The 106,184-nt window shown below is 56.0% G+C and overlaps 5 protein-coding genes across 6 annotated transcripts; 3 read left to right on the top strand and 2 right to left on the bottom strand.

Moving 5' to 3' along the window:
- Positions 1–14,526: 14,526 nt before the first annotated feature.
- Positions 14,527–18,335, top strand: GLIS2 (GLIS family zinc finger 2). Its single transcript, XM_040973970.1, has 6 exons — positions 14,527–14,698; positions 15,281–15,453; positions 15,682–15,852; positions 15,932–16,065; positions 16,145–16,263; positions 17,542–18,335. Exons 1-6 carry the CDS (start codon positions 14,527–14,529, stop codon positions 18,333–18,335), a joined length of 1,563 nt encoding a protein of 520 aa, XP_040829904.1.
- A 2,177-nt stretch (positions 18,336–20,512) lies between these two features.
- On the bottom strand, positions 20,513–25,399 carry PAM16 (presequence translocase associated motor 16). The gene is made up of 5 exons (XM_040973439.1): positions 25,310–25,399; positions 22,301–22,385; positions 21,472–21,608; positions 21,155–21,220; positions 20,513–20,673 (listed from the first exon to the last, which is right to left on the bottom strand). The coding sequence occupies exons 1-5, from the start codon at positions 25,310–25,312 to the stop codon at positions 20,587–20,589; spliced, it is 378 nt and encodes a 125-aa protein (XP_040829373.1). The 5' UTR covers positions 25,313–25,399; the 3' UTR covers positions 20,513–20,586.
- A 3,715-nt stretch (positions 25,400–29,114) lies between these two features.
- LOC121151881 (coronin-7-like) lies at positions 29,115–75,552 on the bottom strand. The gene is made up of 30 exons (XM_040973733.1): positions 75,415–75,552; positions 73,341–73,437; positions 72,546–72,620; positions 69,811–69,881; positions 69,080–69,263; positions 66,614–66,690; positions 60,203–60,253; positions 55,575–55,661; positions 49,317–49,466; positions 49,060–49,196; positions 41,526–41,696; positions 37,747–38,041; positions 37,282–37,339; positions 37,059–37,204; positions 36,881–36,973; positions 36,586–36,717; positions 35,967–36,093; positions 35,408–35,583; positions 34,886–34,994; positions 34,707–34,793; positions 34,482–34,624; positions 34,304–34,408; positions 34,131–34,216; positions 33,391–33,532; positions 33,216–33,305; positions 31,270–31,386; positions 30,908–31,043; positions 30,494–30,585; positions 29,803–29,889; positions 29,115–29,696 (listed from the first exon to the last, which is right to left on the bottom strand). Exons 1-30 carry the CDS (start codon positions 75,472–75,474, stop codon positions 29,691–29,693), a joined length of 3,387 nt encoding a protein of 1,128 aa, XP_040829667.1. The 5' UTR covers positions 75,475–75,552; the 3' UTR covers positions 29,115–29,690.
- Positions 48,798–50,831, top strand: VASN (vasorin). Its single transcript, XM_040973437.1, has one exon. It carries the CDS (start codon positions 48,798–48,800, stop codon positions 50,829–50,831), a length of 2,034 nt encoding a protein of 677 aa, XP_040829371.1.
- A 6,365-nt stretch (positions 75,553–81,917) lies between the features above and the next one.
- DNAJA3 (DnaJ heat shock protein family (Hsp40) member A3) lies at positions 81,918–103,822 on the top strand. 2 transcript variants are annotated; one of them, XM_040973435.1, is made up of 12 exons: positions 81,918–82,148; positions 85,628–85,761; positions 87,604–87,687; positions 89,440–89,640; positions 90,177–90,329; positions 93,215–93,362; positions 94,116–94,180; positions 97,297–97,425; positions 98,154–98,269; positions 98,570–98,667; positions 102,128–102,241; positions 102,758–103,822. In XM_040973435.1, exons 1-11 carry the CDS (start codon positions 81,938–81,940, stop codon positions 102,226–102,228), a joined length of 1,440 nt encoding a protein of 479 aa, XP_040829369.1. In that variant the 5' UTR covers positions 81,918–81,937; the 3' UTR covers positions 102,229–102,241; positions 102,758–103,822. The 2 variants fall into 2 exon arrangements, with proteins under 2 accessions (XP_040829369.1, XP_040829370.1); XM_040973436.1 differs by lacking the exon at positions 102,128–102,241.
- Positions 103,823–106,184: the final 2,362 nt, after the last annotated feature.

The raw sequence follows: 106,184 nt of genomic DNA, 5'->3' as shown, positions 1-106,184 counted from the left end.
CATCAGTGGGGACTTAGATAATGTTCCACAAACGCTTATTGGTAAAGGACTTGGAAAACCTTTACTGTTAGGCCAGCAAGCAGGTAGGGGCCTGCAGGAGGAGTGAGAAAGCAGGCAACATCCCAGGATCTCATATCCTGGGGAACTTGTGGTCCAGTAGCAAAGATACACACAGGAGCTCAGGACGGCTGTGGCCAGGGAGGGAGGACAACCTGCATCCAGACTTCAGTGGCCTGGCAGCTAAAGTCCTCACCTTGAATGCGCTGGGATCACATATGGGAACCGGTTCTAATCCTGGTAGCCCTGCTTCCCATCCAGCTCCCTGCTTGTGGCCTGGGAACGCAGTCAAGGACAGCCCAAAGCCTTGGGACCCTGCATTCACGTGGGAGATCTGAAAGAAGCTCCTGGCTCCTGGCTCCTGATTGGCTCAGCTCCAGCCATTGCAGCCGCTTGGGGAATGAACCATCAGAGGTAAGATCATCCTTTCTGTCTCTCCTCCTCTCTGTATATCTGCCTTTCCAATAAAAATGAATAGTCTTTAAAATAAATAACTAAATATTAAAAAAAGAAGAAGGGGCATTTGGCTCTGCAGAAGCAGCAGTGATGGTTAGATTCACCGCTCGCCAAATGTTAGATTCGCCGATCACCAGGGGAAGAATAACTTAGCTAAATATATGAAAAGAATTTAGATGGCCTTTATTTCAGAGAACCACGGTCATGGACTTCCCTTCCCCATGCCGCAGAAAGGACAGACGCGGAGCTTCAGAGGAAGAAGAGCGTGGAAGAGATGGGTAAGAGGTTCTTTTAAACTCCTTGACACGGAAGCTGCCTTGGCCCTTATTGGTGGGAGGGATATGGGTCTTTGCCTCTCATTGGTGCAGCGGTGGTCCCACTGCCTGAGGGGCACGCCAGAATTCCACCGTCGGTTGGGGGTTTAGTTGGAGGCAAACTCCACCCTTCTCCGGTTACCGTGGTAGCCATCAGTGATAACGGCTCAGGTCTGTCAGCTTGTGGGAGAGCCAGGTGGAAGTCCTGGCTTCTCAGTTTGCCCTGATTATTACAATGCATTTTGGGGAGTGAACCAGTGGGTCTGTCTCTGTGTGGCTCTCTTTTAAATAAAATTAAAAGAAGAAATCTTGGTTTGATTTGGCTATAGTGGCAGATCCTGCTTCCTGGAAGAGGCAGTCACTGAGAAAGCAGCTGGTGCCTGACCTCTTGGATGTCCGCTCCCCTGGCTTGCAGGTCTAGGGCTTAGGGAACAGGCTTTGTAGTCAGACCTCAGCAGGGCTGAGACTGCAGTGCAGCCTATGCCCCCCACACCGGCTCATCTGTCCAGTCAGTTCATTTTTCCTTGCCTCAGTTTCCTCCTCTGTGAAATAGGAAGACTCCTGGGATACACCCTGCAGGTTGTTGAGACGCTAACAAAAATACCAGCTGCAGGGAACTGGCCTGGCCAGGCATCTCTCTGGCTTGCATTTAGAAGCCAGACGGCCCAATGTTGGTGTTGATCGGCGGGTGTGAGAACACAAGTAACAGGGGTGCTGGAATTGGCAAGCTGTGAGTCAGGCTAGACAGTAACTAGGATGTATCTAGAGGGTTCCCCCACCAAGATCCTACAGTCTGCGCAAGTAGCCGGGGGCTCCATTCCTTGAGAGGGAAGTGGGCACCAGGTGGGCACTGCAGCGGGGAGCTTCGCACAGGTGGCCTTGACTCGGCCCTCTATACACACCCCAGCTGGGGGCACGGGGCTTGGAGCCCGGAGTACACTGGATAACCGTTTCTGCGAAGGGACCCCGGCCGGCCTCTCGCGGGGCCCGGCTTGGCTGCGCTCGGGACACTCCCGGCGCCGGGAGGGGGCGCCGTGCGGCCCTGGGCCTCGGCCTCTGGCGGAGCCGCGCCGGCCTGCGGACCGTCGGCCCTTAACAGCCCCCCTCCTGTGAGCCGTAGGTCCCGAAGCCGGCCTTCCCCCAGGGCCCATCTGCCGGCTAATGTTTAACCCGGCCACACTCCACATTATCCACACTGGGGGAAACCCGGCTGAGGTGGGGTGGGGGTGGGGAGGCGGTCACCTCCAAACCGCCGTCTCTGGCCTCCCCTCGGGGTGAACTGGCCTTCCCCGGCACCGTCACGAACACCTACTACGTGTCCATTAGGCCGAAACAGGAGTCTCTTTTCCTGTCCACGTCATGGTTGGCGCGCTCCTAGTCCTTGGCACACACGTACACTCGCCACGTCGTGGGCACCTACTGCGTATCCCTCTGAGCTTCGAGTCACGAGCACCCACTAGGTACCCAACGCTGCGTCTGGCACGGGGATCACGCGTGATCGAGTCATACGTACTCCAAACTCAGGGACTACCAGTGGAGACGGAGTCACAACCCGAGTTAGAAGCCTCTTCTAGAGGGGATGCTGGTTGTCAAACACCCCTCAAGGAAGTTCCCGGGGTCGCGGGCGGGGTGGAGCAGAGAGCCGCAAGGCGGTAGCTGGGCGGGGGCTCATGATCGGCGCAAACAAAACACGGTCGGGAACTGGGTCTGCGGTTCCAGGCGAGGCGGTGGCAAAATGCCCGGTGAACATCCATGCACCCGCTGCGCCGAACCCAGTCAAACATCGCGCCAGGCGCCAAGGGCTAGGCGGGGTCGAAGCCCCGCAGCGCTTGGGTCCGGGGTGCAGGTGGTCCCTCCCAATAGCTGTGACCGAGATGGGCAGCCTGCGGAGGACCAGACTGCCGCAACCGGGCTTCACCTTTATTCCATCGCTAGGGATACGGAGGCCACGGGCAGCGCAAGGAGCAGCTGCGGGGTCGGACCTGCTAAAGACGCCGAGCAGGGTCTCGAACCCTGGTCTGCGACGCGACAATCAGTAGAGGCCGCTGCCCGCCGGGCACTGCCCGCGCGATCCTGGAACCGGGCTGGGCAGAGAACAGGCAGCAAGGCTTTCCCGCCACCCTCCCAGGGAGGCCAGGCCGCGGGGGGCCTGGACAAGGTGACCCCGCAGGGCTGGCGGAGATCCCCGCCCCCTCAGCCGCCGCCACCTCCTCTCCTGTCCCCCACTGTGGGGCTTTTCCCTGGGGCCCCCGGGCGCCTGTGCGCGCCCCCCTCGCGGTCTTCCCCGAGGGCGGGATACTCGGGCTCTCCCCCCCCCCCGCCCCACCAGGCCACCTCCAGGCCGTGTCCTAGCGCTGCCCTCGAGAGGGGGCGGGAGAGGCCGGGGGCGAGGATGGGGCCGAGGAGGACGCGCGTCTTCGCCCGCGGCCCCGCGGTCCCCTTCTTCCCCGGCCCCTCCCGGCCTCCCGGTGCCCGCGCCACGCTCCCCGCAGCCGCGCCGCCTTCCTGCGCGCCCCTCCCCCGGCCCAGCGCCCGGCCGCCCCCTCCCCCGACGCGCACGCCCCGCCTGGCAGCTGGCGCCCCGGGCCTGGGGCCGCAGCGGCAAGAGGGGTTTGCTGGAAGGGCGGGAGCAGGCGGGCGAGGGAGGGAGGCTGCCCCCCGCGCCCCTCCTCCTTGCCTCCTCCGCTGCCGCGGCCCCTCCTCCCGCCGCCTGCCTCCTCCCTCCTCCCTCCCTAAGACATCCCCGCACTGCCCGGCCGCCGCGGCCACCTTCCCTGCCCGAGCTGCAGATGTGGCGGAGCGGCCGGGCGCCGGGCGGCCGTGCCAGGGGAGTCCGCGCCCCGTGAGCCTCGCGCCCCGGCCCCCGCCCGCTCCGGCCCCTCCCCCCGCTCATCCCCCTGCCGACCCCCGACCGCCGGAGCCCGCAACCGGGAGCCCCGTCGCCCCCGTCGCCGAGGTAGGAAGACCCCGGCGTCGCGCCCTGGGGACGGGGACCGGGCGGGGGGGGCGCCTGTCGCGCGACGGTGAGGGGGGGCTCGCGGAACCCGGGGGTCGCCTCCCCCATCGCGGTCCGCGCCTCGCCCCGGGCCATTGTGAGCCCTCGCGGAGGCCCCTGCGCGCTCGCTCGCTCGCTCGCTGGCTCGCGCGCTCCCTCCCTCACCGGCTCCCCGGCCGCCTTCGGTCTCCCGGTCTTTTCTCCTCCCTCCTGCCCGATCTCAGTTCGGTGACCGGGCCGAGCCGAGCCACGGCCGGGCCGGGGCAGGCGCAAACTTAAGCGGGGAGTTGGGCAGCCGCCGAGGGGGCGCGCCGCAAGGGGAAGCGGGGGCACTCGCAGCCAGGGCACCAAGTTGTAAAGGGGCAGCGGGGCAGCCGCGCCTTGCCTCTGCTGCGCCCTGGCTCCTTCCAGCAAAAGGTTTGAAAGGTGTCTCCTCCTGCTGCCCTCCTCCGGGAAAGTCTCCCTTCTGTGGTGCCTGCCCGCTCTGGCCCTTCCTTGGGAGGGGGCATCCCAGACTGGGACTGGCGGTTGGAATCCTCTCCAGCACTTGTTCCTCCCCTGCCGGGGAGGGTGGACCTGCCTAGATGCGTAGGGCCGGGGTATCCAAATGCCTTGAGGGAGAGTCTGGAGCCAGCGAGGAGGGGGTGAGGCAGGTGCATGCCCCGGGGGAGGGGAGGGAGAGGCCTTGTGCCTGCTTCCCACTGGCCCCCTGGAATGGAGCTGGAATCCAGTCTGGCACCTGGAGGCCTTGGCACACTGCCCTGCCCAGCAGGGTACTCAGGCCACAGCAGGGCAGTATGCCGCCTTTCTGCCTGTCCAGGAGGGCCCGCCCAGCCTGGTCAGAGGGTGGCCGGGAAGCTAGGGTTGCAGGGAGCTGCTGGGCCCTGCCCTGGGGCCTGGGAAGCTGGAAGGGATCCTGGGAGGAGCCCTGGGCCCCTAGCCATGCAGCCCTGGAGCTTGGCTCTGGAGGGAAAGCTGGACACTGAGAGGGCAGCCAGGCCAGCTGGGGACCTCGCCAGGGAGGGCCTGGGCTCCTGTGGGTCTGGGCCTGGGATGGGGTTCCAGCGGCGGCACCCTGGGCAGTAAGTAGGTGGCCATGCTGTGGGTCCTGGCCTCAGTCTGGGAGGCAGCCCTGAAGGCCTTGTGCAGCCTCCAGGCTCAGGAGAGGGGAAACGCCCCTGCAGTCTGCCCACCCGCCCACCCGCCCACTCTTTCCCTGCTGGCTCTGTTGTGGTGCCACAGTGCCACAGCTGTCCCAGCCCAGCCCACTCCCCCCCATGACCTTGGAGCCCTCCTCCTCTGCTCCTCCTCCTCTCCTGTGGGCCCAGGGAGGGCCTCCCAGCTGGCTCTGGCCCTACATGGGGGAGGGGCTGCACCTGGGGTCCCACACCCCCAGAACACCCAGCCAGAGTTCCAGCCCAGCCCCTTTCACACCCACTCACAGTTCAACTTGGCCCTGTCTGCAGCGTAGCCAAGCTAGAGGCTGTGCCATGGGGTTGGGACATTGTTGGTCTGGGGGTGGGGCTGGATAGGGACCCCTTGGAAGCTGCCCTGTTTTCCTTAGCCTCCTCCCCTCCCCCTCCTTTCCGGAGCTGCCATTAGCTGTGACCCTCTGAACCCCCTGTGCCTGCTGGCCCTTCCCTGTCTGTGACCTTTCACCTTTGGTGTTAAATCCCTCCAGCTGAGGCTGTTCGACCCCTGAGTGACCCTGGCTCAAGCCCCCTGGAGGGATGCCTCTCTGCTGCTGTCTCTCTACCCAGGGACACCTGCCAGTCCTCCCCCATGGGTGGGAAGGGGGTGCCTTGGGAAGCCAGACAGTGAGTCAACCCCCTTCCAGGCACCACTGCTTTCAGGGTGAGCCAGGCAAGAGCCTGCAGGGCACATGATCTGAGTTCTGCTATCTCTTTCCAGGGGTCCTCAGGCCGGGGCCCCTCTCCTTTCTGGGCCTCAGTTTCCCTGTTTGTAAACCCAGAGGGCAACAGCAGCGAGCATCCTGCGGTCCAGATTTAACAGGAAGTGGGCTATGGGGGCTCAAGCCGGGTGAGGGTTGGGGAGGGGAGTCCAACAAAAGCCAACTCTCAATTATCCGTGGGTGGAGCCACTATGAATAACTGGATGCCACAGACATCCCAAACCTCATGTTAAACAATCGTGTGAACCACGTTCCCCCAAAGCTTTTGTTTCTACAAAGCCCAGCTGCGGAGGGGTGGCCACAGCCATTTCTGCTGCTTTCCTGGGATGGAATCAGGAGCCAGAGTGCGATCCTTGGGGCCTGGAGGGAGGCCCACCCCCCACCCCTGGCTTGGCCTTGGCCCTGGGCTAGGGGGGCATTCTCTCCCCACCTAGCCTGCCTGGGTCAGCCAGTGGTGTGGAGGCAGAATGTTTTCCTGACGACATTTTCCCATGAGCATTTCCATCGACCCCACTGGATGTGCCTGCAACCGGAATTTCCCTCCTGGGTGAGGGGGGCCTGGGCAGGCCCTGGGCTGCGGTTGGGGCAATCCCAGGATGTGGGGCGGGCATGGTGAGGGTGGCAACAGCTGGGGCTAAAGCACCAGATGTTGGGGCCTGGTCCTACAGCAGGCCTCTTTGGGACATTGCTTCTCCCCAGATGCTGCCATGGTTCCTGTCAGGGGAAGCTGAAGAGACCCCTTTTCCCCAAAACTGGGAAATTGGGTTTGCAGAGGAGAGGCCTTGAGCTGGGGGCAGTGGTCTGGACTATGGAGCAAAGCTACCCCAGAGTCCACCCCCACTGGGGTCATGGTGGTTATTTCAGACTTCTCAGCACGGGTCTGAGACTGGCAGGAGGCTCTGGGTGGTCCTCTCCTCGGCCGGAGCAGCACCCTTGGAAAAGGGGCTGGCAGTAGGGTGGGTCTGGAGAGGTGATCTCTAGGACCAGCTGGAAAGATGCAGTTCCTGCTGTGTGCATGGCTCCTCCCGCCGAGGACCGTGTGAAGGGGTCCCCAGGGATGATGAGCCAAAACCCCAAAATGGGCCTGGAGGCCCCCCCCAGCACACCAGGGCAGAGTGACTCCAGCCTGGGGGTGGGGCTGCAGCTAGTTGCCGCCCTACCCGGCTGCACCCTGGTGGAGCCTGATTGAGGCGTGGCCAGGCAGCGACCCAGCATTTCCAACAAGCACCTTTGTGCTTTGCAGATGGCCGGGTCAGGAAAGGACGCGCTACTGGTGTTGGCTGGTGGACTCAGGCCTCAGCCCCTGTGGCCGGGGTAGGGCAGTAGGCATGGAGGGTGAACAGGACACTTCCTAAAGACCCCTTGACACCAAGTCACGCAGTTGCTGTTACTGGCCTGATGACTTTAGGGTCCACAGCTTTGCTTGACAGGTGCGGGACAGGGTGGGGTCTGACCATGGCTGGTGAGCCTGGTGGTCAGCCATGGGATTCACAGGGTGCCTTCTTAGAGGGGGGCCCAGCTAGCCGTCAGGGCATTGCTGTGCCCTCTGCTGCGAGCCACCTATCTCCCTGTAGCTTCAGGGGAGATGGCAGGTGAAACCTGGGTCGTCTTTGAGGAACCCTACCACCTGCTCCCTCCAGCACTGGGGCCCATGGAAGGAGCGCTCAGAGCTTCCTGTCACACCTGTCCCTGGGTAGTTGCAAGGCCTGCTAGGTGACCCTTCTCTGCCATCTTGGCTGGGCCCCTCCCTTCAAGAGTCCTTTAGCTGGTGGTACAGAGGCCAGCTGGGACGGAGGCTTCTGCTTGGCTGGGGGATGCCTGCTGGTGTGGAGATGGAGTAAGTCCAGTTCAGGGCGGTGGCTGCAGTGGAGGGATTCCCTTGACCACCAGATGCCCTCAGTGGGGGGTCAGCAGGGGAAGTGGGGGGGGGTGGCTGGGCAGTCCTTTGTCTCTGTGGGGCCAGGTCGTGCCCACTGCAGGGAGGGATCCTGCCTCAGGGTGGGACGTGTGTGTGCATATACATTGCAGCCTTGGCAGATGGCTGTTGGGGAGGGACTCAGACCCAGCCCTGGCCCCCTCCCCTAGGCACAGCCAAGGGCGGGAACCTCTGGAGGAGGTCCCCGAAGACCTGAGCCATCTGAGTCCACCCAAGGCTGGGATCCCCCAGGAAAGCAGCCCCACCCACACAGAGGTTCTCAGGGGCTGGTGCAGGAAGCTGACTCTGTATCTTAGGGTCACTTGGGGTCTTGAAGCAACAGAAGGGAACTGAAGTCTGGGGCTGTCTAGCCCTGGTCCCTAACATGCCAGGTTAATCCAAGAACCCTGTGCTGTCCCACCTCCAGGCAGATGTGTGTGGAGGAAGCGCTTCTCTGACCGTCCCCCACCCGCTGCCGGGCTGGCCAGGAAGTCCTGGCCTGCCTGAGACCCTCTTTTCCTAGGCCCTCCTTCCACCCAGAGATCCTTCCCCCACCCCACACTTCTAGATAGACTAACCCCCAGCTATGCTGTCCCCTGCTGCCTTGCTGTGCTAAAGTCCTCCCCACCTCAGCTCCTGGCCTCTGCCTTTTAGGCCATGGTTCTTGGCCACTGAGTGGCCACCTACTTGGGCCCCTGGGGCTTGCAGTGGGCCAGTCTGGGCAGGGCACTGCCCCCATGGGTGTTCCCCTTTGGGAGGGTATGTGTTATGGGGGGTGGGTTTGGAAGCTGTCCCCCCTACAGCTTCTGGGCTTGCTCTGCTACCCAGAGTGTATGGGCCAGCGGGGGGGGGGGCGGCGGGGAGAGAAAGGGAGAGCTGGGGAGGGCAACCTGGAAGAGAACAGAAAGGTGGGAAGGTAGGCAGTGCCCTGAGCTGGTTGGCATTGGATGAAACCAGGAAAGCTGGGTCTTTTGGTTATCTCAGCTGAGTGGGTGGTCCTGACTTCCACCCCGCAGCCTCCATGTCTCCCTACCCCCTCACCCCCTGCAGCTACCCTCCCACCCCACCGCTGTCCAAGAGGAAGTGACATTTGAGTCAGGGGGTCAGGCCCTGCTTCTTCCCTTGATTTCGGCAAGTCACCTGGGATGGGGGGAATGGGCATAAGGAGTGCACATTCTACTGCATGTTAGCTCTGCTCTCCCGAGGGATAAACTGAAGCCCACACCAAGCTGGGTCCCAAGGACTTCCCACTACCACCCCAGGTCACTCTGGTGGGAACAGCTAGTTCCCAGCCAGGGGGCAGTGAGTTTTTGGTGAGGTTTGTATGCTTAGAGATGCCCTGGTGTAGGGGAGATAACTGGGGTACTGCCCCAAGGGAGGGACATGGTGGCCTTAACAATGTGTTAGGGCTTGGACCCAGGGTGGCTGCAGTGAGAGGATAGAGGCAGGTCCTTGCCTAGGGGTTGCCAGAGGGGGTTAATTGGAGAAGACTTGCTGGGGTGGAGAGATACGGGATCTGGGAGGTTTTGAAGCAGTAGCTGGCACCTGAGCAATCTCAAAAAAGAGAGGTGCTAAGGGGACAGCCGGGGATGGGAGTTGGCACTGGGCCTCTGCCTCCACTGACTGGCTGCTCTCAGGCCTGCGTGACCTCGGCAGGGCCACTGCCTGGAAAGTAGGGAGTCTGGCACCTCATCAGTGTACAGGAGGTTCAGGGAGAGGAGACCCCATGTGCTCCCTTCCCCCTGGCCACATGGCTCCTGTAGCCCTCCGCAGCAGTAGCAACCCACTCATTTCATCTCTTCCCTGCCTGCAGTTCCCTCCCCAGACTCAGGCTGCCCTCTGTGAGCCCCCAGAGTCCCATGGAGGGCCTGGTATTAGAACATAGGAGTGCATGATCTGATCAGATAGATCAATGGGGCTGTGAGTCCAGAGCCTGCTTTACCCCCACCCTGCTCCAGCCCTAGGCAGGTGCTTCCTTCCCCCAGGGCAGGGCAGGGGTGGCCCCAAGCATGGACCCCTGTGGGTCCACCTCTGCAGGTAGGCTGCTTGGGAGGCTCAGTGCTGCTTTCTCTTTGGAAGCAGGCTTTACGTCCAGTATGAACCCCTGACATGCCTCCCCACCCTGCATGGGCTGTGTCTGGACACTGCTGTGACACACCTGTGCATGCACGTGAAAGTTTGGAGGGGATAAGACTGGCTCCCAGGAGCTCTGCCGAGCGCCCAACCCTGCTTGTGTCTCGGCCTTGCTGGGTGTGTGTCCCTGTCTGGCTCCCCAAGTGCTGGCTCCTCCCAGGGCTTTGGGCGGCTGGCCCGCCTGTCCCTCCCCTCCCGCCACGGATGGCCCAGGCGGGCGGGCACGCGGGGGCTGCTCGGCGGGCTTGCTTCTGGCTGCGGCCCAGGTGCGGGCAGTACTCACAGCCTCACGCGCCACCCCCTCCCCCCCAGCTGGGCAGACGGGAAAATACCAGACATAGTTGTGCAAAGGTGGCTGCTGGCAGGAGGCAGCTGATGGGGGCCCTGAACTACCAGGACCAGGGGAGGCCTCTGTGCAGCTGGACTGCCCTTGGGGCAGGGGTGGGAGTATGCAAGTGTGTGCTGGGACCCCTGAGCAAAGCAGCCTGCTTCTGCTGCATCATCTGGAAACTGGGACTGCTGAGGGCTTGGGCAGTGGTGGTGGGGACCCAGCATGCAGCTTCCCAGCTTCGGTTCTGCCCACACGCCCTGGGTGACCTGGGTAGGCCCAGCTCGCTGTGTGGGGCACCCCTATTGCTGGGCCTGAAGTGAGCATGCTAGTGCTGCTGCCTCCCACATGGTGGGCCTGCATTACCCATAAGGAAACAAGGCTTGGAAACAGCAGTGAGGCCAGGTGCTGGAGCTTCTGCCATGAACTGCCCTCAGATGCATCCAGACAATGGGAGATGGAGAGCTTTCCCCAAGACCGCTGAAGCAGAGCACAGAATCCAGCCTGGGGTGCCGGGTGAGCATCCACTCGGGATGAGCAGGGGAGCCTGCTGAGCCTGAGGGTCCAGGGAAAAAAGCATACCCCAGGCTCTTCAGGAAACTGTCTGCCCTGGCCCCTCTCCTGGGACCCAGGCCTCAGGATAAGCCCCTCCCCAGCCCAGGAGGCAGCCTCTGGCACTGGCTCCTTCCAGAGCCTCTCTGGCTGCAGTGGGCTCTGGAAGTTTGGGAGGTGAAACTGCAGTGTCTGTAGGAACTTGGGCAGACCCTCCCTTAGCCTTTTGCATGGCTGTAGACTGGCCAACATCTACATTTTATTAAGCACCTACTGGGCGCCCAGATTTAGATGCACACAGATAAAAGGAAAGCGCTGACTGTCCCTCCAGGAGTCCACAGAGTTGGGGTGAGGTTGTTTAGGCTCACAGGCTGGGAGGCAACTTGCCTGGGCAGGAAGAAGCAGAGTGGGACTGTGGCCCCAGGAGGTCTGGCCTATACTTGGAGCTGTGCTGCCTGGTAGGGAGGACACACCTGGGACAAGCCTGTCTGGGCCCCCCAGCAAGCCCTGCCGCTGCCCTCCAGCCAGCCCCTGCTCCTGGGCGGCCCGGGAGGGTGGAGCTCTTGGCCAGAGCAGGGGAGCTGCGTGGTTCCCAGGAATGCCGAGTTGTGGGGCCGTTTGCCTTGGCAGCGTCTCTGCCCTCAGTGCTCCAAGCCTCCTGGTGGGCCCCCATCCCACTGGTCCCTCTGGCGCCCACCCACCAACGACCCTCCGCTCTTCCCAAGCTCTGCCCCTTTTCCTGGTACACCCAGGGCCAAACCCAAGCCCCTCACCACCCCAGCCACTGGAGGGGCTTTTGAATCTCGCTCAGCCAGATGAGCAGTAACCCTGGACAGGTCCCCAGGTCCCGTGAAGCTTGGTCTTTATGTCTGTGAGATGGGGCGAAGCAGCATCTGCTTCAACGGGTGTCGGTGTCGTATGCTGTGGGGACACGTGCACCTGCGTCTGGCCATGGGCAGTGTGGTACCCGTACTCACTCGTGGCCTCAGGCCTCTCCCTTGCAGTCTTGTAAGAGCACAAAACCCAAGTGATGCGCCAGTCTCTGGGCTTGGGGACCTTGCTCTCCTGGACTTCTGGGCAGCACACCTTGGGCCCTGAAGGCACAGCTGGCCAAAAATTAGTTTTAGATCCGCTATAACGCGGGGTCACTGGCCTGGGGCAACGCTACTCTAAGGTGTGTGGAGGACTGGGGGATTCACCCTGTGCACTCTCACTCACAAGCACTCTGTAGGCCTGGTGACCTCCAGCCTCAGTTTCCCAAGCAGAGTAATTCAGTAGTGTGGTGTGGGGGCGTTGGGGGAACCATGCAAAAGATTCAGTGAGCCCATGGGCAGCTCTGGCTTTCTGCAGGGAGTGTGTTTAACCTCACTGTCCAGGTGTGCACCAGCTTTGTCATAGCCCTGCAGATGCCAGGGAGGGATGCGGGCTGGCTTCACCTGTGTCATTCTACTGAGGGGTGCAGCCACAGCTGAGCATTGCTTGCAGGCAGCACACAAAGGTGGCCATTGTCTGGCCTGCTGTTGGGGGGGGGGTGATGCCCAGGCCACCCTCTGGTGACACCCCCCCCTGGGGTGGGGGAGGGTCCACCGCCCCAGCCTGGCCACCCCTGGTGGTCCAGTGCCTGCTACTTCCTCCCCCCACGCTCTGCTCTAATTAGTTCCTTTTGCAGCCGTGGTGGCCCTGCTGCACCTCAGCCTCCAAACAGGAAAACTAAGGAATGGGGAAAACTGAGGCGCCGGGTGCTGCGCAGGGTGCAGTGCATGAGTGCCTGCCCTCAGGGGCAACCCTCTCTGAGCCAAGCAGGTGGCCACCTCACCCTGGTTACGGGCACTGAACCAGGTGGGGGCGTGGTCAACCCTGGGAGGTGCTGGCAGTGCCAGTCCCACCCTGTGCCAGTGCTGCTCTTCCCCCAAGCCAGGAACAAAGAGTGGAGCGGAGCTGTGGACTGGCTGTTGCCAGCTGCAGGGTGGGGGGTGGGGGCAGCTCGAGGCTGGCCAAGGTCAGAGCAGGAGGGGGTCCCAGGCCCCTGGTGGGGGCCCTGCCTGGGGAGGGAGAGTTCCCAGTGAGGCCAGCCTGGGTGGAGGTGCTGGGAGGCGTGGACTCTGGGGCGGTTCCTTCTTCCTTTCCCAAGAGGGGGAGGCGTTGCCTGGGCTGGATTTGGACTGTGCAGGACAGGGCCCAGGGGCAGGAAGTAAGGGTGGGGTGGGGTGAGTGGAGTCCCTAGAGGCTGGAGCCCCCTCCTGCGCCTTGCTCCCAGGATAGCTCCTCCCATAGGCTGTGTCCCCTCAGTTCCTCAGAACAAGGTGACCGAGTGCCCTGGCTCTTGGGTCAGCCCCTTGGGCCTGGGAGAACACCTAGGGGTCAGTGCCAGGGAGAGTTCCCAAGCCATCCTGCCTCTGGGGTCCCCTTGTCAGAAGGTGGAGAGGGGTGGACAGAGGCTGTGGGGAGGCCTGTGGCCTAGGGCCAGCTGAGGGACCAGGCCACCAGCCCTTCCTGGCTCCTGAATTCTTAATCAGCATAAATATTTACTTCCTTCCTCCCCTTCCAGGCTCCCGCCACAGAGGAGCTTCAGGGAGGTTGGACTGGGCCTGTGTCTAAAAATAAACAGGTGGAAGGACAGGCAGACAGACAGCAGCCAAAACTGGGGGTATGGGGGTCAGGCAAAGGGCAGCTCTCTGACCCATCCATCACTGCCACTCACCCACCTACCAGCCATGGCCTGGGGCTGCTGAGGAGGCAGCTGGGCTTGGGTAAGGGGTACATATGACCAGACCTGACTACTACAACTGGGACACAGACACACGGGAGGTGGTGGGCACCCCCTGCCGTGGCTGGCGATGCCTGTGTCCACCCTGGCCAGGGAGCTTGAGGGGGTGGGGGAAGAGTCCCTAGAGGCGGCAGGGGGCAGTCTCAAGTGAGGGACAGGACCCTACAGGTAGGCCACACTGGCCTCTAGGCAGAAGTGCCATGTACATGCAGCATCCACGTGGTTCTGTGCACGCTTCTGGGTTGACGGTCAGAAGCCGGCTGTGGTGCCTGGCCGAGGCCCAAGGTTCAGGAGTCACCTCAGGAACAGGTGCAGCAGGGCCGCTGTAGGAGTGAGGGCTGATGAGATCAGAAAGTGAGCCTCATTAGTGGGTCCTTGATTTACAAGAGAACGACACCAGTGAACCTTGAGCAAATGATGAGGATGATAGTAGGGCATTTACAATAAGAGCCTGTCTTCACCAGTAAGAAGTCATATCCAAGTCTGTCACTGCCTGCCAAACAGGGCTGGTCAGCTCTTCCCTCCCTGCCCCAGCCGGCCTGGTGGGACCACAGTCCCCAGCTGCCCCCTGGTGGCAGCCTGGGGCCCTCGGAGCTTGTGGATACCTCCTGTCCCTCTGGCTGGGGTGAGCTCTGAACTCCAGCTGCCTGGTTCTGTGCAGAGAACACAGAGGCCTGCAAGAACCCTACTTGCTTGCAAGGGGCATTCAGCCTGGTCCTGACTGAGGGCTGACTTCAAGGTTGCTGCTGGGAGAGCTTGTCCCCAGGCCTTGAACTCAGTAGCTCTGGCAGTCTGTCTAAACCTTACCCTCGAGGCCAGATGAAGATCATCAGCTTTGCTGCCCCCAGAAAGGAACCTCTGGGTAGATGGCTGGCACTCTCCCCATGTTCACTGCTGGCCAGACCACTTGCAGGGCCTCCCTCATGCTGCCCCATGCCACCGACCCCCTGCTCCCAGCCTGCTCCCAGCCTGCAGAGGGGCCTGGCTCTCAGGGTTACGGCACAGCTGTTGTCCTTCCCCAGGTTCCTGCCTAAAGCCCAGCAGGGAGCCCCTGCTGCCTGCACGACGCAAGCACCACCACCCCCATCGCCATTGCCATGCATTCCCTGGACGAGCCGCTTGACCTGAAGCTGAGCATCACCAAGCTCCGGGCGGCGAAAGAGAAGCGGGAGAGGACACTGGGTGTGGCCCGGCACCGTGCTCTGCACCGGGAGCTCGGTCTGGTGGATGACAGCCCTACACCTGGCTCCCCGGGCTCCCCACCCTCAGGTACTGGGCCAAGCAGGGCAGTAGTGCAGAAGAGTGGCCAGGAGGTGTATGTGTGCCAGGATGAGGTACCTAGGTTTCTGCAGAACTGCCCGTGGCCATGCCCATCTCTGCCCAGTTTTATTTTTGGAGGGACAGAGTGAGCTGGGCAGGAGAGGGTCTGGGGCTTTGAAAAGGTGCAGCTGCTCAACCCAGGTAGGAGAGACTGGGAAATCTGGGTCCTGAGCCACAGGCACTTCCAGGCGATGCCTGGTACCTGGGCATGGAGTCCACCTACCTCTGGCTGGCCCACTGAACAAGAGGGAACGCTGGGAGAGCAGACAGGTTCCTACTAAGCCGGTGTGCTGGAGAGCCTGGGCTCTGTCCTGTTACTGTAGGCCAGGCCTTTCCCACCTACAGAATGGCTGCTTTCCACTTCTTGTGTGTGTGATGGTTAGCTGCCTCACATAGAGGGGGAATGTCATTACGTTTTGTCAGCTGCTCCGTGGGCACCCTGGGTACCTGGAAGGATTCAGAGGTGGGAGGATACAGCTCCCTGGGATGCCTGGCTCCAGCACTCCCTGAACTGTGCCTTCTCCCTGCCAGGCTTTCTATTGAACCCCAAGTTCCCTGACAAGGTGGAGGGGCGCTTTTCTGCGGCCCCTCTGGTGGACCTCAGCCTGTCACCACCATCTGGGCTGGACTCCCCGACAGGCAGCACCTCGCTGTCCCCCGAGCGGCAGAGCAGTGGAGACCTGTCTGCAGCGCCTGCAGCCCCGGTAAGCAGGGCTGCTGCTTCCTGGGGCAGCTCCTGGTGTTGGAAATAGTGTAACAGTTTTGGAAGCTTCCCTCTGCAGGTGCTGAGGACCCCTCCCATCCTGGCACCTTCTATGTTTCCCATCCAGTGGGACTTTATTGTACCTCAGTTATGTGTGCAGAGAACTAACTAAGGATAAGGCCTCCTGTGCAGGTGAGGGTGGGACTGTGACCAGCTCTTGTCCTCCTAGGACTTCCAGCGCTGCCTGGATGGTGTCCCCAGCTCCTTCCACTTCTTCCTGCCCCTGGGCTCTGGGGGTGCCTTGCACCTGCCCGCATCCTCCTTCCTCACCTCCCCTAAGGACAAGTGCCTCTCACCAGAGCTGCCCCTGCCTAAGCAGCTGGTGTGTCGCTGGGCCAAGGTGAGATGGGGCTGGGAAGGGTAGTGAGGGCTGGGGTGGGCACCTCTGCCCTGGCTGAGACCATTCCCTGGTCCCATAGTGCAACCAGCTCTTTGAGTTCCTGCAAGACCTGGTGGACCACGTCAACGACCACCATGTCAAACCTGAGAAGGATGCTGGGTACTGCTGCCACTGGGAGGGCTGTGCCCGCCATGGCCGTGGCTTCAACGCCAGGTGAGGGGAGGTTGCGAGGGTGGCCAGGGAGCAGTGGGAGGCAGGGGTGGCTGAGCTTGTGTCCTGTCTCCTTGAGCAGGTACAAGATGCTCATTCACATCCGCACACACACCAACGAGAAGCCGCACCGCTGCCCCACCTGCAACAAAAGCTTCTCCCGCCTGGAGAACCTGAAGATCCATAACCGGTCCCATACCGGTAAGAGGCGGGTGGGACACCTAAGCAAGGCTGGGCCTTCCAGAGGAGAGATGTGGACCTTTTATGAACACCACTTGCTAGGGGAAGGCCTTCCCTCGGGCCCAGACCACACGAGTTGATGGCATAACCTCCTGCACCTGGTCCTCAGGGTTACCTGCCTTCAGCCACTTCTGGTAGCTTTGAAGCCCAGTTTTTCTTTTAAAGATTTATTTTTATTATTATTTTTTTTTATTGGAAAGGCGGATATACAGAGAGGAGGAGAGACAGAGAGGAAGATCCTCCATCCGATGATGCACTCCCCAAGTGAGCCGCAACGGCTGATGCCGATCCGAAGCCAGGAGCCTCTTCCGGGTCTCCCACATGGGTGCAGGCTCCCAAAGCCTTGGGCTGTCCTCGACTGCTTTCCCGGGCCACAGGCAGGGAGCTGGAAGGGAAGCGGGGCTGCCGGAACAAAACCGGCGCCCATGTGGGATCCCGGGCGTGCAAGGCAAGGACCTTAGCCACTGCGCCACCGCGCCGGGCCCGAAGCCCAGTTTTTCAACACTCCCCACACCAAGCAGGGTCAGGTCTGGTCAAGGGATCTGTGGACTTGATTTTAAATTGCCTAACTACCGTGTTAAAAAAAAGCCACAGAAAGATGATGTGAGTTCCAATGATGTTTATCACTGAGATGTGGGACACATATCTTACCACTTCCAAGGCTCAATGACCGCTGGCCCAGTGGCGGGCTGGGAAGCTGGCAGGGGACAGTGCTCGCCATGGGCCACACCCCTGCCAGGCGCTTTATGGAATTAAACGAGGACATATCACTAAGTTTACAGAACATGGAATTAAGAGATGCTTATTTTGGTGCGAAACAGTTTTGACATCCATGAATAGTTTTGTTGAGATCTAGGTTTTTCATGAACTTTTTGAGGAAACCTCATATGCAGGGGTTTCAAAGTGTTTTGTTTTGGTTCTTTTTTGTACTAAAACAAACCTTTTCAGTTCCAATGCTGTGAACCTTGTGCCCGGCCTTTGAGTGCTCTACACATTGGGGTTCACAAAACGCCCAAGACCATAGCAGAATTGGGGCTGACCAGCTCCATTTTTAGCCACCACAACACCCTCTGCGCCCCTCACCATGAGTGCAGGGCGGGGCTGCCTCCCCTACCTGCCATCACTATGCATTGGCAAGTCTGGGCTCTTGGGGCACTGTGAGCATGTGCAGGAGTGGGTATGGGGGATACCTGGGAGGAAGAGCCCCTCACGCCATCTGCCTGCCTGCCCCACGTGCAGGTGAGAAGCCCTACGTGTGCCCCTACGAGGGCTGCAACAAGCGCTACTCCAACTCCAGCGACCGCTTCAAGCACACACGCACACACTACGTGGACAAGCCCTACTACTGCAAGATGCCTGGCTGCCACAAGCGCTACACAGACCCCAGCTCACTGCGCAAGCACATCAAGGCCCATGGCCACTTTGTGTCGCATGAGCAGCAAGAGCTCCTACAGCTGCGCCCACCCCCAAAACCGCCGCTGCCTGCCCCTGACGGCGGCCCCTATGTTAGTGGGGCCCAGATTATCATCCCCAACCCTGCGGCCCTCTTTGGAGGCCCTAGCTTGCCCGGCCTGCCCCTGCCCTTACCCCCTGGCCCCCTTGACCTCAGTGCCCTGGCCTGTGGGAACGGTGGGGGTGGTGGGACTGGGGGGGGCATGGGCCCTGGGCTGCCGAATCCTGTCCTGCCCCTCAACCTGGCCAAGAACCCATTGTTGCCCTCGCCCTTTACAGCTGGTGGACTGGGCCTACCTATGGTCTCCCTCCTCGCCAGCTCCGCTGGCGGCAAGGCTGAGGGGGAGAGAGGACGTGGGTCAGCGTCCACCCGGGCCCTGGAGGGCCGAAAGACACCCCTTGAAAGGACGGAGAGCAGTCGCTCCCGGCCAGGCCCTGACGGTCTCCCTCTGCTGCCAGGCACCGTGCTGGACCTGTCTACGGGCGTCAACTCGGCAGCCAGCAGCCCGGAGGCGCTAAACCCTGGCTGGGTGGTCATCCCTCCAGGCTCTGTGCTACTGAAGCCGGCCGTAGTGAACTGAGCCGCCCCAGGCAGCTGTGGCATCCCTGACGAACAGAAACCCTCTGTGAAATAGCAATAATGTCCTTGGCCGGGCAGCAAGGATGGTGCTAGAAAGTCGCTGCTGGCTTCCTGGCCACCAAGTGAGGACTTGACCTGCCGTCCAACAAGAGCTGTGCTCTTGGGTGCTGAGGCCTCACTCACCCCTAGTCCTCCTGCCCCACAGCTTTGGTGAGGCTCCCTCCCCTACCAGCCTCCCGCCCTGGTGCCTCCCCTCATCCAGTGGGTTGCCCTTGTCCCTGCCTTGCTCACCTGACAGCCATAGGGCTGCTGAGACTGCTGCCATGGAGGTATCTCCCCTCCCTGCTGGTGCCATGGTACCAGGCCCCTTCCCACCAGAGGCCACCCTCCTGCCTGGACTCACACAGCCCACGCCCTGGAGGCTCTCTGATGCTTTCCCCATGGAGGGAGGCTGACAGATGCGGTCACTGTTCCCCTCGCCTGCCCCTTGACAAGGTGCCTCTTGGCCTGCTCTGCCCACTGGCCTAGTCCCCTCATGCAGCCCACCCAAGGGTTGGCCCTCTCTGGGCTGCACAGCACTCCGAAGTGACAGGACAGCACAGCTGATCACTCCCTGGCCCTGCCCCTAGAGCCTATCCCTCTACCTCTCTCAGGCACTGGGCACCAGGCACTGTAGTGGTGTGAGAAGCAAGCAGGAGGAGCCCTGGGCTGGAAAGGGGGCAGGGGCAAATGACTGGCAGCAGCTTTGGGACCAAGAACTCAGACTGGGAACTGCTGCCCAGCCCAGACTCAGAGAGGCCTGCAGAGCCTTCTGCCCAGCCCCAGGAGGGAGCTTCTGGTCTGAGGCACAGCACCCAGGGACAGGGGACTTTGTGAACTGAGGCTGGGCTGCTGGGTACAACCCTAGGCCATGAACGAGAAACCTGGACAGCTCCCCCAGGATCTAGGCTGGGATGAAAGTGAGCTGAGGACACTAGAGACAGGTGTGGACCACAGCCTTCTGCCTGGTTCCAACAAGCTGGGTCCTGTCTCTCCCCACAAGGCAGTGGGGAATTCTGGCTTTTGGACCTCCCCGTCACTAGGCCACAGGATGGCCAACCCTCTTGTATCTCCGCTGGTAGAACAAAGGGGCTGCTCATGGTAGTGGGGTCCTCTGCCCTGCAGGCCTCTAAGCAGCTCTGCTGAACCCAACCCCCCTGGACTGCCCTTCTGTCCCAGAGGGGTCACCCTGACCCGGCCCACCAGCTGTTGGGCTCAGACCCCAGCCCAGACAAGCTCAGCTGTGCTGGCTCTGCCCCTCAAGGGGGCTGTGAGCAAGTTGGGAAGGAGCTGGTCTCCTTTCTTTGGGCTCCACACAGGACCCAAGGCTCCCCCACCCCTTTTGGGGCCCTGGGCTGGGGGGGCAGGGCCAGAAACAGAGGAGGGGCACTGGACAGTGGCTTTAGCTCAGCATGTGATTCAGCATAGACCAGGCTTGGAAGGGCCAGTGTACTGTTTGTTGTTGTCGTCAGTTTGTTGTTGCACATTCCAGGATATCAGTATTTTAACAGGTTCTAAGTGCCTTTCTATTGTAGCTTATGTTTCTCCTCCTCTTGGCTCCACTGCTGTTAGCATAGAGTTTAAAAAAAAAAAAAAGAGATAAGCTAATGACTATAACAAATATTCTTCCATGTGAGAGGAAGTTTATAAAGAAACAATAAAAGTGAGTTGCAACGACGCTTTCAGTGTCCCCACTGCCCTGCCATAGGTGCCAGGTGCTGGGAGAGAAGGTTGGGAGGGCTGAGGAGGGCTGAGGAGCACAAGAACCAAGAGCTGAGGTGAGAGGTTAGCAATGAACAGTGCTAGAGTCCAGTGTTTGTCCTGACGCTGCCTGCTGTGGCTCATGCCTGGCACCTTGTAGCCCACAAGCATGATGCCAGACTCATACCCAACTCAGATTTGTGACAGCTCTGGGTTCAAGGGCAGACAGGAGGAAGGGGGCTATGGAATAGGGGCCTGGCGGAACACTACTGGGGGAGCTGCTGTGGAGGCAGGAGGCTGGCTACTGTTCCACAGGCTCGTTTCCCCAGACACCTCTGGGTTGTTGGCAGCCACAGCTTGCCCCATCCCCAGTCTGCGTGGCCCCCGAATGGCAGGAGAAGCAAGCTGCCTCTGAAAGCCAGATGCACACACACAGGAGACAAACAGCAGACATTTATTACCGAACTATAAATTAGAGGTAGGAGGGGGTGGGGATGGGCAGAGCTGAGCCATCACGTTTTGGGTGCCTGCCCTCTCTCTCTGTCCTCCTGGGCCTTGATTCTGAGCTCCTCATCCAGGCGCTCCTTCGCACGGACCACCTGAGTGGGAGGATGCAGACGATTGTTGTTTGATGAATCTCTGCCCTGGGCTCCTACCTCCATAAATGGGCTTATTCCTGACCCAGGTCCAGTCTGACTCCCTGAGGAGCTGCCTGTGGGATATAACTGCCTCCCTAGGCAGCACCCCGGCTGGCAGCAGTGGACTAAGCTGGCCCCTCTGCAGAGGGGCAGCACCTCAGCCTGGACATCTACAAGTACTCAGTCAGAGGACAAAGACTGGCTTTTAAGCAGCCTACACATCTGCCCCTTCCAAGTCCACTGCTGGGAGGGCCATGTGGGGGACATATGTGGCCCCACAGAGCTGAGGTAGGCAGAGGGTAGCAGTAGAGAGAGTCCCCTTCTGAGGTTGGGGCACACCAAGGTTTTAACTGCTGGCTCCTGTGATGGAAAACAAGGGACCCCAGGTAGGAAGAGAAGGTTCAAATCCCCGCCCCATCTCTCCAGAGACAAGCACACTGACCTTGGACTGCAGGTAGAAGGAGCCGCCCACAGACTTATCATTCACCTTGAACAGGTGCTCATAGTTCTGCAGAGAGGAAAGGGGGTTCACAGCCCATGCCAGGGACACAAGGGAAGCTGAGACAGTGCTGAGGACAAGCTCAAGGGCAGGATGCCTCCATGCACCTGCTATGCCACATCACACAGGAGCTGGAGGCGTGCAGGGGCAGCCTCACCACACACCTAACAGCAAGCCACAGTGACTGTGCAGGGCTGGCCGGGACCCCTACACCACTCCCACCACCATCACCACCCTCCAGGAGTTGGCATGGGTCTCACCTTCTGGATCTCCTCAGGGCTCAGCTTGGACACGTTGAGAATCTGCTGGGCCTCCTGCAGGCTGAGGCCCGAGAGGCTGGAAGCGGCTGCAGACTGGTGGCCCGCACGGCCCCGGGCGTCAGCTGCAGCCCGGCTGGCTGTGTGGACATGTGGGCGATAGCTCAGCTTTTGGCTGCAGCCTAGGGCTTCCCCAGGAACTTCCAAGTGGGTGGCTCGTCCCTGCCAGGTGGCATGGGACAACAGCCAGAGCACTGGTGGCAGGAGGATCTCCTCCAGAGTGGGCTTTTTGGGGGCATGAGGTAGAAGCTCATCGGCTCCTGGTCTCCAGTCTCAACCACAGGATAGTCTGCCCTCTTCTCTCCCACCTCCCATCCCAGGGGCAAAGCAAAGTGGGGCTACCATAGGGATGAGCTACAAAGAAACTGCCTAAGGGAGGGGTACAGCTTCACAGCAGGATTCCCTGGTGACCTTCCCAACAGCCCCTTCAGGAGTCGCATGCTTTTCCCTCAAGGGTCAGACGGCACCTGTCCTAGGCTTCACACCCAGAGACTGTGCTGGAATTACTCAGCCGCCTGGAAAGCAGAGTGCATGCGGTGTGGCTGTGACCCAGCACAACTTTGTTCCCCAACAGGTGCCGGGCAGCCGTCTGCTGTTTCTAGATGCTCACACTAGTCAAGTCTCAATTAAGACAAAATTCTCCCTACCGTGGCAGGAAAACCCAGTCAGGTGTTGTTCCAGGCTGCTCAAGCTGCAGAACCCCAGCTGGCTGTGGGGGCCTTACCTTCCACACGGAAATCCAACCCTGGCACAAGCACCCTGAAATGCTTACCTGCAAACTCCTGCCGCAAGGCCCGGGCAAAGGCCTTGCCCACCACCTGCACACCCATTACAATGATCTGGGCCAGGTACTTAGCCTGTGGACAGAACAGGCACTTGTCAGCAGGGGCAAGACCCTGCAGAAAGCTTCTGCATGGGGAGGCTTCACATTCTCATCAGACCCCTTCCTTCTCCCCACCTCCTAGCCAAGGAAAAGTGACAGCAGGGTGGAGGGGAGCAGCACGCAGAGCCTGCCACAAGCTCACTCTTCCCCAGAGTTGACAATGGCTCTTCCACACGTCTGAGACCGTCCAGCTCTACCTCAGTTAAACCAGTGGGGCTCATTTCCACCTGAATTCTCCCAGAGACCACTGAAATCCTATGACAGTCATTCAGGTGCGGCCCATGCTGGTGTGTTAACGTACTGCCTGCAACACCTCCAGCCCCTATGAGCGCCGGTTCCTATCTGCTTTGCTTCTGATCCAGCTCCCTGCTAACGTGTCTGGAAAAGCAGCAGGGGACGGCCCAGGTGCCTGGGATCCTCCTACCCAAGTGGGAGATCCAGATGGAATTTTAGGCTTCTGGTTTCATATGAGTCCTGCCCTGGCTGCTGCAGCCATTCAGGAAGTGCATGCCATTCACCAGTGCATGGAAGGTCTCTTTTATTTTTTTTAAAGATTTATTTATTTTCATTGGAAAATCAGATATACAGAGAGGAGGAGAGACAGTGAGAAAGATCTTCCATCCAAAGCCAGGATCCAGGAACTTCCACCAGGTCTCCCACACAGGTGCAGAGTCCCAAGGCTTTGGGCCGTCCTCAACTGCTTTCCCAGGCCACAAGCAGGGAGCTGGATGGGAAGTGGAGCCACTGGGATTAGAACCAGCGCCCATATGGGATCCTGGCACATCCAAGGTGAAGACTTTAGCCGCCAGGCCACAGTACCGCCAGGCCCAGAAGATCTTTCTCTAATGCTCTTCCTTTCAAAGAAATGAATAATAATAATAAACACACACACACACACACACAGGATCCACTTGGGACAAAAGCAGTTTCCAGTTTCAAGGAGCTGAAAGCGCACCAGGAGGATATTCAAACACCTCTAAGGACCTAGAGGATGATCACGGCTCATTCACTGCGTGTCCACCCTGTGCTCCACTCAGCACTGGCCACAGTGCACCAGGAGGATATTCAAACACCCCTAAGGACCAGTCTACAGGATGATCACGGCTCATTCACTGCGTGTCCACCCCATGCTCCACTCAGCACAGGCCACAGACCCAAACACAGTGTCCCCACCTGGCAGGGCAAGGTCACCCGGTGGGGGGGCAGGCGGGAGGATAACAGGAGGCTCTGAGCGCTGATAAGCCAGGGTGGACTCCAGATCTCAGAACGTGCCCCCCAGCATTGCTGTGGCTCTGGGACAGCCTGGTTATTGTTATCTGGTCTTTCCACCAGGGCCTGAGACACAGATTATGGGTGGAGAATGGTGTAGCTTAGGGAATTTTGCGGGGCAGCCTCCCTTCCCCTTGGCTGCACACCCCAGCACAGCCAGAACTGCTGTGCTACCTGTGAGGGAGAGCGAGGGACGCCTTTACAAATGAAAAAAAAAGTGAGCGAGGGCTCACTTTACAAATGCATGCTACAACTGGAGCTGGCCCAGGCCAGGACCAGAATCATAAGCTAGGGACTCCATCCAGGCCTCCCACATGGGTGACAGGGACCTGGTGCCTGAGCCATGACCTGCTTCCCTCCCAGCAGCATTATTGGGAAGCGTGGATTAGAAGCAGGGCAGCTGGGACTCAAGCCAGCACTCCCACAGGGAAGGCAGGCGTCCCAGACTGTGCCACAACATTGACACATATCACTGTTGTCTTGTTACAAACTTAAGGCGAAGGTCGGACAAGGAGAGGGCATCACAGCTTCACCAACCCAACAGTTCATGGGATGGAGGCCCCTGAATCCTCAGGGAACTAAGCAGCAAGGCCCGGGCCAATCTCACTCGGAGGTCAGCATGGCAGCCCTGGGCAAGTGACACAGCCTCTGAACCTCAGGTTCCTCTCCTGCAAGTGACCACCTTCCTTGCGGAAGGCTCAAGGCCCGTGGAGGTAGGTGGGCGCGCAGACCAAAGGGCAGCGAGCGGCAGCTCCTGAGACTCAGAAGGCAATCAGGCCTGTCTTGTTCAGTTCCCAAACCTTCCCTGAGGACCTAGCTCAGAGAGCCGCCCTGACCTCGGGCAGGCTGAACCACAAACTACTGGCCCCAAAACGTCCCACAGGCCAGTGAGTGACATTGAGGCCTGAAGGTCGCAGGCTGACAGCAGTCCTTGGGACATCCACCTCCCGGGCAATGCACACAGGCCACAGCCGCACAACCCCATCCCTGCGTCCACCACGGGCTGCTGTTCATTATCTCCTCTGGCAAGACAGGACCAGGCCCAGAGACAGCCACAAAGAGCACCGGGGGCGGGGGGCAGCACTCAGGAACACTCCCTGCGTGGCCCAGCTTCCAGGGCCTGCGTGCAATGCTCTCCTGAAGACACGGCCCCAGGCACTCAAATGGGGGGCACACACCGCTGCTGACACCGCCGGGACCCTGACTCTGGCTCTTGTCAGAGGACAACCAGGTTCTGTCCAGCAGCTACCTTCGCATTTGAATGAAGGTGGCTTAAGAATCCGTGCATAACCAAGCCACCCGCAGCGTCAGCACTGCGTGTAAACCCCATGCCTCCAGACCCCGTGCTGAGGAGCGCTCTGGCAGCCACCTCGGGCTGAGTCCACCCCCCAGCCGTAGGCGTGGTCTCCATCGGTTCCCCTCTCCCGCAGCGCTCATTCACACCTCCACCTTCCTTCCACAGCCTCCCTGCTGCCCTAGCGGGCAAGCCCCAGGACTGCGCACACGGCCACCACAGCAGCCACCAGCCAGGCGGCTGTCCCGGTCCCGCCGGGCCCCCAGGAGCCGCGGCGCCCGCACGGCCCGGGGCTCGCCGCCTCCGTTCCCCACCCGCTCCGCGGGGAGCCTCACCATGGCAGCCCGGGCTCTCGGGGTTCCAGCTTCCTGGCTCCGCGTCCCGGCTCGGAGGGCAAAGGCCGAAGACGCGTGCGTGAGGCTGCTCTGAACATGCGCAGTGCTCTCCCGGGACGGGACGCCGGCGATGACGCGCCGGGAAGGGCGGGGTCGAGCACAAGCCCCGCCCCTGGAGGAGGGGCCGGAAACCTCCGCGCATTCTGTCCCCTCAGGTTTGTCACAGCGCGGAAGGTGCACCCCTCTCAACTGTGAGCCATTCTCCCCTTACTTTTACCAGAGTATTTGGAATTAAGACATTAATCATCTGAAATAAGCCAACATAAGGAGAAGGCCAAATAATCAGTACGTTTAAGAAAAGGGCCCGGCGCTGTGGCCTAGCAGCTAAAGTCCTCACCTTGAACGCGCCAGGATCTGATACGGGCGCTGGTTCTGATCCCGGCTGCTCTACTTCCCCACTTCCCATCCAGCTCCCTGCTTGTGGCCTGGGAAAGCAGTCGAGGACGGCCCAAAGCCTTGGGACCCTGCACCCGTGTGGGACACCGGAAGAAGTTCCTGGATCCTGGCTTCAGATAGGCACAGCACCAGCCGTTGTTGCGGCCACTTGGGGAGTGAATCATTGCACGGAAGATCTTCTCTGTCTCTCCTCCTCTCTGTATATATCTGACTTTGCAATAAAAATAAATAAATCTTTGAAAAGAGGATTCTTGTTTCTTTAATTTTTAAAATTTTGATGGTCATTACATAGTTTATTAGGGCTCAAAGGGTCAAAGGCTGCAGGAAAATGGGTAAGATCGTTGTTTCCACTTTCTCTTTTTTCCTTCCTGGATCTAGGGAAAGGGGAGAGACAAAGGGAGGAGTCACACTCACCCTCCCTACCATCCCAGGGTCTGAGATCACCGCTCAAGTGACTTTGATAGTTCAACTGTTCTGAATTGCCGCCAGTCTCACCACTCCAAGCACGATGAAGTCTCTCCAGAATCCACTGGCTGACACAGTCCACCTTAATCTCCACTTGCTCAGATTTTCACTGCCAACAGTTGGCTGGGGCAGTTGATCAGTTTTTCTATTCTGTTGTGGTGCCAGGTGTCCTTTGCAGGCTCCAGTGTATTACCATATTCTGCATGTACACCTGAATATGCTGTCCACTGCTCCGTCTGAGCCTCTGAGACAGCTCAGCTTTGACACTTGCACTCCATGGTCAGACCATGGAACCTGCACTTCTCTTCATAGTTGGGGTTTTGAGTCCGGAAGGTCGATTGCGGAGATCCCCCAAAAAACTTCATCTGTAGTGATCCCAGACGAGATTCCTGGGTGTGCTTGCCAGTACAGGGTCCGGCACAGTCCGGCACCCTAGTCAGCCTATGCATGTTCCGGTGGTTGCAATTGCTGGGTCAGTTCTGCCTCCAGCCCCTTCTACATAAACCAATGGGTGTTGGAGCCCATCCCAATCCTGCCCACCACACACTTTACCACATAAACCAGTGGGAGCTGCAGCCTAGTTGGGCTGACTCACAATAACCCTCACCGGGCCTGCCTCCTGCCCTGGTTCCCACGCTTGCCAGAATGTACAGCAGACTGGTCCAGTCTGTCCCACATCCCATTGAGCTCACATACATGTCAATGGGCATTGAAGCCTAGTTCAACCCAACCAGCCCTACTATCCAGCCCACACACCTGCCAATGGGTGCCACTCTGTCTAGGCATGCCTGCCCCAGTCCTGGTTCTCATGCTAACCAGAGTGGCACTCCAGGAGGGAAGTGTCCACTGTTTCCCTATTGGGCCCCTCCCACTCCCAAATCATGCACTCTCCAGGTGGTTCTGAAGTTTGGCTTGACAGAATTAGCCCTCCATTCTAGCATCTGCTAGCTAATGCTGTGGTAGAGCCCAACCAGCCCACATCCACTCTGACTTACACTTGTACCAGTAGGAACAGTCAACCCAACCTGTTTTTTCCCTGGTCCAGCTCACATGAGGCCAACAGGTGTTGTAGCTCTGCCTGGCCTGGTCTGCCCCCTAACTAACACTCTCCAGTGGGAGTGGTGATCCAGCAGGGGAGCCCTCCACATCCCCCTACCAGATCTGCCCCCTCCCCCTGGGTCTTGTGTGTGCTGGTTGAGTGGCCTGCCTCACCTCAGCTTTTGTTAGTGGGTGCTATAGCCTGGGCCGCACTGGCTCACCCTCAATTCCAGCTTAGGTTGGTGGGGGTTACAGCGTAGTCCAGAACAGCCAGCCCCATGTCCAAGCCCTCATCTGTACTGGTGTGTGCTGCAACCGAACCCGGCCCAACCTGCAGTCCATTCTGGTGTTCAGGTTTGCCAGTGTGTGATGTGAACTGCCTCTGCTTGGTTCGCCCCCAACCTGTGCCGTATATAATGGCACCCACCAACCTATGCCATTGGGTACCATTCCCTAGCCTAGTCTGGGCCGCTTGTGCATGGTTCTTGTGCTCACCTGAATGGACTGTGTCCTGACAGAGAAAACAGGAAATTTGCAAGCAAGCAGGCTTCAGTCCAGTTCCCTTGCGCACCCCCAGGGACATTTCCAGACAGCTCCCAGCTTTCCCTGTTACCTCCTCAGTGAGGCTCCCTTAATCCCACAGAATTGTGCCTTGCCCACCAAGTCTTTAAAAAGAAAAAAGGACAATTTAGATGAGCTATAACTCGTAGGCTACAACAATGCAACATTTTTTATTTTTACAAGAATGTTTATTTACTTAAAGAGCAGAGTGACTGAGGGAGGAAGGAGAGAGGGGGAGATCTCCATCCACTGGTTCACTCCCCGAGTGCCTCCAGTGCCTGGACCACCTCTGTGGGTGGCAGGAACCTAGGCCTCCCAGTGCATTAGCAGGGTTGCCAGATAGAAGCTCTGCAGCCAGATCTGAGCCAGGTGTTCCCAGACACTGACAGGGGATGCGGCTGCCCTGAGAGGCCGGACCCTGTACTGGCAAGCACACCCATCGGGCCACAGAGCCTGCCACAGATCAGCACTTTTAGTGCACCAGCCAGTGCTCTTGGTGTTTTCAGGGTGGCCAGCACCATGGGAGTTCCAGGACACACCAGTCACTGCCCCTCCTCTCCCACTGCCATAGCCCCTCTCTGCCCGGCCCGTTCTGACAGCATCCCAGTCCACCCTGGTGTCTCCCCCTCCCTGTGCACCCCCCCCACACACATATATCTGATCTTGCCCTTCTTCCCCAAGGCTCCTAGTCCCTCCACTGCATTCGCATTCTCTAAGCCTTTTACATCCCAGTCTGGGGCCTCTAATTTGTTCCCTGTGAACAAGACTCACCTCTCTTCCACTCTCGGAGGTCAAGTATTTGGAGAGGTGTCTGGCGGGAGCGTGAGCAGGACTCTCCCACATGTCTCCTCAATAAATGAAATCCAGGCTGCCTCTGATGGCTCTCTGGACTGCTGCCCCTCCCCCACCCAGGGCCCTTGCCGTGCTGACCTCCCTTTTGTCTGATATGGGAATCTCCTGGCTGCCTCCCCAGTGACCCTGCACTTGTCACTGGCTGTCACAGCGTCTGGCCTCAGTATGGCTCCTGTTACTCTCTACTAGCTCACTCCTCCCGTGAGGCTATGAGCTGATGCCCTCTGAGAGACTCATCCCTCCTGTTCATGACTGCGTGCCACCATCCAGGGTCCCGGGCGCCGCTGGCACCTGTGTGTCCAATGAATCAAGTCCCAGTAGCCCAGGGCAAAGCCCTGAGGCACCAGGAGAGCCGGGGCCACATCACCTGTTCCTGCTATTATGTCCTTGCCCCTCTCCAGCCAGCCCCAAGACCAGCACAGCACAAGGGGTGGCCAGCGTACAAAGGTTTAATTGTTGAAAATATCCAGGGCAGCTATGGGCCGGTCCCTGTGGGGTACCTACCCTCCAAGTTGGACCAGCAGCTCTGAGATGCTCCCTTCTGGCTTTGAGCCTGGGCAACTGGTCCCAGGCCCCTGAGGCAGGTGCTGTTCCAAATCACTTGGTGGGGGAGCCAGCCCCCCAGGTCCATGATGAACTGGGACAACAGGCAAGATGGGATGGCAGGTGGTAGCTGAAGGTACCAGCTTGGGTCTGCCCAAGCAGACGAGGAGGGCAGGGCAGACGAGGAGCCCTGGGCCTGCCCAGGCCCATTCTGTTCACCCCCTGCCCACCCCCCATACCCTTTGCTCCACATGCTAGCAGGCATCTGAGAACAGGCAGCCAGGCACAGAGAAAGCAGAGGTGAAGGCAGTCCACTGGATTGCAGGGCCCAGAGGCCATGGGCCAGGACGTGCCGGGCAGGGGAGGCATCTTCCAGATGGAGAGGAAGCTGTGAGAGGTGCCAGGGCACCAGGTGGTTCTAGGACATGGTAGTGGCAGGTGAGGCCAGCAGTGACTGGTGGGCAGGCTAGTCCTGGGGGCACAAATCGGAAGTGGGAGGGAGGTAAGTGTGCTCCAGAAGGGAGGTGACTGAGGGCTGCCTGTGGGTGTAGGAGGAGCAAGGCCCACAGGCCACTCACCCACTCATCCTCATCCACTCCTTCGAAGGAGTCCTGTGGCAGCGGGTCCTCCCGGTTGCCTAGCTTGGCCACCATGGCACACAGCAGCTGAGGGTATGGAAAAGGGCCAGACAGAAGGGTTGGGAGGGGACTAGGACTCTCTGAACCCAGAAGCAACCAAGCCCCGTGGCTCAGACCCAAACACTCTTAGAGAAGCCATTCTCTTGATGAGCCTGGGCAAAGCTGATGGGTTTTCACTGAAATAGGTACTGGAGTCAGAGGAGGAATGAGAGAGAGGAGGAGTGGAGACAGGAGACCTCAGACAGAGGTGGGTTCTGCCATAGAGAGGTGCCAGAGAGGAGTCAGGACAGAGGTTGGGTCAGGAAGTCTGGACAGAGGCTGTGGTAGTGGCACCAGACACAGGTGTGGCCAGTTCCATACCATTCCTCAGATTTTCAGTTGCACACCGGAATGTCAAAGGCACTGGGAGCCCAACCTTTGGATTTGGTTGTGTTAGGCCTGGCTAGAGGGCCCCCTACCACTGCCAGCTTCTTGTAGGTGCTGGGGGTGGGGGTTACACCAAGTCAGCAGTGGGATGGAGCAGGTGTGATGTGTAGCTCCACTCCCAGCCTGGGTCAGAGTTGAAGAAACGGACGGTGGGGCACAGCCGGGGCCCTTCACCCAGTCATAGGCAGCCCTCGCCCTTGCCTACCTCTTCCTTTTTTTGCTGGTCTGACTTCTCTTCCAAGTACTGCGCTGAGGATGGGGCCCGCCGAGCAGACGCCTCACGGGGGGCTTGGCTCACTTGGGCACAGTAAGGACAGACATCAGAAAGTCCCCTGGATGGACCATCTGGTGCCAGCCCCTAGAGGATTCCATGGCAGAATTCCCAGAGGTGGCACTAACAGTGACCACAGCCTCTGAGTATCAGAGTATGCGTGTGGAAGATCCAGGGGGTGGGGGTAGGGACTTGCCTCTGGGACTCAGGAGATGGGGTAGAGATGGGCCACCCCCATCCTTAGGAATGCCAGAGGTCTCTGTGTGCCAGCAGGCATGAACAGCTGGATTTGAGCCTTCAGCCCCTGCCTTGTCCCCTACCCATCCCCCAGTCAGTCCTTCACTCTACCTGGGGTCATGCCGGGGGGCTGCAGGCTGAGCAGGCGGGGCTTCGCATTAGCACCTGCCAGCCAGGCCTCGGCACTGAGCACAGGCTCCCAGGTCACTGCTGTGGCTGGGAACACGTCATCCTGGAAGAACTCTTTCTGCGGAGGCAGGGAGGGCTGCCTGAGACACTGATCAGAGCCCTGAGGCACATGTGCTCCTCGCCAACCCCCAGCCCCAAGTCTGTGCTTGGTTCCCAAGAGTTTCTGTGGGACAAGGGGCAGGAATCCCCAAAGGGCAGTGACAGGGTGAGACCTAAATCTCCCAACAGATGTTAGGAAGCAGCTGGACAGGGTTGGGCTTTGGAGCCCTGGACCTCCATCTCACCCGGACTCGGGGCAGCCGGAAAGCCACTGGCTCTAGGGAGGTTTGACGCAGTCGCAGGCATCGAGCAAATTCCACTTCCCGCACATCACACTCTGTCTTGGGCAAGAGGACGAAGCCCTGGGGGGTGGGGGAGAGGAAAGAGGAAGTTGGGACAAGAGGCCAAAGCTTCAGGAGACCACAGGGCCACGGTCATCCCGGGTTGGGGGGGGGGGCGGTGTTGGTAATGTGCGATGGTTGCTCTTGGCAGAGAAAAGCCCTGTGGGTAATATGTGTTGAGAATTCCCACCATGGCAGTTCAAGCAGGCATTACTGGGGGACAGAGAGCAGCACAGCTTCCAGGATGCACGCAGTGTCCACATCCTTGGGACTGAGTCCATAGACGAACACCAGTCAACAGCACAAGCAACAGATACACTGGGCAAAACTGTTAGGAAGTGTGGGGTCAGTGCTTGGCCTAGCAGTGACGTTATCTGCATGTGCATGGGTTTGATACCCACCTCTGGCTCCTGACTCCAACTTCCTGCTGACAGAGACCCCGAGAGGGTAAAGGGAGGTTTCAGGTCATTGGGTTCTGTCACCCACGTAGTAGGCCTAGAGGGACTTCTCAGCCCCAACTGTGGATTCAGCCCAGCCCCTAGCACCGGTAGGCACCATAGGAGAAAACCAGAGAACGGCAGCTCTCTTTGCTTCTCTAATTCAAGCAAAAATGGAGCAAGTAGGTGGCTAAGCTGCTGGTTTGGCTGCTCAGGTCCCACATCTGGGTGCCTGGGTCCCAGTCCCAGCTTCATTTCTGATCCTTACTTCCTGCTGATGGATACCACCCTTGGAAGCAGCAGGTTGAATCCTTGCCACCCATTTGGGAGATTCAGATGGAGTTCCTCATTCCTAGCTTTGGTCTGGTCCAGCCTTGGCCATCACAGGCTTGTGGGGGCACAAACCAGCAGAAGAGTGCTGTGTCTTTCAAACTAATTTAAAAAGGGAGAATAATTGGGAAGTGACAGTGAAAAACTGAGCGTAGACATCTGGTGTTATTCCTGGGTCAGTTCCAGGACCCACTGAGCAGACTAAACCTGCAGATGCTCCAGTCCCTTACCTAAAATACCAGGTGCTGGCCCAGAACCCTCTGAGCATCCTCCAAGCACTTCCAGTCCTTTCTAAATCACTCACAGCCCTTAACGCAATGCAAATGCTGTGTAAACAGCTGTCACTCTGTGATGCTTAGAAGTCATAGTTAGAAAGCATATAAATGTTTAGTGCAGAGGCAATTAAAAATAGTCGACCTGGGGATGCAGCACCTGTCTGTGTGTGTGTGGAGCTGCATTTATTACCTTAGTTTTTATAGGTTCATGTAATGTAATCTCATGGAGCTTATCATTTAATAATGGCTGAGCATAATGGCTTGTTTTCAACATCCCCAGACAGGAGTGGATTTCTCTGGTACTTTCTGTTCCCTAGAAGGGACCACCACTTGGGACCCCTGTGGTCCCAACAGTGTCCTGGCTCCAGTCCCAGCTACTCTGCTTCTGATCCTGTTTTCTGCTAATGCATCCTGGGGAGTAGGAGATGATGGCTACAGGACCGGGAGCGCGGCCACCGACGTGATGGGAGACCTGGATAGATTTCCAGATTCCTGGCTTTGGCCTATCTCAGTCTTGGAGGCAGACAGATGGATGTATATCTATCTGTTACTTTGATTTTCCAGTAGATGCAAACAAATAAGTAAACTATATATATATATGTATATATATATATATATATATATATTTTTTTTTTTTTTTAAATCCTAGACATTTTCACAACTGGCTCCTGCAGCATCACCCCCACAGCTCCTGGCTTGCTGAACCCACAGGCTCCTGCACTTCCCCCAGGCAGCCACATGGGGGCGAGGAAGCTCTGTGGTACTGGTTGGGGATGGGAAGCTAGTCCAGGAGGAAGGGTGGCCTCACCTTGTGGGGGTCAGGCGATGTGAAGCTATTACATTCCAGGAAGAAAGGGGCCTCAGGGAGCAGCTCATACAGGAACACGCGGGTATCACCCTGAATGAAAGAAGCCGACAGTGAAGTGGCCAGAGGTAAGGTCCCTCTCATCCATCTCACCACTGCCCACACCTGTCCAGCCTACCTTGCCTGTGAGAAGCACCAGGCCAGTGTCCGGGTCATAACTGGGCAACAGCGTTGAAGGAGCCACGTCTAGGCCAAGCACTGCCATGGGCCCGCCCATCAGAGCTCCAGCTGCATACAGGAGCAGCTGGCGTTCACTGCGACTGTAGGGAAGTCGGGCAGAGGCAGGGCCTTAGGGCTGGAGAGGCCAGGCCAGTCCAAGACTTGCCCTAGAACCATTTCCCGGGCACGGGAGAGGCCGAATGTACAGCTGGCAGCAGCCTGATTCTAATCACTGCTGCCCAGCCCTGCCCTGCACAGTCTTGGCCTCCATACCCGTCCGGGGGCCCACATACCTGGACTTTTCCCCCTCAGCTCCACTTGGGTGGGTTACTTCATGCCACCCACACATGAATGTACCCCTTGTGACCTGCTTTTGGTGACACCTCCATTGGGAAGTCCTTCCTGGTCCCTGCTGCAAGCACAGGGTGCTCATATTTCAGGCTAAGGTCTGTTTGCTGTGCTTCAGTGACACCTATCCGACACAGTGGGACAGTGGGACCTGCTCTCAACCCTTTGGGCCCTCTCCAGCCCCACCCCCTCATCTAGCTACCCAACTGCTTCTCTGTCCATTGGCCTACCCACCCACCCATCCAGTGAGAGGCAGACACAGGTCCTGTCAGTCTGCCACTATCTGACTGTGGGGATGGGGTGCAGAGGCAGCTGCTGAAGCCTGGAGATAGTGGTTTGGGGGGTCTTTACCTGTCAAAGCCAGACACCAGCAGACAGCGACCATCACACACCCAGACAATCCGAGCTCCTCGGGCCCCCTCAGGCCCTGGCCCTTCCTGTGGAGACACAGAGCATGAAGCCCAGCTAGAGCCCTTGGGGCTGGCAACCCCCACATGCCTTGCTGCCCATATACACTTGTTCACCTGTAGGGGCTCAGGCCCACGCAGGGGTTCATAGACACGCACACGCCCATCCTTGCACACGGTGGCCAGCTGCTGTCCATCAGGACTCCAGGCCAGGCTGAAGATCTGCCAATATGGAAGGGGTTGAATGGTGGCCTTTGGCCTCATGACTGGGCATCTGCCTTCACAGCTGTCCTACCTGGTCCTGGTGGCCCTGCAGCCTCATCCGCTCAGCTCTTGCTCGAAGGTCCCAGATGCGAACCGTGAGGTCATAGGAAGAGGAAGCCAGCACGTCAGCTGCCCGAGGGTGGAAACGCAGGGAGTAGATCTTCTCTGTGTGGCCTGAGGGAAAGCCAGGGTGGGAGGAGTGGAACAGATGCTCCAGGAGGCCACTGCCCCTCCACAGCCCCGGTGGCTTTCTGACCTGTGAGCACGGCGTCAGGCGTGGTGAGCACCTCTTCCAGGCCCTCCGGGGGTACCCGCCACAGTCGGATCCTGGCATCCTCACCAGCTACAAGAAGTGGCTGTTCGTCTTTGCTGGCCTAAGATTCCTGGGCTCTCACCTGGGGCCCGCTCTCAAGCCCAGGCACCCAGCTTCCTTACCCACAGCCAGGCGGTGGGGATCAAAGGGGTCCCAGACTAGATCCATTACGGCTGCCCCGTTCTGCAGCGTGGGCAGTGCTGTGTCAGGCAGGCGACCAGGCTTCCGCAGCTGTGGGAGGTACCCCCATCCCACAGCCATCAGCACCAGGCAGGGGCTGCCACCCTGTGCTACGAACCCACGTGACACTCAGGGAACCCCAGAAAGTGAAGGGGTGGCAGTGTGGAGGAAACTCAGGTAGGCAGGCTAGAAGGCCAGCTCTGTCCGCCCATTACACACTGTATGACCCAGCCAGGTCCCGCAGTTCACTGTGTCTCATCACCCCATCTGCGTCGGGAAGGAAGGACAGGAACAGGAGTGGCATCTACTGCATGGGGTGACTGGACTGACCACAGGGTCTGCCAAGTAGGCACCTGTCCTGGATCCCTATCGGTGAGCTACTAGGGGTAGCTAATGTCCTCAGTGTCCTTGCTGCCTGCTTGCAGGGACCTGAGGAGCAGTCCTGCTGGACTAGGGCAGCTTACCTCCAGCACGGCCACCTGCCCTCCGCTGCTAAGCAGAGGTACGGCCACACGCAGCTGGTTGGCACAGAAGCCATCACTCTCGCCAGGTGTGGTGAGGTTGAGCCCCTTGAGGTTGGTGATGTGGCTGTCTCGGTGCAGAATGGTGCCCTGAGCGTGGCGAAATTTGGAGCTGGGGCCTGGAGAGCAGCGGGGACACCGAGCCATGTGTGAGGATGCTGGGCCTACAGCCCTGCCCCTAAGTCCAGGATGTCAGCTGCCTCCAGCGAGAGAAGATGTATGAGATCCGGCCACCACAGTGTGCCAGGACTCGTGCCAAGGGTCAAGGCCCTTATCCGAAGCTGGGCTCTCTTAGGGGAACCTGGAGTTCTAGGAAGTGCTGCTTGGAACCCTACAGCCCAGGCCTCCCGTCGAGAGAGTAGCCCCACCCCAGCCCCCAGGACCAAGGACTCCGTTGGGAACCCAAGTCTCTGGCTGAACAAGGGGTGTCCCTCTGGGCCAGGACTATGGAGTACAAAGGACAGCTGCCTTCAGGGCTCCTGTGGCAAGGAGTGACTCTTACCCAACAGGCTCTGTAACGACCTCTGGCTGGGGCTGGTCCCAATGCCGCTGGTGCTGGAGAGCGAGGGCCCCAGGCTTGAGGGCGTGGAGGGTGAGGTAAGGGAGCTGGGTGGGGAGGAGAAGCCCTCCTAGGAAGAAGCACCCTGGTTAGCACACAGGCCCTGGGGTGAATAGCCAAAGAGGGGAGTCCAGACCCAACCCCTGGGTCACTGGGCACTTGAGGCTGGTCAGGCGCCTCTGCCTCTGCTGTAAGCATGAAGGGGATGGAGGTGGGTGGAGAGAGGGATGGTGACTTGAGACAACACTGAGGAGGGAGGAAGACAGAGCTCTGAACTATAGGGACAGCAGGTGGCAGCCACCACCCTCTGCTCTGGGGGTGAGATCTATGAACATTTCAAGAGAATCCAAAAAATGGTTTTGATGTGCAAAGTCTGGCTTTTCAAGTGTTTGCTCACTTGAGGAAATACTGCCAAGCTCTGAATGTGAGCTGCATTTTTCAGCTTCCGTTGTGCCTGGTGGCCATGAGGGATTAAGATATATCCCCATCTGGTGGCCCAAGTCACTCTGAGCACCAGCCATGGCCTCAGCTATGGGAGGAGGAGGGGCAGCTTGCTACTTACACTTGGGCTGGTATCATCCACGGGCATCTCTGCAGGCTGGGCCATGCCAGGGGGAGGCTCCACAGGGGGCACCAGGCAAGAGGTGAAGTTGGGATGGGGTCGGTGGGCTGGGTTGAGACTAACTTTCTGCACCTGTGGGGAGGTTGCTGGTTGAACCAGTGGGGTTTCTGGGCCCCCAGGTCAGAAGGGACTGACCTGGTTAGGGAGAGGGGGCACAGAGAGGCCCAGTGACTTGGGTGTAGATAAGCTAGGGGCTTTCAGGCCACTGGAACAGGGAGCCAGGCCTTGGCCCTACCTGCTGGTTGCTCCCAGCCCACCAGGCACGGGAGTCAGAGGCGGGCATGCAGCCAGCAGTGTCCGGGAACAGGTCTTCATGGAACTCCACAGCCTGGAGGCAGATGGGCAGGCTGCTGGTGAGGTCCAGGCCCCTGTTCCAATGCCCAGCCCCAGCTTCCCGGGCAGGATGCCTTCACCTTGCGGGGCACATGGTAACTGATGGGGATGATGGCAGTGTCGCTCAGCTGTAGGACACGCAGCACCTCGCAGTTCATGACAGTCAGTGCCCGTCGGGGAACAAGAACTGCCCCTTGCAGAATGCCCTCCAAGACACACTGAGTCACTGTCGGATACCATACAAGACAGTTGGTGGCAGCCAGGGTGTGAGGTGGGGTAGAGGGTGGGATAACCAGGCCTCACCTGGGCTCAGGGCTGGCTGTTGCAGGGTCACCTCGTAGCAGTACAGCTGACTCTCGCCCTGAAACAAGACCAGGTGTGGCTCTGTTTGCTGCCCACAATGTTGCCCCTGCTGCACCCCAGTACTCTGGGGACAGAGGCAAGGTGGCCACCGGTGCAGGGTTCACATCTGCTGAGCACCAAGCTGGACCCTGGGGGCCTTCCGCTCACTTGCTGCTCATCACAGGTTCAGTGAGTGCCAGGGGCTCTATATTGGCATGCAGCCAGCTGCCTGACTTCCTGAGGTTGCCGTTCCAGGGGCACCACTCAGCTAGGCCACCTGGGCAAAGGCCTGGAGGCATTGGCTGAAGGAGGCTGTGCCTCTAGGTGAGCGCAGGCAACAGCCTGGGCCCTGTGGGGACAGCAGGGCGGGCACAGCCTCTGGGCTGGAGCCCCAGGTGGCAGACGTTGGGAGAGACTCTTTCTTACCTTTCCTGCCAGTATAAGCAGCCCCGAGTCTGGGTCCAACAGAGGTATCAGAGACCTGGAGGGAGAGGAATGGCAGGTGAGGCCTGGGGACCTCAGGATCCTGGATTGGAGCTTCAGCAGTAGCCACAGTAATAGTGAGACACTTGGCACCCTTCCTCCTCTCCCCGTGCTGCCCATATGTGAGCCCAAAACCACATGGCAGGACATGTACAGGGCTTGGGTACAGGAGAGCTCAAGCCAAGTTCTTTCCCCATGCTCCACTGAGACCTCAGCCCGGTTTCCAGGCCAGTGCCACCTGGGATGCCCACGGGGTCTGGGTTAGCACTTCAGGGTTTGCATTCCCAGCCAGGACTATCTGTGCATGGGCCCCAAAGATTGCCAGCTGGCCACTCAGGCTCTGCATTAATGGATGGGGCTCCTGGTGTCCCCTGGCTCCTCTGCACTGACTGCCAGGTACCAGCAACGATAAGCCTCCTCCCACTGCTGGCTGGGCTCCTCCTGTCCCCTCTGTGATCAAGGCAGGAGGGATGCTGGCCCTGTGAGTGCTGTCGTCTGGGCCCAGAGCTCCGACAGTGGCTCTCTTCTGCTCTCGCCTTCTTGTTCCTGGGGCACCCTGAGGCTGGGCTCCCACCCTGGTGCAACACTCAGCCTCAGTCCACTGTGCGCCCAGTGGTTAGAGATTATCCAGCTGCAGCAGCTGTTCCTCACCCAGGTGACAAGTGACACAACTGCCCCTGCCACCCACCCACCCATCCCTTCCTGGAGAGCTGCCCTCCCCCTCCAGGAGCCACAGAAAGGACTAGGAAGCTGGGTGGGGTACCGGGTGTCTCCACCACTTCCTGGAGTATCCTGGGCTGGTCACCTGTGAGTAACACAGGCCCCTAATTATCTCAGCCTCAGCAGGGTGAGCTGGGCTTGGCCTGACCACCGCCTACTGTGGTGGTAGAGGGGGTGGGTAAGGGACACAGACATGGTGTGACTTTGAGTGTCTGACATGCTGACACCAGCGCCAGTGGGGACAGAAGAAGCAGGTCCTATTAACATTCACTCACTCATTCCTTTCACCAGCTAGCCTCTGCCTGGCCCTCGGCTCAGGCTGTAGGAATTGCCAAAAGTGAGGACAAGAGAACTCAGCTGTCCTCAAGCAGTTTACAACTTGATGTGAGTCAGAAATTACCCCACAGATATTACACACGTGCGCGAGAAAGGGTGCCTGAAGATGCGGTGGGGGCTAAGGAGGCATGACCTTGGTTTGGCCACAGCCTTGGGGAAATCCAGCCTGCCACAGGGAGGGAGGACCAGTGATGAGCAGCGTGTGCCCAAGGCAGGTGAGCCCAAGGCCTGCAACAGGAGTGGCGAGGATGCTGGGCCTGGTGCCCTGGGTAGGGAGTTCAGCTCAGGAGGGTGAGTCAGGTAAAGCTGATGGTGAGTTGAAGCATGGCAGATGGGACGGGATGGGTGCTGAGCAGAGACCACAAGTACGGCTGTGTGAAGCTATCTACGGCATGGGAATAGGTCGTCACGCATGGCTCAGGGCCAAGGTTCAGAGTGGCTCCGTGAGCTGGCTGGGCACTTCTGTGGTCCCCCTGTTGTTTCAGTGGCCAGATGGGAGAAAACCAGGCCTATAGGTCCCTTGCAATATGGGTAAGCTCACCCTGTCTCATAAGCCCTAGCCAGCCACTGACTCAGGAGTTGGGGGCAGGGGCAGGGAGTTGCAGAGGGCAGGGCCACCTCCTCTGACAAGTCAGGCCAGTCTTCCTTGCTCTTGGCAGAGCAATCTGGGAAGCTCTGCCAGGTGGGGGCACCCTGCCTTCCAAGGCATGGCCCAGGCCAGAAATGGGGTCATGGCACCCAGTGGCTGGCACGGGCCTCACCTCAGACCTCAAAGACAGCCAGGCTGGGATCTAGGTCCAGAACGCAGCATGAGTCTCACTCTGGCAGGGAGCCAGAGGTGGTGAGAGCTGCTGTTGCCTTGGCACACACAGGTCTAGAGCCTCAGAAAGATGGAGAGCGGCTTCGGGGGGAGGAGTGGGGTGTCAGCCTCCTGATAATGCCTGCTGCCCTGCCCTCCCACTTGCCACACTCCACGCTCCTGTACTTAGTGAACAGCATGTTTGCTGGGAAACCAACTACAAGACTCCCTCCTCAGCCTTCTCCACCCCAGCCCTCTGGTCCAGAGCCATGCAGGCACCTTGGAGCTGTCCCAATCACCCCCGCTACCACACTCCCTTCTCCATGGTCCTCACAGAAGTTCCTGGTAACTAGCTTATAGGGGTAGGGAAGAAATCCTTGAAAGCATGCAAGGAAAGTCTGGACAGCCTGGGAAGGGGTCTCCTGAATGTCCCCTTTGAGGTCTTTGTGTGGATGAACCCAGGGCACAGGACTGGGCTGGTGGTGGACATTCCGGTCAGGTGTGAGAACTGGCCGCAGAGGGGAAGAGTCAGGCTAAGGGTGCTTGGACGGCCTCAGAGGACACTCAGGGAAGAGCCGTGGAGTCTGACCAGCAGCCGCACGGCGCTGGTGGCCAATGCACACAGTTTGGGAGCAGGTGAGAACCCTTAGTAAGCAAGATCCTCGTGCCCGGTGAATGCAGGTGGTTCCGGAAGATCAGTAAGCCAGATCCTGGCCCAGCCTTACCCGAGACATTCAGTTCACCCAGCACAAGCTAGGAAGCCCTTTTTGGATGCAGAACTACCTGAGTTTTCAATGTTGAGCTGAGAAGGGACCTCGAGGAGGTGGCCATCCCAACCCCTCTTACATGACAGCTGGTTAGGGGCCACCATGAAGACCATGCAGTGCCCCTGGTCAATATGGCATAGCATCCTGGGACGAGACTTTGGGCACCTCCAAGTCGGGAGCCAGTCCAACTAAAGCCCTGGTTATAGGCCGGGCTGGAGCGGCTGCAGGGATCCAAGGCTCTGCGGAAGTTGGGAGCTGAGCTGGGTCCCCAAAGACTCTGAGGCATCACTGTGACCACAGCCGCAAGCAGGCGGGGGTGTGCTGTGTGCTGGGGGGAGGGGCAGCAGAGCATTTTCCTGGAATCTCGAGGCAGGGGATTTTTCTGGGTGAGTCCAGCCCCTGGCACATCACACACCCCTCCTGCCCAATGACGGGCGACTATCAACTGCATTCCACAGCACATCACCCCCACACACACACAAAATCTGAATTTGACACTGCCAGTAACTGCAGGAAGTCACTTCCTTTCTTAAAGCAGTCCCTTCATTCTTCACCCAAAAGAGGTGGGAGTGCAGGGGGGGTGCTCTCAGCCCTGTAGTCATCCTGGCTACAGGGACCACAAGCTCAAGTCTGGCAGCTCCTGTGAGAGCTGAGTGTGGCTTGCCCTGGAACTTCTGAATTTAGGATTAGCTGCCAACAGCAGCACATGCAGAGATTCAGTCTAAAAATCCGGATTTCTGGAGCTGGTCTTGGGGGCTGGGCCCTCCTGCCAGCACCAGGGGTCTGACTGAGGCCTCTGTCACCTGACTCTACCTCCCTTACATTCGTGATCTCCTTTGGGATTCACTTGCTTTTCACAACGCAGAAACCTCCCCGGTTGTCACTTGGTTCCGCAGCAGCAGACAGACTGGAGCCCGGGACGCCAGACTCCAGACCAAATCGCTCCTTCTGCGCGCTCGGGGAGGTGGCGGGGTGAGGACCAGGCCAGTCCGGCCCGATGACCCCCGGCAGCGGGGAGGGGCGGAGACTTCCAGAGCTCCGCCCGTATCGCCGACCAATGAGAGGCGACCCGCCCTCCTAGCTCTTAAGGCGTGACCCGCCTCCAGCGGGCCGACTCCGGAGCCCGAGCCCGGGGCGAGGAGACGCGAACGCTGCTACCTCGGGAGTCCGGACACCTCCGGACCGGCTGGTCGGGAAGAACTGAGGCCACGGCCACTCCGCCGGGCTCCCCCCGCTGCCACTGCCTGGTGAGTGTCTGCGGGGCCGGGTGGCTGCGGGAGGGGATGCCGGGCAGCGCTGCTCATGAACGGACCCCCCCTGCGTGCACACGCACCTAGGGAGGGACCCCGGCCCCAGCTCCAGCCCTGCACGGCCACCTGCACGGATTCGGGCGCAGGCGACGCCCCACCCCATCCCGTGCGCCTGCCGCGGCGGTCCCGGGGCGCCCCACAGCCGGGCCAGGGTGCGCGTGTCCGCGGCTAACCGGCTGGCGAGGCTGTGAGCAGACAAAATAAACACCCCCTCCCTTGCTTCCTCCTCCTACGGCTGGGCCCTCGGGCAGGCACAGTTTTATGAATCAAACCTCTTTGAGGGGATGGTGAAGCCACAAACTTGGGTCACTTTTCCGTTCTGGGGTCAGACAGTCGGGTGGTCCTGTCAAGAACAGCTGACCCTTTGGCACTCAGAACAGAGAAGGGGTCCGCAGACATGCAGCCCCAGGGAGGGGGGGAAAGCTGGCGGAGATCTGATGCGATCTCCCAGGTGGGGTGCAGTGTGGCTGGCATAGTGTGCCCCATCTGAACCTAGTGGCCCAGAGCCAGCCTAGTCCTTTGTGTCTCTGGGCTGGCAGCGCTGGAGCTTGGGACTGCCGGGTCTCCTGTGGTCATTGGCAAAGCCTGCTCATTGGTGCCAGCCATTCTGCCTCACCCCCGTTGGTTAACAATTACCACACTAGGGTCGCTGACCGCCTTTCCTGCTGGCGCCCAGAGATGGAGTTGCTGGGTACTAGAAGACCCTGGAGGTCTAGCTGTCCCCCTGCTAGCCAGCCAGCTGCACCCAAGGACAGGGTAGGCTCTGGAGGAGGGCATGATGACCCCAAAGCCCCATCCTCAGGCCAAGAGCCTCCGTGAATGAGGACAGGACGGAAGCTCAAAGGTCCCTTCTGATGAGGTTAGGCCTTGGCTGTCCTGGCACAGAGGTGGCCAGGCTGGTACCCACCCCCTCTACCACCCGCCCTTCCAGCAGGGTCCATCAGGAGCCAGCCCAGCTGCTGGCACAGCCCTGCAGAGCTAGGGCAGGCGGGTGAGGGGGATGGGCTCAGAGTCCCCAGAGTTTACTGTCTTCTCCCAGGGGAGTCAGCCCCGGAGCTTCTGTAAACAGAGTGTCAGAGGCAGGAAGAGGGCCCTGGAAATGAGCAGCCCAGCTGGATTCCCTCCAGACCATTATCTAGCCTCTCCCAGCCCAGAGGGGAAGACCAGCACCCACGTGCCAGCCTGGCTGCCTGGGCTCTGCCTGTCCCCACTCCCCCGGCCTGATGTGGCTGCAGATTAGAATGGCCACTTGAAACCTGTGGTACTAAGGGTAACCAGGGGTGGGGGGGTGACTGTCCCTTGGCGCCACCCTTCACACTCTGGACATGGGAGCAGGATGACCTATACGATCCTCCCTAGCAAGCCCCTTGGGGCAGCAGAGGGATGACCATAGGCCCTGCTCTTGTGACATTTGCACCCACAGGCCAGGATTAGGGGCCTTTAAGAGGACCCTGCTGTTGGTGCTGGTCAGCCCCTAGCAACAGGGAAGCAGGGCTGCAGCTGGGCCCAGGCGGCAGCTGCCCCTCAGCCAGCCAAACAGCTTCCATCACGAGCGGAGAAGGCACCTCGAGCCAGTGCCAGGCTCCAGGCTCATGTCAAGGGCAGCAAGGCTACCTGCCTGGGTTAGCAACCCTTCTGGAGTGACCCTCGACTCTCCTCAGAGCCCTTCCTTGGGCTGGGGAGCCCAAGGCTCTGCACTGCCAAGAAAACCAGCTCCCCTCATTGCTGTGGAATTTGCGTGAGTTCTTGGAGAAGGGGAGGGAGAGAGAGAGAGAGTGTGTGTGTGTGTGTGCAGGCGTGTGCCTGTGCAAGAGTGTGGCCAGTGGGTGTGTGTCTGGCGTGGGCGTGTGTCTGGGCACGTGACTGCAGCCCAGCCGCATTTGGGGTGGGCGGGGGTGCCTGGGGAGCCCCGCACGGGGGAGGGGCAGCAGCACAGCCGCCTTCGCCTGCCTTTTATCGGTTTCCACATTCCATCCAGAGTCAGCCGGGTTGATTTCCCTCCTTCACCGTCCAGGCCCTCAGGCCTCCCCCACTTTTCGCTTTTCCTCATTCCAGCTGGCTGGGTGTGAGGAGGCTGGAGGAGGCTTCCTGCAAGCCACCTCTGTTTTTTGGGGGGTTGAGGTTGGGGCAGGCAAAGGACCCATTCTCCCTCAAGGTTGAGGACGGCCCCCCACTGCACTCCTGGGGAATGCAATAAGGGCTCTGACATTCCTGGAGGCTGCCTGAGAGATTTAATTAAGGCGGGAGGAGGGAGCTGGCTTACATGGAGAAGGGGCTGGGGCAGCCTCTGGGGCCTCTGCTGGCCCTGAGCCCTGAGCCCGAGCCTGGCCTGGCAGCAGTGAGAGCTGTGGGGGCAGGGCAGTGGCTCACCTGTGTGTCCCTCAGCCCACACAGACCTAGGAAGGGGCCACTTCCGACAGAGAGTAACTGGGGTGCAGGGCCTGGTGAGCATAAAAGGACAAGAGCCCTTTGGCTCTTTGCCTTGGCTTGGAGCTCATAGCTCCATTGGTGACTAAGGTGTTTTGCTGGCAATGTCAGGGTTAATTGTAGGGTTAGGGCCTTACTAGCTAGGTGCTTGGCATGGGTGGAGATAGGGTGGTGAGGAGGCGGGGTGTCTGGGTCCAGCCCAGTGGCATCACACCTGTTGTGTGCCAACAGTGGCATCTGAACTGGCCCATTTAGTTGGGCCACAGCCATCACATAGCTCCCAGGACCACAGGTGTTTTCTGCTAGCAGACGGGCCCCTCTCCTGACTGACAGGCCCCTCTCCTGACTGACCAGACTTCCCACTGCCCCGAGGGCTCCCTTGAACCTCACTAGCCTTAGTCATTCATCTCCAGGGCTGGACTGACAGGTCTGCTGGCTGCCAGGTCACCTCACACCTGGGGCAAGACAGCCAGCTTTCTGGGGAGGCAGAGAAGTGCCCAGCTGCTGGCTGGTGCACACCTGCCCCCTCCCTGGAGGGGGATACCTACTGACCTCTGGCTGGTACCCTCCATAATCCCAGGGTTCTGACCTCTGGCTGGGTGGAGGAGTTTTTCCAAGTCACTGGCTTGGATGTTCTCATCAGTGGGGCCCAGGGAATTGGGGTTTTTTTAGCCTTCTGAGTGACTGATGTATGGCAGGGGCTGAGAAGCCCCCAGGGTAACGGGTGGTCAAAAGACTGGGGAGGGCCGGGCACTGGGTGTGGTAAGAAGCAAGTGGGTATCTAGTGCCCCCCTTGCTGCCACATTGTTTCTGTGGTGGACAGGGCAATATGAAAGGCTGTCCCCAGGGGGGTGGGGAGCTGGCTTAATCCCCAGCTAGGGCTAGGACCCTGCCAGGAGAAAGGCTCATGCCAGCAGCCTCCAAGGCACCTCTTCACTATGCTGGGCTGAGAGCTGCTGTGTCCCAGGGAAGGGAGATGAGGTGGACCCAGGCAAGAGCCCCAAGCTCCTCAGACACGTCAGCAAAACTGGAGCCAGCCATCCTGGCCGCCGGCACAGTCCCGCCTGCCTTGGGGGGTTGGCAAACTCCTGGGGCTGGGCTGCTGCCAGTACTGGCCGGCAGTGCAAGGCCCAGGCAGGCCAGTGCTGGAAGCTGGAGACTCAGAGCCACAGGGTCAGATCTGCAGGGCCTGTCCCTACAGCCCACTTTGCCGCATCTAGCACAGGAAAGGAAGCGTGGGCCTATGTCTGCCCAAGCCTGTCCCCTCCACCCATCCAGGCATGTGTCCTTACCCAGGAGCACTGAGATGCACCAGCCTGAGGGCTGGACATGCCACCTAAGGCCCAGGTTCTGCAACACATGATTCACCTGTCCTTGCCAATCTCCAGGCATGGATGTGAGTAGGGTGCCCACAGTGTGCTGTATGCTGGAAGGAGGATTGGGGCATCTTGCTGCCCCCTCCCCTGCCTCTGAGTGCTGGGATGACGGAGCTCCTTAGTCTTCCCATAGAGCTCCTCCTGGAGGTCATGTGCTGCAGGGAGCTGGCCAAAACACAGCTCACCCCCACACACCCCCTTCCAGGACTGAGCACACTCAACCTCCATTTCCCAACCACCCAAGCAAGGGTGGAGGGCAGCCTGAGTGTGCAGGTCCCGGGGCTTCCTGTCTATGGCATCTGTGTCCATCAGAGAGGGCAGGTTTTATGGGTAGGACCCTCAGGAGTCCACGGTCACTGGCCACTCAGCATGTGCTTCAAGTACAAGCTCAACTGCCCTGAGGTACAGCCACCATGGCCATCCCTACAGAGCTGGCCAAGACCCCCGGGGGTGGTCAGACCTTGTTGCTAGACAAGCAAGAAGGGCAGTGGGCAGTGGAGCCCAGGAGTCTGGGCAGAAAGGAGGCGGGTCTCCAGAAACTCCCCCACAGCCTCTGCATAGGAAAAGGTCTCCCCTGGGCTCTGCTCAGCAGATCAAATATCAAAGCACAGGCCTGCTTCAGGCAGAGCCCCTGTAATCACAGGTCAGCACAGGTCAGCACAAGGCAGGGGGGCCCTACAAAGACCTGTGCCCAGATCTCCCCGTTTAAAATCAGCATTAAAACCTCAACTCTGAAATGGGGGGTTCAGGGAGGAGAAACGGGGGAGGGGCAGGGCTACTTATGCTGATTCTGCAAGGTCACTTGGGTATGCTTCTGGGTCTCTCTCAGGATTACTCTTACCAGCCTGTGGCTTGCAAACCTCAGCACCAACTCCTGCCTCACTCGCCCTGTAGGGAGCCAGGCTCAGGCACAGGAGCTCACTACTGTATGTTCCTGAGAGCAGCAGGAAGATGACACAGAGTTCCCTCTGACTGTGGATGTCGCCTTAGCCTAACACCCAAGTCATTTTGGTCCTAACAGTTATCTCATAGCTTACTACCTGCTGGCCAGATGGCCACCCCCAGGCCAGACCAACCCACAGGACCAGCCTGCATGCTTGGCCATTCATGCTAAGGGCTCTGCATGCATCCTCTGCTGGATCTGAAATATCCTGGAGACACAAAAGATATAGGTGCTGAGAGCCACGCTGCCATCCATAGCCTCACAACTTGGACATCTTGGTGTCCAGGACTGCTGGCCTGGGGTGCAAGCTCTTAACCAGCCGCCCATGAGGCCCAAGTGGAGCTGCTACTGCCACAGTCGTGGCCAGTGAGGCCGCGTGCAGGGTCCCCTCCCACCTGACCCTGTCATGGCCCTGTGGGGAGGGCTGATTCAGGGGGAGGTGGTCTCAACTCCATATGGATGTGGGATGGGTGGGGGTCACTCACAGCTCACATCTGGAGACCAGGCCCCACCCACTGTCCTCTGAGTCAGGGAGGGTGGAGTAGTCCCTCAGGGAGGAGGTGGGAGTGTGTGGCACACAGGGCCTTAGGTCATCAGACAAGGGACAGGCACAGGCAGACCCAAGAAGGCCCTGGACCATTTACTCAGTAGGCAGCTGTGCTGGACAGGGCAAAGAGGTGACCCACAGCCAGGAGCCTACAGAGCCCCCCATGGGGAGGGGGCCCAGCTAGGGTGTCTCAGAGGGGTCTTTGCCACTGTTAATTAGTGAGGACTGCAGACTCCTAGGAGAGGCCACTACTTCCCTCCAGGGAGCTGAGCAGGTGGCTGTGGTCTGCCCAGCTCACCCCAGGTGACAAGGCTTCCTCCCTTTACCTAGAGCTGGCAGTCAGTCCTGTGACCTCCTCCTCCTCTTCCCATTCCAGGAGCCCAGGACCTGGGGGTGGTGACAGTGGGGGAGGGGTGGTGTGGCACAGATAGCTCCTCCCTGCAGCTGAGGGCAGTGGGGCAGAACTGGGCTGGGTTGGGGTCCTGTTACCTGGACAGCCACTGTGGGGGAAGGGAAGGCTGGCTGGCCAGACCTCTAGCACAAAAGGCCCTTGTATAAGAGCAGGCAGGAAAGGGAGGGGTGCCGGCCCCTGAGCAGGACTACCTCCCAGGGACAGACTGGCACCAGTATAGGATCAGGGACCTCAGAGGGGGGTGGTCTAAAGACTGCTCCCCACAGGAGACTAAGTGATGCTGAGCAAACAGCTGGGGCCTAAGGATGGCTGGAAACTGGGGGAACAGGATGCCCTGCATCCTGGGCTTTGTGATGGCCAATGTCTCTTGTCCCTGTCCCTTCCTCTATTATCTGGGAGTAGGAAAAACAGTGTCTCCTGAAATGGAAGTGGGGGACCAAGATGGCTGCATCCTGGGCCAGCACAGGCACAGCCATCACCAGCACACACCGGGGGCTCTCCCTTGTCACTGCAGAGGGGATGATTACAGTTCCCCTTTCTCAGTAACCAGACCAAAGCACACCCCAAGAGGTGGGAGGGGAATGGAGGTACCCCCATGACCCTCTACAATACCCCATTTCTGAGCCTCATGAGCCCTCATATCTAGTCTCCACTGCTCCTCAGAAAACGGGGGACCTGAGGATTAGGGCTGCCTGCCTGCTTGTCTCAATGGGGATCATGGCCACTGGCTCTGCCTGCCTCCTTCCCTACCCCCCGCCCCCCAGCCTTCCCGCCGGCCACATCCTGGCAGCCCACAGCCCCTGTCCCAGGCAGGTCTGACTCTAGAAGTGGAAAAACACCGATCCCATAGTTTCCATGTGAAGTCTTCCTGCTGCGGTCTCCCCTCACCAGGGGGAGGGAGGGACGTGGAGCGTGGCGGCAGGGGCCGCGGCCTGGGGCAGCCAGCTTCTCTGCTTACGCACCCCGGGCCGCCTGCCCGCCCCCTCTCTCCCAGACGATGCAGGGAGGGGCTGCTGTTCCAAGACCTGGGATTCTCTCTCCTTCCCCATCCACCACAGAGACCTGCCCATGTACCCGCAGGAGGGCCTGAAGGACCGGAGGGGGAAGTGGTACATGTGGTCACTGGAGGCCTAGGTGCAGCTGGGCCCCATGCTGACCTCTACGTGCATCAAACCAGTGAGTGCTTGTGATGGACAATGATAACACATGACTGGTGACTGGGATGGGAACTGGGCTGGGGGCACTGAAGACCTGACTCATAACTGCTGGGCTCTACTGCACTGGGGACAGGAAGCTGCCCTTGAGTCCCCTGACTCATTGTCTCCTGTCTCTGCCTCTTCTGCTCCCAGGGAGGAAGATGCGCTCAAGGAGCCCCCTGACAGGGCTGCCCCTGCCACTGCTCCTGCTGCTGACCCTGGGACCTAGGGTGCAGGGCTGCCCTTCAGGTTGCCAGTGCAACCAGCCACGGACTGTCTTCTGCACTGCCCGCCAGGGAGCCACGGTGCCCCCAGATGCGCCACCTGACACAACTGACCTGTACATCTTTCAGAACGGCATCACCACACTTGATGCAAGCAGCTTTGCCGGCCTGCCAGGCCTGCAACTCCTGGACCTGTCACAGAACCAGATCGCCAGCCTGCCAGGTGGCGTCTTCCAGCCACTTGTCAATCTCAGCAACCTGGACCTGACATCCAACAGGCTCCGAGAGATTACCAACGAAACCTTCCGTGGTCTGCGGCACCTCGAGCGCCTCTACCTAGGGAAGAATCGCATCCGCCACATCCAAGCAGGGGCCTTTGATGCACTTGACAGTCTCCTGGAGCTCAAGCTGCAGGACAATGAGCTGCGGGTACTACCCCCACTGAGCCTGCCCCGCCTGCTGCTGCTGGATCTCAGCCACAACAGCCTCCCAGCCCTGGGGCCCGGATCGCTGGATGCTGCCAACGTGGAAGCCCTGCGACTGGCTGGCCTGGGGCTGCAGCAGCTGGATGAGGGGCTCTTTGGCCGCCTGCGCAACCTCCACGACCTGGATGTGTCTGACAACCAGCTGGAGCGTGTGCCTTCTGTGATCCGAGACCTCAGGGGTCTCACGCGCCTTCGGCTGGCTGGAAACACCCGCATCGCCCAGCTGCGCCCTGAGGACCTGGCTGGCCTGGCTTCCCTGCAGGAGCTGGACCTGAGCAACCTAAGTCTGCAAGTCCTGCCCAGTGACCTCTCGGGCCTTTTACCCCGCCTGCGGCTCCTGGCAGCTGCCCGCAATCCCTTCAACTGCGTGTGCCCCATGAGCTGGTTTGGCCCCTGGGTACGCGACAGCCGTGTCACGCTGGCTAGCCCCGAGGAGACCCGTTGCCACTTCCCACCCAAGAACGCTGGCCAGCTGCTCTTAGAGCTTGACTATGCCGACTTTGGCTGCCCAGCCACCACCACCACCACGGCCACAGCACCCACCACAAAGCCTGTGGTGTGGGAGCCCACACTCTCGCCTTCCAGCCCAGCTCCCACCTGGCTCAGTTCCACAGAGCCAGCTACTGAGGCCCACAGCCTGCCATCTACTACCCTGCCAACTGCAGTACCAGAACCCTGGCCCCAGGACTGCCCAACATCTACCTGCCTCAATGGAGGCACCTGCCGCTTAGGGCCGCAGTACCACCTGGAGTGCCTGTGTCCAGAGGGCTTTACAGGCCTGTACTGTGAGAGCTGGGCAGGGCAAGGTGCGTGGCCTAGTCCCACATCAACCATTCCAAGGCAGCCCCAGCCCCTTCCCCTGGGCATTGAGCCAGTGAGCCCCACCTCCCTGCGGGTGGGACTACAGCGCTACCTGCAGGGCAGCCCTGTACAGCTCAGGAGCCTCCGTCTTACCTACCGCAACCTGTCTGGCCCAGACAAGCGGCTGGTGACACTGCGGCTGCCTGCCTCACTCTCTGAGTACACAGTTACCCAGCTGCGGCCAAATGCCACCTATTCCATCTGTGTCACACCGTTGGGGGCTGGGCGGGTGCCTGAGGGTGAGGAGGCCTGCGGGGAGGCCCGCACGCCCCAGGCTGTCCGTTCTAACCACTCCCCAGTTACGCAGGCCCGGGAAGGCAATCTGCCACTCCTCATTGCACCTGCCCTGGCTGCAGTGCTCCTGGCTGTGCTGGCCACTATAGGGGTGACCTATTGTGTGCGGCGGGGCCGGTCAGCAGCAGTGGCAGCACAGGGCAAAGGGCAGGTAGGGCCAGGGGCTGGGCCCCTGGAGCTTGAGGGGGTGAAGACCCCTTTGGAACCAGGACCCAAGGCAACGGAGGGCAGTGGGGAGGCCCTGTCCAATGGACCTGAGTGTGAAGTACCACTCATGGGGTACGTGGGGCCCAGTCCCCAGGGGCCCTTGCCTGCTAAGCCCTACATCTAAGTCTGGGAATGAGGCAGTAGTCAGGGTGGGCTCTAGGCCTGTGCTTCCTGCTGCCATGAGAAGCAAATTCTCAGTCCCTACTGTGGGACAGGTGCAGGTGCAGCTGGTGACCGCAGTCAGTCCCTGCCTTTCCGGACCTCACCCATGAGATGCTGGGTCCTGGGAGAGGAGCACCAGGGTCCCTTGAGCCCTTGTAGTACCTGAGGGGGTGGGGCCTGCACCTCCCCTGCACTGCACAACCCAGGGACATGGCATACTCAGCTGTGTGCTGGTAACACAGGCTGGGCCCTGCTATGAAGACTCCCCTACCCTATGAAGACTCTGGGGGCAGTGAAGGAAGCCCTCCAGAAAGGGAGCAGAGGGAGAGCAGGGTAAGGACCGGGGTTGGGGCCTGCGGATTGGCCCCATGGAAATGAAGGCACAGAAGTAACTGGAAAGGAAGATGCTTTTAGGAACACTTTGTTTTGCTTTTGTTGTTTTGTTTTCTAAAACATATTTATAGGAGATCCTTTCCCATTTATTCTGGGAATTTTTTTTTTAAACTCAGAGACAAGGACTTTGGTTTTTGTAAGACAAACAATGATATGAAGGCCTTTTGTAAGAAAAATAAAAAGATAAAATGAAACCAGTGTTTTTCTAGCTTATCCCTAAGGTGTCCAGGCTGGGTGCAGGGAGGGTATCAGGCCTGGCAGGAGTGCCGATGGCTTAAAGGCTTGACCAGAGTGGCATGAGGGGCCTTCCACTGCCCCCTCACTAGGAAATCCTGCTCCCACCTCATAGGCCCAGCAGTAGAGAAAGGGCCTTGGTGGGTGGGAAGCACGGATCAGTAAAAGCAAGACCCATGATTGGGAGGGAGAGGAGCCAAGTCAGATCCATCAGGGGCAGGCTCAGGACTAGGGCCAAGAGCTGTCTGGCTTACAGACTGTGCCAGGCCTGGTGACCTCACAATGCTCCTTCACCCCCTTGACTAGGGATGTACCCAGGCTTTCTGGAAACCTCAGAAGCACGAATGTCTTCAAGAAGGCCACAAGCAGAGTGGGAGACAAAGCCAGGGATGCCAAGTGCAGCTGGGGCCTGGACTAGGGATGGGCGCTCAGGGTGGGGATGGACACCCAGCACCTTTGCCTTCAGGGAGTTGAAGAGGGCCCCAGCATATACTCCAGGGACTCAGGCAAGGCCCCATGCCCACGTCCTCTGCATCACAGCCCCAGGCTCCAACCTCACCCCTAGTGGGAAGGAAGCAGTCCCAAGCCTGGAGGCCAGGCCCCACAGCTCGGGTGTTGATGTCAGCGCCGAGTCAGGCGCGGCCATGCGAGGCTCTGGATTCAATTAGCGGCTGCGGAGGGCTCTGGCACATGGAGAGAGGAGGCGGTGGTAGGTCATGCGGGCAGTGGGTGGTAGCAGTGGGCCTGGGTGGGGCCCCTTCCTCCTAAGACGCAGAGGCTGCAGCCCAGGTGAATTTCCTGTAGGCCTGGGTCCCATTAGGGGAACGGCATAGCCAGACCTGCCCTCCCCCGCCACAGCTCCATCAAAGGGGTCTTTGTGGGGTTGTGGGCTACTGCCGAGCGGAGCAAGGCGGCTGCTGAGTAAATGTTTTTGCTGCAAAGCAAACCTGGCCTGGTGTGATGGCAGGAAGCAGGGTGGGCAAAGGGCCTTCCAAGGGCTGAGGGTGATGGAGAGCCAGGTCTTAAGACACCCCTCTGATTCATACCGTCTCCAGCTAGGAAGGCCCAGGAGCTGACAGAGGGATGTGGCAGCCCTGGATGGCCAGGGGCTGCCTTCTGGCAGGGCGTGTAGGAGTCACAGCCTTCCTGTTCCTGCATCTGAGACAAATGTGTCTGTGTGTCTGTTGTTCCCTTCACCATCAGCTCAGTCCACCCGGCACACAGAAAATTGCCACTATGCCACTGGGTAGTGCCTTGACCTTCAGTGGAGACTGAATCCTCATCATCCCAAAGAGAAGTGGAAACCATGGCACACGCTCCCGGGAGAGGTGTAAGCCTAGAACACCCGAGTGTTCTACCCAACCCAAGACAGGCAGGCTGTAGCCCAGTGACAGCAAACATGGCAGAGTGGACACAGCAGCTATGCCTTCAGGTGACATCCTGCCCACTCTCTGGGTATGGTCTCACTTCCACAGCAACTTGCCACTCTCACAACAGCCTGGAGGCTGTCACACATTCTTGGCACCCACCAGTTTTGTGGAGGGTGGAAAGTCCTGCCCGGTTCCTTTGCCAAGGGTGCTAGCCTAGCCAGGCAGGGCCCTGGGCTGGATAAGGGGGTAGAACACTGGTCTGGCTGCCCATCTGGGAATGATTTGTAAAATTCCAGTCCTCACTGGTCCTTCCAGGCTATTCTTAACTACTATAATTACAGGGTCAGCTTTGGCCAGTGGCACCATGGGGTCTGGGCATCGTTCACTCTTCCAGGAGCCACACTGGGACCAAGCAGGGGTGATCCGTGTAGGGTGGAGCCTGGAAGGCAGGAAGCGGTGAGTGGAAGAGCACTTGATGGCTGGTGCTAGTCCCTTCACACCAACGCCTCTGTTGGGCCTCAGGTTGGGAGGGGGGTGCGGAGAGTATCTAGCTGAGGCAGGAAGATGCCAGGGCAGTGCGAGAGCTGCAGCTTGGGACGTGGAACCTGGCAGCTGGAGCTGTGATTGCTCTGAGTAAGAGTGGGTCTAATCTGCTCTCAGTGAGTCCCCAGGAAGCTAAGAGCAGCCCTGGCCTGGCCTGGTATGAAAGCCTCACTCACAGGCCCAGCACAGTGGCCTAATGGCTAAATCCTCACTTTGCAAGTGCCACTATCCTTACGGGAGCCAGTTTGTGTCCCAGCTGCTCCACTTCCTATCCAGCTCTCTGCTAATAGTCCGAAAAAAAGCAGCAGAGGACAGCTGAAAATCTTGGGACCCTACACTTGTGTGGGAAAAGCACTTGGCTTTGAATCAGCTCAGCTCCAGCCATTGTGGCAATCTGGGAAGTGAATCAGCAGATGGAAGATCTTTTTGCCTCTCTCTCTCTGTAAATCTTACCCATGTTTCCAATAAAAACAAATTTTTGAAAAAAAAAATACAAAAAGAAAACTTTGTTCCCTAGCTTCCCAGCTGCACCCCAGACAGGAAAGGAAGAAAGGGAAGGAGGGTTCCTCCCCCAGAGTTTCCCTCCTCTGGGGGCCCAATGAGGGGCTTATTGAGTCACTGGTCCTCAGTGGGGACCCTTTCAAACTGTCCCAGGAAGACCCTGAAGTGTGCATCCCACTCGCAGGCATGCTCACTGTCCCTGATGCTGCTGGAACTCAGCCAGGTCTCTGCCCCCATGACTCGGTTTCCCAACTGTGAAAGGAAAGCAGGGGCCAGAAGAGCCAGCCAAGGCCCAGGGCACATTCTGGGCTCTTGGGACCCCTAGGGGCCTCCCTGAGTCACAGCTGAGGCTTTAGAACCAGGATCAGCTCTCTGCCCTCACCCGAGGCCTCACCTGGTTGAGTCACCCAACCTCAACCCACAGCTTCAGTGCTCCCAGCTGCAGCGTGGGTGGCTGTGGAACCACGAGGACTGGCCACCCAAAGGTGCTTGTTGTAGGCCTCCTGAGTCACAGCAGGCCAAAGCCGGCTGTGCTCAGAGCTGACCCGGCCTCACCAGGGACTGCCTGGGCACTGCTACCCACTCCTCTACTTAACTTTTGGAGGCAGGGATGGAAGGTCCAGGTGCATGGATACCAGTCGCATTTGGAGACAGACCAGGGACAGCTGTGCCAAGTGAGTTGAGTCCATCTGAAACCTGCCAGTGTACCAGTGTCACCCCACATCCAGCCACAGCTACCTGCCCATCATCACACTCATTTCCTTGGGCCCCGAACCCCACGGCAACACTAAGTGCATTCTTGAGGACACAGCTGTAGACAGCATCCTCCCTCCCAATGCATGAATTCCTGCAGGGGATACCGGCATGTGGTAGAGGCCCAAAGCTGGAAGCCTGGATCGAATGGTCATGTGGGGGCACGTAGCTGATCCCCACGCACTAGGAGGACGAAGAACACAGAGGGTGTTGGGGGCTGTGAGAGTGGATGATGGTAGGGGGAACAGTTTGGAATAGGGGTGAAATGGACTTAGGGGGTGGGGGGTGGTATTAAGGACGTAAATAATGATAGGGGGAAGGATAAAGACATTGGATTGGAAGGCGGGAAGTAAGGGGGTGAGGGAAAGGGGGTGGGTGGAATGGATAGGGGAGTATTTGAGGTGGGATATTTGATGGATATGATAGAGATACGGAAGAGGGGGGATGGTAATAATGAGGTTTGAGTTGGGGAAGGATTAATACAAAGAAGGAAATGGGGGCTACAGTGTTAAATATGAATGTGGGTATTGGAACTTTTGGGAGATTGATGGGGAATATTATATTGTTTGGGGGGGGGATGGATAGGAAGCGGTTGTTAGAGTTGGTGGTATTGGTAGGGGGGGGGGGGAAAATAATGGGTAGCGGTGAAAGTTGGGAAATAGTGGGTGAACTGGGGATGAGGTGAGTGGGATTTGTGTAGAGGACAGGTTCTGTGAGGTTGGGCACATGGGGAGTGTTGTCAACAGAAGGGGGGGAATTAATGGAAGTTGTGGTGTGGCAGGGTTCGGGGGGGACTGGGGACCGGGACATACCTGGGGCCGGACAAAGGGGCGACTCGGGAGGGCTTTGATGGTTGGAGGCGGGTATGGCGCATAATCATGATACCCTGCTCACCAGGCAGCAGCCCCTACCTGGTTGAATCCAGTAGACACCAGGTGCTCCTGGGTAGCTGTCCATGCCAGTCGGCCGTCCCTGCTGCTATCATGGGCCTGTGTGCTCTATGGGAGACAAGAGATGGCCTTGATCCATTAGACCCTTTACCAGCGGTCTGAGTTGGGGAAATTCTACTGCCCATAGACAGTTGCTCAGGCTGAGGGAGACCTTACACATACCCAAGGTGAATTCCACCCCTGCCTCAGCTCCACCAAAGGCTGCCCGGTCAGGCTCCCTAATATGGGGCTAACAGTGGCTGCTCTTCCATACCTCTGCAAGTGCCTGCGTAAGGGGCTCCGCTGGGGATCCCCCTTAATCTCTGATCCTGGTTCTCACACCCAGAGCTACGTGTTTGTGGGAACCTCAGGCCCCATTGAAGTCTCATTTTTGTCCTCCCACATGTGAATGGGGCTTCCTAGAGCTGGTCTGGAAGGAGAGGGGCTGCAGCAAAGCACCGTGCAAATCACAGGATTATGAGGATTATTGGGCCTCCTGATGCCGCCAGGGCAGGAGCCTGGGGCCGGGCTCTGGGGAAGGTGGCAGAGGGGACAGAGCAGTGCCTGTCCTCCCGCAGCCCCCAGGGAGAATGGTGCTGGTCACATGGCAGGCAGGCAGCAGCCCTGTCCCTCTGGGCCCTGGCAGGGGGGACCCGAGGGGGACTGGAGGAAATGCAAACAGCTCCCTCCCAGTCACTCTGGCCCCTGGAGCCTGAGACAAGGACCCTATTACCAAAAATAGCTCACCCCAACCGTGGCCAGCCTCCTCCAAGCTTCCCACGATCTCCTTGGGAATGAATGAGCAAGGGAGGGAGGCAGCCAGCAAGGACCTGGCCCGGGGCCCCCTCCCCAGCCCGTGGAGGCAGACCCCAGCGTGGGAGACGCTGGAAAGCTCCACACCGCGTCCTTCAAGGGGGTTTTCTCACTGCTCCCTTCCCACCCAGCTGAGGCCGGCACAGGAAGTGGGGGCTGGAGCCTGAGAACTTAAGTCCTACACCCCTTCCATGTAAAAGGGACTGTAGGGTCAGGATAAGGGTCATATCACTGACCAGCCCCACCCCCCAACACTCCAGAGGCACTTAGGAGAGTCAATTGGGCTCTGGCCTTTTCCACTGGCATGCAAATACCCCTGTGGAAGCAGCAAACTGATGATTTCCAACTAAGTCATTCATAGCCCACTCATCCATTCATTCACTCAACAAACATACAGAGCCTTCCACAAGTCAGGGACTGTGCAGCCAGTCCTGAAAGGCTCTAGTAGCTTGGGAAGTAGGACTGGTCACTCTGCTAGCCTTCACAGCCCAAATGTCAGAGCCACCTACCAGCCTGGGCACTGGGGACACAGAGGATAGAGGCCCTGCGCCCCAGGCATATTCGTATCAGGAGGCAGGTATGGACCCAGGAGAAACCTCTGCTACCACACACCATGCAGGGGGCCACAAAGGACTCTCAAGGCAGGGAAGGTAGGGAGCTGTACACGCCAAGTAGGCGCACACTCCAGCCCTGCCCATGTTGCCCCAGTTTCCTGGTCTGGAAGGACCTCCTGCAAGGTTTTGGCATTAACTCAGAACTGTGTCTGGCACATTGCACTTGGTGTGAAGGAATTACAACAGGAGTAGAGGGTGTGAGGTACTGGGGCAGTTGTGATGGTCCAGAGAGGTGGGAGACAAGACTCACTGTGGCCTGGGCCCCTGATTTCCTGTCACACACAGAGGAACCAGAGGCCTGCAGAGGAGGCTGTTCCTCTAGTCACACAGCCTCCTGCACCTGTGAGCAGGCCAGGATCACCGCTTAGCGCCTCACAGGCACCTGAAGCCCAGCAGGGAGGAGACCTGCATGAAGTAAAGTTACAGCTAGAAGGACCAGGATGTGCCAGGAACCTCAGCTGCCCCCTGAACATCCTTGGGTTTCCAGCAAACACTCCAGAGGGAGGCAGTGTTCAGCTCAGCCTTCCTGAAGACAGGCTGTACCCTGGGGCACACTCAGCTCAGGATATCTCCTGCTCCCTCCTCAACCCCAGGCCACTGGAACCACCTCCAGTTTCAAAAAGCACAGCTCTTGGCTGGCCTCAGCGAGCCTTCCCTTCAGGTCCTCCTGCCCCGACTCTATGGGGTAACAGAGGCTGGGGAGCTATGCTGTGCTGGAGCCCAACCCCATCACAAGAGGCCTGGTGGAAGGCACTGGTGGCCAGGCCATGCAAAGATGGGATAGGCTGCAGGTGGGCTCCAAGATGACCCAAAGTCCCCTCCATTCTTGCCCCCTGGGAAGAGATGCTGTGGCCAAGGGGCACAGGGGGAGATGAATAACCAGCATTCCAGCTGCATTTGCAGCCAAATCTCTCCATCACCATGGCAATGCTTCCGGTACAGGGCAGAGGCAGGGCAGATTGAGTGCCCTAGGCTCTTTCATGGAGCTAGGGGACCTGCCCTACAGGTGAGACCCCTATTCCTTGCCTGCTGAGGACTCCCCTCCTCAGCCAGCTCAGTGAGGAGGGGAAGGCTCTAGGTGTTGGCCAGGCCCTGACACACAGGGTGGTCAGGAGGCACAGGGATGCATCAGAGGGCTCATCTTAGGCCCCCACTGCCCTGACGAAGGACCCAAGGCCTCACAACCACTCACAACCTGGCCTCAGACTTCTGCTTCCTTCAACAGCTCCAAGAGCTGGCCTGTCCCACCCCGGCCTCTAGCATAACCAAGGGCAGCAGAGAGGTCCGGGGGTTCTGAGGTCAGACCAAGCATCTGCTGCTTTGCTGTGTGACCCTGGAGTGGCAACAGGACCTTTCTGAGCCCTATTGACCTGGTCTGGACAACAAAAAGACCCAAGGGGCCACTTTCCTTGGATGGTGGTCAGGGTGGAAAGAAGTTGCCCTGGGACACAAACAAAAATAAGGCTGGGGCATGAACAGGAGGGAGCCATCCAAGGAGCCCAGTTCTGAACCCAGGTTGCCAGGGACAGGGTTCAATAAAGATAGTGGGGGAAGACCCGAGGACCAGCCTCCAGGTGAGGGCAGAGGGTTGCCACAGAGTCCCCATCCTCCCTCACCCCTGCCCCTGGCCATGCCAGAAGGAGAAATTACTAGAACGGCTCCTGCAAGGCCTCTCCCGGGACTGGCCCCTCAGCTCACACCAACCCAAGCCGCCAGCAGCGGTTTTCCTAATAGAAGCCAGGTGTGGGCCAGATGCCCTGGGAGGAAGTGGGGGGCAGGGCCACACCAAGGGCAGCATTCCAGGCCTGCTGCCCCCGCAATGCGCCAGGCATGGTCCCAGCAGCTGGGGGGAGCCACCCACGTGCTTCCCAAGTCTCCTGGGCAAAGCCCCTGCAGGGGTTCCCTCCAGAAGCAGATACTCTTTGCTGTTCTCTTTAAGGAACTCGCAGCCCTTGGCCGAAAGCCACGCCAGCTCCACCCCCAGCCCTGCGGGGGCAGAGGGGGGGGAAAGGCGGGGGGGGGGGGGGGGGGGGGTTCTGACTTGGGTGTTCACCCCCTGCAATGCCCAGCTAGGGCAGTAACTCAGGCCCCTGCCCCTTCCCTGCCCCATCCCCCCACCCCCTGCCAGTGGGGGGAGGGCTCAGTTTCCAAGTTGATTCTAGAATATTCTTCTTGGCAACGGCTTGTAGATCATTCAAAGCAAGCTACTCAGGGAGAGAGAGGCCTCGGGTCCACACCCACACCTCCATGCAACTCAACAGCCACTGTCCTCTTTGTGGGACAGAGCAGTCAGCTGGCTTTACCCAAACGCCAGGTCAGAGTTCAGCCAAAATCACTCTGCAGGCTGTTTCACCTGTCACATGGGACCTCTTTCCAGTTTGGAGGAGTGGAACCGATGATACCACTGACCAAAAAGTCACAACTCATTACATGAGTGGGTTTGTGAGGCTGTACATGGGACCCCTGGCTGATGCTGGGCAGGGGGCATAACTGGGGGAGAAGAGCTCTTCCCTACAGCTGGCGGCTGGACCTTAAACTCCATCTCCCTGAAGATGTGCCTTTAGAAAAGCAAATCTGGGCATCCCCCCACTAAACTCTGTAACTAGCCACTCCCCCACCTCACCACCCCCCATCCCCCGTCGGCACCACTCAGGCTTGTGCTACAAGACCAGGTGCTGAGCAAAGCATCAGATCAGCTCAGTAACAACCTGTGTGCCTGTGGCGGGCCACGGGGCTGGCTCCTCTGCTGCCGCCTACTAGGTGTGTGACAGAATGAGCCCCACCCCCACCGGACATCTGCTGCCTCAAACACACAGCATCCCTGCCGTGTGCACTCCAGTCCCATCTATGCATTGTGTGGCAACACAGCTCAGAAGGAGCTCTCTTTCGGCCTCCTCGGGTCAGGAAGGGAGCAAGCGAGAGGGGGTGGGGTTGCAAAGGAGGGAGGGAAGCCAGAACTGCTGATCACCTTGCTGAAGCCTGAGCGCCCAGCCAGGCTGCACCCCGCCCTGTGACCACAGCCAGCCCCTCCCAGGCTCCGGGACACACTGCTTCACAAGAGCTCCAGCAGGCCTTCCTTATGAACCTGAGCCAGCCCCCCCAGCTGCTAGAACCGCTGGGTCCTCAGTTAGAGACAAGCTTCGAGTCACCCCTACAGCAACCCAATCTCACCCCACAACTCACCTGAGAGGCCTGGGGCTTGGTTCTGGGGTCAAAGATACGCAGCTGCTTGTCCTGGAAATGAAGAAGACAGAGCAGGTGATTAAAGTCAGGGGGCCAGAGTCAGCCTGACTCCACCTGCAGCCCAGAATAAGGCTGGCTGCTCACCAGCAGACATCCCCAGAGCCCAGATCCTCCTCCTCATGCCAGGGGTAGGAGGCCCTTCCTGCCCACTCATCTGGAAAAATAGTTTGGGTTCACTTTCCCAAGCCCCGACGCACCCCCCAGGCCTGTGAAACAGGGGACCTCCCCTGGTCTGCCCAAGTCCCTCATGAGGTGCTACAGTCACCACGACCCCTTCACAGACAGGCAAACTGAGGCCCACAACCATCTCCAGGCTGCTCACTGCACGGGGTATGCCCAGTCCTGTGCTGGGCCCGGCCTGAAGGGGTTCATGTGGTAACATGACTTTTGTACCTATCAGTTAACCAGGAAGGTATGTAAATGAGGCCATGGATATGCAGTTACTGACACACTCAAGCCGAGGCCGAGACAAAAGCACACAGAGCAGCAGCACAGAACCGTACTGGAGTGAGATGCCACAAAATAATCCCTGTGTGTGCACGTGTGCAAGCACGCAACTGTGTATACCAACGTACACGCTCAAGAACTAGGCCAGAGCCCATGCCCAACCTGCATTCAGGGACCATTTATTTACGAACTTGGCCACGAAAAATTCAGTGCAAAATAAAGCTTCAGGGCTAGTGTTGTGGTGCAGTGGGTTATGCTGCTACCTGCGACACATATCTCACATCACAGCCCCAGTTCGAACCCCACCCACTCTGCTTCCTATCCAGCTCCCCGTAATGAACGTGAAAAAGCAGAAGATACTGGCCCAAGTGCTTGGGTCACCACCACCCATGCAGGAGACCTGTACAGAGTTCTAGCGTCCTGGGGTCAGCCCAGAAAGTCCCTAGCCACTGTGACCATTTGGGGAGTAAATGAGTAAATGGATCTCTGCTCTCCTGCTCTCATTTCTTTTGTTTTAAGTTTACTTTTATTGGAAAGGCAGATTTACAGAAAAGGACAGACAGATCTTTCATCTGTGGTTTCACGTTCTAAACAGCTAAGCCAATGTAAAACTAGGAGCTTCTTCTGTTCTCCCACATGGGCGCAGGATCCGAAGGACCTGGGCCACCCTCCCACCACTTTCCAGGCCTTAAGCAGGGAGCTGGATTGGGAAGTGGAGCAGCCGAGACACAAACTGACACCCATATGGGATGTTGGTGCTTGAAGCTAAGAGGATTAGCCTATTAAGCCACAGTGCCACCCCACCACTCTTTCTATTACTTTGTCAAACAAATAAATCTTGAGAGAGAGAGAAAGAAAAAGAAGGGGCACCATGGTGGCACTAGGCTAATCCTCCCTGCGGCACCAATATCCCATGAGTGCCGGGTCCAGCTTCCAGCTGCTCCACTTCCAATCCAGCTCCCAGCTTAAGGCCTGGAAAGCAGTGGAGGACGGCCCAAGTCCTTGGGTCCCTGTACCCACACGGGAGACCTAGAAGGAGCTCCTGGCTCCTGGTTTTGGATCAGTTTAGCTCTGGCTGGTGAAGGGGCATTTGGGGAATGAGTGAACCAGCAGATGAACGGTTTCTCTTCTTTGTTGCTCCTTCTCTCTTGATAACTCCAAGCTTCAAGTAAAAATAAACAACAACAACAAAAAAAACCTAAAAAAGAATCAACACGACAGAGAGATCTTACTTATGCCTACAAAGATGGTCACTACAGGGTCCGGCGCTGTAGCCTCACAGCTAAAGTCCTCACCTTGAATACACTGGGATCCCATATGGGCACTGGCTCTAACCCCAGCGACTCCGCATCCCATCCTGGGAAAGCAGTCGAGCATGGCCCAAAGCTTTGGGACTCTACACCCATGTAGGAGACCTGGAAGAAGCTCCTGGCTCCTGGCTTCGGATCGGCTCAGCTCCAGCCATTGTGGCCACTTGGGAAGCGAACCATTGGACAGATCTTCCTCTCTGTCTCTTCTCCTCTCTGTATATCTCTGACTTTGCAATAAAAATAAATAAATCTTTAATAAATAAAATTAAAAAAAAAAAAAACAGAATAAGGGCACAAAACCAAACAGATGCGGCCTCTGCCCAGGAGGAAGCAGTGAGTAACCAGGCCCCAGTGAGGGGTTCAGGGTGAAGCTCACGTCCACACAGAGTCTGCAAGGCTATACAGAACTGGCCCTGGGAAGGCAGACACACTGCGGAAGGCGGGCCAGCAGGGGAGGAGCGGCGGCCCAGAGCTTGCTGGTGTGCACCGCCACACGAGGAAGCAGATGGTGGGAAGCGGCTAGGAGCAGGCAGGAACAGGCCCAGCACAGACCTCGAAAGCCAGACCTCCCTGGCATATGTCAGTGGGTCCTAGAGCTCTGTGCCACTCCTGGCAGTAACTCATGAAGCTCCTGCCACATGCCAGGCAGGCACCGGGCACAACCTGGCATGTGGCACAGCACAGAGCACTGTTCCATCCACAGTCTGGAGTACAGAGGCCCTTCAGAGGCAGATGGAGATCGTCAGAGACAAAAGGGACAGGTAAGGACAGAGATGATAACTAGGGACAAGGGACAAGGACCAAGGGCAGAGATGGACAAGCACCACCAGGCTGTGAGGCTGTTCCCACTGCACGCCCAGGAGACAGGTGTCTGTCTCCATCAGTGACTGCTGCTGACTCCCTGCTACCTCGCCAAGTCTGAAGAAGACGACAGCTCAATCCTGGGGCTGAGAGCGCAGTACAGTGAACGCCCAGGAAGACAAGCTTAATGCCGGGCCCAGGCCAGGGCTCAGAGGGGCACTGAGACTGTTCTGGTTGAGCAGGGAGTGAGGCTGGGCCTCCTGCAAATTGACGCCTGGGAGCGCAGGGGTGAGTCCTGCCATCCGCAAGGTCCGCACGCCCCCTAGCGGGTGGCCGCTCTCAGATCTGAGGGAAAAGAAGCTGGAAGCAAACTGGGAAGCAGCTTGGGTGGTCCCTGGAGGAAGCTCTGTTCCCAACCAACGGCAGCAGGCCAGGAGGAATGGGCACCAGGGGCAGGGAGCTTTGCCCATGGTCTGCTGGGAAACAGTGTCCAACACCCAACCAGCAGGCAGTCCCAGGTTCTAGCCATCCTAGCGCACAAAGGCAGAGCCCCGGCTGGTCACTACTGACAAAGTGGGGCTGCCAGGGCACACCAACCCTCTCAGCTCATGGCAAGCCCTCGCTCTACACACACCTACAGGCATCTGCACCAGAACCAGGACCAGAACCGGGGCCAAAGGGCACATCTCTCCTCTTAGTATCCATCGCAAGGTTCACCTGGGCAATCCTATGCTCCAATACCCATTGGCTTGAATGAAACATGGGGCTAGAGACAGAACTGACCCAGCAATTGCATCTACCAGTGTGTGCGTAGGCTGATTTGGGTGATAGACTGTGCCGGACCCTGTACTGGCAAACACACACAAGAATCAGCTCTGGGACGGCCTCTGATAAGATTTCTATGGCAATTTCCTACCAACTGAGCCGCTGGACTCAGAACCCTAACCATGGAGAGAATCGTAGGTTCCATGGGCTGACCCTGGGAGTGGATGTGTCAGAGCTGGGCCTCCTCAGAGGCTCAGATGGAGCAGAGGACAGCATGTCCAATGTACATGGAGGATACGGCAGTACATCGGAGCCTCCGGAGGACACCTGGTACCATGGCAGAGCACGGAGAACAGAACAAATTGATCAACTACCCCAGCTAAGCATTGGCAGTGAAGATCTGGGCAGCCGGAGACACTAAGGTGGACTACAGCAGCCAGTGGATTAGGGAGAGATTCATCGCGATTGCAGTGGAGGGATCGCCAGCAATTCAGGACTGCTGACCTATCAAAACCTCTTGAGAAATTCATGGTGTTGTAAATTTCTATTTTTCTTCCTGTTGTTGATTTTGTGTTGTGGTTTTTCATTTAAGAGGGATGTGTGGTGACTGTGTAATGGAGACTATCGTGTCCAAATGCGAGGATGCAGTGGAGTACGCATCTCTACTTCCAGATCAAAGATGGACTACTATTAGCTTTACAATAGATACTGGACTCTCTGCCACTGTCCATGCCTGCAATGAACATGTGATTGTTTATGAAGAGCTATGCTATAGTAATGTTATAGGGGAATTTGGTGGGGGAGAAAGGGATTTGGGGAGGGGACAGGGTTGAAATCCCAGGACCTATGGAACTGTATCATAGTAGAATGATGATAATAATTTTAAAAGAAGTAAAAATAAAATTAAAAAATAAATATACATATATCTTTTTCTTTTTTTGCAAAGTCAGATATACAGAGAGAAGGAGAGACAGAGATGAAAATCTTCCTTCTGGTTCACTCCCTAAGTGACCACAACTGCCAGAGCTGAGCCAATCTGAAACCAGGAGCCAGGAGCTTCTTCCAGGTCTCCCATGCGGGTGCAGGGTCCCAAGGCATTGGGCCATCCTCGACTGCTTTCCCAGGCCACAAGCAGGAAACAGGATGGGAAGTGGGAATGCTGCGATTAGAACTGGCATCCACATGGGATCTGGACATGGTCAAGGCAAGGACTTTAGCTGTGAGGCCATGGCAGGGCCCTGCATTCTACACTTCTAACCCTCCAGGGCCCCCTGGGGTTTCAGAGAAAAGCTTCTTTATTAGCAGAAGGATGAACTAAACTACTGTTATAATGTAGGGCAAAACAGTGGGAGGAGAGGGTGGAATGAGAAATCCCTAAACCTAAGGAAATGTATCATTAAAAAATAAAGACTTTATTTAAAATAGAGAGGGTCTGCCACATTAGCCTAGCAGCTAAAGTCCTCGCCTGGCATGCACTATCTCTCCTCCTCTTTGTATATCTGACTTTCCATTTTAAAAAACATATAAAAATAAATAAACAGGGCCCGGCACGATAGTGTAGTGGCTAAAGTCCTCGCCTTGCACGGCCCAGGATCCCATATGGGCACCAGTTCTAATTCCAGCAGCCCCGCTTCCCATCCAGCTCCTTGCTTGTGGCCTGGGAAAGCAGTGGAGGACGGCCCAAAGCTTTGGGACCCTGCACCCACGTGGGAGAACCAGAAGAGCTCCTGGCTCCTGGCTTCAGATTGGCTCAGCTCCAGCCATTGCAGCCGTTTGGGGAGTAAACCATTGGATGGAAGATCTTCCTTTCTGTCTCTCTTCCTCTCTGTATATCCGCCTTTCCAATAAAAATAAAATAAATCTTTAAAAATAAATAAATAAATAAATAAAATATATAGAGAAAGAAATGCTTCTGTCCCAAACAAAAAAGCTGGCCCCCCTCCCACCTGCACACATCTGGGACACAGCTCATACCTAGACCACACTGAGAGCACTCACACATCCCATCTCAGCACGGGCCTCTTCCCCTGCAAGCCAGGACCAACCTCACAACCTCCTGGTCCTCCTACCAACAGCTTGGCTCTCAGGGGTCTCTGATGCCCATGCCTCTGCCTCCACTCCCGCCTCAAGCCGAGGCTGTCTCTTCCTCCCCTGAAGGTGCTCTCACTTGCAAACCACAGCTCCTAAGGGAGCTTCCCCAGGGGAAACGTGCACCCCGCAGGACACCACCTGGCTTTGGCTTGGACATGCCTGGCTCTTTGCCTTCAGGCTGTGCGATCTCTTCCTGGACCAGGCCCACCTGACCCAAAATGATCTCAGAACTCTATCCATCTGGGCCCTTGTCTGACCAGCTTCAAATTCCATATCCCTGTGCAGGGGCAGGGGCACGGGGGTAAATATTCTTCCCTCCATGTCTTCTATTTTTTTAAGATTTGTTTACTTGAAAGGCAGAATGACAGAATGAGAGGGAAAAACAGACCTTTCCTTGCTGGTTCATTGCCTGAATGGTTGCACGGCTGGCCCAAGACTAGGGCCTAGAACTCCATCCAAGCTTCCCACATGAGTGCAAGGGGCCCAATCACCTTGGGCCATCAACCACTGCTTCCCAAGTACATTAGCAGGGTGCTAGACGGGAAGTGCAGCAGCCAGGATTCAAACTGGCCATCCACTATGGGATGCTGGTGCTGCAAGCAGCAGCTTAACCCATCATGCTAAAATATTGAACTTGCCCCACCTGATCCCCACCTCCATGCCTGCACAAGGCCTGGCTCATGCCCTGCATACACACTGCTGAGCCTCCCAGGAAGGCAGGCAGGGGAGGCTGGCCCAGCACGGGGATGTGGTCAAACTACACACACCAGGAGCCCAGGGTTGCCTCAGACGGGGATTCACAGGGAGCGGGAGCAGAAGAGGCAGAGCAGATGAGGTGGGGAGGACACAAACGTGCAGAGATCTTCATCACCGTGAATCCCAAGCCTGGAAGGTGAGCCAGGAGCCTACAGCCAGGGGCTATATGTCATCCACTTACCTTGCATGCTGTGCCCAGGAGGGCACCATCCCTGCTCCAAACTGCGCTCTGCACCAGGTCCCCGTGGGCCATCAGCTCTGCAGGGAAGCAGGCAAAGTCAGGTCCCTTCAATGCTGACACCAGCGAGGCTGCTGGGAGCTGACTTGGGGGAACCCCAGGGGCAAAGGCAGAGTTGACAAGGCAGGCTTTCTGGTGGAAGTGAGCAGGTTAGGGATGGCAGCTCCCCTCAGACAGGATGCACCTGCACCCAGGGACTTCTTCCAGGCCACAGTTCAACTCAGGCTCTGCACTTGGCTCTCACCTCCACCGCTTCTGGCCAACACCTCCCCACCAGATCATTCCTGTCATCTCCACTCTACTTCCCTGGTGTGGGTGTTTTCACATACATCCACACATTCCTGAAACCTGTCATGGGTTGAACTCTATTCCTCCTACCTCCCCCTGTCCTGCCCAAGAGATGTCACTGTCCTAACCTGTGACCTTAAGTAGCCTCTGAACAGACCTTGGCTGATGGTCCAGTTAAGCTGAGGTTATCTGGGTGTGCCCTAAACCTTATAGTTGTGTCCTTCTGAGACAAAGAAACAACGCAGGCAGACACTGAAGACTCCAAGCACAGCCAGCCACGAACCACAAAACGCCTGGGGCCACAGGAGGCAGAAGTCTCGAGCAGGTCCCAGGGCATGGCCTCAACAGGAATCAGTCCCACCCCACCTAGCACTCCGAGACAACACTCTGTCGCTGGCCAGTGTACGGCTCCTGATAACAGCAGGAATCCAACACCTTCCCGTTCAGCAGATGCCAGCTCACTTGGGTCAGCAATAATCCTCCTCAGGAGTGGCTCCCAAGGCTGCGCTGAGAGCCGCACGGCGCTCCCTGTTCACTCTGGAGCCACTCCTGAGGGTCCCAAGGCAGGGCTGTGAGCTGCACAACGCTCCCTGGTCACTCAGGCTCCTACACAGGAGGGACACCAGCTCGTGCTTCCCATCCGCCTCTGACTTAACCATTTGGGAAGCAGCCCCTTCCCACCCCCTCCCATCCAGCCCTTAGGTGATAGCAACTCAGAGACCCTGAGCAAAGGCCACCTGCCCAAGCAGCTCCTGACTTCCTGCGCCTTAGGCAATGGGTGAGATAATCAATACTGTAAGATGCTTTAGCCCCCATGTTTTGGAGCAATTTGTTTCAAATCAAGAGATCAGTTCCACACAGAGTTTTGCTCCCTGAGGATTCATTCAACCTCAGTCACTCCTGCACCGAGGCCCTGGCTGAGGGACTGGACCCTGAGCCTCTCCTGCTCAAAGCTGGCAGAACTGCTGCCGGATGGACGGGCAGGTGGCTGGTAGAGTCCACAGCCTCAGGAACCAGGCCTGTGGAAAGAGCTTGAGAAGCTACAGCAGAGGCTGTGCCAGCTCCTTCAGGCAGACGGAAGGGCTGGTTAGCTCCAGGACCCCCAGGGGCTCTTCCCAGCCTGCACCCTGGGTCTCATACCTCCTGTCCTCAAGGCACACCACCGACTCCACAGAGGGCTCCTCCAGGGTGGGCTCCGCAGAGTAACTGATGCTGTCCATCTCAGGAACACTTGGTGACCTGACAGCAGCCCTCAGGCAAGGCACGGACCCTGGCTCCCAGTCCCAGGGCAGGAACCTCACCCAGCCTGGACACAACACCACCCTCCAGAGCAAGGGTGAACCTCAACTCGGAATCTCAGGATGGAGGTCCCCAGTGAATGGGTTCATAGTATCACCACAGAGACACAATTGTGCAGACACTTAGATGTCCTCTCTGGGAAGGCAGGAGGGGGAAAAAGGCCCTACATGAAGGATGGGGTACCAAGGAAAGCACAATCCTCACCTCTGGGTGGGAAGTCAGTAATTTGATTTCAAAACTGGGAAATAATTTGGGCCCGGAGTGATAGCATAATGGTTAAGGTCCTCCTGTGGCGCCAGAATCCCATATGGGCACTGGTTCAAATCCTGGCAGCTCCACTTCCCCTCCAGCTCCCTGCTTGTGGCCTGGAAAAGCTGTTGAGGACGGCCCAAAGCCTTGGGACCCTGCACCTGTGTGGAAGACCCGGAAAGAAGTTCCTGGATCCTGGCTTCGGATGGGTACAGCACCGGCCATTGTGGCCACTTGGGGAGTGAATCAGTGGATGGAAAAATCTTCTTCTCTGTCTCTCCTCTTCTCTGTATATTTGCCTTTCCAATAAAATAAATAAATATTTGTAAAAAAAAAAAAATGGGAAAGAATTTGAAGAAGTTGGAGTGCCAGGAAGTTAGTGGGAAAAGTGCAGAAAAGTGACAGCTAAGAGAAGGGGGCAGGTGCAGTGGGGAACAGAGTGGGCAGCATCTACGAACAGCCCGCAAGACCAAGGTGCACACAACCTTGCCACATTGCACCACTACCACCAAGGAAAAGTGCTGACCAAGATGGGCTGCCCCAACATGGGCAGGCAGGCTGGGGAGACTGCACCTGTCAGGGGCTGCTGCGAGGTGGCGTCCCAGACCTTCACGGCTGTTCCCGCTGCGCTCACCAGGATGCCGTCAGCTGTGGGGTGGAACTGCAGGGCTTCCACCTGGTGCTCCTCAGGACCCAGCACCACCCCGGGCCCCGAGGGCAAGGCCTGGCCAGGACCTGGCAGGCGCCAGAGCTTCACCTGTGGCAAAAAACAGTCTGTGACCCACAACCCACAAGACCACCCTGCTGGAACAAGGCTGCTCCACAGGCTCGGCACCACTCCCCAGGCTTTTGGAGCGGTGTCCCACCCACTTTGGCAGCAGCCAGGGCCAGGTCACAGGGAACAAGGAAGCAAAACTAACTCAGGGGTCATACGGAATGGACAGGGGCTGGTGGGGAAGGCGCCCTGTACTGGCTGGCCCCTGCAGCCTCCTATCCCACCCCATCATCCTTGCCCCAGGGCAATCTCACAACCACAACCTCAGGCTGTGCACACTGGGGAGCCGGTGTGGATCCAGAGCTTAGGTGCTGGCCCAGCCCTGGGAGCTTTCTCTGCACACAAGCCTCACTGAAGGCCCAGCAGGAGGCACTGTGGTCCCGTCCTACCTGTGCCCCAGGAAGCCAAGAGCCAGAGAAGGGCCTGAAGGGCAGGAATGGGAACAGAACTTGGGGAGCTCATGATCCCTGACCTGAGACAAGGCAGAGGGTGGAACATGGCCAGCACCCTTCCAAGTGGCTCTACTCACCGTCCTGTCGGCAGAGCCTGTGGCCAGAAGAAAGTCATCAAACGGTGAGAAGTCCAGGTCCGTGATCAGGTCTATGGCACAGGAGGAACAGCTGAGCTTGCCTGAACACCATTTTCCCAGCCCCTGCAGTCCCCCCCGAGGACAGGGACTAAATGCCCAGGGCTCTGAGGTGGCAGCACTGGCCACAAAGAGCCAGCTGAGGATCCTGAAGGCCAGGGCACACATCCCTGGGAGCCCACTGACCCACTCTAGTTAAAGGCCACAGAGTCAGGCTGCCAGGGAGCTCCTGGGATTCGCTGGCACCTCAGGAACACAGTCGTCAGCTGGAGCCTCTTGAGGCCACATGGCCACTTCCTCCTCAGTCAAGGAATCCCTAGGAGCTGCCCAGGAAAGTTCTTTTCAGTTTAAGTGAGCTGGTATGGGTGTTCGTTCAGTGAGCCAGAGCCCAAAGCCAATAAGGCTGAGGGTATTGGAGTAAGGACAGTGTGAATATGACCACAAGCTTACATTACCAGAGCAGCAGCACAGCCACCATCCCCTGCCACCGCCTCCCAGTGAGACACAGAAAATGTCTTTCTCCAAGCCAGAGGAGACAGGAAGAAATGCGGGCAGACAGGGACAGACAGTCCCAGCGAGGGTCTCTGCCTGCACTTTCAGCCACAGGATCATGGCAGTCCTGGGCCTAGAGCTGTGGAAGCCCTGCCACCCAGGCAGCCACCAGCCTGGGCAGCCTGGCATCGCGACATCAGAGTGACAAGGCACTCACACACTGAGTAATCTGAGTGTCCGGCCTCTAAGTTCTTTGCACACTTGCATCTCACTGAATCCCTGCAGTGACCAGCAGGAGGCACTGCAGCCTCCTCCCCAAAGGCCAGATGAGGTTAAGAACTTTGTCCAGGGTTGCACAACCAGGTTCAGGGTCAAGCAGCACTTGTGCTGACTCAGAAACTTCCCCTGGTAAAAGCCCCAGCTGCTACTTGCACAGCTCTCACATCAGAACCACAATCCCACTGCTCTCCATCACTGCCACCCTCCACCCCAAAAGCAGGATGCTCAAGTGCAAGGCAGCAGCTAGCGCCCAGCCACTCCAGGCCCTCTCACTCTCTGTGCACCTACAAGGGTGGAACAGCACCTGGCCCCTCTGCAGCAAAGTCCCTCGGAGCTGTGGCTCAGCCACTTCCAAGAGCAGCCTCCTGGCCAGGCTGAGAAAAGCTGCAGTCACACCAAGACGACAGCCAGCCCACACATGCCTGGGCCAGTTTCTACTGGGGAAGTGCCGCCCCAACACCCAGATTCTGACTCTGGCTATGTGGACTCCAGTAAATTCCCAAGTGTGCTGAGCCTGGAGGAACTTTTAGGACATTACACAAAGGAACAGGAGCCAGTATCAAAGAAGCCACAGATGGTTTTGCTGATGAAAAATGCCTAGAAAAGGTCAATCGGTGGGGCAGAAGCAACAAACACTCCCTGCAGAAATTTCAGAGTTTCAAGGTTGTTGTTATGGTATAGCATATTAGCCCTCGACCAGCAGCACCTGCATTCCATATGGGCACTGGTTAGTATCCCAGCAGCTCCACTTCCCATCCAGCTCCCTGCTCATGAATCGGAGAAAGCCCCAGAGGACGGCTCAAGTGCTTGGGCCCCTGAGTGCATGTGGGAGACCAGAAGAAACGCCTGGCTTCAGCCCAGCCCAAGTCTGGTCTTTGCAGCTATTTGAAGAGTGAACAAGCAGACAGAGGCTCTCTTTGTCACTCTTTCCAATATAAATAAATACATATATATATATATATATATATTTCTTTTTTAATGCAGAGCTGAGGGCCACCACAGCCTTACATGTGCAGCTGCAGCATGAACTGCTAGGTACACAGCTCTTCACAGAAACAGGCAGCATGGGGCCTGGTCCTGACTGCAGGCTGCAGGCCTCTGTCCCTGCCACAGCTGCCAGAGGGCACTGAGCTCAGGGGCTGGGAGGGGACACAACCCTGCACTGTCACCAAAATCATCCACTCACACAGGAGATGTCATGGCAGGTATCCGACAATGCCTCAATAGTCATGTCAACAAGCTCCTTCCAACATGGACAGGATTCCAGGAACCTTCACTGCCGTCACTAACCACTGGCGTCACTGTCCCCAGAACCACTAAACTGGCCTAAGGACCCAGGACCCACTCCCTTCCCTCACTCCAAGGCCTACGGGCACACGCGGCCAGGGCCCACAGGACGGCAGGGCGGGGGAGGGGTGCACATGCAGCCTCAGTCCGGGAGAGCAGACTGTTCCTGGGAGCGGGCAGGCGGCCAGGCTGGCTGCTGGGCACCCCCAGAAGCAGCTGCAGCAGACAAAAGCCCCCTTTGTAAGGCCCATCTCCGGCACTCAGCCCAGCACAGATGCCTCCTTGGAAGGCCTTGAGTAGCCTGGCTGGTGGATGCCTGGTGGAGTGGGGGTGGGGGAGAACTTGCTGGGCTTCAGGAAAGGAGTTAAGAGCCACACAGGGCTGAGTCCTAGGCAGACCAGCAGCTGGCTTCAGTATGGGGTCTGGTCACTGCGGGTTCCCCTTGCCCAGCTTCACAACATGGAGCTTCCAGTTGTCTTTCCCTGCAGCCAGGTGGAATAGCACAGTGTAGAGAACAGGAAGGGCCTGGAAAACCATGGGGCTGGGGTCCCACGTGAGTGTGAATCCTGGTCTGGGACAGGGAAGGAGCTCTGGGCTTCCTGGGCCCAACATCCACTCACCTGAATGACAGCCCAGATGGGCCACGTGTTTCTTGTCTGCTTCTTGGCCCTCCAAAGGCACGATGCCCAGCACACCTGTTGTACACACGGGAGAGAGGAGCAGGGAGGTCTGACTTGGCCGCTCTCAGGGAGTGCCTACCTCCCTGTCCAAGGCTCCATGAGGAGCTGAGTCCCAGCAGTTCAGCCCTGGAACTTGTACACCACACAGAAGATCCCTCTGGAGCCCAGGGCTGGGTTCTTGCCCCATGCAGAAAACGCCAGCAAGGGCGTGTGTAGAAGATCCAGGTGGGGGTAGGGCAAAAGGGTTGTCTATCCCAAGATGACAGCTTGGGACTGTGCCTTCTACCTCTACCTGAGAATTAAGCCAACCCCATAGGCAACAGAATCAGGTGGGGGTCCATGGGGCATCTGAGCCTGGGGCTCGAGGTCAGACAAGACACTGGGATTCCTGCAGTTGGACTCAGAGCTAAGCAGCACAAGCCATGGAGAGAAGCTCACTGTATGGTATGGGCTTTCCTTTTCATTAAGTCCCATGGACCCCAGCTGCCCACAGGCCCACAGATGAGCAGGGGGGAGGCACATGGCAATGGGTGGAAACAAAAGCCCCAGGCCCCAGCCTGCACTCCCAACCATGTTTTTGAAGACCATGGCCAACATGGCTTAAATCCACACATACTCTCATCAGACTCATCAGAATACATGTACTACTGCACAATGACCAGCTTGTAGTCTGGTCTAGGGTCCAGCCAGCAAGGCCTGAATGATGCCTGAAATTCCTTAACTCCGAACCCCTACCTGGACGGTCAACGTTGAAGGCAATCAAGCTGCAGCTGGATTTGATACTGTTCCCACTGGAGGGGGTGCTCCCTGCTTGAATGTTACAGATCCAGGCCTGGGCATAAGAAGAAAGGTGTGGTGACAGTCAGGGCTTTGTTCACGCCCCAAGAAACGGAACTAGTTACACTATCTGAGTTCCTTAGGATCTAACCCTGTTCCCTGCCTCTTAGGAAGGCCCTAAAAAAAACATAAATGCAGGATGAGCGTTTTGTGTATTAGTTGACACTTGGGATGCTGGAATGCCCGGCAGGGAGTCCAAGCTCTACTTTCTGCTAGCAAGCACACTAGAAGATAGAAGTTGATGACTCAAGTATTCAAGCCTCTGCCAAGCTGCCACCTCCTGGCTCTGGCAAGGCCTAGCTCCAGCATGGTGTGCAGGAACAAATCAGTGGATGGAAGAACTGTGCCTCCCCACCTTTCCAATAAATAAGAGATGATTTAAAAAAGGGAAAATGTATACAAGATGTTCTCAAAAAGATAATGCAGGCAAAAGAGGGTAGAGCTTCGCTGAAGACAGTCCCTAATACAGGCAAGCGAAGTCAGCAAGCTACCAGGTGACCTGTCCAGGGCAGGAAAGGACAGGAAGCGGAGAAAGCAGAGGTGAGCACTGGACATATTCAACAGGTGCCTACTCCAAGCTCTGGAGGGCAGAGCAGGTAGAACCAAGGACAGGCCACCTTGTCCCCAGGGACGCATGAAGGCCACAAGCACAGACAGGCCACTCTGCAACCGACCCAATCACTGGAAAGCACAGAGTCCGCTGGTCCTGCAACTAACACAGAAAAATGCCAGGTTTCCTGTGTAGACAAGGCACCACTAGACAGCACTGAACACTCCTCCCCACCCACACCCGCACCCTCCCGGTGAGGGAGCACCCCACTTCCCAGCCCATCACCGCAGCAGCTGGAAACCATCTGTGCCACCTCAAGTTTCTATTCCAGTATTCACCAGCTGTGGGCACATACATACACAGTGACAGGAAACACCTTTGAAAAGTAGAGCAGCTCTGCGGATCTTCCCCCTCCCTGACAAAACAAATCTGTCTGAAGCGGTCCCTCCCTGTGGTCCTGGCTGCGAGTGGACCTCTCATCCTCCTCCAAGTAGCCTTCCCTGATCTACTAACATTAACCCTCACTCACCATTTCCCATCCCAGCCCCCTCCTGTGTGTTCTTCAATGTGCTGACTGAAGGGGCTGGTGTCTGCTTGTTGGTGCCAGGGGGGAGGGAACACGCTGTCGTTGTCACCATGGCAGTTCCAGCTGCTCCACCCGGCACCCAGTAAGTGCAGAGAAAACATGCCATACTGATGGAAAGCTGTCTCTGCCCCCAGGTTGCCTGGGTTTGTTTTGGCCTGCTAACGGGGTCACCAGAGGTCAGTTCCCTGACCCTCTGAACACAATGACACAGGGGGCAGCAGGCCAGGGCTAGTAGCATCATCCCCGAAGCACACCCCTACTCAGGGCCGCTATCCTGGGGGATGCCAGGGGCTCTTCCTCTGAGCTCCACCCAGCCAGCCACCAGCAGCATCACCCCAGGAAGGGAAGAGCTCTCAGCAACGAAGAGGAAGCGCCAGCGGAAACCAGAAGGAGGGACGCGCATGAGGCTCAGGGGGGCCCCTTCTAGATGGCTGTCCGACGGGACGCACCTCGCCCCGGGGCTCCGGGGGGGGGGGGGGAGGGTGTTAGAGCCGCCACGGCTCCACAAGGACAACCGGAAGCCAGGAAGACAGGAGAACTCCTAGGCTTCAGGCCTCCGTCCCGGCAGGAGGGCTGCGCCACAGTAAGGGTCCCGGGGCAAGAGGGCGGAGCAGACAGCTGCCCGAATGGCCGGAGCGCACCATGGGGAGTGTCCTCTTTGCCATCCCTGGGGCGACGGGGCGACGGGGCGACTGGGACGCCGGTGTAGGGGGCTCCCCGGCCTGAAAGGAGCGCCCCAGAGCAGGAGGGTCGCCGGTCCCGGAGAGCCTGGGCCGTAGGGAGGGCGGTGGCCGCTAACAGGGCCAGGGAGCGAGGGGCCTGAGGGCTGGGCTCACCTCGCGGCGGGACGGCCGGGCCTCTGTGTGCCGGAACTTAGACACCTTGAAGCGGTTCATGGCGGCGGGCAAAGGCGACCGTGGAGGCGCAGCTTCACGCACCAGGGGCGTCGGCTCAGGTGCACGCCGAGCGGCCCCGGCGCCCCCACCTTCGCGGCCAGCGCCGGAGGCCACGCCTCCGGGCCAATCGCAGCCACCGCTGGCTCTTCTGGCCACGCCCACAGCTGGTTCCTTCCGCGCGCGCGCCGCCGGCCACGCCCTCCGGCCAATCACGCCTCGGCCGCCCCTTGAGGTCCCGCCCCATGTCAAAAGGGCGGAAGGGAGGCTGAGTGGGTGGTCACGTGCGGCGCAGCTGTCCGCCCACGGTCCCGGCGCGGTGTGCGTGGGGTCTGAGGCGGTCGGCGATTCCCCGGGAGGTTCCAGCTCCTGCTGGGCGTGCCCTCATGTTCTGTCTCCTCAGAAATCAGCTCCATGTGGGCGTCTGGAGACTTGGGGGGTAACTCTAGAGGGACGTCTGTGCGCGGGGACCGGAGCCCCTGCGAGGGCCCCGGGTGGGTGGCAGTGGTTGCCGGGAGGGCGGCGTGGCCTCAGCACCCATTCTGAGGGCGCGTAGGGCTGGCCCTGGACAGGAAGGCACGCCGGAAGGGTGGATGGTGAGGGCGAGGGAGAATCTGTCAGGAAGCTGCGGGTCTGTCCGAGCTACCTGCCACTGTGCTCCGGGTTCAAAACCGCCTCTGAGAGTCCACAACTGCACAGTCGGCTTGCAGGAGTGGCGCCTGCTTAGAGAGGGACTCCCTACGTCAGCAAGAATATGACTGGTGAGGGACAGCCAGCGAGCGGCCCCATGCCCCATTCGACGCCCCGGCAGGGACCAGCCTCAGTGGGCTGGTCTGAAAGTTTGGCCTGCGCTTGGGGACACAGGACCCCTAAGATGGAGGCTCTTGGTTCAGTTCTTCCAGGTAAACTGTGCAGGCAGAGAGGCTGGTCTGAGAAAACAACAGAGCTGACTGGAGCCTACAGCCAGACGTTCCAAGGGGCCAGGCAGCTGTTGTACCTGTGGACCACACCAATCGGGATCTGGACCACCAGAGCAGTTTCCGGGGTGGTGTTCCGTTAGTGTATGTATTGCTTAAGAACCTGTGGCCAGGACACCCTTGTGGCACACCAGGTTAAGTAACAGCCTGTGATGCCAGCATCCCACATGAGCAGCAGTTTTGAGCCTCGACTGCTTCACTTTCCATCGAGCTCCCTGCTAATGCACCTGGAAAAGCAAAACGGATGGCCCCAGTTGAGGTGGTGCTATATAGCACAATGCCACCGGCCTTGGATATATTTCATGTGCATGTTAGTAGATGTACAAAGAGGAGAGACAGAAGGTTCTGTCTGGTGATTCACTCACCTAATGGCCGCAGTGGCCAGAGCTGAGCCGATCCAAAGCTCAGAGCCAGCAGCCAGAAGCTTATTCTGGAGCTCCCATGCTGGTGCAGGGTCCCAAGGCTTTGGGCCGTCCTCGACTGTTTTCCCAGGCCACAAGCAGGGAACTGGATGGGAAGTGGAGCTGCCGGGATTAGAACCGGCACCCATATGGGATCCTGGTGCATTCAAGGAAAGGACTTTAGCCGCTAGGCCACGACACTGGGCCTTCTCTGTGTAATTTAAATAAAATAAATTTTAAAATAAATTTATCAAAACACATTTTCCCTTTGGGCCTGACAATCCCCTTGTCTTACTGGATTGTCAGCTCCAGGTGTAGGTTTGTGATATTCTCAAATTGTCACTACACCATGTGACCTATTTTAGCTTTCTGCAAACCTTGGCCCAGCATGGTAGTCTAGTGGGTAAATTCTCTCCTTGCAAGCACCAGGATCCAATACGGGGACTAGTTTGTGTCCTAGCAGCTCCACTCTCCATCCAGCTCCTTTATGGTAGATTGGAAAAGCAGTCAAGGATCCTTGGGACCCTGTAACCACACAGGAAACCCTGAGGAAGCTCCTAGCAGCTGCCTTCGGATCAGCTCAGCTCTGGTCATTGCAGCCACTAGGGGAGTAAACCAATGATAGAAGATCTTTTTGTCTTTCCTTCTCTTTGTATATCTGTCTTCCAAATAAATAAATAAATAAATATTTAAATAAAATAACATGCAAGGCTTTTTATTGGTGAGAGACAAAAATTATTTGTAATAATTTAGGAGTAAAAATAATTTTATGGGGGCCCGGCGCAGTGGCCTAGCGACTAAAGTCCTCTCCTTGAACGCACCAGGATCCCATATGGGCACCAGTTCTAAACCTGGCAGCCCCGCTTCCCATCCAGCTCCTGCTTGTGGCCTGGAAAAGCAGTCCAGGACAGCCCAAAACCTTGGAATCCTGCACCCACATGAGACTTAGAGGAAGTTCCTGCCTCCTGGCTTTGGATTGGCACAGCACTGACCATTGCAGTCACTTAGGGAGTGAATCATCAGACAGAAGATCTTTCTCTCTGTCTCTCCTCCTTTCTGTACATCTGATGTTCTGATAAAAAATAAAATAAATCTTTAAAAAAAACAAATCATCTTATGGGACATGGTGCCTAATTGTCCTGCTGTGACAATTAGAAACACTACCAGTGAGCTTTTCCGGCCTCTGGAGACTGATTTAGGCCTGTACTTACTGTGGAAGGGTTCCTAACCCACATGGGAGGCTATAGCCACCGGCAGCTTTGGCTGCTCAGCTGTTCCTACCAGTCGCAGTGCAGAGCGTCTTGTCTCCCACAGCCATCTGTACGGGTGGCACAAGGCAGAGGGCAGATGCTGCCTTCCTGGCAGCTCTCACAGATCATATGGCACTGCTGGTATAGCAGGTGACAAATGTGGAGGGCAATGCTCTTGTGCAAGGAACATTTGTTTCTCTTAAACCTCAGGGTTTTAGGCTTCAGACTGGAGAACACTGGGCCTGGGAGTATGCACGGTTGTGGCCGATAGGGGTCGTCACAGTGTCCAGCTGCAAACTGGAATGGACCTCTTCATGTCCCATCGGACTGAAAACTTGACATTATGCTGTGTGGGCTGAGATCTTGGTTTTTTCTCGCACTGCTTGTCTGGTCTTTTGCAAATTTTCTCATGTCTTACTACTTTTTTGGGAGGTAGCATTTGTGATCATGAAAGTCATCTAACAAGGTTTTAGTTACATCAGACTGGGAAACAAAGTTCCTTGTGACCTGGAACAAGAAATGTTCTTAGTATCAGTATCTGCTGCTGGAAATTGGCTACACAGACATATGAAGTATGACAAGCCCATGTAACAGTTACTGTGTTTCTTCCCAAGCCTGCTCCTTTCCAGGGTTTGTTACCTTGACATCACCCTGGTTATGGGAAAACTTTGAAAAGTATATGTAAGGATTGGCACTGAGGCACAGTGGGTTAAGCTGCTTCCTATAATGGCATCTCATATGCAAGCAGTGTTTTGAGTCCTGGCTGTTCTAATCCTGATCTAGTTCCCTGCTAAGGTGCCTGAGAAATAGACGTTGGCCCTGCACCTTTGTGGGAGATGTGTCTGCAATTCCTGGCACATGGTTTCAGGCTGGCCCAGATCCAGGAAATTTGGAGAGTGAACCAGTGGACAAAAAAAATCCTCTATCATTTTTCACTCAGTCTTTCAAGCAATTTTCAACATTTATTTATTTTTATTGGAGAGGTAGATATACAGAGAAGAGGAGAGACAGAAAGAGAGAGATCTTCCATCCAATGGTTCACAAGTGACCACAATGGCTGGAACAGAGCCAGTCTGAAGCCAGGAGCCAGGAGCTTCTTACGGTCTCCCACACAAGTGCAAGGTCTCAAAGCTTTGGGCTGTCCTGGACTGCTTTCCCAGGCCACAAGCAGGGAGCTGGATGTGAAATAGAGCTGCTGGGACACAAACCAGCACCCATACTGGATCCGGGTGTGTGCAAGGCGAGGACTTTAGCCACTAGGCTACCACGCCAGGTCCATGTCTTTTTTATTTTGTAAAAGATTATACAACTAAACTGGGGTGATTTAGGAGCTGTTGGCCAAGGATGATAATTGCTAAGATCACACAAGTTTTGAAACTGACCCATGCGTAGTAAGGAGTGTAATAAACCCTAATCACAGCCAGAGCTGCTCTTCTCCAAGTTTTTTTCTCTTGCCACCAAAAACCGTTTCCCTTTCCTTTCGAAGCCTCCATCACCGGCTCTGTTCCTTTGGAGTTCTCTGCTTCCTCCCAGGAAATATGGTTTCCTCAGCAACCAGTCTTTCTGTCCCCACTCCCCAGAACCCTCCCACTACAGCATGGAGGAAATTCCTTGCTGCTCAAGATGGGGCAATAGATGGGGTGGGGGAAAGGGATAAACAAAAACAGCAAGGAATGAAGAAGCGGATGCTAACCACTTTCGTGAGCTTCCCTGGCGCAGAATGGAGATGGAGGTTGCTCCTTGGTTTCAGCTTTATCCCTCCAAGTTGAACTTCTGTAACAACACTGTCCTTCCCCCCCAGGTTCTGCGCTAGCTCCAGATGAGTAAGCAAGTTCTTGTTGGTACTCTGACTTAGCACAGAACCCTGTCTGAAGCCTCTGGGTGGGTCAGCCACACTCAGACCAGCCCCACAGCTGCTAATGGCAGGCTGGAACTCAAGCCCAGAGCCCATACTCAACCTCCACACTGGACACAGTTCAGTGTTACCTGAACTCCTCTCCCTGCCGCCCACTTGATCACACCCTTCTTTATTTCTCTCAAATGTCCCTTGCTCACTCAGTGCTCACCACTCGCTAGCTCAAATGCAGCAGCGTTGCAATATTTTAATCTCGAGTATATCACAGCCTGTGAGGGGCTAGATTCATGAATCATGGATTGCTTCCCATGCTAATGCCCACATGTACAAAAATGTTTGTGTACAAGGACCACAAGTGATCTTGAACCCATCTGGACACTCTGGGTTTCCCTTCCTTTTCATGGGAATTGCACTGTAGAAGGTCACCCTTATCCTCACCAGGCACCGTAAGTTCAGAATTTGAGAACACATCTTTACACATTTGAAGCCCTTTTTACTTTATTTAAAATTTATTTATTTTTATTGTGAAGTCAGATTTACAGAGAGGAAGATCTTCTGTCCAATGATTCATTCCTCAAGTGACTGCAACGGCTGGTGGTATGCCGATCCGAAGCCAGGAGCTTCCTCCAGGTCTCCCACGTGGGTGCAGGGTCCCAAGGCTTTGGGCCGTCCTCGACTGCTTTCCCAGGCCACAGGCAGGGAGCTGGATGGGAAGTGGGGCTGCCAGGATTAGAGCTGGCGCCCATATGGGATCCTGGCATGTTCAAGGCAAGTTTAGCCACTAGGCTACAGCACCAGTCCCAGCCCTTTTTACTTGTAATGCTCCACCCCAGCCTTTCACATAAAGGGCCCAATTGGAATGTGCCCTTCTAGAAGGTTTCCTGAGGTGTCTGGAAAGATTGGCTTAACTGGCTAATGCTTTGCCTGCAAGCACTGACAATATCCCATATGGGTGCTGGTTCGTGTCCGGATCCAGCTTTCTGCTTAGGCCTCAGCAGGCAGCAGAGGAAGCTCCTGGATCCTGGTTTCAATTGGCTTAGGTCAGATGTTGCGGCCATTTGGGGAGTTGATCAAAGATTTTTCTTTGCTTCTCTGTCAACTTGCCCAATAAGAACAAAACTAATGGCCCAGAGCAGTAGCCTAGCAGCTAAGGTCCTTACACGCGCTGGGATCCCACACAGGCGCAGGTTTTAATCCCTGCAGCCCCGCTTCCCATCCAGCTCCCTGTTTGTGGCTTAGGAAAGCAGTCAAGGACAGCCCAAAGCCTTGGAACCCTGCACCTGCATGGAAGACCCAGAGGAGGCTCCTGGCACCTGGCTTTGGATCAGCTCAGCTCTGGCCGTTGTGGTCACTTGGGGAGTGAATCAACGGACGAAAAATCTTCCTCTCTGCCTCTCCTGTGTATCTGATTTTCTAATAAAAAAAGTAACAATAAATCTTCTTAAAAGGACATCAAAATGTTCATGAAAACATATAATCTATTTTTAAAAGAGTAAAATTAAATCTTTTTAAAAATGTGGGGGGAGGGAGGCTTCCTCAGCAACGCGTGACTCTCACCTGCACCACGGTAAGCGCCAGCCTCACGCAAGAAGATGCAAGACTGGCGGGGAATGGCAGCGAGTGGGCGGAGTCAAGAGGAAGCACGGCACGCAACGCACGTCGGGAGCGCGCCGCCTGGCCGCGCTGCCTGCTGGGGTTTGTAGTTCCACCAATGGCTAACAGCCGGTACAGTCCACCACATCCTCACACAAATAGGTTCAATGTTTGGTCGTGCATCATCCAACAACGAGGGTGGCCAGGACAACGTGTTAACACTTTGCAGAGAATTGCCCCCGTCAGTCGGAAGACTTCTCGTACGCCTGCGTGAACGCAACGCTAGCGTGCGCGTAGGGTCACGTCCCCGGAAGCGACTGCGCTTGCGCACGCCGGCCCCGCAAGCCCTCCTAGAGCCGGGTGGCGCAGGCGCAGTGTCCCCGGGCCAAGATGGCGGCGCGGTGTAGCACACGCTGGCTGCTGGTGTCTGTGGGGTGCCACCGGTTGCCGGCAATAGCGGGGAGAGGGGCTCGGCCGCCCAGGGAAGGAGGAGTGGGGACGTCGCTGGGCCGCCAGCTGAGCGTCCTTGCCTTCGCGCCTTCCCTGGGCGCTCGCAGTCCCCGGGCGCTGCTGACATTGAGACCCGGTGTCAGCCTCACAGGTGAGGGCAGGCTACCGACTCGGCGGCTTCAGGGGCCTGGAAGGGAGTGACTGATTTCGCCACGACCACGGCGGTAGCGGGGTGGCGGGTGTCTTCCGATCCCCGAGATGCAACAGAGACGGGCAAGCAGGAGGCGGAGGCCCAGGAGCCTGCTCTGCAGCAGGGGCTCCCGCGGGTAGTGTAGCTTCGCCTCCGGCCACATTTCTGGAGGTCACTGCCCCCTTGCCCTCCTCTGCCGTCTCCACCTATTAGTCCGTAGCGAAAGAGACAAGGGAACCGCTGTAGGTCCTAGGCTCTAGGCAGTGGGCCTGCCAGGTGCGGGTCGGCGTCCCCCTTTTGCAAAAATAGGAAAGTGGGACGAAAGACGTGACATTAGTAAGAAAAGCAGTCCCAGACCTCAGGTTTCCCCCAAAGTTGATGTCTTTTCCACCTTGTGTTTTTCAAGAAATCTTGAAGTCAATGATGAAGTGCCCAGCTCCAACATTTATAGAATTGCTAGTTACATGGCATAGAGTATTTCCTGACACCAGATTCCAAATGACAAGACACTAGTAGCACATTTTGTTAGGAAACCGAGCTTGAGTTGTTAACTTGGAGTTCAATAACATGATTTTAAACCTGCTGCAGCCTTACTTGAGGGGGCCATGTGGTTAAGGTTGAGGCTTTGAGATGTGTAGCCTGTATTTCCTTCTGTTGCATGCTAAGCGACTTCGTTTAGTGAGGAGGTAAGAAAGGAGACCTGGTATGTGACTGAATATCAGTCATTTCGGTTCGCTTAGAATGTGTGGAAACAATAATTACACTCTATGTAAGTTTATAGAAAATTCTCGTAATTGTCCAATTTTGTTATGCTTACGTAACAGGCAGCCATTAAAGTCTTAGTAATTGTGATCCCCTGGGGGGGTGTACAGAACAGTACCTGGGCGTCCCGCAGTTGGATGGGATGTGGTATGTGATTCTCTCTGAGCCTGTCCTCCCGGTGTGTGGAGACTGATTCGTTGAGAGGCACATACTTAGAGATGAGGCTGAGGCTAGATGTCTGCTGGCGGCGTAAACACACTTTGTAATTCTGCTGTCTGCATTCCTCATGGATGGAGTAATTAGTATATTCAGGGTCATTGAAGATTATTTGCAAAAATATCCTGCTATATTTCTTAATCTAAGCAAAAGTGCAGAAGTTCCCATTTTCTGGGCTGGCCAGTGTATAAATTAAAGCCAAAAGTTATGTATTTATTCATATAGACAAATTTATTTTTAAAGGTATATTTTTGTGTTGGAAAGCCAGGTTTACAAAGAGAAGCAGAGACAGAGAGGAAGATCTTCCATCCAGAGTCACACCCCAAGTGGCCACAATAGCCAGAGCTGAGCCGATCTGAACCTGGGGACCAGGAGCTTCCTCTGGCTCTCCCATGCAGGTTCAGAGTCCCAAGGCTTTGGGCCATCCTCGAGTGCTTTCCCAAGCCACAGGCAGGGAGCTGGATGGGAAATGGAGCAGCCGGAGTATGAGCTGCAACCAGTATGGGATCCTGGCAGATGCAAGGCACGAGGCTACCACACCAGGCCCAAGCTGAAGTTATTTAAAATAGAATTTGGACTGAAACGATAAAAAAAAAAATAAAGTCAAAGAATAAGAAGAAAAAATAGAATTTGGATCGGGCCTGGCACAGTATCCTAGTGTTTAAAGTCCTATCCTTACAAGTGCTGGGATCCCATGTGGGTGCCAGTTCTAATCCTGGCAGCTCCACTTCCCTTTCAGCTCCCTACCTGTGGCCTGTGAAAGCAGTAAAGGATGGGCCAAAGCCTTGGGAACCTGCACCCACGTGGGAGATCCCAGAAGCTCCAAGCTCCTGGCTTCAGATTTGCTCAGCTCTGGCTATTGCAGCCACTTGAGTAGTGAACCAGCTGATGAAAGATCTTTCTATCTGTCTGTGCTCTCTGTATATCTGACTTTCCAATAAAAATAAATAAATACAAAACAAACAATAAAAAAGAATGTGGATGTATCTTCTTTAGGTGACTCACATTCAACTAAATTTATTTTCATTGTATCTAAATTTAGAGAGTCTTGGACCCAGGAGCTTCATCCAGTTTCCTGGGTGGGTGTGGGGCCCCGGGACTAAGTCCTTTTAAGTTCCCAGGTGCATTAGCAGGGAGCTGAATCAGAAGTGGAGCAACCAGGACTTGAACCCCCATATGTGTGGGATGGCAATATTGCAGGTGTCAGTTTAAGTCATCCCACCATAATGCCAGCTCCTGGAGGCTAATGTGGGTTATTCTAAAAAGGGTGGCATGTTGTGCCAATATCCCGTATGGATGCCGATGTGAGTCCTAGTACTCCACTTCCAGTCCAGCTTCTTGCTGGTGGTCTGGGAAAGTAGTAGAGGATGGCCCAAGTGCTTGGGCAGTGGGATGCATATGGCAGTCTCAGGAGGCACCTGGTTTTGGAACAGCCCAGCTTGGATTGTTGTGGCCATTTAGGGAATACACCAGTGAATGGAAGATACCTCTCTCTCCCCTCTTTTGAAATAAATAAATCTTTTTTTTTTCCCCCTAAGATTTATTTTTATTGGAAAGCCAGATATACAGAGAGGAGGTGAGACAGAGAGGAAGATCTTCACTCCCCAGGTGACCGCACCGGCTGGAGCTGCGCCAATCCAACTGTTTCCCAGGCCACAAGCAGGGAGCTGGATGGGAAGCGGGACTGCTAGGATTAAAACTGACTCCCATATGGGATCCTGGCGCCTACAAGGCAAGGACTTTAGACACTGTGTTACCACACCAGTCCCAACGGGGCACTTTTGAAGTGAAAGGTTGGGTGCTGTCACAAACTACGCCAGGACCTCAGGCATAAATTCCACCCTTCCTGGATTCAAACTGTTTCTGTAGCTTAATAGCAAGCCTCAGAAGCCCTTTCCTGAACTTGGCTTGGAGCCTAAGTGCTTTCAGCAAGGGGACACTTGGCAGAATCTGGAAACTGATTAATTTTGGAGTATCAATTTCATGAGGGCTGGTTACTGGTTTTTGGAGAGTGGAGGCCTCCAGGGTCTTTCTGCAGGTCTGAGAGGGTGTCTGGAAATCGACATTGGGGGCAGATACATTGATATCTGCCTGAGGACCACACTCAGAGCCACCTAACAAGCAGGTACAGGGTTGTGTGATAACGGATAAAGGGTGTGGGGTATTGGGTAGCCTGGAGACAGCAGCATTAGGTAACTGCCTAGGCACTGTACAGGGATCCCCCAGTGTGGTACCCTGAGATCCCAGCAGAGTCAAACACAACCTGCGCTCTTGATATTGTGCTGTGTTTGTTGGGCTTGGTGGTTTTCACCATTGTGCAGTGAGACCTGCAGTGGGCCGGCCTAGAATGGAACAGACACCAAAGCTCTGTCCACCTGTTCCTTCACAGGTATGTCCATAGCAAACTGATGACCTTCCTTGCATGGAGTGTGTTCTCAGTGATTTTCTTTCTTTTATTTCAGGAATAAAAGGTTATCCATATATTTGTACTGCTTCCTTCCACACAAGCGCCCCTTTGGCCAAAGAAGATTATTACCAGATTTTAGGAGTGCCTCGAAATGCCAGCCAGAAAGATATCAAGAAAGCTTATTACCAGGTCTGTATGCAAGTCAGCTTTTAGCAGCTAGGCTGTAGGGGTGTTGCTGTTGAGGGTGCAGATGAAGCTGCTGCCTGGACCACCTGCACCCTTTATTGAAGTGCTGGGGCTCTAGTTCTGGCTCTGCTTCCAATCCAGCTTCTTAGTAATGTGCACCCTGGGAGGCAACAGATGATGCTTTGACTCCACAGGTCCCTGCCATCGACAGGGGAGACCAAGGTAGAATTCCCCGCTTTACCCAGCTTGACTCTGGCTTGCTATAGACATTTGGGCAGTGAACCAGTAGGTAGAAGATCAATCTCTCTCTTGCCCTGTAAGTAAAAATAAATGAATAATCTAAAAAAGAAGTATGGAAATGCTGGCAGGTGAGAAGAAGGAATGCTGTTGATCTGGTCTGATCCTGGTAAGCCCACGTGGATAGGTTGTTGGCAGCTGGTAGTGTGGAGTTCTGGAGTGCACAGTTCTGTGGCTCCTAGTGCTTCAGAGGAGAGAGGAGAGGCCGAACCAGCGATTTAAATTATTTTTCCCGAATTGCCTTGGTAATCAAATTTGTTTTGTGCTAGATTGGTGTTATGGTTCAGTGGGCTGAACTACTAACTGTGATGCTGCCATGCCATGCGTGCATTGGTTCGAGTCCTAGCCGTGCTGCTTCTGATCCAGCTCCCTGCTAATGTACCTGGGAAGGCAGCAGAAGATGGCCGTCGTGCATGGGTTCCTGCCACCCCGGAGGGAGCCCTGGGTGAGGCTTCTGGCTCCTGGCTTCAGCATGGCACAGTCTGGGCATTGTGACCATTGGAGGGAGAGAAGATGGAGGATATCTTTCTCTTGCTTACACTGCCTTTCAGATAATTTTTTTTAAGATTTATTTATTTTTATTGGAAAGGCAGATATATACAGAGAAAGATCCTTCTACTAATTCACTCCCGTGTGACTGCAATGGCTAGGGTGAGCTGATCCAAAGCCAGGAACCAAGAGCCAGGAGCCAAGAGCTTCTCCGAGGTCTCCCACTCGGGTGCAGGGTCCAAGGCTTTGGGCATATGAGTGCTGTGTCTCCACTTCCTGTTCACTTTGTTATTACCTATCTTTTAAATTATGTCCTCTTTAGTAGATGTGAAGTGGTTGTGTGTCTAAGTTGTATGTATGTGGAAGGCAGAGTTAGAGGGAGGATGAACCAGAATGGCTGCAGTTGCCAAGGCCAGGCAAGACTGAGGCCACAAGTCTAGAACTTTCTCCAGGCCTTGAGAGTGGCAGAGGCCTGAGTACTGGACTGCGTTCTGTGACTGCTTTCTCAGGCACATTAGCAGAGAGCTGGATTAGGAGTGGAACAATTAGAACTGGTGCCCACATGGTATGCCAGTACCACAGGCAGTGTCTAAAACCCCCTTCTGTGTGCGTGTGTGGTTTAAAGATTTACTTATTTGACAGGTAGCTCAGATCCCTGTAACAGCTGAGGCTGGGACAGTGCCAGGCAGAAGCTGAGTCAGAAACTACCCAGGTTTGCCACATGGGTGGCAGGGGCCTAAACACTTGAGCTGTCATCTGCTGCTTTCACAAAGGTGCCTGAGTTCTAAATTTTTAGTTGTTAGTGTAACTATAATTGTTTTTGGTACACATTTGTTGTTGGGAAATGTATGTATGTATGTATGTGTATATATATGTGTGTGTGTGTGTGTGTGTATCAGCAAGAACTGATTCATTTTGAAGTTTTTTTGTCATGTTTTAAGAATGATTAGTAGTTGTTAAATCTCGAAAGAGAAATGTTACAGATGAGGCATAGTTGTGACTGGCATGTGGGCTTTCAGCAAACAGAATGTTCACAATAATTTACTGTTTTTTCCTTAGCTTGCCAAGAAATATCACCCTGACACAAACAAGGAAGACCCCAAGGCCAAGGAGAAGTTCTCACAGCTGGCGGAAGCCTACGAGGTACTGTGCCTGATTGGTGCAGTCATGGGCGTTCAGCTGTGTGCCTCAGTTTGCCTGGCTGCACACACAGCACAACCATCTGGATCTCCCTTGGGGGTGCAGGAGTCCAAGGACATGACCCAGCTTCTGCTGCTTTCCCAGGCACATCAGTAGGGAGCTGGGTCAGAAGTGGGGCAGCCAGTGCTCAAATCCGCGCCATTATAGAATGCTTACCTTGCAGGTTACAGCTTAAGGTGCTGTGCCACAACACCAGCCCCAAGATGCAGTTTTTTACAAGCTGTGAGTTATCAACTCTAGTGGAGGCATTTCTGTGTATGGGTGATGGTTCCGCTTCTTCCTGTGGATGAACGCGCCCTGTCACGTCCACTTCAGTTCCTTAGTGATATCTGTCTCCAAGCAGAGTAAAGAGAGGAACCAAGAGTAGCAATTCTTCAGGAAGAGCTTGAACTAGGAAGTTAAGGCCTCCTGCGTTCTCCTCCTTCGCCAACCTTTATTTGCATCTAAGCTGGAAGTTGTAAAACATGCCTGGAATTGCACTTTCCTGGTCTCTCAGTTCCCACTCCAGTCCAGGTGGAACTGTTTTCACTTGGAGGAGGAACATTTCTCTGGTCTTCAAGGAAGTGCCTTCCCCACCCCCCTTTCTTTCTTTTTTAAAGGAAATTTAAAAGAAAGACTGGGGCCTGGTGTGGTAGCCTAATGGCTAAAATCCTTGCCTTGCACGTGCTGGAATCTCATATGGGCGCCAGTTCTAATCCTGAAAGCCCCGCTTCCCATCCAGCTCCCTGCCTGTGGCCTGGGAAAGCAGTCAAGGACTATCCAAAACTTTGGGACCCTGTACCTGTGTAGGAGACCCGGAAGAAGCCTGAATCCTGAATCCTGGCTTTGGATGGGCTCAGCTCTAGGCATTGTGGCCACTTGGGGAGTGAACCAGCAGGTGGAAGATCTTCCTCTCTTTCTCTGTTTCTCTCTGTATATCTGCCTTTTCAATAAAAATAAATCTTTCAAAAAAAAAAAAAAAGAGAGAGAAAAACAGATCTTAATCTGCTGGTTCGCCTCTGAGGTGCCCATAATAGCTGGGGGTGTGTAAGGCAGAGCCAGTAGCCAGGAGCTCCACAAAGGTTTCCTGTGTGTGTGACAGACTTGAGTGTTCGGGCCACCTGCTGCTGCTCCCAAGTGCACCAGCTGGAAGCTGGGGCGGGAGCAGGGTATGCGGGACTTGAACTAAGCTTTCCAATATAGGATGTGGGATTCTAAGCAGTGGCTTAACTCATTTGTACCATGGCATGCCTTCTTAATGAAAAACAAAATAAAAACCAGCACAAACACATGAGAGATGCAAAGTGACTACCCGCATGTGTTCTCTGTCCCTCCCAAGTCCCATTGCCCAGGGAGACAGTCTGGTTGACGGTCTGTGCTGGTGCCCGTGTTCCCGTTCAGGAGTGAGTGTAGTCTTCATGCAGGGAACACACAGCTGATGTCCTTCTGGCTCCTGCGAGACCTGTAGAGGAAGGGTCAGGAGTGCCAAGTGTTCTCCCAGCAGTAGAGGTGCTTCAGAAAAGTGAGGTGTGCCTCTCAGGAATCCAGGCTGGTGCGTGATGAGCCCAAGCATCTCCGTCTCCGGGGCAGCTCAGTCTCCCCTAACGTCCCAGCCCAGCCCAACTCAGAAAATGTTCTTGTATCCCGGGCCGCTCAGTAGCTGTTGTGACTGCCCTGTTTGGTGTGAAGACCCAGGAGTTCCTTTCTTCCTCATAGGTGCTGAGTGACGAGGTGAAGAGGAAGCAGTACGACGCCTATGGCTCTGCTGGCTTTGATCCTGGGGCCAGCAGCTCTGGGCAGAGCTACTGGCGAGGCGGCCCCACTGTTGACCCTGAGGAGCTGTTCAGGAAGATCTTTGGGGAGTTCTCCTCATCTTCATTTGGAGATTTCCAGAGCGTGTTCGATCAGCCTCAGGAAGTAAGTTCCTTGTCTAGCCTGAGTGTGACACATACAGAGACATACAGTCTCTACCTCTCAGGGCTCAATTGGAGGCAGCTGTTGGGTAGAAAATGATTTCAATCATTGAAAAATCCTACAGATGATGAGTACTTCCCTTCTGACCTTATTCTTAATTGCTTAGTTACCACCCCAGACCCCGAGTCCATAATTAGATTGAGTGTTTTATCCCAAGCCTGCCGTGCTGTTCTGCCCACCCTGTGTCTTCTGTATTTTATGTCTGGGTTGGGAATGGTTAATGGCCTAAGTTATGACTGAAGCATTCAAGCTGTTTGTAAAGAGCCATGTGCGAGTATTGTCCATGAACATTCTGTTTGCTAAAAGCTGTGTTTTCAGTTATACTAAGACTTAAAGTGGTTTCTTAAAAATCCTTAGAGTGAGTCCCCCCTTCTACTGGTGCGGTAACCAAAGTGCCAGCCAGAGCCTGCCGTCCAGGGCATCACTGTGGTCATTGCAGCAGAGAGGATGACAGATAGGACCTGCTTTGTTTTCTTTAGTACATCATGGAGTTGACATTCAATCAGGCGGCCAAGGGCGTCAACAAGGAGTTCACCGTCAACATCATGGATACCTGTGAGCGATGCGACGGCAAAGGGAATGAGCCCGGTACCAAGGTGCAGCACTGCCACTACTGCGGCGGCTCCGGCATGGTGAGGTGTCCCCCGTCACCCACATGCACTGCTGTTTTCTGTACTCCTGCGAAAGTCACTCAGACACTGCTAGGGCTTTGAGAGTTACAGAGAGAGGTCTACCTTCCATCTGCTAATTTATTCCCCCAGTGTTGATAATAGCCACAGCTGGGTCTGGAGCATCATCTGGGGTTCTCATGTGAATGACAGGAGCCCAAGTCCCTGGGCTGTCTTCCATTGCTTTTCTAGGCACGTTGGCAGGAAGCTGGATCAGAAGTGGAGCAACTGGAGTTTATACTATGATATGGGATGCTGGCATCAAGATTCAGATTTTGCTGAAAGTCTAATCAATCATTGTTTATTTTTTGTAACTTTTTTTTATGCAATTCAAAGTTAGAATAATGTAAAATCTGGGCCCACTGTTGCGTTGCCACAGATTAAGCTGCAGCTTAGAACATCAGCATCCAGGGCTGCAGTGCCAGTTCAGTTAGCACCTGTTGCACTTCTGGGAAGGCAGTGGAAAATGGCTGCAGTAGTTGGGCCTCTACCACCTGTTTGGGAGACCAGGATGGAGTTTCTGCTTTCTAGCTTCAGCGTGACATAACCTATTATGACCACATGGGGAATGAACCATCATGTGGAAGGTTTTGTCTCCCGTCTCCCTCCCTCCCTGCCTCCTTTCCTCTCTCCACCTTTCCAATAAAGAAATTTTAAAAGTTCCTTATTCTTTTGATCCAGATCCATTAATTTTTTAAAAAAAGATTAGTTTTATTGTCATTGGAAACGCAGATATAGAGAGAGGAAAGAGAGAGCCAGGAGCCTTCTGGGTCTCCCATGCAGGTGCAGGTCCCAAGGCTTTGGGCCGTCCACGACTACTTTCCCAGGCCACAAGCAGGGAGCTGGGTGGGAAGTGGAGCCGCTGGGACTAGAACTGGCGCCCATATGGGATCCTGGCATATTCCAGGCAAGGACTTTAGCCGCTACTCCATCGCGCTGGGCCCTGAAGTATATTAGTATTTCTAATATGCAAAGGGCTCTTATGGAATAATGGGGAAGAGATCAGTGGCTCATTAATGCAGGGGTGGGAGTTTGGCCTGGTGGTTAAGTCACCTGTGTGCCATATCAGAGTGCCTGGGTTTGAGTCCTAGTTCCAGCTCCTAACTCTGGTTTCCTGATAGTGTAGACGCTGGATAGCAAGTGATGTTTTAAGTATTTGATTTCCCAGTGCCCAGATGAGAAACTGGGATTGAGGGCCTGGTGCGAGAGCGTAATGATTAAGGTCCTCTCCTTGAACGCACCGGGATCCCATATGGGCGCCGGTTTTGTCTGGAAGCAACATCTGTGATATATTACCAAGATACAAAAGAAGAGCAACCTATTGCCTGTTATGTATAGATTTATTTTATTATTTTCATTGTAACAAGAAGCTGATGGAGAAAGTTGTGAAAATATTCTAAACTATGGATTATGTAGAATTGTTTGGTTTGGGAGTCTGAAATGTGGGTAAATTAATCATGTGTTTTTCAAGGTTTACTTACTTGAAAGAGTTAGAGATCTTCCATCCAGTGGTTCACTCTCCAATGGCTACAGCAGCCAGGGTTGACCCAGGCCAAAGTCTTCATACAGGTCTCCCACAGGGGTGGCAAGGGCCCAAGCACTTAGACCACCTACTGCTGCTTTTTTTCCAGCCTTTATCAGAGAGCTGGATCAGCCAGAACATGAACCGGCACCCATTTGGGATGTTGATATCATGTAGGGAGACTTAACCTGTTTTCCACAGGACCTGCAATATTTTTTATATACTTAAGTTTTTGTTTTTTTTGAAAGACAAAGTAAGAGAGAGAGTTATTTTCTATCTGCTGGCTCACTCCCCAAATAGCTACAGTGGCCAGAGCTGAGCTGATCTGGAGAGGGAGCTTATTCCAGGTCCCCCACATGGGTGTAGGGGGTCCAAGGATTTTATCTGTCCATTGGCTGCTTTCCCAGGCCATAAGCAGGGAGTGGAATCAGAACTGAAGCAGCCAGAACACCACCAGCACCCATCTGGGTGCCTGTGTAGTGGAAGCTTAGCCAACTATGCCACAACAATGCTCCCTACCTCTGTATTCTTTCCCTCATCAAGTAAATTTGGTAATTTACCCAAAATAATCCAAAGAAATTCAAAAGAGGACAGATTTCTAGAAACCAAGAAAGGGTTTATGGGAGTGACCACAGATTATAAGGACCTGTCAGTTCTGGGAAGGTCTGTGAACTGGGGCTTATGGAGGGTGGGGAAGGGAACAGCTGGTACTTGAGGACTAGGGGAGCAGACACTGTGGACAGTGTGGGCCTGCACTGCCACTCTACAGTGTTCTCTGTCTCGCTGTCTTAGTCATGGTTGTTTTCAGTGGAACAGCCCCCACTCAAGGGTTTTACAAACTGGCTTACAAAGCAAAGTCAGGAGCTTGGGCACTGAAGGGTGGGAGGTGGAGTGCGGTGCCTCCCAGAAGGGGGTGCCTGTGTTGGGGGGCCATGGCACTCGCCTAGATCGTTCTTTGGTGTGGCCCTGAGGGACAGGTGTGTGTTTCTGCTCTCCTGAATGAAGCAGCTGCAGCAGGCAGCTTGGGGAATGCCCCTGCCTACACTTTCCGTGGCCTCTGTCGTGAGCCCAGGAGTGCTGAGTGGCCTGGTATTGCTCAGCTCTGAGAATGTTCAGTACTTTCAGAGTCAGTACCTCTGTTCAGTCTTGTGCAGTGAACTTGGAGACCTGGAGTCATTCTGTTCTGGAAGGTCAGATTAACTGTTTTTGTGCATGTGCATACCAGTCTAAGTGTTGAATGGAACAAGTTCTCCTTGGACAACGGGGTGCTGGAGCCATAACCATTGTTTCCCTGTATGCTTACCACATTTGTTCTCCTGTTCACTAGGAAACCATCAACACGGGTCCTTTTGTGATGCGCTCCACGTGCCGAAGATGTGGTGGCCGTGGCTCTATCATCACAACCCCCTGTGTCGTGTGCAGGGGAGCAGGGCAGGCCAAGCAGAAGAAGCGGGTGGTGATCCCTGTGCCTGCAGGTGGGCTCCCAGGGGCCTGGACAGGGCCGAGGCTGCTGCCTTCTGTGACAGAACCTGTGCTTGAGATTCTGGGGCCCTGGGCTGCGGCAGGAGTTACAGTCTCCTTGAGTCTGTCATGCTGCACCAATTAGTTATCTGTGATGTTTGTTCTGATGTGTGGGGAAGAAGAGTTCTGTCACATAGTTGCCTCTCACCCAAACCCTCATTCTGCTCAGTGAGACCAGCCTTGTTTCCGCCACCATTCGAACCACCTATGGCGGGGTCTTCCCAGAGGGCAGCTGGTTGACTGAAGCCCGTGCCCAGCTCTCCAGCTAACTCTTCTGTTAGACTGCTTGTTGTTGTCCACCTGGCATCATTCCTGACTATAGTTTGTTGAAGAAGCCATGGTGCCTCCCGGCAGCTTCTGCCTATTCATCTACTTCTGTTCACCTAGAAATGTGGCTTTTGGGAATTAACCATGGTTGTATGCTATTGCTTGATGGCGGCCCATCTCTCTACTGAACTCCCTAACATGTGCATGGACCAGGCACAAGACACTGGGCAAACGTGACCGAATGTCTCGGGGCTGCTGCTGTTCAGGCTGTTACCCCGTGCTGTGCCTCTGCGAGGTCACCTCATTCCCCTGCTGAGAAACTGTTGTTCCTCAGGCACAAGCAGCCAGAATGTGTGGAGCCCTGTGGGTGATGAGTGGGTCTCTGGTGGAAGTGCTGTGGAGCTCCTCTCTAATTGTTTTCTTTTGAATGTTTGTTCTAGGAGTTGAAGATGGCCAGACCGTGAGGATGCCTGTGGGAAAAAGAGAAATTTTTGTGACATTCAGGGTAGGTGTTCTGTCCACGCACCTCTGGTTGGGCCCCTGCTCGCTGGGGCTGCCGCAGCTGAGCCTGCCTGTGGGTGGCTGTGAGGCTGAAGTGTATGGAGCTTCTTGCAGTTGAGTTTCTATGGGGAAAGGTGACCACTTTGACCTGGTTTTTAACTCTCCTGATACCTGGTGTGGAAAATGTATTGAAAGGCAGACCGTGGGTTTCTGAGGTAATGGAGACGTTAAAGGTAATACCCTCTCTGACAGTCACACTTCAGAGACTAGTAGGCTGCGGGGATACGGGTGTATGCGAAGGCCTGTTGGTAACAGTGGGTATTGGCCACTAAGCGCTTCGGTCCTAGAAAAGTCACAAGAAAAGAACAAGGACCACAAGTGTGTGAGATGAGATGTGCGGGAGGCCCCAAGCTGCAGGCCCCTCTGCCTCGTTCTAAAGCATGCAGCTTAGTGTTCATGTCAGTTAATGATAAGAAAATACATAGCAAGGTGCTTAGGGGCATAACGAATACCTAAGTCAACATCATGGCTAGTAGGGATAGCGGAATTTCAGCTGTATTTGTAATATTTTATTGTGTGTGCTGGGTGTTACATGTTTTGTCTACTTAGCCTTCCTATATATGTGAAATGTTTTTCAGTTTAATACAAACCAGAAACAATGTGAAAGGTGATGGAATTTTCTGGACTGAAGCATCAAAGATGAAGGCAGAGGCAGCCTTCATTCTAACGGTTACAATATGTTCATGTATCTCACACCCAGAACACCTGTGTGTGATGCCGTGCTCTGCTTCTGTCTTTCTTTTTTTTTCTTTAAGATTTATTCATTTCTTTGACAGACAAGACAGAGTTACAGAGAGCCTGAGAAATTTATTAAGATTTATTTGTTGTTATTGAAAGGATCAGATCCACGAAGAGAAGGAAAGAGAAGATCTTGTATCTGCTGGTTCACTTCCCAAGTGGCTGCAGCTGCTGGAGCTGAGCTGATCCAAAGCCAGGAGCAAGGAGCTTCTGCCCAGTCTCCTACACAGGTGCAGGGTCCCAAGGCTTTTTTTTTTCCCCACGTGGGTGCAGGAACCCAAGCACCCAGGACATCTTTCATTGCTTTCTCTCGCACATCAGCAAGGAAGTAGATCAGAATTGGAGCATCCAGGTCTGCACCTGGCATCATAGGGATAGCAGCATCATAGGTGGCAGCTTGACTTACATTTTTTTTTAAGAGTTATTTATTTAATGATTTACTTTTTTTTTTTTTTGAAAAGTCATATATATACAGAGAGATGAAGAAACAGAAAGATCTTCCGTCTGTTGATTCACTCCCCAAGCAGCCACAGTGGCCAGAACTGAGCTGATCTGAAGCCTGGAGCCCAGAGCCTCTTCCAGGTCCCCCAAGTGGGTGCAGGGTCCCAAGGCTTTGGGCCATCCTCCACTGCTTTCCCAGGCCACAAGTAGGGAGCTGGGAAGCAGAGCTGCCGTGATTAGAACCGAAGCCCGTATGGGATCAGGCACATGCAAGGGACTTTAGCCACCAGACTACTGCGCCGGACCCAAGATTTATTATTTTTATTTGAAAGATCTACATGGAGGAGCAGAAACAGAAAGATCCTCTGTCCACTGGTTCACTTTCCAGTTGTTCACAATGGCTGGAGCTGCACCAGTCTGAAACCAGGAGCCAGTAGCTAGGAGTTTCTTCTGGATCTCCCACATGGGTGCAGGGTCCCAAGGCTTTGGGCCATCCTCTTCTGCTTTCCCAGGATACAAGCAGGGAGCTGGGTGGAAAGTGGAGCAGCCAGGACATGAACCAGCACCCATATGGAACACAGATGCATGCAATGCCACGATCTAGCCACTAGGCTATTGTGCCAGGCCCACGACTTAAGTTTTTGCTATACTGCCAACCCCTGCTCTGGTTTCTGACTGCAGCTTTCTGTTACTGGAAGGCTGCAGTGACAGCACAGAGAGTGGGTCGCTGCCACTCAGTGGGAGACCTGGACTGCAATTCTGGTTTAAGTCTGGCTCATACCTGGGGTCTTCAGACATTTGGAGAATGAACCTGCAGGCGAGAGGTCTCTGATTCTCAAATACTTTTAGAAAGAAGAAGGAAGAAAGCTGAAAGCAGTCTATACTGAAAGTTTGGTGGAGAATTCTCATTGTTAAAATAAGTTTTAGTTCAAGGATGGGGTTCTGTCAGAGAGTTGAGCCAAAACCCATAGTGCAGGCATCCCATGTGTGCTGGTTCAAGTCCCTGCTGTCTGTTTTCTGCTGATCCGCCTGGGAAAGTAGCGGAAGATGTCCCAAGTGTTTGAGCTCACGTGAGAGGTGGAGGCTTGGAAGATGTTCCTCTCTTCAGCGTGTCCCAGCCTGGCCGTCAAAATGATTTGGGGAGTGACCCAGCAAATAGAAGACCACTGTCTCTTTCTGTCTCTCTTGGTGTATATGTACGTGTAACTAAGCCTTTCAAATAAATAGTTTTTTTTTTAAATTTTTAATGATTTTTTTTTGAAAGCTAGAGAGAGAAAAAAAAACCTAGAAAGATTTTCCATCTACTAGTTGACTTCCCAAAGTACCAGTAGTAGGAGGCAGGCTGGGTGAACTTTGAACTCCATTGGGTGTCCTGCCTGTGTGTCAGGGACCCCAGTACTCAAGCCATCTGCTGCGCCCCAGGGTGTGTGTTGCCCGCAAGCCAGATCAGAATCAGAGTAGCTCAGACTCAAAACTGTGGCCATCCTACCCGGCAAGTGAGCTGCTGTGCTAAAGCCCTTCCCTCTTCTCATTTCAAGATGAAAAGGAAGAAGGGAGCACTGCAGGCCCGAAAGGCCATCTTATGAAGTCTCATTGATTCCAGTGCTGCCCGTCTGTCTGTTTCCCTTCACAGTGACTGCGTGGCATGAGGCTGGGAATCTGGGCACTGCTTGCTGCAGCAGCATACACGTGTCTAGGACGTGACTCTGTCTCGGGTGCAGTTTTCTGTTGACAGTCTATGGTTCTTTCCCTCCATGCTAAATTATAGTAGTTCCAAACTGCCTGCCGGGCCCTGGGCTCTGAGCTGGTGAGGCACACAATTGATGCCTGTGCTGCAGTTGGGCTTCTGGAGAGTCACACATCTCTGGTGTTTGACCTTAGGTGCAGAAAAGCCCTGTGTTCCGGAGGGACGGCGCAGACATCCACTCCGACCTCTTCATCTCTGTAGCTCAGGCCATTCTTGGGGGCACGGCCAGAGCTCAGGGCCTGTACGAGACAATCAATGTGACGGTGAGAGCGCACCAGCATGCCTTTGCTACCCTTGACTTCACTGTTCTTTTGTCCAAAATAGGAAATGGCTGACAAGTGGCCTCTGGTGTGCCAGGGCTTAGGGGAGAGTAGGTCTGGGGATGGTGAGTCCTGGGAGTTTTAGTCTATTCCTGGAGTGTGAAATCCAGGATTCAACTGTGTAGTCATTGTGGGGGCACGTTGTGACTGGCGTCCGCTCCTCTGCAGGTTCCTGATGCGGAGATGTGTTGTCCCTGTTGGTGCTCTCCGCTCCTTTCCTACCCACTGCCTCTGGGGATGTGTCATGTCCCATCAGCTGCAGCCGCGTTGAGCAGCTTCTGCACTCCCTGTATCTCATTGCCATCCTACCTCTGTTCAAATCCACCTCAGCCTTTCCCGGCTTCTGGGTAGATGCTCCCACCCCTGTCAGGGCAGTTTTGCTTCTCCAGTGTCCTGGGGAATCAAGATTGTGGGGGGGCTGGCAGGGGCCTCAGCTGTGCATCCTGGTTGACTTGCTTCTCCCAGCACTTGTTCTTTGCTCCCTTGCTCCTGCTTCATATCTCACCTCCCTAATACTTGGGCCTCCAAGACCTGGCTCTGTCCTGGGGCCCTAGCTTCGTCTCCATGTGATCTGAAACCAAGTGGAAGTTCTTTTTAAGTAATTTGTTCAGGCTTGTGTTTCTGTGATGAGAATGTAGGGACCTGGGAGTACCTGAACTTTCCCCTTGCAGATCCCCCCTGGGATTCAGACAGACCAGAAGATTCGACTGACTGGGAAAGGCATCCCCAGGGTTAACAGCTACGGCTATGGAGATCACTACATTCATGTCAAGATCAGAATTCCAAAGTAAGTGCCCTACATATGCTTACCTGCCAGGCCCCTACCAATCCTCCCGATGGGCTAATGGGACCTCTGCTGTGGGAACCCTTGTGACCGCCACCTGCCTGTCACTTCTGCCTCTGAGCTGAGTGTTCTCATTGTGAAGTGGTATAATCGAAGGTTGGTCTTGAGAATTAGATCTCTTCCTACTTCCCTCACGCCTGCAAGCTGGCTCACCATCCCGCCACAGTGGCAGTGCTCCAGACAACTTGGCTAATTTGATGGAAACTGCAAACTCACGGGCCACTCACTGTGCTCTGTCCACAGGAGGCTAACAAGCCGGCAGCAGAGCCTGATCCTGAGCTATGCTGAAGACGAGACTGATGTGGAGGGGACGGTGAATGGTGTCACCCAGACGAGCACTGGTGAGGAGTCTGAGATGACACGGCAGTGTAGGGGTCTTGAGTTTTTGAGTGGAGCGGTATGGGAGCAGCATGTCAGGGCTTCATCTCAGGGGTCTTTGTGAAGCCTCCAAATATTGCTGTTGGAAGAGGGGAGCTCTGGGCGGGACAGGCCACTGCTGAAGTCTTCTCCAGGTCCTGGGTGTGTTTGCTGGGCAGAGGGCGCTGGAGGCCTGCCCTGAGGCCGCTCTGTGGCCCCTCAGAGCTGGAGTCAGATTTCCAGCCTTGGATCTGCCACTTGTCTTGTGATTTAGGGGCCATCATCTGTGAGAGCCGCTTGAGGACATGATAGACTGAAAGCATTTGTGCATTTCCAACCCAGTGTTGCCAGGAATTCAGCAACAACCACAGTAATGACAGCCAGGCACAAGTTGTAACCGGCTCATTTAGAGCAGGGCTTCCTGAGTTCTTCTGGCAGTGAGCCAGTGCTTACATGCCACACTTTTGAGCTACAATGTGGTTGGATTTTGGTGATCTGGTGCTGGTATAAGCACCTGTAGGAGTTTTGGTGATGGTCACGTGGGACCCGGCTCAGGGCACAGTGGACTATGCCAGGTGTTTGGTTTGTGCTTTAAGGTTTGCAGTGTATTACATCATTTTTCTGTGGTATGGATCCTGGGTGGAGTTCCCAGAACTCAGTGGCTTTAGATTAATATGTCAGGTCCCAGGAGGTGTCCCAGAGAAGTGTGGAGCTTCATCTGTCTCCTTCCTGCTGGCAGGGGCCTAAGAACTAGGACCATGTTGTGCTGCATTTCTAAGCACACTAGCAGGGCGCTGAATGTGAGGTGGAGTGTCTGGGACTCTAATCGTATGGGATGTTGATGCTGCAGCAACTGGCTGCACCACAGCACATCTCCCCGCCCCCCCAGTTTAATGTTTATTCAAATAGTAGACAGAGGCAAAGAAAACTTGTATTTGCTAGTTTATTCCCCCAAAAACCCACAATGGGTAGGTCCATTGTTCTGGAGCTAGAAATGCAGTCCAGGTCTCATGTAGATGGCAGGGAGCCAGTCATCACCTACTATGTCAAATGTTACACATTTATGGAGTCAGGAGCCAGAGCCAGGTATTGGAACCACTTCTACCATTTGGAGACAAGTCATCATCCATGTTTTAACTGATAGGCTAAATGCCTGTCCTCCTGGGTGTGTGGGGGTTGTTTTTTTGTTTTTAAGATTTATTCATCTTTGTTTGAAAAGCAGATTTTCAGGAGAAAAGGGAGATCTTCCATCTGATAGTTCACTTCCCAAATGGTCAAAATGGCCAAGGCTGGATTAGGCTGAAGCCAGGAACCTAGGACTCCATCCTGGCCTCTCTGGTGGCAGGGTCCCACGTACCTAGATACAGTCCTGCTGCCTTGCTATGTTTATTAGCAGGGAACTTGATTGGCAGGGAGCAGCTAGGATATGAACTTTGCTGCATTGGGAAGCTGGCATTGTATGGGCGACTTGAACTCCTGTGCCACAGCACTCATCTGCTTCGGGGGAATCACCTTATTTCTGTGAGCCTTAGTTCCCTCGTCTGTAAACTGGAGGCAATAGTAGTATTACCTTATTGCAGTATTATCTCATAATTATTTGAAAGGCAGAGTTATACAGAGAGAGTTTCCATTGGCTGCTTTACTCCCCAAGTAGTTGTGGCCAGAGCTGGATCAAGGCAAAACCAGGATCCAGGAACTTGTGGGTCTCCCATGGGGGTGCAGGGACTTGTGGATCCCCCATGGGGGTGCAGGGTTCTAAGCACTTGGGCCATGTTCTGCTTTCCCAGGTGCTTGAACAGGAAGTTGAATCAGAAGTGGAGCTGCCGGGACTCAAACTGGTGCCCATATAAGGATACCAGTTAGCAGCAGGTGCTTTACCTGCTATACCTCGACATCTGCCCCCTTATCTCATAGGGTTTCTGTGTGATTAAATGAGGTCACATGAGTGAAGCTTTAGCATACCCCCAGGACCCCTTGGACACTCCAGCCACAGTAACACTTAATAGTATTGCAGACTTTGCTGCACACTGCAGGCTCTGTTGCTGCCTGGCCCAGGACAGAACAAAATACAACATGCTTGTACTCCCTTGTTTTTGAGGCCAGATGTAATGGGAAACCCATGCTTGTGGGTTTGTGGTGTTAGAACTCTTTTTGTCATCTGAACTTGTATGTAGGCAAAAGGTACATGAAGGACTGAAGGAGGGGTCACCTGGCCATGGAGTTCATGCAGTCACACATGCTGCTCTTGGAGTCTGCAGTGTGTGCTGGAAGGCCTGGGTCATCCTGCAGCTCAGATGCTGCCCCACTGGTTTTCTTGATCAGGACACTGCTCAGTCCTGAGACACCTGAGCTCTGTAGGCCTGCTAGGTCAGTGGTTTTACTTTGTATGCTGTGCCCAGAGGACCCCACCTCACCCACACCTTGCTCAGAGACCTGTGTCTAGGCTGTGCCCAGAGGACCCCACATCACCCACACCTTACTCAGGGACCTGTGTTTGGGCTTTGGGCCCATCATTTGCCACGTCCTCATCTGACTCCACCTGAGATTTGGGGACTGGGCTGTTTTGTACTCTTCCCGTGCGCTGTTTGGATGAGGCACATGTCTCAAAGCACATTAAAAATGTGCTCTGCAGTGCCACGTGTTGAGTGTGGGTAACTGTTACTCAAGACCAACGGCTGGGTTCCTCACACCTAGCTGATCTTGACGAGAGCTCACCTGTGCAGCTCAGCTCTGCTAGGTTGTCCCAGCCTGAGACTAAAGCAGCAGCAGAACAGCTGCCTTTTATCATTTAGGTGAGGCTCCCATCAGGGAGACCCGCTCAGAGAAACACAGACTCCCTGCTGACTGACGAAGGGGTCCTTGTGGCCATGTGTCTTGTGTCATGTGCCTCAGGGATGCCCAGTACATGTGGTGCATGTGGAGTCCGGTCCATGGACCAGAAGTAGACTCCTCCCAGTGTGCATTGTTTATCTTGGGACCAGCTCTATGATATGGTGCACGAGAGCTGAGCCCTGGAGTCACCTTCTGCCTGTCACCTGCTGGCTCTGTGATTTGGGGTAAGCTGTCTGACCTCTCTGGGCCTCCATTTCCCCCAGTCTGTGACATTTACCTGTAAGCTTATCCTAAGGACTGAGTGAACTGATAGGTGTAGACTGTGCCACTTGGCCTGGAAGGCGTCTGGCACCCAGCCACAGTTTTGTTCTATTTTTTACACTGGGCCAGGATGAGCACTGATTGTCTCCCTTCCATGGGGTCAGCCGAGTCTCCAAGTGGTCTTTTGCTTCTGCCTGATAGTTAACAGTGCTTGCCACGCTGGGAGTGGCCTGCTCTCTTCTTGATGCTGTGCTTGGTTGACCCTGGTGGCCCGGCATGGGTAGGCGGGGCCTGGGGTATGAGCCTGAAGGTGTGCCCTTGACCACAGTCCTTTCTGCTGTTTGTGCCCAGGTGGCAGCACCACGGATAGCTCCGCAGGAAGCAAGGCTAGGCCCGAGACTGGGGAGGACGAGGGATTCCTTTCCAAACTTAAGAAAATGTTTACCTCCTGATATCCCAGCTGAGGTAGGAAAACCTGTGAGGTTTTTTCCGTTTGTTTATTTCTATGAGCTAACCCCTGTGTTCTGTCCCTGTTGCCATCATGCCCCTGCCCCACAGAGCTGAAGAGGTGCCACTGGAAGGCAGAGTAGTCATCTGCAGTACAAGGCAAGCCAGGACACAAGTCTGCTTTTTACTGCATCCCCTTCCTGGAGAGATTGTGTTTCAGGGGCTGCTTCATAACCAGTTCCCAGGAGCTCTGTGTCCTGCAGAAGGTGAATCAAGGCAGAGCCAGGCCTAGAATTCAGATCTCCAATGCCTCTCCTGCTTTGCAGCTGCCCCTCCTAAGTGGGCAGCAAGGGCTGTGCAGCCAGAGGCAGGAGAAGGGGCCGCACACTGTGGCAGCTCAGGACCTGTGCTATTGGTGCTGTCTCTGGTGGTGTGTCTCCACCACTTTGCAGGGATCCATAGGGATCACTCTCCTGTAGGGAGTGTTCTGTGGTGGGATGCCCATGGATGTAACCATTTGTCTCATTGGTTTAGGAAAGCGCTCAACCGGAAACTAGGCAAGGAAGCAGCAGCCCCTCCTTATGGCCAAGGCATCTTGGAGACAAGAAGATTCTAGAAAAGCAACACTGAGCCCCGCCTGCAGAACCCTTCTGAGCACTTGGCAACAGCAAAATCATGTGACAACACAAATCTCTCCAGAAGGTCCTGGTGGGCAGCCCGCACAGAAGGATGAGTGGCAAGGGCTATAAAGGGCTCCTATCCGCAGGTGGGTGACTCAGCCTCTCTGGCTCTGACAGGGTAAGATCCCTAGACACTTCTTGGAGCACTAAACTCTGATTTGGAATCAAGTGTGGTGGAGGTCATGGTTAGAGAACTGAAGGCCACGCTTACAGCTTAACAGTGAAGCCTTAAGCTGCACCGAGTTGTGAAGCAATTTCTTTCCCTCTGAGCACCCCTGTGGGTGGTTCTGGAAAGAGTGCCTTCTGACAAGTTGTCTTCACCACACGCCCACCGGCACCATCCTCCCTTACACATTGAACCTTAGCCGCAGTCCCCAAGGGCATTGGGAAGCTGGAGAGCTGGTATGTGGGGTATGGGGAGATGCTGGTGAAGACCAAAGCGCTCCTGGAAGCTCTGCTCCTGACCACATGTATGGTGGTCTGGGCAGATTGGGCAGTCCTTCTAGACCCTGGTCCTCATCTGTTAAGTTGTGTTGTCTTGAGTAGATGTGTTGACTCCTGCCATTCTGCTGCGCCACCACCACTGTGGCCCTGCCAGGCCGACTTCAACCACAGTGGATACTCGGTTCTCCCCACTTACACTGTTGACATCTGTTTTCCAGAGTGTGGTTAGATTATTCAGTGCTAAGAATCACAGTCTTTGCCTGTGTGAATGTTGGTTCAGGAAGCAGAGCAGCATCTAAGCAGTTGTCATTGAGCTGGAGGACAAGGCCCGTCCGTCTCTGCTCGTAGCTTTGCAGTTTCTGTGTGTTTCTGCATCTTCAAGCTGTTGTAAGGAAGGTTAATGAAGAATGCTTCTTGGCCATTTCCTTTCCGTTCCTTTATAATTTACAAAAATAAAACATCTATTAGTGTCTGATTTAAGAATGTAAAATGATTCTGTATCCATGTAAATAAGATTATCTACTGCAAAAAAAAGATATTTAAAACCTAAATTGTGGTCTTTTCTTCTTTACAAGTGTGTGTATTGAGTCTTTGTTACTGCAAACATAACTTGGGTTTGGCAGGCTACAGAGAACACAGATCTATTCAGTTTGCAGTTCTGCAGGCTCAGGAGCAAGGCGCCGGCACCATTCATTCTGGTGAAGAACTCCTGGCAGATGACACTGTTGTGGGACCTCTAATCAGGGACCCCCAAGAACTGCCTTAATCCCATCTGAGGTAGGGCTTCCAGTAACTTTTTAACGTTTCACTAGTTTTAAAGGACCTGGCACAAACCCTTTGTCAACACATGAAGACTTCAGGAAAGAACCTGAAGCGATAGTGGGAAGAGGTGGACCTTTCAGATGGATATTCACCTGGCCTCGTCTGCATGGTCACTGCCCCCAGAGCACACACGCTGATGCGTCCAGGCACTGACGAGTACTGCTTCATTCCCAGAGCAGTATGCTTGCTCCAAGACAACATTCTTGTGCTGTGAATGAAGGTCTTAGAATTTGATGTGACTTTTTCTGTTCTTGGTTGTTGCACTGTTGAGGGAGGGATATGCAGGATGGAGAAACATCAGTATTCTCCCAGCAGAGTCCTAACACCTGTCACAGCAGGAGGGGCCATGACACCAGGCTCAGACCCAGTCTGGATTACAGGGGAAGTGTGAGAACCTCTGGGTCATGTGAAGAGAGAGCTGAAGGACAAGAAAGGCTCAACTGATGTTTTGTTACTTGTTTTCAAGAAGTGTTTGTTGTCTGCCTGCTCCGAGCACTCAGTGTAGGCGGGGACTATGCCAGGTGTGTGGATGTCCTGTGTGTCCTAAAGCTCAGGTCGTCCTCTTCATGTGGTCTCCTCTGAAAGCAGTATCTCAAGAGGCACTGATGATGCTGTGTGGAGGCTCAGTCCCCATGGGAGGTGACTGTCCACATCCATACCTTCAGGTGGCTCCAGCTGATGGGTTTCATTGCCAGGCTTCGTTGTGGCTTCTGCATGGACACTGGGATATAGCATGAGGCACGTGAATACAAAAAAGTGGGGAGGCATGGTAAAGAAACCCTGTGCTTGAGTTGCCAGCACCAGTTCTCCAGTCCTGGCTGTTCTGACCCTGAAGCAGCTTCCTGCTAACACACCTGGGGAGACAGTGGATGGTGAAGCAAAACTTGGCTCCTGCTGCGACATGGCCTATCTGGATGGAAATCCTGGCTCTAGGCTTGAGCCTCGAGCAGCCTTGGCCATTGGGGGCATTTAGGAAGTGAACCAGCAGATGGAACACTCTCCCTTTCTCTCTGCTCTTTCAAATAAATATACACTTGGATGGATCCCCAGCAAAGAGCCAAGTGAACCCACAGTCCCGTCATAGAGGCTTGACTTGCAGCTTGAACTGTGGTGGAAGCAGTTACATCCTTAGTGCAGTTAGCTTCACCTAGGGAACTTGAACCTGCCACTGCGGGTTTTGTTTTGTATTTTTACTGAAAAGTGGAGCTCCCATTTGCAGGCTCACTCCCTTCAGAAGCCCGCAGTGGTTGGGAGGGGGCCAGGGCAAAGCAAGCAGTGGCGTGTCCATCCAGGCCTCCCACATGGCTGAGCCGCCCAGGGTGCCTGGTGCACACCAGCAGGAGTGGAGCCAGGACTTAGGCACAGGCACTCTGATAGAATATGGGTGCTAGGCCTTACACCTGTCCCCCAGGTGACTTTTTTTTTAAGACTGATTTTATTTTTATTGGGAAATCAGATACACAGTGACAGAGATATTTCATCCACTGATTCACTCCCCAAGTGTCTACAATAGCCAGAGCTAAACTGATCTGAAGCCAGGAGCCAGGAACCTCTTCTAGGTCTCCCACGTGGGTATAGGGTCTAAGGCTTTGGGCCATAAAGCTCCCAGGCCTGGTGCCCATATGGGATCCCAGTGTGTGCAAGGTGAGGACTTTGGCCATTGGGCTACATGCACCAGGCCCCTATTTCTTTTTTAAGATTGATTTATTTGGGCCCGGTGCGATAGCATAGTGCTCAAGTCCTTACCTCCTCACATGTGCCAGGATCCCATGTGGTCGCCGGTTCTAATCCTGGCGGCCCTGCTTCCTATCCAGCTCCCTGCTTGTGGCCTGGGAAAGCAGTCGAAGATGGCCCTAGGCCTTGGGACCATGCACCCATGTGTGAGACCCAGAAGAGCTTCTGGCGCCTGGCTGCTCGGATTGGATCGGCGCAGCACCGGCCATTGTCGTCATTTGGGGAACGCATTATCCGAAGGAAGATCTTCCTTTTTGTCTCCTCCTCCTCCTCTCTATATA

Source organism: Ochotona curzoniae, unplaced genomic scaffold, assembly GCF_017591425.1.
Source record: "Ochotona curzoniae isolate NIBS_2020 unplaced genomic scaffold, NIBS_Ocur_1.0 contig_2321, whole genome shotgun sequence".
Lineage (NCBI taxonomy): Eukaryota > Metazoa > Chordata > Mammalia > Lagomorpha > Ochotonidae > Ochotona > Ochotona curzoniae.
This window is presented reverse-complemented; position numbering and strand designations above follow the sequence as displayed.

Bases quoted from the DNA above. Each gene is read 5' to 3' on its own strand.
- GLIS2 (XM_040973970.1), top strand. From the start codon at position 14,527: ATGCATTCCCTGGACGAGCCGCTTGACCTGAAGCTGAGCATCACCAAG. The intron at 14,699-15,280 runs GTACTGGGCCAA...TCTCCCTGCCAG, and splicing joins CCCGGGCTCCCCACCCTCAG to GCTTTCTATTGAACCCCAAG. The intron at 16,264-17,541 runs GTAAGAGGCGGG...CCCCACGTGCAG, and splicing joins CCATAACCGGTCCCATACCG to GTGAGAAGCCCTACGTGTGC.
- PAM16 (XM_040973439.1), bottom strand. The intron at 21,221-21,471 runs GTGAGACCCATG...TCCTCTCTGCAG, and splicing joins GCCCTGAGGAGATCCAGAAG to AACTATGAGCACCTGTTCAA. The intron at 20,674-21,154 runs GTCAGTGTGCTT...CCTCCCACTCAG, and splicing joins CCTTCTACCTGCAGTCCAAG to GTGGTCCGTGCGAAGGAGCG.
- VASN (XM_040973437.1), top strand. From the start codon at position 48,798: ATGCGCTCAAGGAGCCCCCTGACAGGGCTGCCCCTGCCACTGCTCCTG.
- LOC121151881 (XM_040973733.1), bottom strand. From the start codon at position 75,474: ATGAACCGCTTCAAGGTGTCTAAGTTCCGGCACACAGAGGCCCGGCCG. The intron at 37,340-37,746 runs GTAAGAAAGAGT...GTCTTGTTTCAG, and splicing joins TGCTTATACTGGCAGGAAAG to GGCGAGAGTCAGCTGTACTG. The intron at 34,217-34,303 runs GTGAACAAGTGT...GTGTCTCCACAG, and splicing joins GTGGGCCTGAGCCCCTACAG to GAAGGGCCAGGGCCTGAGGG.
- DNAJA3 (XM_040973435.1), top strand. From the start codon at position 81,938: ATGGCGGCGCGGTGTAGCACACGCTGGCTGCTGGTGTCTGTGGGGTGC. The intron at 82,149-85,627 runs GTGAGGGCAGGC...CTTTTATTTCAG, and splicing joins ACCCGGTGTCAGCCTCACAG to GAATAAAAGGTTATCCATAT. The intron at 87,688-89,439 runs GTACTGTGCCTG...TCTTCCTCATAG, and splicing joins AGCTGGCGGAAGCCTACGAG to GTGCTGAGTGACGAGGTGAA.